General features: G+C 39.5%; 1 protein-coding gene across 1 annotated transcript; it reads right to left on the bottom strand.

Moving 5' to 3' along the window:
* Nucleotides 1-72,866: 72,866 nt before the first annotated feature.
* LOC149164257 (heat shock 70 kDa protein, mitochondrial-like) lies at nt 72,867-135,722 on the bottom strand. Its single transcript, XM_089432006.1, has 5 exons — nt 135,483-135,722; nt 135,284-135,363; nt 75,250-75,328; nt 74,492-75,058; nt 72,867-74,376 (listed from the first exon to the last, which is right to left on the bottom strand). The coding sequence occupies exons 1-5, from the start codon at nt 135,543-135,545 to the stop codon at nt 73,132-73,134; spliced, it is 2,034 nt and encodes a 677-aa protein (XP_089288132.1). The 5' UTR covers nt 135,546-135,722; the 3' UTR covers nt 72,867-73,131.
* Nucleotides 135,723-144,179: the final 8,457 nt, after the last annotated feature.

The raw sequence follows: 144,179 nt of genomic DNA, 5'->3' as shown, positions 1-144,179 counted from the left end.
TGAGAACCTGATTGGAGCAATGATTCCTGCTTGATACATACGTTTCACCTCTTTTTCAATGAGGGGAAGGAGCACCAGGTTCACTCTTCTAAGTTTTTGTTTGAAAGGCTTTTGGTTTTCTTTTAAAGGTATAGTGTGCTGGATGACTGAGGTATCATAAGATTTGAGGTCCTCATAGCTCCAGGCAAAGACATCTTGGAACTCTTTAAACAACTCAATATATTTCAATTTCTGCTCAGGTGGTAATGCTTTAGATAATTTTATCATTTTGGGATTCTCTGTAGTTCCAATGTTACAATCTTCAATTTCAGCATTCAGTGGTTGCATTTTTGGTTTTCTTGAGATATCATTTGAATCAAACAGATCCTCCAAAGGGGTTAAACCTGTGGGCAGAAAATTATCTTTTAGCTCAATTACCTCTGCTTCTGTTTCAGCCAGTTCATCTCTGTCTATCTGCTTCAACTTTTGTATGGTTTCGTTGTTAAAGGTGGTAGGATGCAAAACTAGGTTAGCTGTTTCAGCTGATATTTTCTGTGTATTTGTGTGTGCCTGTTGTTGATCATCTCCAGTGATTGAGTCAATGTTAATGCCAGAGAATTCCTCTTTTAGAGTGAGGAAGTTGTTTATCTAAGTGTCGCTCTCAAAGACTTGCCAGTTATTGATGTTGTCTGGAACTGCAAGTATATGTTTGATTTCAGCAGTAAAAGTGTGATCGGGTTTGAAAGGCAGCTTACAAGTGCTGGCAAAGGTTGCCAAGCTGTGAGCATGTAGATTGAGTTCTCTAGAAATTTTAGCCAACTGTGACTGTGAGAAGGTATCAAGTACCTATATAGTTGCTCCCTTGTATGATCTTAACCTTAGATCATTTGTGGTAAAGTTCCCTTTCATTTGTTGTATGATCAGATCTGAATCTCCTAAGATTGAAACTTTGGTTGCACCTAAATTTTTTATGAGTTTCAAACCTAACAACAGGGCCTCATACTCAGCCATATTGTTTGTGCACCGAAAGTTTAACCTATATGCATGACCCTCAGCTTGGTCATTGTGCATATTATGGATCCAAACTCCTGCCCCATCTCCTAACTTGTTTACAGAACCATCAAATTCTAAGTACCATAAAGTTTCATGATCAAGATTTGAGTTGAGGTCTTTAGAGAATTGTTTCATGGGCAGATTGTTTTCTTGCAAGTTGCTTGATACGTCATACTCCTTCTTTATATCAGTTATGCCTAAAGTGTCTTGGTGTTGGTGTTATAGACATTTTTGTGCCTTACAGCTTTGAGCATGAAAATTCCATAATCCAAGGGATCCAAATCCCCTAAAAGTGTTGTTCCTGCCCCTAAAGGAACAAGGTCAACCAATGACAGCTTCTCCCAGAAGTTCTCCACCAAAAAATACTCAGAACTAGTCAAATCAGGATCAATTCAGATGCTCCACTAGCTGCCTGCGTTGCAAAGCACCCAAATACACTGGCTAGGTGCGTTGCAACGCACTTGAATGCACTACCCAGGTGCGTTGAGCGGGAAATGACAAGTGGTAGAGTCATTCAACGAGGTGGAGAGACCATGGAAGCTTCCAGAATCTTCTCCAATGACACTTGCCTCACTGAATTCGACCAGTGATGAGTAAGAGGCTCTCAGTCTCCAAGTGGAAGTAAGAACTGACAGAGAGAAGCCACAAGTCAAAACATAAGCTGACTCATCCTCTCTGCTTACATCTATATATGGATCCCTCATCCCAGAGATCCAGAGGCTGGAATTTTGTACTTTGCAGAGAATTGCTGTTGGTTTGAGATTGAGATTAGTACATTGGGTGATTTATGCTTTGTTGGAGGTGAGGAAGGGATTCCTTTGCTGGGAGGTAGATGCTGGATCGGGACTCACTTGGTTGTATCTCCTCTTGGACTTTCTTATCATATCAATAAAAATGTTTGAGTTTCTTCTACATGCTTGTATATCAGTGATGTTTTGTTATATTTGCATGTTTAGCTTAATCTGATCCTGAGCTTTTTATGAATGTAAATCTATATCTTCGTGTAGTTTCTCTCTTCTGTGATCTTGCAGGAACTTAGTGAAGTTGGGCCAGTAAGGGAGCAGGCAGCGGGAAGCGAACAAAGAGAAGAGCGATTGGATCAACAAACTAGCGAAAGACACAGGTTAGTTACATCCTTCCTCTTCATTTACATTTCATAAAGAAGAATACTCAAGCAGTTTTCCTTGTTTGTTGCTAAGGCACTATCACACCTTAGAGTGGGATAGGGGCGTTCTGAATAGATACTTTTCCCAACAACAGAATGGTGACTCCACTGGGGAGCGTATCTAGTTAGTTTATTTGTGTTTCTATTGTTGTTATTCTCATAAACTTAGGAGTGGCGAATCGAACTGCATTTGCCATTTACAAATCCAAAGTAGAGATCTGCTACTCTAGTCCATTCACTGGGCCTGTTTATGATCTGAACAGCTGATCCAAAATTTCTCTAACTGCCCTTTGTGATAGCTCTTAGTCCTCCTTTAAATCATCCTTCTAATTGTACCTTATTGATAGCTTTTATCTGGCCAAAAACCATAGATTAAACTACAAACCGTGACCCAAAACCCAGAGAAAATTCTCGTTTCTGCTTCAGCGTAGGCTCTATGAAGAGGTTCTGCATTTCAACACAGGTCCCGAGAGGGCTACCTGCGCTGCAATTCAGTTTCTCTGTGCAACAGGTGCGCTGATCATCCTTTGCCCTGTGCAGCTGTGGTTCTTTGCTTCATTTTGTTCAGTTTTATCTCTGATTTTTGCAGCCTGTTATCAGTGTGTGTACCTATCTGAAAACCCCTTTTCTTTGCCTTAATTCCGCCTCAGTTGTATAAAAGAAACTGTATTTGTTTTTTTGTATTTGTTACATCATTTGCAGTTTCCCATTACAAAAGTAAACTAGTCATACTGTCGCCCTTAGATCTAGACCTGTCGTAAGTGTCGTTTTGATCTTAGGAGTAAATTTGTTTGCTGTTGACAGTTGATTGTGCTTTTACATTTGTCTTTTGGTTTGAATTTGTGAATTTCTAGTGTCGAAACAAGTGTTTACTTCAAAATCATAAAGTGTCGTAATCGTCTTTTTGATTTCGAAAAGAAGCTTGTTTGTGTTTTTCACTTGAAATCGAATTCAAGTTTGTACAACAACTTTCTTTTTAGGCATCAATATTAAGAAAGTGAAAAACAAATACATGCACAAGTGCATTTGCATTTTGACAGTTTGTATGGCTTGATTTAGGAAAAGTGCATTTACAGTGTGCTCTATGCTCTTTGAGAAAAGATTGTGTCTTTCTTTTCCCCTTGCAGCTAGGATTTTCATTGTTGAAAAGAGATAAAAGCTTGCTTATCATCTTTAGACTGCATTTAGGAATTGTATCTACATCTCGTGGTGATCCAAAAAGGCAAACTTCTAAGAAAGATCAACCTAAAATAAATTGAATGAACTTAACAACGCATTGGAACTTAACGCACAACATAGAGGTCTAGGCTAGAGACGTGTTCCGGCGTCGTAAAGCCTGGTAACTGTTGTCCTCACTGTTGGTTGGGTGATTCCTCCACTGTGAGACGATAAGTGCCAGTACGGATTGTGCTCCCACGTACCGTCGAGTATATATTGGGAGACCCCTATAGGCATAAAACCTTTATCCATAGGAAGTCGTGTCGGCCACCCTACTGATCGCAATGCACTGAACACAGCATTCGGGAAGATTGACCGCCCGTACCTTAAAAAGTATTCGGCAGTTTTGCGATTGGTTTGGCACACCCTCTACCTAGAACTCGAGAGCAGTCCCTTTTATTCCTTTTCAGACTCCTTAACGGAAAAGGTCCATCTAAGCACTTGTCACTTCAGGCTCATTAAAAATCGAAGGAGACTAGAGTCATATTTTGCTTTTTCTCAACTCTTTAAAATTGAAAAAGCAAGTTGTGTCCAAGCGTCGTTAAAATTTATTTTAAATGGAATATTCATACACTTTTCCCTGCGTTGATCTTTAGGTTGAGAAAATGGAGCCTACCAACCAAGGAATTCCCCTTGGTGGAAATCCTAGTCCCTTCTCCTCTTGGGGAGATGTTGGTGCGCCCCATATGGCCACATTGTCGCTTCCAGGACTGACAATTGGCTTGCCAGTCTGGCTCTTCTCAACCAATGTCGTTCAGAACACCACTATTCCTGAACAGTCAAATCAGCAATTAGACCAGTCCAGAGTTACCCACCAACCTTCCACTTCCTCTAATTCTTCCTCTCCTCCTTCCTCTTCGCTTGATGGGGCTGGCAAAGCCAAAAGTCAAGTTCCTAAGGAGAAGAAGGAAAAGAAGAAGAAAGAGAAGAAGAAGAAGGAGCCAAAAGGACGTGGGGGCAAACAAGTGTCGTCTAACGAAAATCCACACATTTCACTGACCAGGCATAAATCGCCATGTGTCATTTGCAAGGGAGACCACTTTCACAGAGATTCTCCCTGCATCCCTCGGATACTAAGGGACTGGTCTCCCCGTTTGCACAATCCGGTGGCGTCAACCTCTGATAGCCATGTTGAAAGCACACCGTCAACTAGCGAAAGTGAAGTCCCAGGACAAAAAGGGAGAGCTAGATCTCCTTGTAAACTATGCAAAGGCAATCACGCCATCCACCGTTGTCCCTTCTTAGACGAAGCTAAAAGAGTTTTGGATGATCGTCCGGTTTCACCGTTACGACTTCCTCCTGGATATAAAAAACTCTTGCCGAGTCCTTCGTTAGTTGAAAATCCAGCTGGCCCGCTCAAGTGGTCAGCTGAAGCGTCGGTCATTGAAGATGAACCAGCTGAATCCATACCCAGCGAAAGTCAAAAGGTCGAGGCGGCAGTTGACCTGGTCTTGCCTTCAAAGGTTTTATCTTCGAATGATACAGTCACTGAGGAGAATAAGGATGACACCGTCCAAATTCTCTTCATCAACACAGACTCCGACGAACACGGGGCAACCTACCCATTCCTTTATCGTAGGAAGGAAGTTCGTCAGATCCGTACCCGGCCGTCTACTCGATCCCACCTCCAAGCAACCTAGTTGTCTCCTTCGACTGGAATCAACTAGGCAGACCCCGTTTACCAGCAAGCATACCATTCAGAATTATCGTCCAAATATATAGAATGGTCATGGTTGGCACCATCATTGATGAGGGGGCATCTGTGAGTATCCTTTCCTCTATTGCTTGGAAAGCGCTTGGTTCGCCATTGCTTTTGCCTGAGATGAGAAATATGACAGGCTTTGATAAAGGAACCAGTCGACCTTTAGGGATCCTCCCCAATGTGCCCATAACATTGAAAGGGAAGACCGTTCAAATGAACATGATGGTCGTCCAAGGACCCTTGGATTATAACCTACTCCTTGGACGAGACTATATATATTGCATGGGAGCCATTGTCTCCTCATTCTTTAGAGTAATGTGTTTTCCGCACGAAGGAAGAGTGGTCAAGCTCGTGGACCAGCTTTCATTTCCCGGATCATGCATCGCAAATAGTCATATACCATCCATAAATGGTCTCTTCACGCAAGAAATGTCTCAACACACGGTCCGTCCTCCCAATGAGCGCGAGTAATTCGGAGGGATATGACTGGAACCCAGGGGGCATGCGTCCTGGTCTGCTTCGGCAAGAAAACTTCGGGTATAGGGTAGGTTTCCGCGGGAGAATATGACTAGTCTGTACCCCGTCCGTGATTGGAAGAGGGGTTATTCTAGAATAAGATTCTCTTGTCAAAGTTATGTGTGTGGCGCTCGTTGTCACTCACCTTTGTTTATCTCGGTAGACATCGCCAGAGAAGTGTTTTGTTTACACTGTAAATAGAGCAATCTTTGGGTAGCCTGTAAGAGGTAGTACCCTTCCTGATAAAACAAATGTTTTGTCAGCTCGAATAAAGGGTGACCCTTCCTGATAAAATGAATGTTTTGTCAGCTCGAATAGAGGGAGACCTCGAAACTCTGTTTTATACCTGGGGGCATGCAAACCTTTGGAGTGAAAGCAAGGGGTGGCTATTTATTTTTTAAATTTTTAGGTCCTCCCTTTAAACCTGTAGGCTAAACCTTTAAACTCGTAGGATTAGTCGTTTCCTAGTTTGCATAAAGAAAGGAAGTGGGGAAAAAATCTAAATGTTGTCGTTTTACATGAGACATTCTTATCATATGACTGGATTATCGAGCAGTTTTAGCACATAGTTCATGCTCGTTAAAAAATAAACATAAGATCGAGAAAGTGTTTCAACCCGCGTTTAAGCTCGTTAAAAAATAAAGATAAGATCGAGCAAGTGTTTCAACCCGCGTTTAAGCTTGTTAAAAAATGAACTATCCTCCGGTAAATAACCACTTTGAATGTAACATTATCAGCCATTAAAGCCTTGGTCGTGTTTGCACCGTCGCCTCCACTTTTCCATTGGCCGATCATTCACCTCCATTTGATTGTTTACCCATTTTGAGGAACAGCTGCGAAGAGTGATTTCACTAGCCATCCTTGTGACACTGCCGTGCTTGGAAAATTCCAACCCTTACCTGGAATCGGCTGCTACCCATTTTATCACTCGTTCCTCAAAAGACGAGTCTTCTTTAAGCTCTTTTCATCTAACTCGTAAAATATGAAAAGATTGCCGAGTTTTGGCCTTCCAGCTCTTTAAAGCGACCGGAAGTGCTATCCCTCCTCTAGATTTTAATCTTTTTGGACCTGAGGGATTATTGCACAAAAAGATCGAGCGCTTGTTTTATTCAGCTCACTAAAACTATCGAAAATTCATCCCTTCTGTATTGTTTTATACTTTTTCGGACTTAAGGGATTAGATGACGAAAAAGGAATTCCGGAGTTAACTTTACGTACCTTTTCAGACTCTCTAAAAATGAAAAGGACCGAGTTATCTTTGTCGTTAGACTCGTTAAAAAGATTAATAGCGACAAACTTGTCTTTAGACGAGAACGAGTTTCACTATCGCTAGGCTCGTTAAAACATAGCGATGGGTTTTCCCGAAGGGAAAATTATAGAACAAGCATATGTTATCCTCCTCAAGTTTGACAAAAATAAAGAGGTACTGATCAGCAATGACTGGGGCAAAATTGGGAAGAAACTCAAAGAACCTTTATTGGTAGCAAGTCGCTCTTGAACATGACACTTCCACTCCGTGCCTGAGTCGGGTTGGGTTGTTTCATTCACCGGTCACATCACCATGGTCTTGCCATACCATCCACCTTTGGGGTAAATGCTACCAATCCATCATATAAGTGTCGCTGATATGTTCAAGAGAAGTCATCCAGAGAAGTCACCTGTGTCCTATCCACTGCCATACATTATACTTCATTCTTTCATGACCACCACCCTGAACCATATATCATCAGATCGTTTTCACCTCCATCAAAATCATTTGCTCCGTTCCGTGTCATTGATGTGGGATTCATTAAGGCCCTCCTTTGACAGATCGCTTCTTGTCGACATCAGCTCATTATCCAAGAAGTTGATCTAGGAACACCCCCCTCAGTACTTTGAAGCTTGCATGCCTCAATGGCAAGTTTCTCACTTCCGGCGACAGGTATACATCAATGACCTTCGACCGAAAGATTTTGCGTGGTGTTCGACGCCAAGTCCTTTATTCACACCACGTGAATTGTACTGCAGTACCTTGAGGGTCATTATCATTATCGGTGATTCCTCTCGTGCTTGTTAACAGTTTACATCATTGACTGGTAATCAAGCGATGTCTTTCCATGTTCGACTTCAAAACATTTCTCACATGGATCGACTTGTACTTCGAGTGAAGATCGGACGAGATTGAAGACCCCGGATCTAGTTTCATCCATCCGGGCTGCGATATATATTCAGGAAAAATAAAGACATTGACATGTACATCATTGCAGAACAGATAATCATCCTACCAAAAGGATGATGATTTCATCAGAATCATCAGTCTACCATCAGACGATTGTCTGTCCTATGTACACAAAAATGAATTTATAAAGCTGAGCATCGGAATGCCCGCCTCAGCTAGATCATGAAAATAGTATGAAAAATAATGTATTGTATTGTAGCTTATTATAGGTCTCCTCCCAGCATTGAAAGAACTTTGGATCCTCCTAATAAAGCATTTCACCCGATAAACGGCCTCATACTTTAGGGGGCAACTGTTATAGACATTTTTGTGCCTTACAGCTTTGAGCATGAAAAGTCCATAATCCAAGGGATCCAAAGCCCCTAAAAGTGTTGTTCCCGCCCCTAAAGGAACAAGGTCAACTAATGACAGCTTCTCCCAGAAGTTCTCCACCAAAAACTACTCAGAACTAGTCAAATCAGGATCAATTCAGATGTTCCACTAGTTGCCTGCGTTGCAAAGCACCCAAATACATTGGCTAGGTGCGTTGCAACGCACTTGAATGCACTACCCAGGTGCGTTGAGCGGGAAATGACAAGTGGCAGAGTCATTCAACGAGGTGGAGAGACCATGGAAGCTTCCAGAATCTTCTCCAATGACACTTGCCTCACTGAATTCGACCAGTGATGAGTAAGAGGCTCTCAGTCTTCAAGTGGAAGCAAGAACTGACAGAGAGAAGCCACAAGTCAAACCTTAAGCTGACTCATCCTCTCTGCTTACATCTATATATGGATCCCTCATCCCAGAGATCCAGAGGCTGGAATTTTGTACTTTGCAGAGAATTGTTGTTGGTTTGAGATTGAGATTAGTACATTGGGTGATTTATGCTTTGTTGGAGGTGAGGAAGGGATTCCTTTGTTGGGAGGTAGATGCTGGATCGGGACTCACTTGGTTGTATCTCCTCTTGGACTTTCTTATCATATCAATAAAATTGTTTGAGTTTCTTCTACATGCTTGTATATCAGTGATGTTTTGTTATATTTGCATGTTTAGCTTAATCTGATCCGGAGCTTTTTATGAATGTAAATCTATATCTTTGTGTAGTTTCTCTCTTATGTGATCTTGCAGGAACTTAGTGAAGTTGAGCTAGTAAGGGAGCTGGCAGCAGGAAGCGAACAAAGAGAAGAGCAATTGGATCAACAAACTAGCAAAAGACACATGTTAGTTACATCCTTCCTCTTCATTTACATTTCATAAAGAAGAATACTCAAGTAGTTTTCCTTGTTTGTTGCTAAGGCACTGTCACACCTTAGAGTGGGATAGGGGAGTTCTGAATAGATACTTTTCCCAACAACAATTGGGGAGCAAATTGTTCATTTAATTCCTCTGTCTCTGCTGCCATTACATGTTCAGAATAAACTTTGTTGCAAATGTCAGCATTATAGAGAATAAATGAATCCATGTCAGAGTGTATTGAGTAGATTGGGAAGTTTTGGGGCTTCTCTTGACTGCTTACCACATATTTCATCAATGCCTCACGGTATAATCTCTTTGGCTGCCCAAAGACTGAAATGGTAGCATAGGACATATCTAATTGCAAAGATCCTTGGAGTTTGGCCCCCCAGGATCTGGACAAGAGCATACCATACTTAGGAGGTATGTCAGCCACTACTACATCCATCAATATTGTCTTGGTTGGGTATTGGACCAGAGAGACACATAAGTCTTTAATCAATCCTAAGCACCTGACTTGGCTTGAATCAAATGAGAATAGATCTTTGTAAGGTCTTGTGATGTCTAAGTCGAGTTTTTCCATTACATATTTGGACATTAAGTTGTGCGAGGCCCCGGAATCAAACATTGCATTATGTAGGACCTTATCATGAATGTTTAAACTGACATAGAAGGGTGGAACCCCTCCATTTTCTGTTTTTCCATTAACCTCAGGGCCAAACAATAACTCTGGTTGATCATCTAGGAAATTCATGGCATATTTATTGTCTGATACTTGGAGTGACTTGTTAATCTGCTATCTGTATACTTGGTGCTTGGCCAATTCCGAAAGAGGGACTGATATCTTCAACTTACTTATTTCAGTTTCTAAGTTAAAAGGCTTTTCTATTTGAATCTTGGCATTAAGTGCAGCAGGTTTTTCTTTTTCAGTCGGGTTATCAGTGGTCTTTTGTTCATAGTTGGCATGATTTTGAATGAAACCGGTACCCTGTTTGCTTCCCGGGGTGGTATCTGCCCTTGCCTTTGCAGGATGGAGTGGGTTTGGCTGGTTTTCAGGGGTCTTTTGTTCTGAAACATCCTCCACAGTGACTTTTGTGGTGTGTGGGTTTGAATTGCCAGCTGATTGTGGAAGATCAGTCTTGTCATTGGTCTTTTTGGGCTGCTTACTGTCCTTTGGTTTAAGAGGCTCACGTACATCTATTGTTCTAGTCCTTAGTTTATATTGTTTGTGTACCCCATATACAGCTTCATCATAACCTTCTCTGAAATCGAATGATTCTCCTGACTTAGTGTGGCATTGATTGTTATTATACATGTCTTGATCTTCTTTTGTTAAAAAGACTTGATGTTCACTGTCCAAACCCATTAGATTGATGTGAGGTTCCTCAGTTGGTTCATTAGATGTTGAAGCCTCAGCATAATTTTCTTGGAAAGGAGGTCTGATATGTTGGTCTGGATCAGTCCTTCCAACATAAGAATTTTGATTCTTTCTAAAGTTTGGGTTTCTAATATTGCTTGGTTGACCTTCCCATGATGATTTTCTTTCTATGGTTTCCACCCTGTCCCCAAGTCTGTCCATGCCTTTGATGATTGCATCCAGCTTTTGCTCAAATGATGAGGGTTCTTCCTTAAAAGTGGTTCTTCTTTCAGTTCTTGCTCGGTTTCTTTTAGCAATCAGATTTGCCTCTACACTTACAGCTATGTTTTGCATGTCTGCCAGGGTTGCAGGGGCTCTTTCTCTTAATTGATATGCCATATCAGCATCAAACCCATCCGGAAATTTGATCAAGGCAAGATCAGGTGGAGGTCTAAGATTTTGAGGAATGGCATTATAGACAGTGTTGAATCTAGTGCAATAGTCCAAGACAGTTTCTTGTGGGCCTCTCCTTATGGTGTCATATTCAGATAGAATGTGTAGAGGATCCTTTTTCTTTTCCCATCTATTCAGGAAGGACTGATAAAGAGCGTCTGAGTCAGGTATAGAATTTGCAGCAAGTGCTCTGAACCAAGTTCTTACTTCACCTGTTAAACTTTGTACAAAAATTTTCATTCTCACATCATCATCATCTATCTCATAATTTTCAAAGTAATCTTGCATTTTCTTGGTATGCTGCAAGGCAGTGTATGTACTGGTTCCATCAAAATAAGTAATCTTACTTTGGTAGTCCTGAGGCATAGCCCCAAGATTACCAGGTAGCTGAAGAGGAGCATAAAGATTAGCCATATTTGCAAGGATAAAAGGGGAAACAGGTAAAAGGGGAACAACTGGAACAATGGGGATAACAATAGCAGTTTGTGTATTGGGTGGGGGTGTGGATAGTATGTTTTGGGAAGTGGATGAGGAAGAGGGGGAAGAATGGGTTATATGAAGATGAACTGATGGTTTGGCAGGGGTTGGGATATAACTTTGTTGAACTGCCTCAGGGCTGGACTCAGCAGATTCTTCTGGTTCCTTTTGGTTCCTGAGAGTCCTGGGAATCAAATTAGGATTATCGAAAACAGGTGGAGGATTTGGGTCAGGATTTGACCTGGTATGCCTAGTTCTCTTTTTAGGAGCCAGCTTCTAAACTTGTTTTTGGTATTTTTGAGAATATTTTTAGAATGGTCAAGGGATTGCTTAAATTTTGGAACCACTATCTAAAGCAGACAGCAGTTGAAACATTCGTTCTTCCCCAGTGGAGTCGCCAGTTATGTTAGCACTCAAGTTGTTCCCTTTGACTCCTAAGGGAATACGGCCGAGGTAACCACAGACCAATCTTTGGATCACAGGTTCTAGCCTACCTGCAATCAGAGAGGGCTCTCTCTTTAGAATTTAGCTTTGTTTTAGTAATGTTTTAGGCTAGTTATGATGTACTGAATTTTGTTTAAAGTTTTGGTTGAATGATGTCTTCTAAAAGCTAAAATGTAATCTTCAGGGGTTTCAGTCCATTGGGCAATGGAGTCTGTGATTATGTGTTGTTTGAGGTGTTGAGTAAGAGTGATGAAACTGCAGGGCCATATGGGTACTCATGAAACAATTTTCAAATTGTGGAATATGGATTATTTCCAGCAAGTGAGAGGTAACTAAGAATATTTCACTAAGCTGGTGATATGAAGGAATGAAATATTACTCAGGAGCAGATCAGAATTCCTGAAAAGTATTTACTATGAAAGATTCAGTGTAAATGTGAACAATTAAGAATTACACATTCATAACTAATTCTGAAGAAGACATTCATAGCAGCAGAGATTGAGTTTAGGGTGTTGACAGAACAAATCCTGAACTATTCTTTTTCTCTAATGCTAAGCCTATGAAACATACAGCATAAGTGGATTATGAAAGAGCGGAATACATAATAACATGGTTCAGAAAACTTATTGTAGCATGAAATAGCGCAGGAATCCTGTAGCAGCAAGCAAACCCATCACAACACTTCAAACAACTCAGAACTTCAGAAATTCCATTAGCTTCTTGTATTGAAAGTCTGAAATTACAGTGTAGCTCTTCAGAAGCAAAATCAACAACCCCAATAAGTTTATGCATGGGGATATATATACAATCGTTTTACAAAATATCTTAACAATGAGTCATTTGCTCAATAACTGTCTTTACCAACTTTCAAAAAATAGTAGATGCAATAGTTATTGCTATTTTAAATGAACAATGAATGATTGTTCACTTCTGTCAGAAATTCTTTGACTTTTGGGGGCAACTGGTTCGGTCGGGTGCATCGCACTGATTCTGAGTAATATGCCCTTTACTGCTTTGTCGTGGTGCGGCTATCTCAGCCTCGTCATCTGCATCTGTCGGTCCTGCTTTGGTGGTCAAACTTGATTGCTGAGTTGGCTTTTTCCACTCTTTTCCCAGTCAGAGCAAATATATTAATTTTCTGAAAATGCTGACTTGTGATTGATATACAAAAATTTGGTGAACAACTTGTTTCTTTACAGCAGTGTTTGTATCATGCCCGTCCACCATTCATGTGTAGGCAATTGGTGTCTTAGGATTATGCCAAAAGTCTCATCTGCCTCAGTATATTTGTAATAGTTTGGAGGCACTTCAAAAATATGTCTAATCTCATTCATAATAAAAAATAAATTCTCTATTTTGTCATAGAGACTCTACCCAGATGGAGGCCTTGTTTCCTCTGGGGCACTTGTTGATGCGGTGATCTGATTTGTGGCATATGTATTGATTCTTTTAGCATAGTTTTCATGAGATAGTAACCTTCCTGCACTGGTTACCAAGCTGGGAAGACCTCTGTTATGTAGTGCTGTAATTTTCTCAATGAATTTGTTCACATATGGCTGCATCTCTTGGCACCTTATGTCCAGTGTCTGTACATGATTTCTCAAAGTAAGCACTCTCTTTACTAGTAAAATGGTATCAGTTCTGTTAGTGATACCCATTGTTGCCAGCTAGGGGCCAGTGCGATTGTTAAGGACATTGATCATCCGGTTGGCTATTTCAGGCATATTGCCTAGAGATGCTCTTGCTCTTTGACTTTCTTTTTGGGCCCTGCCTATGAGATCCATATGTTCATGAATAGTTTCAATATATTGCCACTGATCTGTAATAGATTGACCAATATTGGCCCACAGGATTTTCTTGATTTCAACTACAACCTTATCAAGAGAGAGCTCGTTCTCCAGTTCCTTTATTTTCTTCTCAAGGGCCCTTACCTCTCTTGTTTTTTCAGCTACACTCTGCTTTGATTTATCATACTTTTCTTCAATGGTAGCCAATTTATCCTTGGTCTCTTTTAGTTCAGCCATCTGTGCTTCTAAAGCCTCAAGCTCCTTCATCATGTTTTGCATGCTTAGGTGGGGTTCCTGTTCTGATGTTGTTGCTGGCGCTGATATTCCTGTAGCTAGTGCTGAGGTCGAAGGGCCTGCCTCTGATGTTTGTCCGGTGGGAGTACTTGCTGCAGATGCATGTGCTGGCTGCGTTGGTAATTCAGCTTGTCTTGTTTTCAATGCTACCTCCAGTGCACTCTCTGTTTCCATCAATCTTTTGTATAAACTCAGGAGTAAAGCCACCACATCCTGATCCTTCTTTTTCTCTGCCACCTCTCCAGTCTGAGGATGAAGGGTAGCTGGCAGCTTGACATGCTTTCTCATAGCTGCTATGTATTCATCTCTTTTCTTTAACAGCGCCTGCACACCCTTAGGGTCCTTTGGATCATGACCCAATTCTATAATGATCTCTTCCAAGGACTTGATTCTCTTGTCCTTGGCTTGAGATGATGCCTTCTCCAATTCCAGTTGAGCAGCAGTATTGTGTAAAGAATTTTGTAATTGGTGCGCCAATAAGGTTTTATCAGCTAATGTGGAATAGAGCATCTCCCCTGTTTGCCTGTGTAGCTCAATCTGATCCATGGGGTGGATGTCCTTGGCAAAAATTTCCAAATTAGTTCTGATATAATCGATAGCTGTTTGAGGTTGCTGCATAGTAGGTCTGAAATGACTAAGAGTCATTTTTTGTTCTTGAATGTCATAAGCAGACATTAATCTCTGCTGATTAGTTGGTGCCATTTTCAATAGTTGGTTGTAGATTTGATATTTGAGGGGCTCATTCCTTTTCTTGATGTCTATGAACTGCTGCTTGATGCTAGAGTCCGCCTTAGATCGCTCCCTTGAAGAGCTCACCTCTGCCCCATGTGGCATGTCCTGTCCTTGCTGTAAGGAACTGGCCGATGTTTCAATGCTAGGAGGGGGCATTGCATCAATTGGTCTCTCTGGTAATTCCTCCTCTGAAAAGGGAATTAGCCTCTGCCTTTTTTCTCCTTGCTGATCCACTGAAATAGTAAGAGGAGTGTCCTCTTGCCTATCCCTTTTCCTTGTTCTTTCCTCATTAGCAAGTGTTTTTAAAACTGAGGATTCAACTGTTACCTCCTGTCTCAGAGGGATTCGCTCTTGTGTTTGTTGTTCTGTGGAGGCAGGTTCCTTGGCTGTTCCTTCCTGCTGCTCTACCTGTTGTTCCACATTTGGAGGTGACTCTTCTTGCTGCACTGTTTTGCCTTTAGCCATGTCTGCTGCTTGATCGGTCGTTTTGGCAGGCTGCTGGGGAACGTTGGATGAAGAGGCAGCTTCTCCAAGATGCTGAGGGGCTGAAGACCAAACCTGTCCAAAATATTCCAAGTCAACTGCCTTTTCTAAAGTCTTAATGGCTCTTTCTGCTAATTCTTCTTCATAATAATCTTCCACTAAGGTGCCTTCCCTCCACTCTAGTTGGTTAGCATGTTTTTCAATTTCTGGAATGCTAAAATGATCATAGGTGGCAAGCCTATACTTGATTCTTCTGAGGCTTATGAAATGGTTAGGGTCATAGGCTGCCCAATAGAAGTTGGTCTTGAGGAGGAGGCCTTTTAGCATTTTGTCTGCCTCTTCCCAAGCTTCTTCCCTCTTATTAAAGATGAATGGACCCAATTGATGCTTAATTTTCAGCTGTGCCTTCTTGTTTCTGCTATGGAAGTGAATCATATCTGCATTGTCGAACTGCCTGAACTATTCTAGTGCAAAGAGTCTCATGGGAACATACTTTGGTAGCCTGTATGGTGCTAACTCACAGCCATATATTCTGATAACTGTATGGTCTTGGTAAAAGTGCCAATCTCCAATGCTATATTTCTTAGAAAGCTGGAGGACTTTCTGCATATCATCAGTGAGTCTAGGAGGAGGGGAACTCTGCAGCAGTGACAAGGCTGGGTGAATGAAGAGGTCAATAAACTCACAGTAATTGTATGGTGAGTAATGAATATGATGGAAAACTGATGTCCAGAACATTACAGATCTTCTATTTCCCTTTGCATCTAGTTTCTTGAGAAAAAGAGGAAAGCCATCAGGCTGATTGTACAACAGCGGATGATATATATAGGAGGTGTACTTGAATACCCTCTCTCTCTCCAAGTTCATGAACTCTTCATGAATTTTGTTGGCTATAAATGTAGCATAGTCATACTGGACAGCAGGGGGCTGTCTTGGGGTAAAAATGGATAGCATTACCAATGTTGTCTCATCCACAAAATCACTGGTTTTGAACCCTAGGATGGAGGATATCATGTCTTCCAGCAGTCTCCCTATGTCATTGAACCAGACATGCAGATAAGGGGGAGGTTGCTTAGGCTGAAATTCTGGAAGCATAAACAATTGGCCAATTCTTGTAATTTGTGAGTTTGAGAGCTTGGCACCCTGCTCTAGTAAAAGCTGCATAGTAAGAGGAACCAGTGGCTTTGTAGGTTGAAACTGTAGCATTTGGTTGATGGCTTCAGGAGTAATAAGGAACAAGACAGAGCCTGAAGGACTCAGAACAGCCCTTTGATTGGGGTCATAGTTTGTGCAGCACTGGTGAATCAAGTCAGGGAACTCATTGACCTGAGGGAGATAATAGATTGGCAAATGGGATTTCCAGATTCCCAGGAGGTTTGTACCATCTATGTGTTTCTTTCTTACCTCACAAACTATTTCTATGTGGTATTTGTTACACAGCTCCACAGTTTCTCTCATCTGATAATCTTTGTCTGCAAGGGCCAACCATTCCAGGTCCTTATGTGGGGCATTCAAAGGTGCAATGTTTAGTGCCACAGGGGTCTCCATGGTTAACTGATACTTGAAGTTGTGTTTGAACTTGATTTTCTGGGCACAGCAATATAGAGCAGTGGTTTTCAATGAGCAGGGCATTTGGTAGAGAGGACAAGGTAAATAGGGGTGAAACTGAGTTGATATGCTCCTGGGAGAGATTCAAAGAGCAAATGTTGGTATTGAGAATTGCTTTTTTGGTGGGTTTGTCTGGCAATGGTTTAGATTTTCAAATGCGCAATAAGCTGTGAATTTGTAATAATTTGGCACAATGGGGGACCTCTGTAGATGAATTTGGGATTACAGTATGGAAATGAAACTCCGGTTACTGAGGATTCCTAACAATTCCTGTGTTTTCCCTCTTTTCTTGTTTGCTTTAGTGAATTATGCAAAGACCAAGGCACGCAGAGGGAAACTAATAAATACCTGGGCATAGTATGACAATGGTGTTGCAGGTCAGGTGGACACACGGCGCCAGCAGCGAGAGAGCAAGCTCCAAAGTTGGCGGACAAGCAACGTAAATATTCATGCAGGAGTACAGTGTGTATTTCGGCGAAAAGAGGGGAAAAAACGGTTTCTGTGCCATTATATAAAAAATTTGGTATTTGGCGCCCTTTTGGTGGATGATGTCGTCATTAGTCCGACAAGGTACGGAGGAGTGACGTGGCGGCCGGTGGTTGGGAGTGACATGGACGGGCGATGCGGCAAACAGGTCTAAGGAATGGCGGGGAGTGGGGTGAGGTAGAGTTGATGTGGAGATGACGTGGGGCGGGAGTGGGATAGTGGTAACAAAAGCGGTTAGTGGTATTTATCGGACCGCTAAGAGTACGGGCCTGGTAATGGTCAGAGGTCACCCGCTTCAATAACAGGCGGGCACGCGTCCTCGGCCCTACGTCACCCTCTGACAAATTTCGGGCGGTAAAGGACGGATGTAAGGGGTGGTCCGAAATCGTTGTGGGCCGTCGGATGGGAGGGCCCGGATCCGACGGACGACGGGCTGCAGATGGGCGAAGGCGATACGGCGGGTCCCGATGGGGATTTTTTTTAATATTTTTTGTTTTTTGGTGGGGCACGTCGAAATACAGACTTTGGATAAGCGGAGAAAAGTGGGTTTTTTAACAAAATTTACACAATGGGGTGGATAATGCAATGCTGTGGGTTTGCAAAGCGAATAAGGGTAGGAACGGGTTATTGAACTAACCAAGTGTTAATTCAATCCCCAACTTTAAAGTGAACCAAATATCAGAACCCTTTGATTCTGTATCATTATCCAAACTTTGAAAATATGGCTATAATGCCCAAGGGGGGGGGGGGGTATTTACATATTTTTGGGCTTTTCTCACAATAGTGCTATAGTAGTAGGGGAAAAGGGGCACTTAGGGATATAATAAAGTTAGAAGTCAATGTGAATTGGGGATATGAAAGATTGAAAGTGAGGAATAGAGAACTAAGTTTAGTGAGTAAACCTAGATTTTAGAAGTAGATGGGGAATGATTTTACACAAGAAATGTGGCTTCTTTTTGGAGAAGAAGGTGAAAACCTGTCATGAATTTTTCCAAGGAGAGATACAAGAAGGACTAGTTTAGGAAGGTCCTAAAGTCCTCCAGGGGATGTTATAAAGAGAGTCTTTGGGGGAAAACAGGGGGAGTTAGTCATGCTTCTATACTTTGCCTTCAAAATGATGCATAGATACCTGTGCAATTGCTAAGAATTGCCTTCTTGATCAAGGCCAAAACTGAATGGGATCAGGATTCTGCAACTTCTGGCTACCTACCCAGCCTAGTACCTAGCATTTTTTGTTACTTCAGGGAGGGTGCACTTAGACTTGCAAACCCTCATATGCTCTTTTCTTTTTGCTGCCCTCCTATCTAAATCTATCCTTATATCTTCCAAGGGCCCAGATTAAGCTGGTGGGCTCCTTCCTTTCTCTATCCAGCTAGTCATCTGTCAAACTTGAACTGTTTGAACAGGTACTCATTACCTACTCTAAAACAAGCAATTTAAAACATGGCATGGCCCAGCTTGAACTGTTGAGCCATACATCAAGATAGCAGTGGGATTTTGATTGGCCACTTTCCTAGTCTTTCTTTGGGGTTCATTTCAATTATTTTTTCTTTTGACCAGTTCATTTTCTTGCCTTTTGATTATTCTTTTAAAGCATACCCTCTTTACATTTTTTAACTTTTTGCTTTGTCCACAAAATAAAATGGAACCTTTGTATCACCAAAGATGAACATTTTTAGCACTTCCACTATCAATCATGAAATATGAAACCGTATTGGTATAGGAGGCTAACACCTACAACGCAGTTCATATGAGGAGATCTTCGAGTCCATGCAAGTCAATCTTTACTTCTGCAGTTGCAGCGTCAGTTTCAGCAGCTTCCAGCTTCACATGTGTGAGGGAGAGACCCTTTTCTGCATACTAGAGAGAGAGAGATGTGATGAGATGAATGAGTCCAAATGAGGAAAATTCCTCCTGTATTTATACACAATGTTGGTGTTTGAATAGATGCGACTGTTGGGCTTCTGAGCATACATGAGTTGTAGGTCAGCTTCATAATAATTCCATAATCAAAATAAATTCATATCTCCATGAATAATTATAGGAATCGAATGATATTTATATCAATCCTACACCTCTCAACGAGTGGAATCTAATAAAAATATTATTAGCCATGAATAAGATGACCCACATGAATTTTTTCCCTAGTTTCCAATTTTAACACTCCCTCTCAACTAGGGAGAACTTCATCTACAATATGTGTATCGGTTGTTACTATTCATCCATCAAATGCACTGCCCTATACAGCCTGTCCCTTGCCCTGCTCTGCTCTATTTTGCCTGTTCTGCTTTGTCTTGTTCTACCCTGTACTGACCTGTATTGTTCTGCTCTGTTCTGCTCTGCTCTTGCATTGTTCTGTTCTACTATGCTTTTGTCTGAATTATGAAGAAGAGGAAATGATCGAGGATGTATCATACTGACTCAAAGTCAATCTCAGAGTATGTACCACTGGTCCTAGACCAGTCTCAACCAACTCGAAGTCAGCATCATAGTGAGTACAACTCCACTGGTCCCAGATAAGTATCATCCTCCACTGACTCAAAGTCAGTCTCAGAGTGCGTACCACTAGTCCCAGACCAGTTTCAACCGACCCGAAGTCAGCTTCATAGTAAGTACCACTCCTACCACCGATCCTAGACCAGTATCGCAGTCTCATAGAGTGCACCACTGGTCCCAGACCAATCTCAACCGACCCGAAGTCAGCGTCATAGTATGTACCACTCTCACTGGTCCTAGACCAATACTGCACTGACACTAAGTCAGTCTCAGAGTATGTACCACTGGTCCTAGACCAATCTCAACTGACCCAAAGTTAGCATCATATTATGGTACAACTCCTACCACTGGTCCCAGACCAGTATCATTGATCCTAGATCAATGGAGGTCATCCTAGCATAGGGAGTACGGTAGATACAACGATGCGTCCATCGGTACTACTATGGTCCCTAACTTCATTTCCCTACTCATTGATCAGATGAGAGGTACTTCCCATGAGTCCTAGACTGCATGGGTAGGATGCCTCCACAGGAAAACTTAATCAATCCCGTCCTCACAGGAGAACACATCAATCTTGCTAAAATCGCCATGGAGAACACATCAATCCAGGCCTCATAGGAGAACACATCAATCCTGCTACAATCGCCATGGAGAACACATCAATCCAGGCCTCGCAGGAGAACACATCAATCCTGCTACAATCACCATGGAGAACACATCAATCCAGGCCTCACAAGAGAACACATCATTCTGCTACATCGGAGAGCGAATCATCCTATTCCACAAGAGAGTGAATCATCTTGTCCCACAAGAGAGCGAATCATCTTGTTCCAGTGCGCACCACCAAGGGAGGGTGAGTCACCCTGTGGTTGTATGTTGCTCCAGTAAGAACTACAAGCCCTCAATGCTCCCAGAACTCAATGTATGCAACATGTAGGACCCTTGTACAAGGGTTTCTTGACGACTCCAAGTCATCTGGGAAAATCACAAATTAGATCTTTCCTCGGATATTTGACAAGGTGTATTGAAATGTACATCATCTTAATGCGATCGAGACTCCTTGCTCATCGACTTACCATATCCCAGATAATGTCTATCTGTTGGAGCAATCGACGAATATGGGATTCCTCAATAATCGAATCCCACCTCTGGTTGTTACAGAGAATCATAGTCTTATGTGTTCAAACAGTTCACTGAAGAGCTTCCCCAACCAGGTAGCTTAATACGAGATCATACTCATAGATATGTATCCGGTCTCGATGGTGCTTATGGAAACCGACTTCTACTTCCTGCTCATTCATTATATCGAAGCAGAGTCCAAAGAGAAACAGCACTAAAAAGTGCTCCAGTGATCCTCCACACTACCTACCTAATCAACATTCAAATAATCATGCAGTTTCATATTTCCAGCAGTGTATCTCAATCCATGAGAGATTGTGTCCTGAAGACATCTCAGAAGATTCTTGGCACCAATCTAGTGAGGCTCAACCAAATATGAGCTCACAATGCTAACTGCAAAACATATGTTCGGACGGAGGTTCGGAAAGAACATCAACGCGAATGAGTTTTTGAAACTCAGAGGAATTTCCCAGATCTGTTCCAACATCACTACCATATAACTTCTTAAAGTTAAGATCCTTGAGATAGTCACAGGCTTGTATTCCACTATACCAAATATTTTCAGAATCTTCACCACATATTTTCCTTGAGATAGGAAAATTTCCCTTGGCTTCTGCCACACTTCAAGTCCTAGGAAATAGTGCATCAGTCCTAGGTCCTTCATTTCAAATTCAAAAACCAACTCCCTCTTACATTTGTGAATGAGAGGGTATGCACCTATTAGAAAGAGGTCATACACATACAACACCTAGTATGAGAGGCTTGTCACCTTCAACCTTAAAGTAAAGGTTAGGATCAGCTTCACTCCTAGGGAATCCCAGCTTCATCAAGTAGTTGTCGATCCTCTCATACCATGTTCGGGGTGCTTGCTTCAGCCCATAGAGAGCCTTCTTCAACCTGCATACATGAGATTTTCGATCATAAATCTCAAATCCTTCAAGTTGCTCCACGTAGACCTCTTCTTTGATAGAGCCATGCAAGAATGCGATCTTGACATCCATCTGATGTAGGTTCCATCCTTGTGAAGCGGCAAGGGCTATGATCGAGTGGATGGTCGTATATATGGCAACAGGTGCAAATATCTCATCATAGTCTATACCTTCTTTCTGGGAGAAACCACGAGCAACAAAACGAGCCTTATACTTTTTTGTACTTCCATCTGCTGCATGCTTTATCTTGTAAAGCCATTTGGAAGTAACAATTTTCTTGTCCTAGGGTCTGGGAACTACTTCCCAGACATCATTCTTCATGATAGACTCATATTCTTCAGTCATAGCATCCTTCCATACTTGATGCTTGACGGCATCTGAGAAGATGAAGGCTCATTTTGTATGATCATGCTCATGATGGTCAGGTATCCCTGATACCTATTAGGTTTCTTACCTTCATGAAAGGTTCCTCGGGGTGCAGCATGTCCTTCAGCATCATCAAGTAGCCCCCTAAGCCATGAAGGCCTCTTCCTGAAAGAGGAAGGCTCAGGTGGATAAATAGGATCCATTGGTTCTTCCACATCAAGGATTGTTACATCATCTACCCATAGAGATAGCTTCCACAATCGTATGGTGCCACATCATTCTGCTCTGGAGTATGTGGTGTAGTAGTCTCCCTCTTAGTGCCAACCTCAGGTATGCCTGAGTGAACCAACTGTAATATATCGGAGGTCTTGCTTAGGCTTGAAGAGAATGGTCCCCTTTTCAGCTTTCCTTCAGCACATCCTGGACATACACCTTCTTTCTCTACTCGGAATTCGGGTATCCATGTCACCATTTGTCTTACACCAAGTAGAGCTTTATAATGAAGGGGGGCAAACCTCTGATGCCAAAGTTTGGACTGAAGAGATGTGTCATAAGACATGACACCTTGCCATCGTTGAAGGTTACCTTGTAGCCTTTGTCTTCCATTGTCGAGATGGACACCAGGTTCTTTTTTAGGTCAGGTGCATTTAGTACATCCTGGAATTTCTAGCCTTCTTGAATGGTTGTCCTCTTCCTTGATTCCCAACTCTCCTCTTACCTTTGCTATTGAATTTTTCATTCCTTTGATTTCCATCAGAGGGATTTTGATCATCGTCCCGGTGTGAGTCCTTTCTATCAGGGCACTCCCTTACACAATGACCTGCTTTATCGCAATGTAACATCATCCTTTTCTTCCACCCTTAGGTCCAGCCTTTCCTTTTGATTTAGTCCTGGAATTATTTCTTTTCTTAGCATGAGAAGAAAAGGCAGCAGGAGGACCTTTAGGCATGGGCATTTCTTTCTCTTCTACCCTTGTTTCTTCTTGAATGCATCTAGCCATTAATTCCTCGAAACCAGGAATTACATTATTGTTCAGAAGAGTAGTCCTGAACACGTACCATTTGGATGGTAATCCTCCAAGAGTCGTGAGTGTTATTTGTCTGTCAGTAATATTCTCCCCAATAGATAGGATATCGTTCTTGATCTCGGTGATTCTTAAGAAGTATGCTTGCGCACTCTCACCTTTACCCTTATGAATTTCCTTCAGCTTATTTCTAAGAAACAAAACTTGATTTGCATCAATAACTTTAAATAAAATCACCAGTCTATAATAGATTTCCTTGGAGGTGTCTAGTTCAGAGATGTAGGCCACCAAGTGCTTGTTGATAGATTCCTGGATGATCTTCTTTGTTTTGACTTCTCCATTTTTCCATTTGTTCCAGGCAGCAGCAGATGCAGTTGATGGAGGTTCAACAATATTGCCTCTTACATGGTCCAACACTCCTTGATCTTTTAGGGTTAGATAGATAGACATCTTCCATCTGTGATAGTCAGCTTTCTCATGGAGCTTGTCTTCGGTAGGAAAGAGTGTTGAGGACTCCATAGTTCTTTTAGGATAGCTTTGCCAATCTTCTCCTCGGTGATTGCTCTTGCTCTTGCTCGGGCTTTGTCTTCACCTCAGCTCTAATACCATGTTAAGTTATGGTATGTTATATGCTTATAACAGTCTACTTCTTTTCCTTATTATATTCCACAGATTGGAAATCACATGTACATAAAGTAAAGTGCAGATAGAACATCAAACGATCGACAGAAAACAAGCCAAGACAAGAGACACAAGATTTGGCGGCTAGCCAGGGACAAACCCCACAATGTGTGGGGAAACCCTTTGATCAAATCTTATTTTATCTTCAATAATTTAGCAGAGGGAAATAGTACAATAAATCTGATTCATATCAACAGTAGCAAACCCTAGATCAGCAGCATCAATATTAGCGGCTTCATCATCAAACTAGGGCAGATGATATCTCACAAACCGACCGTCGGATTAGCTTGATTCCACCACCAAAAGTTGCGGCTTCCAGACGAGGTTGAGATGAACCTACATCACAATTCAGATGAGGAGATATTCTAGTCCACGTAGGTCAATCTTTACTTCTGCAGTTGCAGAGTCAATTTCAGCAGCTTCCTTCAAACTAGGGTAGTCGATATCTTGCAAACCATCAGTCGGATTGACTTGATTCCACCACCAAAATTTGCGGCTTTCATAGGAGGTTCAGATGAACCTATAACGTAGTTTAGATGAGGAGATCTTCTAGTCCACACAAGTCAATATTTACTTCTGTAGTTGCAGCTTCAGTTTCAGCAGCTTCCTTCAAACTAGGGCAGTCGATATCTTGCAAACCATCTGTGGGATTGACTTGATTCCACCACCAAAAGTTGCAGCTTTCAGAGGAGGTTTAGATGAACCTATAACGCAGTTCATATTAGGAGATCTTCTAGTCCACGCAAGTCAATCTTTACTTTTGCAGTTGCAGCTTCAGTTTCAGCAGCTTCCGACTTCACATGTGTGAGGGAGAGACCCTTTTCTGCACAGTAGAGAAGAGACTCTTTTATGCGCAATAGAGAGAGAGAGATGTGATGAGATGAGTGAGTCCAAATGAGGAAAATTCCTCCTGTATTTGTACACAATGATGGTGTTTGAATAGATGCAACTATTGGGCTTCTGAGCCTACATGAGTTGTAGGTTGGCTTGATAATAATTCCATAATCAAAATAAATTCATATCTCCATGAATACTTATCAGAATCGGATGATCTTTATATCAATCCTACACCTCTCGATGAGAGGAATCTAACAAAAATATTATCAACCATGAATAAGATGACCCACATGAATTTTTTCCCTAGTTTCCAATTTTAACACTATATAAACCTTCTCTCTCAGCTACAAAGTCTACTTTTAATACAAAAAGACAATCAATTCAAATCCACTAATTTTGGATCTAAATCCTAGATCTAGAAAATATCATGTTACACAGTATTTTATCACACCTCATGCACTTCCCTGTGGCATACCCCAAAGTGCCCGAAACATGACCATTACACAGTGTACTCATTCATATATACAGTTCATATCTTCCCTAGAACATTGATTGGAAAATGCCTTAAGCTTTCCCCTGAAGAAATAGCTCTAAAACCCTAATTTTGAGACTCATCGCTCTTATGAGGTTAAAAGTCGTGATGGTCACATCTTCATTATACTAGACCCGTGATGGCATCACTCTGTTTACTTGTATACCCACGATGATCACAAAAAGGAAATTTTCCCAAAGACGATGAGAAGCTTCGTGATCTAGAAGTTTCCAGAGGAGCGAGTTGGATGTTGTTCGGTGTAGATGAGGTCAAATTATCCCAACTTGGCCTCTTGGTCTTATCCCTATGAGATACCTCCTTGAGATAAAGGCCTAATCCTATCTTTGGAGAGATCCTAACTCCCTTTCCCAACCTATATATTCATCCTCTCCCATTCCCAAATGGTTGGTCAGGTTAGAGGCTGGGTTGGTCTATGTCTATTTGCACCCCTATGTTGAGCTTGTGCTTAGAGGCTATTCATTAGACTAGAGGAGGATTTTTTGGATAGTTTTTTGGCTTGGACTTGGATTACCACTCAAGGAGAGCCTTCCAACATCAAGTCTATCATTGTAAGCTTCCCTTTATTTTAAATAATATACAACTATTGGTTCATCTTCCGAAAATATATGTGTTCATGTATGTATCATCTTGGAATTCCTCGATCAGCTAAGTAGGTTATTGTTGGATTTTCTATTGGTTTTGGCATACTTTTTTGTCTCTTGATCACTTGTGCAGGTACATAAGCACTGAGAGAAGCAAGAACAAGTCTGTGACACAAGCGGTTCAAGGATCTAAACAAAGGAAATTAGAATAGCATCAGAACGAGGTAGATCATCTCTCTCGTTCTACTTTTCAATTATAATCTAAGAAGATGTCTAGTTGATTGTCACTTCAATTGCTAGACCCACTCATTGGGCTAGAGGGGCCGTCTTTGTCCGTAGAGAGGATTAACCTTGTCAACAAAAGGGCAACTCCATTGGGGATCCTATGATCCTTTCCATCCAATCTTTCACCCTGATCTTTTGACTAGTTTGACCAACCATCGATTTTTCGGCTTGTCTGCATCAGTTTGGGTGTATACCATCATTGATTACTGCCTTAGAGTTTTTAGTCTGGATTGTTTCTCGGAATATTTTTATTTTTTTCCCACATTCCTCACCCATCATGGGTTTAGCCTTAACAATCACAATGGCATCACGGTTTTTACCTTTACACTCGCGATGAAAAAAAAATCTTATTTTTTTGGTCACGCTGAAATCATCACTACTTTTTCTATACAAAGTAGTGATGCCATCATGGGTTTGCCTATGCAAAGTAGCGATAATCATGGGTTTGGGTATAAAGCTTAGCAATGATCCTTGAACGTGATTATTTTTTAGGTTTATTCTTAAGAATCTAGTGTGTCTTGGCCCCTATGTTCTTTTCCCATCCTGTATGCTTGGATTTGTCAATGTTTTGATTGATTGCCTTGATTAATTTGCAAAATCTGTCTCGCTGGCTTCAAAGTGAAATCTGACTGAATTCTGGGGTTTCTAGTCATTAGTCATTACTTATTGCTTGTTATTGTTATTGATATGTTTGTTTTGTTGATTGATTGAGTGTTGTTCTCTGTAGAATTCATTGAAAACTTTGTTTTGCATTTGTTTTAGCATGTATTTCGAAATCTACTTTTTGTGAAAATGCATTAGATTAATTGCATTGAAAAGTTATTTTTTGAAATTCATCATTGAAAATAGATCACATTTTTCAGTGATTGAAAGATAAAAATTATATTAGGTGCATCAAATCATTCAAAACAAAAAGAAAATCATAATTCATCTAAATGCATCCTAGTAAAGTAAAACCGTTTTTCTTTCAAAAATGTTGCATTTAGGATAGTGAAAACTGAAAATCATTTTCACTTTTGGCATTGCATTTGGAAGATGAAAGTGAAAGTTAGCAGAAGGAATTTTGCATGATGCATTTTGTTTGATGCACTATTGATTGAAATTTCTTCCCTTGGTTAGTCTAGCTTTCATCGAAGTGGAAACTTTCCTTTTCTCATATAGTTTCATCATAGGTGTTCCAGTGACATCGTTTTGAGCCTCAAAACTTAAACTTAACTGAAGATCAACTTTAAAATTTATCAATTAATCTAAGGAGCATTTGAAACATTAACGTTCATTCTTAGTGGTCTAGGCTAGAGACGTGTTCTGGCGTCTATAAAACTTAGTAGATGTCGTTCGCTTTTGCATTAGACAACGCTAGCACGGACTTGTGCTCCCCGTACCATCGAGTATATAAAGGGAGACCTTCATAGGTTGCAAACCTTTATTCATAGGAAGTCAATTCTGCCACCCTATAAATGTAATACACCGAACATAGCATTCAGGGAGATTGTCTGCACATACGTCAAGTCCTTGGTAAATTTATTTGCTGAGGTGTATATTGCAGTTCACGATTACTTGGTACTCATTTTTCCTAGAGTTACCTAAGTGGTCCTTTGATCTTTTCTGACTCTTTAAATTTGAAAATATCATCGAGCAATTGTCCTTTCAATCTCTCTAAACCAATGAAAGCGACTAGAGTCACCTTTTTGTCCTTTTCTCGACTCTTAAAACATGAAAAGGGATAGTTGTGTTTCAAATTATAAAATTAATTGACCGCGGAACAACATCCTTCCTGTGGAAATACTCCTTAATAGATCTTAGGTTGATACCAACTGTTGTTGATTGGAAAAACGAACGATTGGTAATTTATAGTATTTATTCTGGGTCAAGGAAACCCCTCTGATGGGAATCCTAGTCCTTTTCCTTCTTTTGGAAATACTAGTGCTCCCTATATGGAAACATTGTCCCTTCCTGGATTGACCATTGGTCTGCCAGTTTGGTTATTTTCAACCTCGGTGGTCCCGAGTGTCCAAAATGCTTTTCAACCGAGTTCTACTCCACCTGAACAACATCAACCTCATGTTGATCCTAAAGTTGAACCCTCGTCTTCTTTGCTTGTTTCTTCACCCCATTCTTTCTCTTCACCTGGTGAAAGTCTGGATTCTAGTAACCAGGAAACTAAGAAGAAGAAGAAGAGGACGAAGAAGAAGAAGTAAAATAAGCAAGGGGGCAACCAAACAACCATTTCTATAGATGAAACTGATGTAGAAAAATATTCCAATCAACCCCAGAAATTAAAATTCCCTTACATGTTATGTAAGGGTGACCACCTTCTTCATAATTGTCCTGGTGTTCCCACGGTCTTAGAAGTGTGGTCTACAGGTTCACATCGACCTTTTTCATCAACCTCTGGCGATCATGCTGGTGATAAACCTTCAACTAGTAAATCCTATGGGAAAAAGGGGAAAGTCAAAGTTCCATGTAAGTTGTGTGAAGGTAATCATCTCATTCACCGTTTTCCTCTTATGGATGAAGCTTCCAAAAAGTTGGAAAACCTTACAGCTTCTCAACCTCGTCTTCCGACTGGGTATCGAAATCTTTCCGTTGATCCTTCACTAGTTGATCCAGTGATTGATCAAAAGTCATCTTTGGTCAACCCCACTCTCTCTGAAAGTGAGTCTCATGAATCTGTTCTTGATCAACCCACAATCAACCATTGGTTGAGAAAATGGTAGACTTGGCTCCACCTTCAGTTAACCGTACCTTTCTGGTAGAGAGTGAACCCCATACTTCTCAGGGTCTTTTGATTTCTTTGGTTTCGAATGAACTGGAGGTAAATCCTCCTGTTCTTGAGGTGCATGATAGAATTTCTCTTGTTCCCATCGAGCAAGAGGGCAACTCTCATGTTCCTATGACCCCCCCCCCCCGAGTAGTTTAGTCACTTATTTTGATTGGAGTCGACTAGCAGGATATCGCCTTCAGCCTTATGTGCCTTTCCAGATTATAGTGCAGGCTTACCATATGGTCGTACCTAGCACAGTCATAGACGAGGGCACATCTGTTAGTATTATGTCCTCAACTACTTGGCAAGCTTTAGGTTCTCCTCAGCTTGTCCCCGTCACCCAGAATCTGTTAGCTTTTAATAGAGGAACTAGTCAACCGTTAGGGATCCTTCCTAATTTACCTATTACTTTGGGAGGAAAGATTGTCTATATAGACATGATGGTTGTCCAAAGCCCAATGTATTTTAATCTACTCCTTGGCCGTGACTATGTTTATGTCATGGGATCTCTTGTTTCTTCCCTCTTTTGAGTGATGTGTTTCCTGCATGAAAGAAGCATTGTGATCATTAATCATCTTACATTCATTGGTCTTGAATCAACACCCACTCAACCATAGTCCCTGAATGGTTCTTATGTGCAAACGGTATCACCCCCTCCACAGGATAATTATGTGGCCACCTGTTCCATGCCCACATAATCTAGTAGGTGACGTAGTACACCATGTACTAGGGGCATTGGAGCCCGATTTTTCATTTGGATCCTTGGACATGTATCCCTTCCAGATTTTTGTTCTCTCATCTGCTGAGAACCTCTTGGAAACCATGGCCTCTTTCGGTATGTGATCAAAAGGGCTAGAGTAGAGTTCCTTGTCTTGTGTCAAGCTCCTTAAAAAATGAAACAAGGGATGTGGAGCAGAGTTCCTTGTCTTGTGTCAAGCTCCTTAAAAAATGTAACAAGGACCCTGGAGAAAAGTTCCTTGTATTGTGTCAAGCTCCTTAAAAAATAAAACAAAGGATATGGGGATAGTTCTTTTGCTATGTCAACCTCATTAAAAAATGAAATAGGTCTCCATGAGCAGAGTTCTTTTACTTGTGTCAAGCTCGTTAAAAAATGAAACAAAATGTCATGAGCATGGTTCTTTTCTTGTGTTAATCTCATTAAAAAATGAAACAAACCCCCTTCCAATTCAAGTCTTTGATTAGATTTTGTAAAATCCCAGTCAAGTCTTTCACTTGATCTCACAAATAAACCTTCATTCCATCCACCTATTACTAACTAGTTGTCTACTTAGGTGAATGAAATGAAGCTTTGGGGGCATGTACCTCGAATTGAGTCATTATGCTCGGGGAATGAAAACTTATTTCAAGCATAGTTTATCTTTGTTTCAAGCTTGTGTAAAAATGAAACCAAATCTGAGCATAGTTTTTTCTCATGTTTCAAGCTTGTAAAAATGAAACCATGCCTACTTTACATCTCATGATTGTCGTTTTTTATCAACCGATTTTTTCCAGATGAACCTTGGTTTTTTCATTCCATCGTCACCATCTCTTTTCCCAATCATATGCTTTCACTTTGATGTTTTACCTTTGCCTAAGGAACATCTGCGATGAGTGGTCTTATTAGCCAACCTCTTGAATATTACTTGAGCAGTTCCATCATTGCCTGAACCAGTTGCTATCCTTTCATACTACTCATTCCTCCAGGTGGAGTCCTTTTTTAGCTCTTTTCAAACTCCAAAAATATGAAAATATTGTCTAGTATTTGTCATTTTTAACTCGTTAAAGTAAATGAATTGACATCCACTCAGTGTAAGTTTAACCCTTTTTCGGACTGACATAGAATGTTGTACGAAAAAAGGAACACCTTAGTCGAACATGGTTAGAAGGTTCTCTCGAATATTGTTTTCTACCTTTTTGGATTCAAGAGACAAATTACGAAAAGGGACCTGATGGAGTTTTCTTTGTTGTCTCTTTTTCAAACTCTCTAAATATGAAAAAGACATGAAGTTACTCTTCCATCGGACTCATAAAAACTAAACGGCAAAACACTTGTCACCATAACAAGCCTGAGTTTCTCCTTCCTACGAGGATGGATTCATCCGAAGGGTGAACTTATATGACAAGCTTGTGGTATCCTCTTCAAGCTTGTGTAAAAATAAAGAGGTACTCACTAGAAATAGTGGTGGAAAAAATGAAGATGAAACATCCTTTGTATAAGCAACATGTCGCTCTTGAACATGACACTCTTCTGCTCTCGTGTCGGGTTTGGGATATCCTCACTCAGTCACTTGTCTTTCCAGTTTTGGGTGATCCATTTTGCCTCTCATTTGATTATTCCACCTCATCATTATGACCCTTTATCCTATGTTGAGTCTAATGTTGCCACACTCCGGATTCGTGTCACCAATATGTTCAAGAGAATTCCAATCTGCATTTATTTACCTATACACCACTTGAGTCATTGTTAAAGTCTTGAAACTTATTCCACTTTGTTCCTCGTTTCATGTCAATGATGGGGGAATCATTATGACCCTCCTTCGATAGGTCACTTTCTGTCAAATTCAACTCATTTATCCAGGAAGATGACTTAGAAAATCCCTTTTAGTACCTTAGATCTTGCATGCCTCAAAGGAAAGTTCTTCGCATCTGACAACAGGTTTTCATCATTGGCCTTCAATCGGATGATTCCATGAGTGTTTGACTTCAACTTCGTTATCACATTCACGGATTGTATTTTCGTACCTTGAGATCCATTGTCATTATGGGTGGTTCCTCTCGTGCCTGTTAACGATCTACATCAATGGCCGGTAATCAGGTGGTTTTCTAGCATGTTCAACTGTGACACGTTCATTCGCATGTTAAAATTCATACTTTTATCGGGTCGTGATGGAGCGCAAGACCCTGAGTCCTATCTGATATGACTCAGGCTACATGGAGTTATATGTTATTCATGATTGTACACATGTTTCTGCTATACATATGGTTGTGACCATATCGTGGGACTTTACATTTATGACGATCCTTCTCATTTGGATGGTTGCGCCCATACCATGGATATTTTCACATAGTCTTCATCATCCAGATATTTGCGTCCATGCCATAGATTCATGTCTTGATATTTGATATGTATATGTATATGCGTCCTTGATTTGCAAGTCTTATGATAGTGTGTGTCCTCGTCCTTGCAAAATCTCGTAAAGAATATTAGCCATCACTCCTCGTTTTGCCTTCATGCTTTAGGGGGAATTTGTTACAAAGTATTTTGTCACACCTCCTGCACTTCCCTATGACATACCCCAAAGTGCTTGAAACATGACTATTATGCAGTGTACTCATTCATATATGCAGTTCATATCCTCCCTAGAACATTGATTGGAAAATGCCTTGAGCTTTCCCCTGAAGAAATAGCTCTAAAACCCTAATTTTGAGACTCATCACTCTTATGAGGTTAAAAACCACGATGGTTGCATGTTGCGTTATACTAGACCCGTGATAGCATCACTCTATTTACTTGTATACTAAACACTCTTCTACTCTCATGTTGGGTTTGGGATATCCTCACACAGTCACTTGTCTTTCAGGGTTTGGCTGATCCATTTTGCCTCTCATTTGATTATTCCACCTCTTCATTATGACCCTTGATCCTATGTTGATTCTAATGTTGCCACACTCCAGATTCATGTCGCCAATATGTTCAAAAGAAGTCCAATCTACAATTATTTACCTATAAATTGTTTGAGTCATTTTTACAGTCTTGAAACTTATTCCACTTTGTTCCTCGTTTCATGTCGATGATGGGGGAATCATTATGACCCTCCTTTGACGGGTCACTTCCTGTCAAATTGAGCTCATTATCCAGGAAGATGACTCAGAAACTCCCTTTTAGTACCTTAGATCTTGCATGCTTTAATGGCAAGTTCTTTGCATCCAACGACAGGTTTTCATCATTGGCCTTCGATCGGATGATTCCACGAGTGTTCGACTTCAGCTTCGTTATCATATTCAGGGATTGTACTGTCATTCTTTGAGAGCCATTGTAATTATGGGTGGTTCCTCTTGTGTCTATTAACAGTCTACATCAATGGTCGGTAATCAGGCGGTATTCTAGCATGTTCAAATGCAACACGCTCATTCGCATGTTAGAATTCGTACTTTGATCGGGTCGCAATGGAGAGAAAGACCTTGAGTGTTGTCTGATACGACTCAAGCTGCATGGAGTTATATGCTATTCATGATTGTACACATGTTTTTGCTATACGGATGGTGTGACCATACCATGGGACTTTACATTTATGATGATCCTTCTCATTTGGATGGTTGTGCCCATACCATGGATATTTTCATATAGTCTTCATCATTCGAATAGTTGCGTCCATGTCGTAGATTCATGTCTTGATCTCTGATATGTATATGTATATGCGTCCTTGATTTGCAGGTCTCCTGACAGTGTGTGTCCTCATCCTTGCAAAAGCTTGTAAACCATCTCAGCCATCACTCCTTGTTTTGCCTTATTTTTGTCACACCTCCTGCACTTCCCTGTGACATACCCCAAAGTGCTCGAAACATGACCATTATGTAGTGTACTCATTCATATATCTATTTCATATCCTCCCTAGAACATTGATTGGAAAATGCCTTGAGCTTTCCCCTGAAGAAATAGCTCTAAAACCCTAATTTTGAGACTCATCGCTCTTATGAGGTTAAAAACCGTGATGGTTGCATGCTGCATTATACTAGACCTGCAATGGCATCACTCTATTTACTTGTATACTTGTGATGATCCCAAAAAGGCAATTTTCCCAAAGAGGATGAGAAGCTTCGTGATCTAGAAGTTTCCAGAGCGGTGAGATGGAGGTTGTTTGGTGTAGATGAGGTTGAATTCTCCCAAGTTGGCCTCTTGGTCTTATCCTTATGAGCTACCTCCTTGAGATAAATGCCTAATCATATCTTTGGAGAGATCCTAACTCCCTTTCCCAACCTATATATTCATCCTCTCCCATTCCCAAATGGTTGGTCAGGTTAGAGGTTGGGTTGGTCTATGTCCATTTGCACCCCTATGTTGAGCTTGTGCTTAGAGGCTATTCATTAGACTTGGAAAAGGAGTGTTTGGAGATTTTATTGGCTTGGACTTGGATTACCACTCAAGGAGAGCCTTTCAACATCAAGGCTATGGTTGTAAGCTTCCCTTTATTCTTTAAGTAATATACAATTGTTTATTCATCTTCCAAAAATATATATGTTCATGTATGTATTAGCTTGGCATTCCTTGATCAGCTAAGTAGGTTATTTTTGGATTTTCTATTGGTTTTGGCATGCTTTGTTGTCTCTTGATCACTTGTGTAGGTACATAAGCGCTGAGAGAAGAAGGAACAAGTATGTGACACAAGCGGTTTGAGGATCTCAACAAAGGAAATTGGAATAGCATCAAAACAAGGTAGGTCATCTCTCTTGTTCTACTTTTCAATTATAATCTAGGAAGATGTCTAGTTGATTGTCACTTCAATTGTTAGACCCACTCATTAGGCTAAAGGGGTCGTCTCTATCCGTAGAGAGGATTAACCTTGTCAATTATCCAAATAATAAAATGGTTACATTATCTCTCGAAATTAGTTACAACAAATTTCTATTCTATGCAAATACATAAAAATTATAACTAAATATTAATTCTCCTAATTATTCAAACAATTAAAAAAAATTCAGGGAACCTGCTTCCTGTAGTAAATGAAATTTTGACCATCGCGGTCAAAAAGAAAATTTATTGATGGTGATGCCCCTGCATCAGACTCTCGGGGAAAGAAATTCTTCATAAGCATTTCTACAGTGGTACCACACTTTGAAATCTTTGTCTTTGTCATCCAAGTAGTCTTCAATTGTTTGATTCTTCCACTTGATTAAAAACTGATAATATTAATTGCATGTTGTTCTTTTCATCAATCTATGGTTCAACATTGCTTCAATCTGTTTAGGAACTTCTTCTGTTAGTTGACTCTCCCATTCACCTGTTTGATTTCCATCACTAACAGTTGCATCATTTAGAATATTGTCTTCTCCTTTGAAAGGATATAAATCAGTAGCATTGAAGATAGGTAAAATGTCAATATCTTGAGGAAGTTCTATTTCATATGCATTTAAGGAAAATTTCCTCAAGATTTTACAAGGACCAATCTTATTCACTTTGAGTTTAGTATATGTTTTTGCTGAAAATATGTCCTTTCTCAAGTGTACCATAACTAATCCATCGATCTGAAATTCTTGTCTCCTTTTCTTCTTATCCAACCATTGTTTATATTTGTTGTTACTTTCTTGTAATTGTTGCTTCACCCTTTCATGCAACTTATGCATACTAATTGCATTTTTTTTCCGATTGCACTTATAAATTATTGATTACCCAAGTTTCTTAATTCATATACACCTTTAGATGCATTTCAAATAAAATTTGAAATGGGCTCATACATGTACTCCTATTGGGTGAATTATTATAAGAAAGTTTAGCTTGTTCGAGCACTTGTTCCCATTGTTTGGCATGATTACTTACTAAACTCCTTAGAATATTACCCAGACTTCGATTTATTACTTCTATTTGACCATCGGTCTGTAGATCATACACAAACTGAAATTTAAATTGGTACCTAACTTCCTCCATAATGTTCTCCAAAAATGGCCCACAAATCTGGTATCCATGTTTGACACAATACTACCAAGAAATCCATGTAATCTCACAATTTCTTTGAAAAATGTGTTTGCCACATTAGTTGTATCATTGGTTTTGGTACATGGAATAAAATGTGCCATTTTTTAAAATTTGTCCACAATAACAAAAATAGAATCATTACCTCACTAAGTTTGAGGTAACCCAAGAAAAAAGTCCATGTTGATCGAATTCCAAGGCTTGTTGGGAATGGGTGATGGTTGATATAACCCAGTATTTTGACTTCTTCCTTTTGCATGTTGAAAAATTTTACATCTCTCCACAAAACTCTTCACATTAGCTTGCATGTCTGGCTAATAGTAAAATGAATTTAACACGGCAAAATTTTTGTCAACTCTGGAATGTCCAGCCAATCCTCCAATATGTTTTTCCTGTATCAAATTATTCCTCATGGAACATTTTAGAATACATAGTTGATTATCTTAAAATAATAAACCATCTTGTATCATGTAATTGGACGAGTGTGTTGTATTTGTTCTCACTAGATTTTTACATGCTGCATATGCTTCCCTGAAATCAACATCATTCTCATACATTTCTCTGAGTTCATCAAATCCTGTAGCATGAAATTGGAATTCCTATAGAATTAAAGTAATTCTACATCATGTGTCTACTACTTTATTTGAAGAAACACTAGTATACTTAATTACAAAAGTGAAATTTTGTAAAAACTCCACCCATTTAGCATGCCTATGGGTAAGTTTTGATCTAGTTGTTTATAAATTGCAATGCATGATTGTCAATGAATAAAATAAACTTCTTTGGCAATAAATAATGTTGCAATTTATTCAAAGTCTGCACAATAGCATAAAATTCCTTATCATATGAGGAGTATTTGTTTTCTTGGCTTCATTTAATTTCTCACTAAAAAAAGTGATTGGGCGCCTCTTAGCTCAAAACTGCTCTGATAGCACTATTGTTGGCATCTGTCTCTAGTTGAAATTATTTTTGAAAATCAGACAACACCAAAATTGGTTTTTCTCTGATCATTTGCTTCAACAATTTATAATTGTTTTCTATTGTTATAGTCCACTTAAACAACTGATTAATTTCCTAAATGGTCTTAATAATTGGCGCACATAAATTGTTGAAATCTTTAATAAATTTTCAATAAAATCTAGCAATTCCATGAAAACTTCTTACCTCATACACATTTCATTGAATTGGCCAATTTATAATTTCTTGCACTTTATCTAAATACATCTTCAGTGCATTTTTGGGAATTACAAAAACCCAGAAGTAACTCCTCTTTCATAAAATTGCACTTCTTTAAATTTATCAGCAATTTTTCTTTTTTGCAGTGTGCCTAGAACTTATTTTAAATGTTGTATATGTTCTTCCCTAGTCTTGTTGTACATTAAGATATCATCCAAATAAACAATGAAAAACTTTCATGTAAATTCTTTTAAAACTCCATTCATTAACCTCATGAAAGTGTTGGGTGTGTTAGTCAAACCGAAGAGCATCACAAGCCACTCAAACAACCCATGATTTATTTTAAATGAACTTTTCCACTCATTTCTCTCTTTGATACGAATTTGATGATATCCACTTTTTAAATCAATTTTTGAAAATAAATTTGCTTCACTTAAACAGTCAATTAAATCATCAATTTGTAGAAGTGAAAATCGATACATGGTGATAATTTTATTAATTGCTCTAAATTATGTACACCTTTTGTAGCCTCCATATTTTTTTGGACTCAATATTGTCAGAACGGCACATGGGCTCAAGCTTTCTTTAATCGGACATTTTTCCAATAATTCTTGAACATGTCTCTTTACTTCTTCATTTTCTTGTGGTGTCATTTGGTAAGAAGCTTTATTTGGCAGAGTAGATTATGTAATTAAATAAATATGATAGTTGATACATCTAACAGGAAGTAAATTTCTTGGTAACTCATCCATAATTATATCAGCAAACTAATCTAACATGTTTCTAATTTCCTCTGACAAATCATTTAAATTTGTGTTGGTGAAAATTACCTACAGTTTCTCAACTAAGCAAAGTGTAATTCTTCTTTTTTTGCTTCATGCAACAACTCCTTTCCATTCATAATCAACATGTTGGAACCTACCTCTTTCTTGATTTCTTCATCTGGTAAAGGTAACAGCACAAGCTTTTTCCAATCCTTTTCAAAAGTATGAGTATTCCTTCTGGCACCATGTATGGTCTCCCTATCATATTGCCATGGTCTCCCCAGTAACACATGGAAAACATACATCGACATTTTATCACAAACAAATTCATCCTTATATTTTCCAATCTGAAAATCTACTTTACACTACTCACTAATCAATACTTGGTGTCCTTTTTTAACCAGGATACTTTATAAGGATGAGGATGTGTGTTTCGTTTTAAATTTAATTTTTCTACCATTTCCAAAAAAACCAAACTATATGTGCTTCTGCTATCAATAACAAGTTGTATCAAATTTCAATTACCCTTTGACTTGCACATGGTTCAGAATAAACTTCTTATTTGAGATGTTCCTTTAACTTCCTTTTCAGCTTTGATCAACACTCTTTTCATTAATAAATATTTTCCTGCTTCAACAACATGCACACCTCTCTAACCTGCCAGGGCATTCTCAAGACAGTCCCATGAAATATGCTTGAGTTTCCCAGATATGAAACATCTAGGCTGATAGTCTCTTCCACAACCTTTACCTTTGGAGAATGATCTTCTCCCTCTCGAATCACCTCCTCTTGGTGATTGATTGTTGGAATGTTACCAACCCTAACCCCCTTATTTATGTAATAGGTTCGAGTCATAGTTATAGTTAGTTAAAGATTCAATACCCATATTAATAATTGTAAGTGGTTGACCCCCATTTAAAGAAAGGAACCACAGTTAGTTGCAAACGGGCCATGGTATTAGACAGATGGAATTAAGAGAACCATGGTACTGACCCATGGTATTGCATGTATGAATCCTATATAAAGGATAGACTCCCCATTGAGGAGCATCGTGTCTTATTTTGTAATCGAGCCCTGCTCTATTGGAGTTTGCCCCCTCGAAGAGGCAAGGGAACATTGCTTTCATCTCTGAATAATAAAATACATGTTATTTCTCATTTTGTTCCAGTGTGTTCTGAGTTGTGTTTCTTCGTATATTTGGTATTCTGGCATCTTCTCGCAGGTCAAGAGCATAAAAGGTGGTATCAAATCGCTTTCCAGGGCCAGTGGTATCTCCATTTTCAGTAGAATTTTTTTTTGGCTAGAGAAGTGTTCCAGCTTCTTTAAACCACGGGATCTATCGTTGAGCGCATAAAGCTGCGAATTTGGGGAGGCATGCACGGAGGAAATACAAGAGGTGGTCATGCTTGTTGGACTCCCTTGTAACCCCTGTGGGTACCCCTTCAAGTAGTAGTGCATTAGACAGAACCACGCACCCTCTGGGTATATCGAAAACCCCCTGGGCTCACCTAAAACCTCGTCGTAGATAAACCGCCAGCCGTCAAACTGCTATAGTACACCGAGAACAGAACTCGGGGAGATTACTCATGCATACGATAGGGTAGTCGGGTAAGGGTATGGTTGATCCTCCTTAGTTAGTGCCCTGAAATATTGGGCCAAGTACTACTATTGGACCCTTATGTATATTGCAATATGTAGCACCTGACACTCCTTGAGACCATAGTTCCCTCGTCTCTCTGAAGATCGTCCATCATCTTCTTTTCTAGAACAGATTTAGCAGTTGGGGTTCTGTCGTCGCCGCAACAATCAGATCCACTAGTTCAAGGTCTACCACCACAATACCATTCAAATCTAGCAGTTGGGGTTTTGTTGTTGTCGCAGTCCAACTCACATTCAACAGTTTAGGGTTTCGCAGACAGATCTAACCATTTTTGTAGGGAGGCTTGTGGCTCCTATACCCTAGGGCGATTCTCACAGGACATTGGGCAGGATTAACTTTTTTGGAAATTGGCTACTGCAATATTGATAAGCGAGGAGTAAAACTCCTTTCGGAGTAAAAAAAAAAGAGCCTGAGACCCTCTCGAGACGCTTATAAGAGACTTAGCCCATAAGAATCAGGATGACGAGCTGAGCGAGCTGGTACCATTCACTTGTCATCTTCAATTTTCGGGTGGTCCCAAAAATTTTCACAGTGACGACAAGTGACCCGGATCTGTGTATGGTAGAAACTAGAGCTCAAGACATGGCCAATGAGAAGATGGAGACCATTGAAAAATGGTTGGAAGCTTTAACGATGCAGATCCAGACATTAACAAACAAAGTCACAAATGGCAAGTCGGAGTTACAATCGGAGGCATATGCTTTTAATGAATACCATGAAGGAGAATCTAACCATCATCTTCACTTCCATGGAAATCACCAACATTCCCACCCTCGACCACCCAAGCTGGACATGTACAAATTTGATGGCTCTAATCTGGCAATATGGCTATCACAAATGGACCAATATTTCACTTTGAATAACATCGTAGATGATGATACTAAGCTACGAGTGGGAGGCCTTTACTTGGACCAAGAAAGATGGCAATGGTGGCAGTGGCATCAGAAATGTTGTCCAAGGACAATTACTAGGCAGGTGTTTGCAAAATCCATTTGTGACCACTTTGACCGTGAATCTAATTTTTTGGGTCGTCTTACTAAGCTCAGACAAACAGGCATAGTAAATGACTATATTACAGCGTTTGAGACATTAGCCTTTCGCACAGCAGATCTGGGAGATGAATTCTACTTGGAATGTGTTATAAGTGGTCTCAAAGACGCCACCCAAGCCCATGTCCGGATGCACCACCCAACCACATGGATGGAAGCCTGCACAAAGGCTATCGAAGTGGAACGTACTTTAGCGGCCCAATTGCCTCATCTAAATTTCATAGCCAAGGGATGCCCCACCCGGGCTCAGGGCACTACCCAAACACTTAAGGTTCAAAAGGTGTCCCCCGCAGAAATGGCTGAAAGAAGAAAGCAAGGATTTTGTTACTACTGTGATGACAAATACTCCCCGCGGCATAAATGCAAGGAACCCAAATTCTTTCAAATTGATGCTATTGATCACAGTTCATCTGAGGAAGCCCCACCATTTGAGGGACCAGAGGAGGAAGATGACGACAACCAATAGTACAATGAGCTCCCAGCTACACCAAAAGAACTAGTTATCTCGCTCCATGCTTTGGCAGGCATTTCTTCTCCCCAAACTCTCAAAATCAGAGGTTTCATTAAACATCGCCCTGTAGTAGTATTGATTGATAGTGGCAGCACGCATAACTTTATCCATCAAAAAGTCACAAAAGTTGTGCATTGTTTTGTCAGAGCAGTCTCTAATTTCCAGGTCCAGATTGTTGATGGGGGGACAATGAAATGTGAAGGCCGCTGTGAAAATATCAAAATTCAAATGGGAGATTACCACCTAAAGACCCACATGTTTTCCATCAACATGGGTGGTTATGACATTGTCTTGGGTGTTGAATGGCTCCGCACACTAGGCCCAATCACAATGGATTTCCAGGAGTTACATATGAGCTTTAAGCAGAAGGACCACACGCATAGCCTCCGTGGACTCCAGGCAAATACTCCTTCTATCATCAGCTCACATCGAATGGAAAAGTTGTTAAAAAAGGGGCATCATGGATTTATCGCCGAATTTAATGCCATCCAGGCCATCAAGCCCACTACTCTTCATATTCATCCTGAGAAGCAACAGGTCTTAAACAGCCACCCGCGGGTCTTTGACAAACCTCATGAGCTTCCACCCTCTAGAGGGGAACATGATCATAGCATCACTTTGGTCCCTGGGGCACAACCACCGAATGTTCGCCCATATAGATACCCTTTCACCCAAAAGAATGAAATTGAAAAAATCATCAAGGAAATCCTTGAAGCAGGTGTCATTCATCCTAGCATCAGTCCTTATTCATCACCTGTGGTCATGGTACTCAAGAAATATGGGGAATGGCGCATGTGTCCATACTTCAAGGCCCTCAACAAGCTTACAGTCAAAGATAAACTCCCCATCCCGGTTTTTGATGATTTGTTGGATGAACTAAATGGTGCTCAATTCTTTACTAAGCTAGATCTTTGCTCGGGCTATCACCAAATACACATGAAAGAAGTAGACATTCCTAAGACTGCTTTCCGAACTCATGAAGGCCATTATGAATTCCTGGTCATGCCATTTGGTCTCTGTAATGCCCCATCCACTTTTCAAATCCTCATGAATCACCTACTCAAACCATATCTCAGAAAATTTGTCCTCGTTTTCTTTGATGACATTCTCATCTACAGCCTCACCTGGGAAAAACATCTTCAGCATGTAGACCTGCTCTTGCAACTACTCCGGAAGCATAAATTATTTGTCAAATTGTCCAAGTGCTCTTTTGGCATGGAAAAAGTCAAGTATTTGGGCCACATTGTGGGGCATGAAGGTGTCAGGGTGGATCCCAAAAAGATCCAGGGAATGCAGGATTGGCCCCAACCAAATACCTTGAAGAGTTTTGGAGGATTCTTGGGCCTCACCAGCTACTATTGCAAATTTGTCCGCAATTATGGTTGCATTGCTAGACCCCTCACTCACCTTCTCAAGAAAAATTCATTCCTTTGGACTGATGAAGCACAACAGGCGTTTATAGCTCTCAAACAAGCCATGTGTTCCACTCCCGTATTGGCACTACCTGACCTCACCAAATCTTTTGTGATTGAATGTGATGCTTCAGGTACGGGTATTGGGGTTGTCTTAATGCAGGAAGGTCGACCCTTGGCCTTCACCAGCCAACAACTGAGTGGGAAACATCTAGGACAGTCTACCTATGAGAAGGAGATGATGGCCATCTTACATGCAGTGGATACCAAGTGACCATACTTATTGGGGCAGTGTTTCCAAATCCACACAGACCATCAAAGCCTTAAATATTTTTTGGAACAACGGCTATCCTCGCCACAGGAAAATAAATGGCTAGCCAAAATGTTGGGATATGATTATGTGAGAATTTAAAAGAAAGGGCATGAAAATGTTGTAGCGGATGCTTTATCACGCAAATTTGAGGAGGACAGCACCCTGCTAGCAATCTCTCTTCCCATTCTAGATTGGATTGAAGAAGCCCACGAGGAATGGTTTTCACATCCTTCGCTCTCCCAACTCATTAATAACTTGCAAGTAGATCCTAATTCCACAGTGGAATACTCTTGGAAGGATGAGATTCTTCGCTACAAGGATAGATTAGTGATATCACTGATATCCACCCTCAAAACGCGCATTTTGGCAGAGCTGCACTCATCTCCCACTGCAGGCCATGCAGCCTTTTAGAAGACTTATGCTCGCACTCATCGTTCCTTCTTTTGGACAAGCATGAAAACTGAAATTCTTACTTTTGTAGCTGAATGTGATGTGTGTCAGTGCCACAAAGGAGAAACAGTCAAGTCCCCAGACACTTTACAACCATTGCCCATCCCTGCCTCAATCTGGATGGATGTTTCTATGGATTTCATTACTGGTCTTCCGAAGTCAAGCAACAAGTCAGTCATCATGGTGGTTGTGGACAAACTTTCTAAGTATGCTCATTTTTGCACCCTACCCCACCCTTTTACCCCCACTTTGGTGGCTCAATCTTTCATGGACTAGATCTTCAAATTGCATGGCATGCCCACTTCCATTGTGTCTGATCGTGACCCGATCTTCACTAGTAACTTTTGGCAAGAACTTTTCAAGCTACAAGGCACCCAAATCCAACTAAGTACTTCCTATCATCCCCAAACTGATGGTCAAACTGAAGCAATCAACAAATGTCTGGAGACATGCCTCAATTTCTTCACTTCAGAAAAGAAACATCAATGGGTACAGTGGTTACCTTTAGGTGAATGGTCGTATAATACTAACTATCATGCCGCCACCAAGATGACTCCACATGAAGCAGTTTATGGTCAACTCCCCCCTTCACCTACTTCTTATATCCATGGATGCTCTAAGGTGCAAGCAGTGGATCAACTCCTATAGAATCGTGCAACCATGCTAGCCTGTCTCAAAGATAATCTCCATCAAGCTCAGAATCGCATGAAGCAACAGGCAGACCAATATCGTTTGGAGTGCACATTTCAAGAAGGAGATCAGGTATCCTTGAGGTTGCAACCATGCAAGCAAACATCACTCAAAGACAAGGACCGTCAGAAATTATCTCCAAAATTATACGAACCTTATCAAATACTTCAGTGCATTGGAGAAGTAGCCTACAAGATAGCCTTGCCACCCACTGCAAAAATCCATCCTGTCTTCCATGTATCATGCCTCAAGAAAGTGGTGGGGAACAATTGCATAATTCAAACTAGTCTGCCTGAATTGGATGAAGAAGGTTCAATCTAACTCCAACCTGAACAGGTCCTTGACACGTGATAACGACATCTACGCGACCGCACGAGCAAGGAATTCCTCGTCAAGTGGAAAGACACCTCTCCAGAAGATGCAACCTGGGAACCAGCCATTATTCTTCAGCAATTTCCACAACTTCAGCCTTGAGGACAAGGTTGTTTTTATGGGGGAGGGCATGTTAGGGTCCAACCTTAACCCCCTTATTTATGTAACAGGGTTGAGTCATAGTTATAGTTAGTTAAAGAGTCAAAAAAACCCATATTAATAAGTGTAAGTGGTTGACTAGCATTTAAAGAAAGGGACCGCAGTTAGTTGCAAACAGACCATGGTATTAGATAGATGGTATTAAGAGAACCATGGTATTGCATGTGTGAATCCTATATAAAGGATAGAGACTCCCCATTGAGGAGCATCGTATCTTATTTTGTAATCGAGCCCTACTCTATTGGAGGTTTCCCCCTCGAAGAGGCAAGTGAACATTGATTTCATCTCTAAATAATAAAATACATGTTGTTGTTTCTCATTTTGTTCTGTGTTCTGGGATGTGTTTCTTCGTATATTTGGTATTCTAGCATCTTCTCGCAGGTCAAGAGCATAACATGGAACTTCCTTCATCTTCTCTTTTTGTAGACTAAATTATTCCTCTTCCAATCTTTTGTTATTTTCCTCTTGCAAGACTCCTTCCTCTACCTCTCTAACCTTTCTTTAGTAAGCTTTTATTTTGCCTTTAATTCAACTTGATATGCATATCCAATAGTCTTTAAAAACATTAATCTAATTTCATCTTGAATATCAAATCTCAAGCCATTAATATATCTAGCAAATTTCTTAACATCATCTTCTACTCGACTAGCTCTGATGTTCAATTTATAAAACTCTTTTGTATATTCTTTAATTGATATGGACTTTTGTCTAAGGTTTTGTATCTACCTGAAAAGATTAATCTAATATTCTTTGGGTAAAAATTTACCTTTGATTTTTGCCACCATTCTATCCCAGTCTTTGATTTTAGCTTTTCCTTTCCTCTTTTGCTCAACTTGTACTTCATCCCACTAGAGTGTAACATGGCATTTTAATCTAGTTACTACATAATTAACTTGCTTATCGGCTTCAACATCTTCATAATCAAAATATTTATGAAGAGAATTTATCCAATCCATTAATTCATCAACATTTAAATTACCTTCATATGATGGAATATCCATCTTTGCCCTGGGAGGTATCTTAGCAAACATCTTCATCATCCTTTCATCTTTTGATTCATCAAGCACTTCATCACTGGAAAAATATTCTCCAACATCACTGACATCTCCTGCATCATTTTCTCCCCTCTATGCAGTCTACATAGTTGCCACTCTCTCTCAAATTCTTCTTACTTCAGCTTGCAAAGCCACATTTGCTACAGGTATCTTGCGACTTGCTCCTCGGCAATCTTTGTTTTCTTCCTTTTAATTAAAAAAGTTACGCTCTGATACCACAACTAATGTTGATCTAGTCTTCCCAATGACCTTGTAAAAATCTTTCTTCCAATCCACAATTATATGCAAATTATCTTTTAAATAATATCAAATAAAACCCATTTTTTATTAAATAATTAACATAATAGCCAACCTATTCTATGAAATTACAAGGTTGAATCAGAGCTTAATAAACGAGAAATTTTTTCATTTAAACTCTCGAGTAAGGTCAAGGCCGACTCTTCCATAATTTTTCAGTGGTCAGGCTTCCGTGTGAGGTCAAAGGTCGGGATTAATATTACAAAGCACTGAAACCGAAGGGTTCCAACAATAAGTCAAGGTTGACTCCTCTTAGACAATATTCAACACAAAGCATTGTGCAAACTCCAACTAGACCCTACTTGGGGGTCAGAATCTAATTCTCCAAAAGAAAATTCACCTCGATGGTTGATGGTCAATTGTCTTGAATTTTGTGCCATTGTTTTAAAAGGATAAAAGAAATATCCTTATATAAAAGTTTACCTGGTTCCATATTGTCACAGAATAAACTGCCATTGTTTAAAAAGGATAAAAGAAATATCCTTTTATAAAATTTTACCTGGTTCCATGCAGCCACAAAATAAACTAACTCTATAATGAACGTATAGTAAAGGAGTTTGACTTGATTGATTGCCAGTGCCTGAAGTATAGACTTAACTAGACATCTGGTTTAATCTTAAAACATAATCTTGGAAGCAAATTAACCATATGAAAAAGGACAAAATCTTTGCAATTAAATTAATGTATTTTTCTTTTTTTCTTTTTCTTTTTTCAGAATACATGGAAAACCATACAATTCCACACTCACACTTTCAGATTATTAAAACTATTTGAACTATTGAATTTTTGCAACACTCAAGAATCTGGGTTTGGTCTTAGAGTCTTTGACACAAATAAACTCAAATGCCACAACAATACTACTTTTCAAAGCGGAATAAACTCAGTAGTAAATAAACTAATGCACAATAGACAATGTTTACTTGTTCAACCCAACTTCATTATATTAATAATGTTTAATACAACAATCCAGGGCTCTTGTACCAGGGATAATGGCCCTCATACAAGACAAGTAGTGCTATGTATCAACAACTATGATAACAAAACTACCCTGAACAAGATACAACTGGCATACTGCTGGTCGTGTGCATCAACAATCCTCTCGGTCCATGTATTGTCAACACTTTTGTTGGTCCTTTTGCTTCCCAATATGAAACTCCTCAATCTACCTCTATCAATGAACTCTACTCCCTTAGGTCACTGAAATAGGCTCCAAATAGTATGTCCTCTAGATGCTCCTTTGTCCTTCAAGGTCACTAGCACATAGGGTCTTTAATCAGTTGTTCACAACTTCGTTTGTGAACAGGGATTTGGTCTTCCCACTTCTGCATTCTTTTGTTGCTACAATGATGGAAATTCTAAGGCAATGGAGGTTTCCCACTCTCATTGAAGAATACCTATGAAACTTCACTGAACTAAGGCCTGTAATCTAGCCCACTTGGCTTCCCTACTTCCTTCAAGGATCAACTCCTTAGGCTCCTTTACTTATCCCACTCCTACCAGACTTGTAGTCCTTCACAAATATTGGACTTAGGTCACAATAGGCACCTACTAACTTCCTTCAAACAATACTTAATATGCTCAACCAAATTTGTCCCAAACTGGTCCTCAACGCCTAGCATCCATCATTACTAAAAGAGACAAACGCATACTTTTCCAAGACATCACCAGTTTCCCTGAAAAGTCCACGGATATAAGCACATTACTAAGGTAATATGTGCTCTAATTAGGGCTCCTCTACCTTCCCTAAATTGGACTATTCAGCCTCCTCAAAACTGGTGTAACCACTCCCAATTCTTTGCACAAGTTCCTCAACTAGTGCAGCTTCCCTCCAACATTGTCCCTAAACCTTCGACCCTCCAAAACAAGGCTTTTGGCCTTCTACAATCTATTATAATAGAGCTCGGCCTACTCGTTAGAACCATCCTTCTACGACCTTAGATTACAAATAGATTGTTAAAATTGGCAACCAGGGCAAAACTTCATGTGGGTCATCTTATTCATGGCTAATAATATTTTTATTAGATTCCTCTCGTCGAGAAGTGTAGGATTGATATAAAGATCATCCAATTCCGATAAGTATTCATGGAGATATGAACTTATTTTGATTATGGAATTATTATCAAGCCGACCTACAACTCATGTAGGCTCAGAAGCCCAACAGTCGCATCTATTCACCCACCAACGTTGTGTATAAATATAAGAGGACTTTTCCTCATTTAGACTCACTCATCTCATCACATCTCTCTCTCTCTACTGCGCAGATATGAGTCTCTTCTCTACTGCGCTGAAATGGGTCTCTCTCTCTCACACATGTGAAGCCGGAAACTGGTGAATTTGAAGCTGCAACTACAGAAGTAAAGATTGACTTGCGTGGCCTAGAAGATCTCCTCTTTGGAACTGCGTTGTAGGTTCATCTGAACCTCCTTTGAAAGCCGCAACTTTTGGTGGTGGAATGAAGTCAATCCGACGAACGGTTTGCAAGATATCGACTGCCCTAGTTTGAAGCCGGAAACTACTGAAACTGAAGCTGCAACTGCAAAAGTAAAGATTGACTTGCGTGGCCTAGAAGATCTCCTCTTTGGAACTGCGATGTAGGTTCATCTGAACCTCCTTTGAAAGCCACAACTTTTGGTGGTGGAATGAAGTCAATCCGACGAACGGTTTGCAAGATATCGACTACCCTAGTTTGAAGCCGGAAACTGCTGAAACTGAAGCTGCAACTGCAAAAGTAAAGATTGACTTGCGTGGCCTAGAAGATCTCCTCATCTGAACTGCGCTGTAGGTTCATCTGAACCTCCTCTGAAAGCCAAAACTTTTGGTGGTGGAATGAAGCCAATCCGACTGTCGGTTTGTGAGATATGGTCTGCCCTAGTTTGATAATGAAGCTGTTAATGCTGATGCTACTGATCTAGGGTTTGCTACTGTTGATATGAATCAGATTTATTGTACTATTTCTCTCTGCTGAATTATTGAAGATAAAAGAAGATTTGATCAAAAGGTTTCCCCACACATTGTGGGGTTTGTCCCTGGCTAGCTGCCACATCTTGTGTCTCTTGTCTTGGCTTGTTTTCTGTCGATTGTTTAATGTTCTATCTGCACTTTACTTTATGTACATGTGATTGCTAATCGGTGGAATATAATAAAAAAAAGAAGTAAACTGTTATAAGCATAGAACATACCATAACTTAACATGGTATCAGAGCTGAGGTGAAGACAAAGCCTAAGCAAGAGCAAGAGCAATCATCGAATAGAATATTGGCAAGGCTATCCTAAAAGAACTATGGGGTCCTCAACACTCTTTCCTGCTGAAGACAAGCTCGGTGAGAAAGCTGACTATCACGGATGGAAGATGTCTATCGATCTAACCCTTGAGAATCAAGGAGTGTTGGATCATGTGAGAGGCAATATTGTTGAGCCTCCATCAAATGCATCCGCTGCTGCCTGGAACAAATGAAAAAATGGAGAAGTCAAAACAATAGAAGATCATTCGGGACTCTATCGACAAGCACTTGGTGGCCTAAATCTCTGAACTGCACACCTCCAAGGAAATCTACAATAGACTGGTGAGTTTATTTAAAGTTAATGATGCAGATCAAGTTTTGTTTCTTAGAAATAAGATGAGGGAAATCAAGAAGGGTAAAGATGAAAGTATGCAAGCATACTTCTTAAGAATCACCGAGATCAAGAACGATCTCCTATCGATTGGGGAAACTATTACTGACAGAGAAATGGCACTCACAACTCTTGGAGGATTGCCATTTGAATGGTATGTGTTCAGGACTACTCTTTTGAACTATAATGTAATTCCTGGTTTCAAGGAATTAATGGCTAGATGCATTCAAGAACAAACAAGGGTAGAAGAGCAGGAAATGCCCATGCCTAAAGGTCCTCCTGCTGCCTTTTTCTTCTCATGCTGAGAAAATAAATAATTCCAGGACTAAATCAAAAGGAAGGGCTGGACCTAAGGCTAGAAGAAAATGACGATGTTACATTTGCGATAAAGCAAGTCACTATGTATGAGATCATGAGCATCATGATGAATGAGATGATGGACATAAAGGGCAACATGAGATCATGGACATATAGGACAGCATGATGATGATGCACACTAGTTTGAGCAACATTATGATGGATAAAATCATGGACATGGGCAACATGATGATAATCATGATTAGAGCAACATGGTACAGTATGCAGTGGTGCAACTAGAAATCCCTCTGATGGCAATCAAAGGAATGACAATTTCAACAGCAAAGGTAAGAGGAGAGTTGGGAATCAAGGAAGAGGACAAGCATTCAAGAAGGCTTGAAATTCCAGGATGTATTAAATGCACTTGACCTCAAAAAGAACATGGTATCCATCTTGGCAACGGAAGACAAAGGCTACAAGGTAACCTTCAGCGATGGCAAGGTACGTATATGGAAAAATAATGTTAAAGATGCCTTTACTCTTGGGTTTAGTGTTTATTCAGGTCGATGGAAGTCTGCTCGGTGTCATGTCTTATGACACATCTCTTCAGTCCGAACTTTGGCATTAGAGGTTTCCCCCCCCTTCATTATAAAGCCATACTCGATGTAAGACAAATGGTGACAGGGATGCCCGAATTCTGAGTAGAGAAAGAAGGTGTATGTCCAGGATGTGTCGAGGGAAAGCTCAAAAGGGGACCATTCCCCTCAAGCCAAAGCAAGACCTCCGATATATTACAATTGGTTCACTCAGGCATACCTAAGGTTGGCATCAAGAGGGAGACTACTACACCATATACTCCTGAACAAAATGGTGTGGCAGAAAGGAAGAACCGCACAATTATGGAAGCTGTACGGGCCATGCTACATGATCAAAGTCTTCCTAAGTTTCTATGTGTTGGAGCTGCAAACAGTGTTGTATATGTACAAAATCGATGCCCTCATCAAGCATTGGGTTCCTAAACTCCTGAAGAAATGTTCACCAGCGGTCAAAGGGAAGTCGTGATTAGTCATGATGTCACCTTTGACAAAGATATGGCTCTCAGCAAGGTGGACAATCTGCTGACTTTGAGTAGCTCTCAAGAAGTCGACACCAGGGAACCGAAAGAAAAGGATGATGAATCAATGCCTGATGTAGAAGAACCCATGGATCTGATTGATTCTCATCCACATGAGCCTTCCTCTTCTAGGAAGAGGCCTTCATGGCTTAGGGGGATACTTGATGATGCTGAAGGACATGCTGCACCCTGAGGAACCTTCCGTCAAAGTAAGAAACTTAATAGGTATCAAGGATACCTGACCATCATGAGCACGATCATACAAAATGAGCCTTCGTCATTCTCAGATGCCGTCAAGCATCAAGTATGGAAGGATGCTATGACCGAAGAATATGAGTCTATCATAAAGAATGATGTTTGGGAAGTAGTTCCCAGACCCCAGGACAAGACAATTGTTACTTCAAAATGGATTTACAAGATAAAGCATGCAGCAAATGGAAGTATGGAAAATTTTGTTGCTCGTGGTTTATCCCAGAAGGGAGGTATAGACTATGATGTTTGCACCTGTTGCCAGATATACGACCATCCGCTTGATCATAGCCCTTGTGGCTTCACAAGGATGGAACCTACATCAGATGGATGTCAAGATCGCGTTCTTACATGGTTCTATCAAAGAAGAGGTCTATGTGGAGCAACCTGAAGGATTTGAGATTTATGATTGAAAAACTCATGTATGCAGGTTGAAGAAGGCTCTCTATGGGCTGAAGCAAGCACCCCGAGCATGGTATGAGAGGATCGATAGCTACTTGATGAAGCTAGGATTCACTAGGAGTGAAGTTGATCCTAACCTCTACTTTAAGGTTGAAGATGACAAGCCTCTCATATCGGTGTTGTACGTGGATGACCTCTTTCTAACAAGTGCAAACCCTCTCATTCACAAATGTAAGAGGGAGATGGCTTCTAATTTTGAAATGAAGGACCAAGGACTTGAAGTATGGCAGAAGCCAAGGGAAATTTTCCTATCTCAAGGAAAATATGTGGTAAAGATATTTGAAAGATTTGGTATGATGGGCTGCAAGCCTGTGACTACCTCGAGGATCTTAACTTTTAGAAGTTATATGGTAGTGATGTCGGACCAGACTTGGGAAATGCCTCTGAGTTTCAAAAACTCATTCGCATTGATGTTCTTGGTGAACCTCCGTCCGAACATATGTTTTGCAGTTAGCATTGCGAGCTCATATTTGGTTGAGCCTCACTGGATTGATGCCAGGATTCTTCTAAGATGTCTTAAGGACATAATCTCTCATGGATTAAGATACACTGTCGGAGATGTGAGACTACTTGGATATTCTGATGTTGATTGGGCAGGCAGTGTGGTGGACCGTAAGAGCACTTTCGGGTACTGTTTCACCTTGGGATCTGCTTTGATATCCTGGATGAGTAGGAAGCAGAAGTCGGTGGCTTTGAGCACCGCCGAAGCAGGATATATTGTTGCTAGCATAACCTCGTGTGAGGCAGTCTGGTTGCGAAAGCTCTTCAGTGAGCTGTTTGGATTTACATTGGATACCACTGTGATTCTCTATAAAAACCAGAGGTGGGATTCGATTATTGAGGAATCCCGTATTCGTCAATTGCTCCAGCAGATAGACATCATCTGGGATATGGTAAGTCGATGAGCAAGGAAGCTCCATCACATTAAGATGATGTACAGGTTGATACACCTTGTTCAAGCCCCGAGGAAAGATCTAATCTGTGATTTTCCCAAATGACTTGGAGTCGGAAAGAAACCCTTGTGCAAGGGTCCTGCATGTTGCATACATTGAGCTCTAGGAGCTCTGAGGGCTTGTGGTTCTTACTAGAGCAACATATGACCACAGGGTGACTCACCCTCCCCTAGTGGTGCACACTGGAACAAGATGATTCGCTCTCTTGTGGGACAAGATGATTCGCTCTCTTGTGGAACAGGATGATTCGCTCTCCTATGTAGCAGGATGATTAGTTCTCCTGTGAGGCCTGGATTGATGTGTTCTCCATGGCAGCCTGGATTGATGTGTTCTCCATGGCAATTGTAGCAGGATTGATGTGTTCTCCTGTGAGGTCTGGATTGATGTGTTCTCCATGGCAATTGTAGCAGGATTGATGTGTTCTCCTGTGAGGACAGGATTGATTAGTTCTCCTGTCGAGGCATCCTACCGATGCAGTCTGGGACTCATGGGAAGTACCTCTCATCTGATTAATGAGCAGGGAAATGAAGTTAGGGACCATAGTAGTACCGATGGACGCATCGTTGTAACTACCGTACTCCCTACGCTAGGATGACCTCCATTGATCTGGGATCAATGATACTGGTCTGGGACCAGTGGTAGGAGTTGTACCATACTATGACGCTGACTTCCGGTCGATTGAGACTGGTCTGGGATCAGTGGTACATACTCTGAGACTGACTTTGAGTCAGTGGAGGATGATATTGGTCTGAGACCATTGGAGTTGTACTCACTATGACGCTGACTTTGGGTTGGTTGAAACTGGTCTGGGACCAGTGGTACATACTCTGAGACTGACTATGAGTCAGTATGATACATCCTCGATCATTTCTTCTTCTTCATAATTCGGACAAAAGCAGAGTAGAACAGAACAATGCAAGAGCAGAGCAAAACAGAACAAAACAGTACAGATCAGTGCAGGGCAGAACAAGACAAAGCAGAACAGGAAAAATAGAGCAGAGCAGGGCAAGGGTCAGGCTGTACAAGGCAGTGCATTTGATGGATGAATAGTAACGACCGATAGACAGATTGCAAATGAAGTTCTCCATGGTTGAGAGGGAGTGTTAAAATTGACAACCAGGGCAAAACTTCATGTGGGTCATCTTATTCGTGGCTAATAATATTTTTATTAGATTCCTCTCGTCGAGAGGAGTAGGATTGATATAAAGATCATCCAATTCCGATAAGTATTCATGGAGATATGAATTTATTTTGATTATGGAATTATTATCAAGCCGACCTACAACTCATGTAGGCTCAGAAGCCCAACAGTCGCATCTATTCACCCACCAACGTTGTGTATAAATATAAGAGGACTTTTCCTCATTTAGACTCACTCATCTCATCACATCTCTCTCTCTCTACTGCGCAGACATGAGTCTCTTCTCTACTGCGCTGAAATGGGTCTCTCTCTCTCACACATGTGAAGTCGGAAACTGTTGAATTTGAAGCTGCAACTGCAGAAGTAAAGATTGACTTGCGTGGCCTAGAAGATCTCCTCTTTGGAACTGCGTTGTAGGTTCATCTGAACCTCCTTTGAAAGCCGCAACTTTTGGTGGTGGAATGAAGTCAATCCGACGAACGGTTTGCAAGATATCGACTGCCCTAGTTTGAAGCCGGAAACTACTGAAACTGAAGCTGCAACTGCAGAAGTAAAGATTGACTTGCGTGGCCTGGAAGATCTCCTCTTTGGAACTGCTCTGTAGGTTCATCTGAACCTCCTTTGAAAGCCGCAACTTTTGGTGGTGGAATGAAGTCAATCCGACGAACGGTTTGCAAGATATCAACTGCCCTAGTTTGAAGCCGGAAACTGCTGAAACAGAAGCTGCAACTGCAGAAGTAAAGATTGACTTGCGTGGCCTAGAATATCTCCTCATCTGAACTGCGTTGTAGGTTCATCTGAACTGCGCTGTAGGTTCATCTAAACCTCCTCTGGAAGCCGAAACTTTTGGTGGTGGAATGAAGTCAATCCGACTGTCGGTTTGTGAGATATGGTCTGCCCTAGTTTGATAATGAAGCCGCTAATGCTGATGCTACTGATCTAGGGTTTGCTACTGCTGATATGAATCAGATTTATTGTACTATTCATTTCTGCTGAATTATTGAAGATAAAAGAAGATTTGATCAAAGGGTTTCCCCACACATTGTGGGGTTTGTCCCTGGCTAGCCGCCACATCTTGTGTCTCTTGTCTTGTCTTGTTTTCTGTCGATCGTTTAATGTTCTGTCTGCACTTTACTTTATGTACATGTGATTGCTAATCGGTGGAATATAATAAGAAAAAGAAGTAAACTGTTATAAGCATAGAACATACCATAACTTAACATAGATATACACCCAAACATGCCCGGATTTCTCCTTGCTAGGGTTGGCTAGCCTCCTTCCTACCTTAGCAGATCAAATCACAAGAAGAAGACGGTAACTTGGCCTCTCCTTCACTTCAGATTGCTTTTGTAGAATGTGGATGCATCAGATTGCTCTCTTAATTTTATGAGATGCACTTGTGTTGATGCCAAATGAGGTATCACTCCATTCTATTTATTTGTTTCTTTAAGCTCAACGACCAGCCCTTGTGAGGCATTTCTTCAAGCCAAGCCAACTTGATATTCCGACCAATTTAACCCACTAGCATACAAAATAAATTATCTTCTCCCATTTGAAAAATGCTCCCTTTCTTGTCTTAGTAGGCCCTTTCTCCATTAAGGGTGCCACACTTTCTACAAGGGTCAAACCTCCAAGAATCATCTTGGTTTTGCGCCCATCACTTTGGGAGAAAAACCCACCTCTTGGCTACTTAGCCCACAAACGGATTTTGTGGTGCCAACTCACACAAGCCCAATACCCAGGGATGTGGAGTACCTCCCGAGCTACAAAAATCAACACTCCATCTTAATGAGGGAGGTACTTCCACCACTAGGAAGTAACTAATTATCATCATCATTGTCGGTGATACTAGCCCAACTCCTGGCACTCATTACTGTAGCATACCCTAAAGAATGAATCTTTCCCTTCTTGGTAGTATCTTTGCCACGAGAAGCCTCCTACTTCATCTTCTCCTGAAATTATTTCAGCCCATCCCAAGATTCCTTCTTGCCATCTATAGAAGTCCCCTTACTCCCCATTGACCACTCGCTCTTCTTGGGTTGCACATTCTCCCTCTAAACCTAAAAACCTCCGCTAGAAATTGGCTCCCTTTGAGCCTCTAGAACCTGCACCTGCTCCTGTTTTTGCTTCTCATGATCTATAAGCTTTCCCATCAATCGATATAAACCATGCTCCCTAACTTTGATGACTAGTCCAACAGAGTTAGATCCTTTTGGCCCGAGCTTCACTTTCCCATCCTAGAAAATCATGTCAAACCCCTTCTGCTTAATCATAGAGACAAACAACACGTTATATCTGAGATCTCATATATACAGTTGATGAGCCTAGGTATTGCAGCAAGAATGTTGCAACTCCCAGGGCTACCAGCTTTACTTATCAACCCGGGGTTCGTACAAACTTGGAGGTGACTGTGCTATATACACAAGTAGAAGTGAAGGTACTGCCTGTTGTCACTGTTCATCTAGCAAGAGACCCCAGGGGTTCCAAGCCAGACTTCAATAGGGTCAGAAGAAGCTTGATTTTGATGGAAGGAGAGCAAACCTAGTCTATGGGAGAGCTATTCTACTGCGGAAATGAGAAAGCAATCATGTAATGCTAATTTCCTAAGTTGCAGAAGTAAAAACATCAAAACTTAGACTAAGGGTTAAACAATGGAAACTAGGCTAGGTCTGTGTCTAAGCGAAAGAACGGTCAGAGATCAAAATGGTGGAAAGGGGACGTAATGAGAAACAATGCATAACAACCGTTGGATCAAGCAAGTGGAAAGCGAATGAACAAATGAGATCGGATCGCAAGAGGGTACGTAGGCATATGGGCGAACATGGTCAACTAACGGGATGAACGGCTGAGATTATATCGCGGAATCAATCAACGGATGGATGGCGGAGATCGCGAGCAAAAGGAACGTGCGGGAATGGTATTAGGGGAAGCGACATTCGTCAGATCAGGACATAGATCGACGGCGGAGATGGAAGCGGGCAAAAGAAAACGTGCGAAAATGGGAGAGCGGGTTTAGAGGGCGGTAAGCAGAATATCACACGCCCTCAAAGTTGTAAGCAGTTTTGTAGAATTTCACGCGATTAGCCTACCCGACCGACACATAGCACGAGAAAACTACTCATATCGCGTGATCCAAAATGGATCTAGAATAGACTTCTAAGTCTAAAAATGTTCCTCACAGAGGAAAATGAAAGTCAATGGATGCTCTTGGAAATAGTCCCATTGCATAGATCTCATCATTTTGAATCTACTGCAATTTGAATGGGCTAAAATAGACTTCGGATGAAGAAGTTATCGCAGAAAGAAGATTGCCCATTGTCCTTTGAAAAGGAGGCAAATTCTTAGAAAAATGGCATAAAATGCTCTTTAAGGAAAAATCGCATCAGAGGGTCAAAAGGAGGACTTGGACCAAAGGCGGAAGGACTCCCCCGATTAGCAGTCTCCGATATATTGGGTAGGAGGTAGGTTGCATGCGATATCGGGAACCAGGCGGAGCCGATTGCGATAAAGCGGGATAGGATCAGCGGATCGGGTCGGCACAGTCCACGGTATATGGAAAGAACCCTCGGGCCATTACATATGCGATATGCCATGATGCGATATCGACTATCGAATCAAGGAGTCAGATCAACGGTTAGGATTTAATCGAAGTGATCGGTGATCCCCGATACAAAGGGCCAATGCACATTGCGACTTGCGACTGAAATATGTTGATAAAGGGCGGACCTGATGGGAATTATAAGTGCGAATGCATAAAATTTGAAATCTGGTTTATTTAGATTTTCTTTGTATTTCCCGTATATTGAGGTTTTGACCTCCCGCCTAAGTGATTGCGATATGTCGATAGAAGGCGGACCCGATGGGAATTATGGACGCGATTTCATAATATTTGAAATCTGGAAATTCAGATTTTCAATGTATTCCCGTGTATTGGGTTTTTTGGCCAATACGCCATGCGATTGCGATTTGCGATGGAATGGCGGACCCGATAGGTTTATAGATGCGGTTGCATTCTATTTGAAGTCCAGATTTTACGCCCGATAGTGTATTTCCAGTATATTTTTGTGTATTGGAATTCTGTTCCATTTTCGGGTTTTCACCTGAAGAAAGGCCCCGATTCCTTTGTAATTGTCCCTGATCATTGTGCCACGCTGCAAGCAGGCGTTTTGTAACAATGATGCGTTTGTAACGCGCAAAGCCACAGAGCCAGAAGCCAGAGGGCCAGTCGAAGAGATAGAGGAATGATTACACACAAAGAAATGGATAGGAAGTCGTAGAGCCGGAAGGATGCCTCACAAAATCCAGAGAGAACAATTGACAGAGGCAGAGTTTTTAGAGTCGCTTGGAGGTCAATCGAAAACCAGAGAGCTCAAAGAATCCAGAGCGAAGAGCCAGAGCAAAAGCCGAAGAGCCAAAGCGAGAGCTAGAGCCAAGAGAACAGCAAAGAGATCAAATGATCAAGCTGTTGTTGGTGTCCAAAGTGTGCTAAAGACAGAAGAAGGAGTTCCAGAGACAGTAAGAGAATTCTAAGGGAGTCAGAGAAGCTAGAAGCTCATAGCACTAACTGAAGGAGTCAAGTCCAGAGAAGCCTAGATCTGTCTGCAAAGTGAGGACAGCGAGCGAGATAAATGGTATTCTAAACCCATAGGTTCAGTTGTAAACCAATGGAGTTGAGCGTGAAGCTTGTAAAAGAAAGATTACCATAATCCCAAAGAGCCTAATCAAGTTGATTAGAGCTCAAGGAGACATAACCCAAGATATTAGGGTGAACTCCATATTATATTGTTGTCTTATGCGTTTGTTTATTTGCTGCTTTATTCACTACTATATGTATTTTATATCAGTTTAAACAAATGAATTTAAGGCACATGATCAGTTAAGGACAAACACAAGCATACACCTCTTTCAAGCACTTTTAATTCCGCAATTGGTTAATCATAAGGTAGATCTTGGAAATTAATAAGCTTTGGAGTGGGAGAGGTTCTTGTAAGCTGACAAAAAGCCTTTAGTGCCCCATTTCAAATCAGGTGGTATCAGAGCCAAAGGTTGATTAACCCCACCTTCAAAGAAGGTTATATCAGAGCAAGTTATACCAGAGCAGGTGGTATCATGATGCTTGATTGATCAAAACAAGATGCTTTATTGACAGAGCAATCAATATGCTTGTTTGACTAAAAGGTGTTCAAACAGTAGAAAGAATTTAGTTGTTTGATTGTTTGTAAGCTGACTGTTGTTTGAGTTTGAAAAGGTTCAGGGAAATTTGTTGTTAGCTAGGTCCAGGAGAGGACAAGAAGGAAGAAGGGATGAAGGCATTATTCTTATCCCAAAGGACCTCAAAGCAATCTTTGAAGCACAAGAGGTTTGTTGTGAAAGGTTGCTTGAATAATCTCTTTGTTAATCTTGTTTGAAGTTCTTTTGTTCATCGGCATAATGACAACTTCTACAAGTGAGTCCTCAAAATCTTCTTTCTTCACAAGACTCTTTGATGAAGACATGAAGCAAGACTTGTTCATCATGATGGACAAGGTGAAAGAAATGTATGAGGATGGAAGGAAGAGAAGCATACTTAAAGAGCAGTTGAATTCTATGGAGGAAGAGAAGCATTTGCTTTTTGAAAAATTGCAAGAAATGGAGAGGCAACTTCATATTGCAAATATGGATCTGAAAAGGATGCATGAGTTGGAGACACAGCTCTTTGTTGCAAAAGAAGCTTTAGTCAAGTATTAGCTTGAAGAAGAGGTAAATAATTCCAATTTGTCTTCAATTTCCTCTAAGAATGTTTATATTGGTTCTTTTGAAAAACATACCAGAGGCATAGGTTCCAAGTTAATGTCCAAGATGGGCTATGAAGGAAAAGGCTTGGGCAAACATGCACAAGGTATTGTTGAGCCAATAATGGTTGAGGAAAGGCCTAGGTATTTGGGTCTTGGCTATGGACAATCTTATGGAGAAAGTTCCAAAACTGCCATGAAGGCCATTGAAACAGTTCCAAGAAGGAGTTTCATTGCAGGTCTTCTACCTCAAGAGTGTGAAGATTGTATTCATGGAGAATGCAATAGCTTGAAACATCATTTGCAAGATGCAGGTGTTCATAAGCATACACTTGAACTAGAGAGTTGTGGAAACTCTGAAACCATTGAAGAGATTGATGGTGTTCGAAGGGGAGCCACTTCTTCATTCAATTCACCTCCTCATGAATGCAATAAAGGTGAAAGAGAAATATATAAATCAGGTTCCAATAATATTCCTTTTGATTATGTTCAGCATGGTAAATTTACATATAAGCATTGGAAAAGAATTGCATGTTCCTTTTGTGGTTTGGATAACCATCATGTTTCTAGATGTTGGAAGAGAATGGCCACATATAGGAAACTTTTGAAGGAAAGGAAGCAAGAACCCAAAGGTCCACTAGACAAGGCAAATCATGTTGTCAAGAGGATGCACATGTGTTTCACTTACTGCCATAAGCAAGGACATATTGTTATGAAATTTTGGACTTTGAATTCAACAATGCTTCCACAAAACTTGAAGAAGGTGGAAAGAGAAAATGGCAGGAACGAAAAGAAAGATTCCATGATTGATGTGTTTCAGGATGATTCACATGTCGATGTTGATGTGCAGACAAAGGAAGGACCTTTGAAATGGATTGGTAAGAAATTGTTAGAGTTCTTATCCAATTAAGGTTGCATATCTTTTGAAAATGCATTATATCAAGTCACATCTATTTGCATTTCTTTGTTAATGAGATGCAAGTTGTAGGATTTTACCAAGAAGGTGAATGGAAAAGTTGAGTAGGAGACTCACTTTATTGCTGCAACATTATATTCATTTCAGCTTCGAAAGTACAGTGTGCTTAAGTGAAAGTTGAAGGATCAAATGCATGCATAAGCATGATACGCATGAACACAGGGATGTTAATGATTTCTTTGTAATTAAACATGTATGTGTGATTAACTTGAAGGGTTGATTACTTTGTTGTAAACATGCATGTAATGTTAATGTTGACCTGGAAAAAGTTGGATAGGAGACTCACTTTATTGCTGCAACATTATATTTATTTCAGCTTCGAAAGTACAGTGTGCTTAGGTGAAAGTTGAAGGATGAAATGCATGCATAAGCATGATATGCATGAACACAGGGATGTTGATGGTTTCCTTGTGTTTGAACATGTATGTGTAATTAACTTGAAATGTTGATTGCTTTGTTTAAACATGCATGTAATATTGACTTGGGAAAAGTTGATTTGGTCTCCAAGATGGAGATAATGATAAAGTGTTTCATCTTTTGAAAAAGAGTCCTAAAGGTATTTTTCGACATGCTTGACTTGAAGGATCAATTGTTTTAAAGGCATGTTTTGTTGACTTGTTATCTAGTCAATCATTTATATGCAGATGTAAATACATGGAGGTGTTCACAAGATGTGAAATCTGTTTCTTTTGTTGAAGCAGAAGTTTAAGCCATCCAGTTGTTGTCTGCAATCCTGTTGTTGTTAGCAGTTTGTCAAACAGGTACAAATGAAAATTTTTAAGCAGATGTAACTTCACATTGGTTTGAGCCACCTTGGATCAATGATTAAGGCAGAGAAGTTCAAACTACCTTCTGTGACCTTCTCAGTAGGAGTTCTGCAGGAAGTCAAGGAGGAAGACAGTTCTTCCCAGGAGGACCAGCACATCCAGGAAGGAAAGTGGTCAAAGGCTTTGGTTCAGAGGCGCTATGCAAGGCAAGTGTATGGAGGTTGAAAGAAGAGGGTAATGCACTCTCATCTACTGTTCAGATCAGTATATCAGACTTTTGGGGACCAAAAGTTATTTTAGTGGGAAGGTGTGATCCAAAATGGATCTAGAATAGACTTCTAAGTCTAAAAATGTTCCTCACAGAAGAAAATGAAAGTCAAGGATTTCTCTTGGAAATAGTCCCATTGCATAGATCTCGTCATTCTGAATCTACTGCAATTTGAATGGGCTAAAATGGACTTCGGATGAAGATATTATCGCAGAAAGAAGATTGCCCATTGTCCTTTAAAAAGGGGGCAAATTCTTAGAAAAATGGCATAAAAGGCTCTTTAAGGAAAAATCGCATCGAAGCTTTAAAAGGAGGACTTAGAACAAAGGCAGAAGGCCTCCCCAAATTAGCGATCTCCAATATATCGGGTCGGCACAGTCCATGGTATACGGAAATAACCCCCGGGCCGTTACATATGCGATATGTCGAAGCGATATTTCATGAAGTGATATCGACCGTTGGATCGAGGAGTCAGCTCAACGGTCAGGATCTGATCGGAGTGATTGGCGATCAGCGATCAATGATCCCCGATACAAAGGGCCAATGCACATTGCGACTTGCGATTGCGATATTTTGATAAAGGGCGGACCCGATGGGAATTATAAGAGCGAATGCATAAAATTTAAAATCCGGTTTATTCAAATTTTCTTTGTATTTCCCGTATATTGAGGTTTTGACCTCCCACCTAAGCGATTGCAATATGTCGATAGAAAGCGGACCTGATGGGAATTATGGACGTGATTTCATAGTATTTGAAATCTGGAAATTTGGATTTTCAATGTATTCCCATGTATTGGGTTTTTTGGCCAATACGCCATGCGATTGCGATTTGCAATGGAATGGCGGACCCATAGGTTTGTAGATGCGGTTGCATTCTATTTGAAGTCCGGATTTTGCACCCGATAGTGTATTTTTGGTATATTTTTGTGTATTGGAATTTTGTTCCATTTTCAGGTTTTCGCCTGAAGGAAGGCCCCGATTCCTTTGTAATTGTCCCTGATCATTGTGCCACACTGCAAGCGGGCGTTTTGTAACAATGATGCGTTTGTAACGCGCAAAGCCACAGAGCCAGAAGCCAGAGGGCCAGTCGAAGAGACATAGGAATGATTACACACAAAGAAAAGGACAGGAAGTCGTAGAGCTGGAAGGATGCCTCACAAAAGCCAGAGAGCACAATTGACAGAGGCAGAGTTTTTGGAATCGCTTGGAGGTCAAGCAAAAACTAGAGAGCTTAGAGAAGCCGGAGCGAAGAGCCAGAGCCAGAGCCGAAGAGCCAGAGCCAGAGCCAGAGCCAAGAGAACAACAAAGAGATCAAATGATCAAGTTGTTGCTGGTGTCCAAAGTGTGTTGAAAACAGAATGAGGAGATCCAGAGATAGTAAGAGAATTCTAAGGGAGTCAGAGAAGCCAAAAGCTCAAGAAGCTCAGAGCACTAACTGAAGGAGTCAAGTCTAGATAAGCCTAGATCTGTCTGCAGAGTGAGAACAGCCAGCAGGTTAAGATGGTATTCTAAACCCATAGGTTCAGTTGTAAACCAATGGAGTTGAGCGTGGAGCTTGTAAAAGAAAGATTACCATAATCCCAAAGAGCCTAGTCGAGTTGATTAGAGCTCAAGGAGCTTAGCTCAAAATATTAGGGTGAACTCCATATTATATTGTTGTCTTATGTGTTTGGTTATTTTCTGCTTTATTTACTGCTATATGTATTTTATATCAGTTTAAACAAATGAATTTAAGGCACATGATCAGTTAAGGACAAACACAAGCATACACCTCTTTCAAGCACTTTTAATTCCGCAATTGGTTAATCATAAGCTAGATCTTGGAAATTAATAAGCTTTAGAGTGGGAGAGGTTCTTGTAAGCTGACAAGAAGCCTTTAGTGCCCCATTTCAGATCACCGCGTGCCCTTGGTCGGATAACGATCGAACAGGAGATCCACGTGATATCGTGCGAAGGCCGTCGAATCTGGCAAGGTAGATCTACGATGGGGAATGGACCGAGCAAGTTGTTGAGCAGGTGTGCGATAGCCGTCGAATCAACTGAGACAAATTGACAACGGGGATTTAAAGGGCGAAAATTCAAACGCAAAAAAGAATTTGAGCGGTGATTGGTCAGTGTTGCTGTGTAAATCGATTTACCAGCAAAAACTGTTTAAACATTAATTTAACAGCTTCTACTCAATCGTTTCGTGCTAAAGGGGAATGACATGGGAATGTGAGTGAGGTCTGATGACAGAAAGAGAGTGAATCACGCTGATGACTATTAAAGGGGCAAAGTGATAATGAACTGAGTGATTGTGTTTAAACGACAGACCCTTTGTGAAAACCAAAACCCTGTGTTTTTGGGGTTGCTGCAGGGTTTCTTCCTCACATCATGGTCCCAGAGGGACGAGGTGAGGTCGAGAAACATGTGAGCAACCTTGTGGATCCTTCCTTTGCCAACCTACTGATCAAATGCAAGCATAAATGGAAGCAAACTGAATCACAACTACTATGCTCTGCACAACTGTAATGAAACTGCACTATTCAAGCAAATGAACGGACAACAGGAAGCTACTTAAGTCAATGATCAAGAAAGCCATAAATCTGTGCTGAACCATTATAATGAAAATGCATCTATTTAACCAAATGAACAATCAAACCATGCATCTATGCTACTGCTGCAATGGAAGTGAACTACTTAAGTAAATGAATAGAAAACATGAATCTATATTGTTGTTGTAATGAGAATGCATCTGATTAAGAAAATGAACAAAAAGCAGGAAGCTATGCTACTTAACAATACAATAAAGAGGAGCTTTGGCTGCTAGGGTTGGGCCCTAACCCAAGAGCTTCAACCCTCTGAGTTAACTCAGTGCTGGCTCAAATCGAAACTCATCTTCATTATAAAAGAACACTGTGTTACATCAAACTGTTACAAGTCTGCACTTGACTATTGGTGACTGACTAGCTGACTAATGACTGGCTAACTAACTAAAAAAAACTGAGGTCCTAAGCCTCTCTATTTATACATCTGAAGTCTCAACTACTTCCCTCAAAATTAGGGAGGTACATCTCCCAACTTAATGGTAACTTGTCCTTTCACTTTTAGTAGCTCGGTTGCCCTCTAGTAGGGAGGTTGTTTGTACTTCCACTTGCTTGGCTGTCTTTTAGTACTCTTGATTTGGTTTGTACTTTTAGCTGATGGAGGGATATTCGAATGGATGGACAATAAATGAGGAGGATTTACCTCTCGTAGTTCCTCTCCCTTGTCCCATCTGAGTTTTTACCAAGGTATTTTACCATAGTTCCTTGCGTTTACCTTTTATTCATGCATTACATACACATTAGACCACAAAGCAAAATATCCAACTCTAACTCAACCCATAAGCAAAATATAATCAAAAATATGCAATAAGTTGTGAGAATAGTTGGTTTGACTAAGCTAGGAGGTGAATTAAGGCCAATTAAGGCCCATGTAATTACTCAATGATGAGACTCATCAACAGTACATCTTGAACTCGCATCAACAGACCTGAGTCCATCCTGAATGGCACGACAGTTGATCCACTAATTTCTTTTCGACTCTTGTCACCCACCATCATGTGCAACTTCGTGTCCACTCAATTAGAGCCTCGAACACATCACGCGAACCTGTCATATGCTTCGACACACCATTGTCCATGTGCCATGCAATGTCGTCAATGGAACCCTCAAAGAAAATAGATACTAGATAAAAATATTCACCCTCCAATCTTCTTGAGAGGTCATCTAGCTCAGTAGAAGAGGCGATACCTACTACTTCCTTCCCCTTCTTCTTCTCATTCTCCCTACTTCTACTTTGGACACTTCGTTGAATAATGACCATACTCACCACAGCTGAAACACTTCAACTTACTCAAGGCCTTCGGTTTTCCCTTCATCCTCCCTGCAAGAGCCATGTTATCATCAGAAGACTTATTCTTTTGGTGAAGGTCCTCGTCCAGTGACTCCTTAATGAAGTCATCACACAACCTGTTCTAGTCTGGAAGCTTCTCTCAAGCGATGATGTCTTTGATGAATGGCTGCCACTCCTCAGTAAACCTCTTCAAAATAATCCTCACCATCTCAGAATCTGTAACAGTCTCACCGATGGCAGCGATTTCATCTTGAACCTAAGGAAATCTTATCAGATACAACAGTATTGCGTCTCCATCCATCATCTTGGTCATCTTCAATTGATCCCTCAATTCCAACAGTTAGATCTCGTTCTTATTCTGGAACAGATCTCGAAGAGATTTCCACATCTCATGGACAGTGTTCTTCCCGAACAGATGAGGTATCAAGTGATCTTTGACAGCATTTAGGATGATCAACTTCACCTTCGTATCCAACTCTTCATACACTTCTTGATCCTAAGGGTCAGTCGATTTCTTGATCTCCTTGTCGAAAAAATTCCAGATCTTGTTTACCATCAAGACCAACTTGATCATTTCTTGCCAAGGGATATAGTTGGGAAACCCATCCAATCTATCCTCGAATCATAGACCAATCGAAAACTTTTCCATTGTTATTAGTCCTTCAACAACAATGGAACCAACTCCCTCTTGATATGTACTCGTTGTGCACACTCGGATTCATTAGCCCTTCAAAGTTGCTCTAATACCATGTTGAATTTCCACAACACTCAAGAATCTAGGTTTGGTATTAGAATATTTGATGCATATACACACAAATGTCACAACAATACTACTTTCCACAATGAAATAAACTCAACAGTAAATCAACTAGTGCACAATAGACAATTTTTCACTTTTTCAACTCAACTTCGTTATATTAACAATCTTTAATACAACAGATTAGGGCTCTCGTACGAGAGATAATGGCCCTCATACAATTTGCTTTTATACAAGACAACTAGGGCTATGTATCAATAACTATGATAACAAAATTGCCTTGAACAAGATACAACTGACCTACTCTTGTAAGTGCACATCCACAGTCCTTTTAGTCCAGGTACCTTGAACAATTTTGTTGGTCCTTTTTCTTCCCAATATGTAGCTCCTCAATTTACCTCTATTAGTGAACTCTACTCCTTTAGGCCACTGAACTTGGCTCTAAACAGTCTACCCTCTAGCTACTCCTTTGTCCTTCAAGGTCACCAGCACACAGGATCTTTGATTGGTTGTTCACAACTCTGTTTGTGAACAATTCTTTGGTCTACCCACTTATGCCTTCTTTTGTTGCTACAATGATGGAAAGTCTAGGGAAATGAAGGTTGCCCACTCTCACTGAAGAATACCTTTGAAACTTCACTGAACTAGGGCTTGTAATATAACCAACTTGGTTTCCCTACTTCCTTCAAGGATCAGCTCCTTAGGCTCATTTATTTATGCCACTCCTACCAAACTTATAGTCCTTCACAAATGTTGGACTTAGGGCACAATAGACACCTACTAACTGCCCTCCAAACAGTACTTAATATGCGCAACTAGATTTGTCCCAAATTGGACCTCGACACCTAGCATCCACCAATCATAAAGGAGACAAACACATACCTTTCCAAGATGTTACCAACTTCCCTGAAAACTCCACAGATCTGAGCACATTAATGAGGTAATATTTCCTCTGGTTAGGGCTCTTGTACCTGCCCTAACTCAGACTATTCAGCCTCCTCAAAACTAGTGTAACCTACTCCCAATTCTCTGCACAGGTTCCTCAACTAGTGTGGCTTCCCTCCAACATTCTCCCTAAACCTTCGACCCTCCAAAAATAGGGCTTTCAACCCTCTACAATCTACTATAACAGAGCTTGGCACTCCTCAAGAACCAAACTTTTGTGGCCTTAGATTACATAGAGATATACAACCAAACATGCCCATATTTCTCCTTACTAGGCTCGACTAGCCTCCTTCCTACCTTGGTTGATCAAATCACAAGAATAAGACACTGACTCGGCCTCTAGTTCACTTCATATTGCTCCTGTAGAATGTGGATGCCTCAGATTGTTCTCTTCATTTGATGAGATGCACTTGTGTTGATAGCAAATGAGGTCTCACTCCATTCTATTTATATGTTTCTTTAGGCTCAACTACCAGCGCTTGTGAGGCATCTCTTTAAGCCAAGCCGACTTGATATTCTTGTCAATTTAGCCCACTAACATACAAACAAAATTATTTTCTCCCATTTGACAAATTCTCCCTTGGTTGTCTTAGTAGCGCCTTGCTCCATTAAGGGTGCCACACTTTCTACAAGGGTCAAACCTCCAAAAGTCATCTTGGTTTTGTGCCCATCACTTTGGGTGCAAAACCCCCCTATTGGGTACTTGGCCCACAAATGGCTTTTGTGGTGCCAACTCACAAAAGCCCAATACCCAAGGCTGTGGAGAACCTCCCAAGCTACAAAACTCAACATGAACCTCCTCTTTGAACCATAGAATCTACTTTTAATACAAAATGACAATCAGTGTAGATCCACTAATTGTGGATCTAAATCCTATATCTAAAAAATATCCAAATAATAAAATGGTTACAATATCTCTTGGAAATAGCTACAACAAATTTCTATTCTATACAAATACATAATAATTCTAACTAAATACTAATTCTCCTAATTATTTTAAACAATTAAAATAAATTCAAGAAACACACTTCCTATAGTAAATGAAATTTCACCATCATGGTCAATGCTTCTGCATCATATGGACTTCAACAAACACATTTTTTTTGTTTGCAGATACAAGATGGAAGTTGTAGATAAATTAAAATGAAAGCAAATGACCATAGCAAAGGTCAAAAAGTTGAAGTTAAAAATGGGACCAATTCAGATGAGGGATGTAGCAACTGGCAACAGATGTATTCTAATGGATGGTTACCTTTTTATATGGGCTTCAACAAACACATTTTTTATGTTTGCAAGTATAAGCTGAAATTGTAGATAAATGAAAATGAAAGTAAAAGACCATAGAAGAGGTCAAAAAATTGAAGTTAAAGATGGGACCAGTGCAGATGACAATTGAAGATAAAAAATTCACAAATACTCTTTAAGGGTGATTATGATGGAATACCTCCTACTTGTGAATAATATTTAATATTTAGTATAAAATGAAATATATAATGAAGTAAACCAAGCATAAAAGTCTACTTGTGATTGAGAGATCGAGGCAAATAAGTGAAAATAGGGATGGAGAGTTAATGAGAGAATCATGGAGATATTGTGGAGGAAGTTGAGGAATTGGTTTCAACCAAAAATCTAATTTTTTCATAGTTGTTACAATACAAACTACACACGAGAAATTGGTTTTATAATATATTTCCCCCTTTGGGAATTTCTCAGTTTCTTGAATATTATTCCTTGTGTCTCTTGCTTCATTGATTGGCTATTAAAGTCAACATATTTTGCAGATGAATAGGAAAAAAGAAGTCATCCTCCAAAACAATTGCACTAACCTAGCATGTACTTTGACATTTTCACTCTCATTTTGTACAACTTTTTGGATTTCCTAATATAAATGTTATTTGGTATTGACATCATATTTTGGCTCACTAGAACTTTTAATTGACTTAATAGAAAGAAACAAACATGCTAATGTATAATGAAACATGAATGATTTGACTTCCAACTTTTTTCAAAAAGCATATATGGAAGCATTCCTACTTGTTTTTTTACATCAACTATTTGATCCTTGACCACAAAGGGAAGTATTAGACCATCAAATTTGGTAGTTGATTGTTAATATAATGGGATATTTGACACATGAAGGGCTCACCTTCAACCCTTTATATTTAGAATAGCCACGCATCATTGGTGTGTCATAAAAGAGATTCAATTCACGATGAGTCCCATCAGCCAAGATGGTCACTAGAAGATGCATATTACAATTTGTGGAATAAGGTGGCTCTCCATTTTCATCTACCATTTGTATGTAGTATCATGCTTCCTAATAAGAACTTGCCACATTTTCGAACTAGCAAAATATCTTACGCATCCAAAGTTAAACCTAAATCGATATTCTGCAAAATTCAATATATAGTTATTCAAATGCACAGGCAAAAACATTATAAATTTAATCAAATAATCAAAATATCATTAAAATTTAGACTTATTGCAAATGGCAAAGAATAATTTGATAAACTTGGAAGGATATGAAATATATTGGAACCTAGAGAAATGGCCATTCAATATTATCTCATTTTTTCTTTTTCTTCATGTTTGAGCAAAAACCATAAAAAATGACTCTGCATTTAAAAAAAAAAAAACTTTTGGAAATCATGCAACATTCTAACTTCACACATATTTTTAAAGGTCATTTTCAAGTAACCAGAGTGCCTAATTAACCCTTATTGCATTAGTGCGTGTGTATATATATATATACCTCTAACCAAACCGCCTTATTAACCCTTATTTCATTAGTGTGTGTGTGTATATACTGCCTAATTAACCCTTATTGCATAAAAGTGTGTATATATACACACATATATATATATATACACACTAACAATAAGTCTTCATGAAAAAAACATGCCTAAAGATATTTCATGCCTAAAGATCTAATTGCAAAGGTTTACAGCTCTATTTTCATTGTACAATCTCTATATTTAAGACAAGATAGCACACTAGTACACTTCCATCTGTCAGGTGCACTATGAGCCAGAGTTATTGAAAAGAAAAAACACGTGCAATTACCATTAAAGCACCAAATTAAAATGAAAAAATGAACAAGTGTTCTATTTTCTAAAAGTCAGTTATGACCAAAAAATAATCATCTTTATCTCATTATTTTATTTTGAATTGGCAAGGAATTATCATAGCCCACATACAAATTTGCGAAAAATAATGTAAAATATATAGCATTGTTCTATTTAATTCAAACTTACCCCAATTCAAAAGTTTAATAAAAAGATTTGTTCTTTTTATTACTATTTACTATAAATTTACAAGAAAATAAGTGTTTGATGATGTGAAACTAAGTTTTATTGTTGCTTCTCTTTTGTTTTATGTCACTGAAAATAAGTGTTTGATGATGTGAAACTAAGTTTTATTGTTGCTTCTCTTTTGTTTTATATCACTGTTTTATGTCATTGCAACCTCTACATTGGAGTATATTGGCGTGTATTCACTCTACTATTTGACAATGAGACTTTTTTTTGGCAATGAATATTTATTAGTTGTATTTTTATATGGGGCTTTGAGTACCTATTGCATTGGGACCACTTAAACTCAAACACTGTTGTTATCATTTTTTTTTAAGATTTTATGGATTGTGGTGCACATTCTATAATAACAATGCACTGATGTTTCTCTTATTTATGTTCAAAAAACAAATATTGAATTTAATGGTGTGTAATATACAAAATTAACGCCGAAGGCAAAATATAGTATTAAGCACCAATTTGATATTGGATTTTAAAAAACATTACCAAGTATGTACAATGCATAATAATGATACGCCAAATTGGTTTTTAAAAAACATACACATTACCAAGTATGTACAATGCATAATAATGATACGCCAATGCTTATGTCAAGGTCATAAATATTCTGTGTTGAACACAAAATCTAACCCAACCTCATACAAAATCCAACAACATACAAAGACTCCCTTTTTCCATATAAAAAACTTATATAATGAACACAAAATCTAACCCAACCTCTTACAAAATTTAACAACAATGGCAACAACATTCAAAGACTCCTTTTCTCAATATCCCTCAAAAACTTTTATATAAGTTATAGTGATCAAAGTTGAATATGTCAAACTAATTGCAAAAGATAAACTAGTTGCAAAATGTTCAAAGTTGAATATGTCAAACTAATTGCAAAAGATAAAGATGTGATTGTTTACCTAAGCCAACTATTGAATACATTCCTTAATTTGCAGTCATTTGTAGCCAATTTTCACCACATTCCCTTGAGTTATGCCACGTTAGTGTACTGATCTCAAAACTCACATGTGGCAAACCCTCCACATTTCATCTTTCCCCAAGTCCCCATAAACAAAAGCAGTGTCGAACATATTTTAATTTCACTAACATTTCTTAATTTGCAATAATTTGTAGCCAATTTTCGCCACATTCCCTTGAGTTGCCACGTTAGTGTACTGATCTCAAAACTCAAATGTGGCAAACCCTCCACATTTCATCTTTCCACAAGTCCCCAAAAACAAAAGCAAAGGTGTCAAACATATTTTAATTCACTGTCAGTGAAATTTGATTGTTGAATTATTCAATAATCATTAGTGGAGTGATAAGGAGTTAAGAGGGGGAAAAGAAGCTAAGGTATTACAAGGAGTTGATCAACCTCACTCTTGCTAACCAGAATTATCTTTTTGTCTTGACAAGCGCTAAGAAGAAAATAAGCAAAGATAAAAACTAATTCCCATGAGCTTCGAAGTGAAAGCAGAAGTTGGTTTATTCCCAAAATACCTTGGGTCGAAAGAACCTGCCTCCTCTGCGATACTAAGAGAGTCGAAGATGAAAAAATTTTCTTTTCGATTGTCTGGCCCTTACTCATATCCATTCTGCTTTTCAAAACATTTTCCACACTACCAACCTTCTTGACTTGTTAAGTCAGCAAAACTACAATGACCTTGAAACGATTCTCTCCCTTCTTTTTTATCACAGGAATAAAATATTAACTAATCTCAACTAATCGTTCATTTCTTAAGGTCCGGTATACCAACTTTCTTGACTTGTTAAGTCAGCAAAACTACAGTGTCCTCGGAATGCTTCTCTCCCTTCTTTTTTATCACAGAAATAAATGTTACAGTTAAAACACTACAACAAAATGACCAAAATCTACACTAATCTTAATGTTTAATGCAATTCAAGAAAGTGAAAGTTAATAATGGCACCCCTATGTCCGCTGGTAAATATATGGAAAGTGCACCATGCAAGAAGCATTCCCTAACACCCTCGCCCAATCTGCTCAGTGTCACAAATATGAACACCCGCACCAAATCTGCTCAGTGTCACAAATATGAACATCCCACCCTAGGATGTGTTCAAAGTCCTAACAAAAGGTAAAGATGTGTGAGAACCCATCCTCAGTGATCTAGAAGTCTTCAAAGTCCGAACAAGGTAATGATGGGCGAGAGCTCATCCTCACTGATCCAGAGCAGTCCAAACAAGGCAACGATGCATGGAAACCCATCCTCACTGATCCAGAGTAATAGTGAAAAGTCGTGGAAGCTAGGAGACCACCAGAACGACAAATACATCCCTCTGCCAAACAACCCTGATCCTTCCTTCTACCATGATGACAATCTTCTTGGTGCGGCCTCGCTGGCCCTTATGTTACTTGCTACTTGCCTTTTGGCAGTTTTGTCAGCCTATCAGCCAATGTCACTAGTTTACACTGGTTTTACTAGTTCTCTAGACTGCTGGGTGATTTTGAACTTCATGACCATGGCGATCACTAAATGTGACTGACATTGTGTGGCAGTCACTAAATGCCCTGAACGTTTTAATAGTTTAAAGGTTATATTTGTGCACGCGCTAAAGACAACAGTGCCCATTCGGACTCAAATACAAAAGTTAAAATATTTAAGCAATCAGAAAAAATCAGATAATCGCTGCAATGTTATCCTTCGATTGTCATAAATCGATAAAGACAAACTATTTAAGTAATCAGACAAATCAGATAATCGCTGCAATGTTATCCTTTGATTGCCATAAATTGATACAATCCGCAATATCCACCCGCTTCATAAGAGTCCAAATCTACTTGCAGACTAATTGAATTGGCTTGATTTCCAAAAGAATTCAACTGAGAAAAGGTCATTGAAATATGCCATCCTAACCAGTCAATTTGCAATACAAGAATCAGCTGTACATTATTCGTACAAGTTAGACTACTTTTGAATTGGTTAGATTTCCACAAGAATCTACAGAAAAACGGCATGAAAATATGCCATCCTAACCTGTCAAATTGAGATACAAGATTCACCTGTACATTATTTGTACATGTCATACCATTTCACAAGTAGTGTAAATATTATAAAATCCTTTCAAAATTCACTGTATGCTGCTGCTAAATTTTTACAAAAATACAGCACCAAGCCACAAACTGCTCTAGCAAAAGAAATTAACACATTATTTCCTCATCCTAATGTCCAAAGGGCTCAGGTACCTCTCACTGGTGTGTTATTTTTCACTTCTTGACCTCCTCATACTCTGCTTCAGGTGTTTGGTCCCCTCCAGGAGTTCCAGAGGAGCCAGATGACCCGCCAGATTGTTGCTGCAGATGCTGGCCTATTTTCATGGATGCTTTAGTCGCTGCTTCAATGTTGGCCAATATCTTATCTGTGTCCTCACCCTCAATGGCCTTCTTCAGGTCAGCTACTGCTGATTCTATTTCATTTACTATATTTGCCGGCAGTTTATCCTTGTACTCATTCAAACTTTTTTCCACTGAATATATGGTGTTGTCTGCCTGGTTCTTTGCCTCAATCAATTTCTTTCTCTCTTGATCTTTTTGAGAATACATCTCCGCTTCTTTAACCATATTCTGTATATCAGCCTCTGAAAGTCCTCCGGAAGGGTGAATGGTAATAGCCTGTTCCTTACCAGTGGCCTTATCACGTGCAGATACATTCACTATGCCATTCGCATCAATATCAAAGGTAACTTCTATTTGGGGAACACCGCGTGGTGCTGGAGGAATGCCAACAAGGTCAAACTGGCCAAGAATCTTGTTGTCAGCCGCCATTTCACGTTCTCCTTGAAGTACTTTAATTCCAACCTGTGTCTGACCGTCAGCTGCAGTGGAGAACACTTGACTCTTCTTGGTTGGTATAGTTGTATTCCTAGTGATAAGCTTGGTAGCTACTCCACCAAGAGTTTCTATTCCAAGAGATAATGGATTGACATCAAGTAGGAGTAACTCCTTTACATCACCCTTAAGAATGCCACCCTGTATGGCAGCACCCATTGCTACTGCCTCGTCAGGATTAACACCTTTGCTTGGTTCCTTACCAAACAATTCAGCAACTAATTGTTGAACCTTAGGCACCCTAGTCATTCCTCCCACCAATAATACTTCATCTAACTCCCTAGGAGTCACACCAGCATCCTTCATACAATCCTTACAAGGTTGCCTTGTTCTTTCAATCAAATGATTCACAAGCATTTCAAATTTCGACCGAGTCAACTGAATATTTAAATGTTTTGCACCAGAGGCATCTGATGTGATGAAAGGCAGATTAATATCTGTCGAGGTGGTTGAAGAAAGCTCAATCTTAGCTTTCTCAGCTGCTTCTCGCAACCTCTGCACAGCAAGCCTATCTTTCGATAAATCAATGCCTTCATTTTTTTTGAACTCATCGACTAAATACTGCAATAATGTATTATCAAAATCCTCACCACCCAAGAAAGTATCACCATTTGTAGCCTTTACCTGCAAGACAGTAGAAAGACTTGAAAAAAGAGACAGGTAATAACAAGTTTGGGACCAAAAGCAGCATGTGACAATTGAACTACTGCAAAATCTTTCATCGTATCTATCTGATTACCTCAAACACACCATTTGATATTTCAAGGATAGAAATGTCAAATGTTCCTCCCCCGAGATCAAAAACAGCCACCAAACCTTCCTTATTGTTCATCCCGTATGACAGAGCAGCAGCAGTAGGTTCGTTGATTATTCTTTTCAATTCCATGCCAGCAATTCTTCCTGCGTCTTTTGTTGCCTGCCTTTGTGCATCATTGAAATACGCTGGAACAGTTATAACAGCATTTGCAACACTCCTCCCAAGATAAGATTCTGCAGTTTCTTTCATTTTTCCTAAAACAAATGCACCAATTTGACTGGGCGAATACTGCTGTCCATTTGCTTCAACCCAAGCATCACCATTTGGAGCTCTAATAATTTTATATGGAACCATTTTCATCTCCTTCTGTGTTTGTGGGTCATCAAATTTTCTTCCTATCAAACGCTTGGTTCCAAAGACTGTATTAGTTGGGTTTGTCACTGCTTGACGCTTTGCAGGGGTGCCTACGAGTAGCTCTCCTTTCTGATTGAAGGCCACCACTGATGGTGTTGTACGAGAGCCTTCTGAATTTTCAATAACTTTTGGATTCTAAACAAGAGTAAAAGATGACTCACTGGTTAGAAATAACTAAGCCACAGGCATTCTTTCATAGCTTCATTTATACTACATTAAAATTATTCAATCCCATGAAACTGCAGATTTGCAAGTGTACCCCATGCCTAGCTATATTTTTTGAAATATTAACAGATTTTAAGTAGAATAAAGAAAAGAAAACTGGCCTTCCCCTCCATGACTGCTACACACGAGTTTGTGGTGCCAAGATCAATTCCAATGACATCACTTCCAGCTCCCTTCGAACTGTGGGAAACAAAAATGACAAATTAGTACAGATGACGAAGTTTGTTCTGCTGAATGCATCTATCACATGGAAGAAGAGTATGTTTAATGGCTAGATAATGAGAATACAATTTTCCCTTTTATATGGAAGCAGTTAATACTAAATCACAGATAGCCAAAGTCCATTGGCTCTAAACTAGTAATCATTGTTGCTCAAAATCAATTTAAAGCTTAACTTGATATTCTTCAAATCCGAATTCCAACTTGAACATCGTCAATACCCTGAACCTAGAGGGAAGCTTTGTTTCTTCCCATGTTTGCCCGTGAAAATGATGATGACAACTTATCACAATGTCCCTAAACATAGCTGCAGCCTGCATGGTTCATTTCATGAACCTTCTGACATTCAAAGTTCAGGGTTTGCAGAATATGGCAACCCAGCCATTTCAGCGCCCTTTGTAGGTGAAAAAAAACAGTACACTGATTAAACCATCCAGCAGCATCAGAATCCAGGTCTCTTACAATTAGCTTTGCTCTTGCATACATAAATATTTTCTATTTCTTTCAGGGAGGGGTAGTGTTAAAAGATACAGCTCCTATAGTTTCCCATATGCAAATATTAAGGCTCCTAGATTTCTGGTCTGCTTTTAATATAACTCCCTGCACAAGAAGCTTAACAAGGATATTTTCAACTTGAAAAAGAATTTGCTTATCCAATTTTGTGTTGATTGTCCCCCCAGATAGTCTTCAATATTGGTGAAATGCGGGATTAAAGAAAACTGGGACAATGATGAAACAGATTATTAGGATCCTTCTCAAGGCCTATTTTTGTGTTATGTTTGAAAATAAACTGGATCTTTCATCAAGGACATTGATTTTGAGGTACATTTGTTTACAATCCAAAAGCAATTTTCAGAAATTTCATAACAGAATTTGAAAGTTTCTGTTTCATCCCATTTAAGTTACATTGTAGATTTCCCAATGCAGCTTCGGAATTTTTCGCTGAGAAGTGTATCTCCATTGATAAAAGTTTTAGGTATGGAGCAACTGAAAACTTAGTGCATCTCCATTGGTAAAAGTTTTAGTGTTAATTTTAGGTATGTTCTATGCTTAGAGCAATTTATTTCAATTTTCACAGTTAGCTCAATATCTTTTCCAGATTAGCAATCACATCAGCATTAAAGTAAACTGCACATAGAACATAAACATAAATCGCAGAAGACAAGCCAAGACAAGAGGACACAAGATGTGGCGCTAGCCAAGGACAAACCCCAATGTGGGGAAACCCTTGATCAATTCTTCTTATATGTTCTTCAATAGTTCAGCAAAGAGAGAGAGATAGTACGTTTACAACAGAAGTCAACACTTTGACTTATCTAGATAAGAGCATAGATCATCTCTAAGAAGATGATACATGAGATCAGTGGAAGACATGCTGCTTCAATTGATTCTCCAAGGTGACTCCTTCACCTATCGTTGTGCTGCATTTCGTCATCATGTTGCACCCATCATCACTATGTTGCATCTCATCACGCTTCATTAATCATGATTGTACCCATCACTATATTGCATTATGTGCCATTGCTGCACCATGTTGCCATACTGACCTATGTGTTAGCTGCATCTTGCTTGCTTGTTGTCCCTAGCATGCTTGTTGTCATTAGCATGCTTGTTGTTGTATGCTAGCTATCCCTTGCATGCTCACTGTAACATTGCATGCTTGGTGTATTCGCTGTGAAGTACCATAAAACTGTCCCATTGTTAGTTAGTTGTCCCTTGCATGCTGCTCTCCTTCAGAGACAGATGCTTTGGCTATTCTCGGCAATTCCGACAGTTCCGGCTGTTCGCGACAGTTCCCGGTAGTTCCGGCAATTCCAACTGTTCCCGGCAGTTTCGGCAATTCCGGTTGTTCCCGGCAATTCCGGTTGTTCCCGGCAATTCCGTCTTTTCCCGGCAAGTCCGGCTTCTGCCCTCTGCATCAACTTTCCCCGTTGTTTCGGCAGTTCCGACTATTCCCGGCAATTCCGGATTTTCCCGACAGTTCCAACCGTTCCCGACAGTTTCGGCAATTCCTGCTATTCCCCGCAATTCCGGCTGTTCCCGGCAGTTCCGGCATTTCCGGCTTTTCCCGGCAATTCCAGCTTCTGCCCTCTGGATTAAGGGAGTGTTATCTCTTAGAATCTCTCCTCCTACTAAAACCCAAAGACAAATAGAGAGGAAGAGATCCCAAGTGTGTTGAAATGACTTGAAGGCCACCTCTATTTATACTAAAACCTTGAGCACAAGTGGGGTTTATTTGATTGCTGGCCGACCTTGACGAATTATCCCATAACACAAATAAATTCATATCTCCATGAATACTTATCGGAATCGGATGATCTTTAGATCAATCCTACACCTCTTGATGAGAGGGATCCAAGAAAAATATCAGCTTCAATTAATAAGATGACCCACATGGAGTTTGGACCTAGTTGCCAATTTTAATATTTAGCTATGGAGAAACTAAAATTTCTGAATAAGATTTAAAGAATTCATCTTTATGTTGATTTCATGAATTCTGCCCCAGAATAATTGGAAGTTAAGGATGGTTAAAAAGAATAGCCGATTTATTATGGTGGTGTCAAACCTTTTTTGTGTTAGGATCACAAAACACCAAGAGAAGTAATGGTGTTTAAAAATACTGTTGCTTAATCCTAATGGCCACTAGGACAAATTACCATGGAGCTTTTCGGATTTTAAATAGTCTACATTAAAGATAAATAGCATGGGCAAAACCATGCGTGCCCATCAACCTGGTGCCCAAAGAACTGCTGGTAACTTGACTGAGTCAAGTTTCCCTGAACCAGGCTAACATTTTGAATTTTTCACCGAGGGGGAACATAATATTCTTGACTGTCCAAAATTATATAGTAACACTTTAATCTAAAGTTGTAGCTGTAGAGTAATTGCAGAAAATAATGAATCGGAATAAAGTTTTACCGAAAGTTCACATGTTCGTTGACTAAGTGAAAAATTCAGCCATAAGTTTGTAGAATTTTCTAAATTTCCAATGACAAATAAAGTAGTAATCCTCCAAGTAAACTAATTCTGTGGTGTATGCCTTAGAAGTGAATTCTGCCCCAGAATAACTGGAAGTTCCGGGTGATTAGAAACGAATAGACGATTTATTAGTGTTATCCTATGTTTAAATAAATTCCTAATTCAATTCCCTTCATAATGAAATGTGAATTTAGTCTCTTTACAAAACCAACGTATTTTATAGTGCTTTTTAACACAGTTGTAACAGTTTGCAAAATCTATTGAGAAGCGAATGTCTTTCATGTTTAACATAGTTATCATCAACAAGAAATATGGGGACAAAAAAACTGCTATAAAGATAGTTCTCTTTCTGATAGATACTTCATGGACCTTATTACAAATTAAAAGTAGTTATAGTTAAGTTTCCTAAAGCTAAAGCTTGTGTCTAGTGGCCAATAATGGAATGTCACTCAACCCTTTTTAAATTGCTCAGATTTTTCATAGTTGGCAAGTGCAAGGGTTGTGCATAATACTATACGGTATAGCTTATTATGCTTACCAACCTACATCCATCTTAACTCCAGATCTACCGAGCGCTGATAGGGATCAAATCTCTTTTCACTCTAAAAGAGGTTTGCATCTCAAGAGATTTGATCCCTCTAAGTGCTCGGTAGATCCGGAGTTAAGATGGATCTAGTCTAGTTACATAACAGGACAGAACATTACAACATCTATTCCATACTTAGGCCGGAGAGTGCCTCTTGACACAACAAATATGATATTGATGTTTAAACGAAAGTGATAATGATTAAGCACTGATCATGCCAATTTCATCTAAATTTACAATAAAATATATGCTTGGTCCTTTCAAATTGTTTTTTCCTACTTTTCTTTTCGTTTTATATGCCTGCAGCAGCAAGGTAGGTTATATTGCATTTAATAGTCATTGTCTAACTATGTGACTTTTTAGAGATTTTGGCCACAATCCAACGAAATTTTTATTTTGTCAAATCTTCATTTTTGTTGTTTAAACTGGGTTTTTTACTACATATATGAATTCAGCACCCTGAAAAACCCTTAGATCACCGGGATTGTGGAGAGTTCACAACTCAAACTTGTGATTCCAGCAAATCCCTGCCAGATTATGGGAAAATTTAACCTAGAAAAGGTGTCGGAAAACCCTCCAAAAAGTCTAGCAGACAGCCTACAGCCATTGAAGATGTTTTTGACCATGTATCAATTGTTTGTTAGTTATATATATGTATTTGTATTTTACAACATTGCACTAAAATATGCTTTTGACCGTGTATCAGTTGTCCATTAATTATAAATATATGTTCATATTTTAAAACAGTATACTAGTTATTGGTTTTCTTTTCCAAATATTTAAAAGTATTTATGGAAAATTGAAGTTGAAGTTTTATTGGCATATGATTTCTCGAAATTGAGAAAATAATTTAATACATATATGCTTTTTCAGGCAGTTATATATATTAATGCCAAATTTGTGATCCCTCATAACTGTTGGAAAATGTAACCAGTGTCGGTCTTCAAAATTATCATTATACTCATGTCATTATGTATATCTTATGTTACAAGCGAAAGAAGAAAGAAAAATATTACTTTCAAGCATGGGTTTCATGCTCTATTTGTTTTGGTCATCTAGGTCAACCATGCATTTCATGCTCCTAGGGTTTGTCAAGTCAAAAGAATATTTTTCTTGAGTCAAAAGAGTCTTTGTCGTTTGTATAAAACCCTATTGGGCAGGTTGTAACATGTAAAAGATATTATTGGGTCTAGAAAGTCAATATGAACCTCCAAGCACAAGTCAGCCCTACCTATGAGAAGTCAGCCTAAAGAGACCTAATTCGACCACAAGAGAAACATATATATAAGGGACTTCGACCTAATTGACACAGTTTTGTAGTTCGATCTCAAGCAAGAAGAAAGAAGCGCAAAGGTCTAGGAAAACGAAGCATTTCAAGAAGAAATTGAGAATCTGAAATTTGTGACTATTTTCACTCACACGTGCGAAGAATTAGGGCTTTTGAAGGTCGAAAATTGCAGGTCTGACTTGCAAGTCTAATATAGAGGGTTGAAACTCTGATTTGACCTAGTTTGAATTCCGTTGACATTGAAGACCTTGATTTGCTTGAGGAAGAATCTCTTGGATGGTTGACACATGCAAGAAGGCTAGGGTTTATGTTGTCTACAAGAAGCCGAAATTTCAGATCTACGGTAAAGGACCAAATACTATAATTGAAGCAATTCAAGGAAGGTTTGATTCTCGTTGACCTTGAAGGATTTGACTAGCTTGACGGGCTGACTTGGTGCTTGGAGGAGGTATTGACTTTGGTATTTGGGTCTTGATTTTCTCATTTGAACTAATTATATAAGGAGAGGACATTATTTTTGGGTTTTCCCCTTGGAGGGGCTTTTCCCTGGCTTGAAGCCTATTTCTTGTGTCTATTGTCTTTATTGCTTTTGCTCTTGATAATTGTTTGATGAACAGACCTAATAAAGAACATAAGAAGATAACTAAAGTTAAGGTTAAAGGAGACTTGATTTAAATCGCTGCCCTACTATATTCTCCAACATGGGGTCAGAGCTAAGGTGAAGAAGAGAAGGCAGCTTCAAGATCATCTTAAGAAGAGATTGCTGTCAAAGGGAATCACTTGCAAAAGAACACAAGGAAAGAAGAAGAAAACCTATTGACCTAGAAGGAAGGTTACTACATCAAACCTTCATTAAAGATCTCATCATCTCAAAAAGGATCAAGCTCTCACTGAAGGAAGGAAGAATAAGCTCTTGTTGAAGGCTCTCTTGTGCATCATCTTAAAAAGAAAAAATCAAAGAATCTTGGGATCATCGTCCACTCTTTGACGTTGTTTAAAGACACTATCGTTGAAAGGATTCTAGAAGTAATCATTCTAGGGCATCTTTGAGGTCTCTTTGAAGGTCTTGAAAACATCAAGGTAGTTGGAGACATCATCAAAAAAGAGGACTCTTGGTTAACATGTAAGTATCATATTGTCTTCTATGTCTCAACCTACAAATCAAATGGCTACATTTTGCACGGAAAGCAACAAGTTTGTTGGATCAGCAAACTTCCTACCATGGAAGAAGAGATTGACTTGGTACTCACAAAAAATGAAGTCATGGAATATGTTCTTCATGAAGTTGTTGTACCAAACAAAGAGAAGACTCAAGAGTTAACAAAATACAAGGGAGAAGTAAAAGCACAAAGGATCATTATTGAATCCATTAAGGATCATCTTGTTCCCTTTGTTGTTGATTTGAAGATATCCAACGCTATGTATGATAAGTTGGTAAAATTGTACTCTATAAGTACATCAAGTCAAAAGATATCCTAGAGGAATCAATTATATAGAATAAGAAAGTCAAAAGACGAGACATGGCCACTTATCTTATGAAGATCTCACAAATAAGAGACCAATTGCAAGGGCTTGGGGAAGTTGTTTCCGATTCAAAAATGACTACTTGTGTATGAAATGTTTTGCCATTTGATTGGAGCAGTTTTGCAACTATTGTCTACTCAAAGAAGGACACTACTCCTTTTGATGCGTTGTGGGCTCAATGTATCTTGGAAGAAACTAGGACAAAGGCAAAGGATGACACTGAATCAAATGAAAAGTCTCAAGCCTTTATTGCAAAGTCCAAGAAGAAGAAGAAAGGGAAGTTTGGAAAGTCCAAAGAAAAACCAGATATATCCAAGATTAAATGTTTTGGATGCAATGAGTATGGACATTTTAAGAGAGATTGTCCAGACTCCAAACAAGAAGAACAACAAAAGGAAGGTAAGAAGTGAAGCTCACATAGCGGAGGAAAAAGGAGAACCTGAGAAGAAGCCGAAAGGAGAAGATCCTAAGGATCTTTACTATTGAAAGAAGTTTCATCTCTAACAGGTTCATTATGCAATCTGTCTTTCTTTTATCAAGTAGAAAGTAGAGTAACATGTCCGTGGGTGGTAGCACAACTAGCAAAAAGCATGTTGGCAAGCCCTTGTGAATCCAAGTGATCGGAAGTTCAATACCCCGGACATGTCTCACAAGCCGAACCTAAAAAAAAGTAGAGTAACATGCATTGTAGCATTCTCTAGAAGAGTCTTGGTCTTTATAAAAAGCATGACATCATAGAAAGAAGCACATGATAGTAGAAGAATTAGAATCTACATGATCAAGTTGTTTTGATGGGAATCATCTAACTTTCAAGAAAGAGAAGATTGGGGCCATATTGTATATTATTGTTCATCCAAGCATTTTCTAACACAATGTTTGAGATAATCATTTTGCAAAGAGAGATCATCAAGATCCAATAAGAACCAATATTTAGGAAGGTTCTTGGAAGAAGCATTATGACATGACTAAGTATGTATTCCATCTAGTATGGAACAGTAGTCTTGAAGGATGAAAGCATGCATATGGTCAAATGGCAGTTTGAAAAAAGTCTTTCTTCTCCTGAGAAAGGGAAACTTGTCTTCAATAAAATTGAAAACAAGCTCATTTAAAGAAAGTATGGTTAGATGGTAATATGGAAGCAAAGGTATGCATATTTTTAACTTTTCTTTAAGGTAGGGTTCATATCTACAAGAATCTTGCAAAAAGATTTACTTATAAAAAGTATGCTCAATAAGTCTTCGATATGGTTACTCGATTCTTGGAAGAAGAATTAGTTTGGTATGCTTCGAAATGGCTAAATGTCTAGACTCTATCACAAGGTAGCATGGCATAAACATAATGATATTGATCAACATCAAGTATGAGCTCTGAAAGAAAGAAAGAGAGTTAATAATGACAACTCCAAGGAAGATATTGCAGCGTGTTGGTCAGTTTGTTCCATGGACACTTCGATTACAAAGCATGGAGAAGGATCTTTAGTAAAAGATAAAGATAGACCTTGCAAAAGGATGTTGATCTCAGAAGTAAGCAGAATCTGAAAAGGCCATCATATTGAGGTAACTTTGAAATTAATGTTTTGGTTTTGGTTATTTGGTCGATATATGTTTTTGCTACCTAGAAGGATATTGCATAAATGCATTATGGCAGTTAAGACAAGTATATCTACAACTGTTAATTTTGAGTAGCTTGGATAATCCTTGGAGAATTATATGGCCAAGATGTGTACATCATCTTGAAATTGAAAGGTAGAAATACAAGAAGATAACCTGATAATTCAATGACAACAAAGATCACTTTCATGACTAGAGGAAGCTATGATTAGCTCTTCTTCAATTGGCTCAGTATAATGTGTTCATTAATGATAACTAGAGGAAAGTGATATGTAAAGTTGATGGCCTGAACCCTGTCACGACACACAAGATTAAAGAAAGAGGATGGCTCCAAAATAACTAGGAAGAAAGAAGCTCAATGTGATTAAATGCAAAAAGAAGGAGTCATGCAACTACTACTTAAATATCCCCATGAAGAACTAGTAGCATATACATTTATGAAGACAAGCTAAACAGCTTGTGGCTATAACTTCCCAATTGAAAATAAGTTAGGAATCTTCTCTATATTTGACAGAGAATAAGAAATCTCCTTAAATGTTTGTGAAAGAGCATGGATCTAATCCCTAATTAAGAGGGAATGAGGATATCATCCCTGGTTGAGAGGTTTGAGGGAGTGATGATAGACATTGTATTCTCTTCTATCATGTGTCATGCACTAGGCCATGACTAACAGTCGTACGTCTAGTGAAGGCCATTAGTACGAAAATGGAGGATTGGATAAACATCTGAGATTAATAATCCTTGAGGATATAGAATCCTAGATAGGAAGTAGTCTTGTTGACCGACACTCTTTGAGGATTGGATATGTATCCAAGACAAGTGTGGTTGAAGAGGATCGACATTCTTTAAGAATTGAGAATCCAAAATAAGAATAGTCTTAAAAGGACATACCTAGTGAACATCTAGACGGGGTACATACCTTGAGAGATAGTGTGGTATCTCATGTTAAACCTCCCAACATTATGCTCAAATATGAGAAGATCTTGTCAAGTCAAGGCCTTAATATGTTGATAATGTTGGTCATGATGTTCATGCTTAAAGATGGCTTACCAATCCAACTCTTCTTATGAGAACTCTTTAGTTTGATAATATCCTTGTACCAGTTGTATAATTATGAATACCTCCCTAATTAAGGGTGTTGGAAAATGTAACTAATTTAAGTCTTCATAATTGTCATTATACTCAGGTCATTATGTATATCTTATGTTACAAGCAAAAGAAGAAAGAAAAATATTATCTTTCAAGCATGGGTTTCATGCTCTATTTGTATTGATCATCTAGGTCAAGCATGCATTTCATGCTCCTAGATTTTTCACGTCAAAAGAATATTTTTCTTAAGTCAAAAGAGTCTTTGACATTTGTATAAGACCCTATTGGGCAAGTTGTAAAATGTAAAAGATATTATTGAGTCTATAAAGTCAATATTAACCTCCAAGCACAAGTCAGCACTAACTGTGAGAAGTCAGCCTAAAGAGGCCTAATTCGACCACATGACAAGCATATATATAGAAGGGACTTTGAACTAATTGACACAAACTTCTACAATTCGATCTCAAGCAAGAAGAAACAAGAAACAAGAGTGAAGGTCTAGGAGAAGGAAGAATTTCAAGAAGAAATCGAAAATCTGAAATTTGTGACTATTTTCTCTCACACATACAAAGAATTAGTGTTTCTGCAATTGCTAGAAGGCTGAAAATTGCAGGTCCAAATTGCAAGTCTAATATAGAGGGCCGAAACTTTGATTTGACTTTCATTAACATTGGAGACCTTGATTTGCTTGAGGAAGAATCTCCTGGAAGGTTGACACATGTAAGAAGGGTTTTTGTTGTCTACAAGAGGCCAAAATAGAGGATTTGAAGTAGAGGATCGAATACTATAATTGAAGCAATTCAAGGAAAGTTTGACTCTCAATGAGCTTAAAGGATTTGACTAGTTTGAAGGAATGACTTGGTGCTCTAAGGTCTTGATTTTGGTATTTGGGCCTTGGTTTTCTCATTTGAACTGATTTTATAAGAAGAGAAGAGATTCTTTCTAGGTTTTCCCCTTGGAGGGTTTTACCGTGTTACCACTCAAACTAGCAGGGGACCTAAGGGGATCCCTAAAGGGCAAATGCTAGGCCAAGGGCAACAAATAGAGTCTTAGCCCATTGTCACCTCAACTAAGGCTCCCTTCTATTTACGGACTTTCACCGATGGGAAGAGACCTAATATGTATGGAATCATTAATGAATGATAAGTCAATGGATATGAGTGACCCAGACCCTTTCCCAAAAGGTTCAGAAGGATGGAGCTTTTTTTGCTTTCTAAGCAAGGTATTATGTGCTTCTAGGGAAAGGAAGAGGATTTTGAGGGGGGTGATTGATGAGAATAGGCTTTGAAAGGAGTTCCCCACACCCTAAATCCTTGTTAAAACTGGTATCCCGTATAGTTCGTAAAATATGGTCTTTCAAAGGAGTGGGACCACACGGGGCCAAGTGGACCCAGTCTAAGGTATGAGGAAGGAATGTAGCAACCAATGATATTCTTACCCTAGACGAGGTGGAGAAAGGATCAAAGAAAATATGATTATTCGAAGATGTTGATTTGACCCTAGGAAGTGGTAGCCTTGGGGATGGCAGGGCAAGTTTTGGTCTCGGAGCTAGGGCTTGGCTTTTCGCCCTATTCCACCGTCGAAATGTCTTCAAATCTAGAGGAGGGCTAGAGAAAAGACCAATGCAACAGACCCTAGGAGATCGAATTTTTTTCAATGCCTAGCTTGGCGGGAAATTGATGTCCTAGGCACCCCAATGTGTTAGACTTGAGAGAAGGTGAAAGAATAGTAGTTTTGGTGACCAGCCTTGGTAGATTAGTTCCTTAATCCTTGGGAGGATGGAGCCTATGTTGATTATGTGTAAAATTTCTTAGTTCCCAGTCAAGGAGGCCTCAGGATTACTTCACAAACCCCTCTAGGTCAAGTGAAAGCAATCTTGCAGCTTTTATACTTCGAATGTACAAGAGGAATGGCTTATGAAAGTCAAATTTGCCCCTAGGAGATTTCGCTCATACTACATGGGCCAATACATGGAGAGAATGTTATAATAGAGACAATCCCACAATATTAAGCAACAATTTGCATGCAGTAATTAGTCTTAAAATAACATCAAAAATCCGTACTTACATGCAGTAGAGTATAGCCAACAATTCACAAATGACAATAGAGAAGCTCCAAGAAAAGACAAACCAATAACCATACAACAAAATTCATCTATAAATGCTCCAATTCACATCCTCTAGAAAAGAGTGAAATTCTCTAAAAAAGAGAGAGGTCCAATCCAAAGTGATGATGAGAAATGATCTCACCTCACTTGTATTTATACACATCTAAGGAGTTCGAATTAGTCTCCTTGGCCTACATAAGCCCCAAAAGTAAAATAATGTGCTAATAATACAACATTTTGGTGACAAGCCCGCCAAAGTAGCTCACAAATGAAAAAGTAAGCCTCTCAAGAGGTCAAATAATAATATGTGCATGTCATAGGGCCCTCTAAGAGGCCTAATGAAGTCCATGGGTGCCACAATGAAGAATAGGACCTTTAAAAGCAATGGACAAGGGGTTGGCCCCTTGTAATAACCTGTGTTGCTCCAAATGACGTGGGGGCACACAAGTGTCATCATGGGTCTCCAAACAAATCGAAGATGCATGTAGGTCGCCCTCAAGGGCTAGGATGATGGTGTAGGTGATGCCACATCATTGTGGAAGTCTTAGATCATCTACCAAGTGTATGGTGTGGATCTGGGGCCAGTTGGGCATGAAGGATCAAGTGCATCCTCCTCATCCAATAGGTGAACTATGAGCAATATCTAAATGGTTGTGGGGATCCATGGAGTGTACTTTGTTGTTATGGAGGGCCATGGCTCTCAACGCTCACCTTACATATGCCAATGTAGCCCCCGAGAGGGTTAGGACCCCATATAGGGAGACCAAACCCCAAATGGAAACCATCTACAATCCTACATAAGATCCAATGCGTCCCCTAGCCTTCCAGTACAACAAGTCATTAGAGAAATCGAGTAAATAAGCTTACCTAATCATGGACCTGTTGAAGCCCTGAAAATCGGGTCGACAACAAGGGGGATACCCACCCGGTCCAGACCTTGGTTGGCAGCTCCTTATCCGTTTGGTATAGCGGGTCCGACTGGGGATAATGGGACCAGTTTCTCAATCTAAGGGTGTGTGTGTGTATGCAGAGTTGGATGTTTGCTGATCTAAGAATACTTAAAGCTAATCTAATTCAAACTTTTAAACTAACTCTACGCTATTGTAATCTAATGAAAAACAGCACATCTAATCTATGCTAACCCGGGGTGTATTTCTTCTATTATGCGATCTAAAAAGATTTCAGACAATAACTGGTAATAAAGATCATTCAGCTATCATAAGAATGGAAATCAATTTAAGATGAACCACTTTGCATAAAAAGTTAGGCAAAACAGTTGTGAACAGCATATCGCATAATAAGTTATTCATATATCAAACATAAATAAATGACTCCACCGTACAAAAGTGCCAAATGGTAACTCAGACATTCATGCAACAACATATAAACAACTAAAACTGTATATCACTTTAAGAATATAAACAGAAATGGCCAAGAGATAAAAGTACCATTTATGACTGGTCCTACTCATAAGCTTCAAGCAAAAATGATTTATCTCTACTTGTTCTAACATCTACTAAGAGTACAGAAGTGCAACATCAGTAGCAGATATCAAATGCAAACATTAATAAACCTCGATCCATCCATTCATCAAAACCTCCTCTGAGGGTGCAAAAGTGCATGTTCTGAGGACAAGTTTTTGACAAATTTCTGGACCCTTCTCTAAATGCATGAGAAGGGTTAAAATACTACTTCCTAATTCTAATAATAGTTTATTTACAAAATTTTAGGATGCGGTTTTCAAATGACCATCCTTTTTCTAATCTAACCTTTTAAGAGAAAACAACATTCTAAATAAGGCTATTTCTGAATCTGATCTTTAAAGCTACAAGTGTTCATCATGGGCTTGAGGAGAGTCGGCTGGCTGACTTCTGCTTTGAGCTGGGCTAAGAAGACAGAATCTATGAGAGTTGGCACTACTTTCTCGGCCGCATTTATGATACATTTCACAGTCATCTGCTGACTATGCGGCTTCACTAAGTATGCCCAGTAACACTCCCAATCTAACCTGTTTAGTGCTTGGATCGCTTTGCCCTTTTCCCGCGCCTTCTGCTTCCATTCTGCTTCCAGTCGTAGTTTATTTGGTAGATACCCTGGGGTGGTCTCTTCGATTAAATTTGCTCTGTGCAAATTTTCACTAACACAGTCGATAAGAATGCTTGCTTGCGTGGCCGTTGTTTCCGCTGCTTGTTCCGCCTCTCCGATCTGATCGTTCCACTTGTTAAAGAGCAGCTCTTTATGACTCTCGTTTATTCTGGGTGCACTTGCTCTTTTTCCCTCGTCTTCATCCTGCATCCTGCCAAGCCTAGTACTCCGTCACTCGTTTGTCAATCTGATCATAGTCAGCTCGCAAGTCTACCACTTGATTGGTGATTTTATCACTCAGCTCGCAATAATGACTCCACTGTGACATCTTCCGTCCCAACTCTTCCTGTTGTTGCAGTAGTTGTTTATTTAAGCTAATAGACTCTGAAATAAATTCTGTAAGCTTAGGCTCATCTTTGTGCATTTCTTGTAAAATTTGTAATTGTTTTCCTTTCTCGTCTAGACTTCTTTGATAGCCTATCTGCATCTGCTGAAAGTCTTCCTGCAACTTCTCGAGCTGTTTGTGAACTTCAATATTAGCATTGGCTTGTTGCAATTGTCGTTGTAGTAGCTGTATTTCATCTTCTTGTTCTTTCAACAGTTGTTGAACTTCCGATGTCTTGTCAATGGTTGCAGAAGCATATGCTCCTGCGATCTGAGACAATTTAGTGAGATTTTCAGTTAGGTTATTGTTGGGGTCTTTCCATAAGACGTCCAATTGTTCAGCATCTTGTGACAGTGTATTTTCTAGTTTCCTTTTCTTTCTCTGTCTTCTTACAACTGCTTTATGTTGGGGACTATAGAATACGTCCAGTGGGGGAATTTCTTCTACATTAAGTAGAAGCTCAGAAGGTGGAGCGATAGGAATGTGCTCTGTTTCTGTGACACTGCTGACTATGGTCAAAACCACTTCTTGTGCTACCTGTGTATTGCTCACAGGCGTTCTTGGGGCTTGCCCTTCAAGATTGATCAACTCGTTGAAGGTTTCCCATTCTTTGTCTAATTCTGTCGTGACGGGTGGTGCTTTAATGACGAGAGGGGGGACATCTCTTGGCGGGGAGGCGATAACCTTCATTATTCTGGGATTCTCTTCTTCAAGTAGTCTGTATATGCTTTCCCACGTGGATATCCCTGCGTCTCTGTTGCATGTTGTGTCTGTATACAAAGGCGCCATTTCCTTCGCCTTCTCCTTCGCCTCAGAGCCCTGAGCTTTATTTTTCTTTCCCATTTCTTCCTGCGTTTGGCTTTGAATCATCCTTCGTTCTTCGTTCCTGCAGCTCACAAGTGAAATGGAAATGACTGATCAAGAAAGGTGATGGGAGAGTTTTAAATGCAACCGATATATCAAATATGCCACCTTACGTGAAGTAATTCTTTATAGAAGCACGCGTCTACATTTCATTTAATAGCTGACAACTAATTCCTTTACTATCATTAAAAGCACATGATCTTGAGTCAAATTATGGTAAGTGGCTTTTCTTGAATAGCGTGCCCGAAGGATTCGTGATGAAGTGATTTTATGATTTGCTTACGTAACATCGCAGATCGCGTCATCGCAAATCGCACCATCGCAGATCGCGCAAACACACGAATATAACATCGCAGCGTTGGTCTGGCTTAATATCGCAACCATCATTTTGTCGCGATATCGCAACATCGCAGATCACAGAAGTTTTATGCTTGCCAAATTTTGCCAGCTCATTTTCTGCGATATGCGATCTTGCGATCAGTGTTATCGCAGATCGGTAAATCTTGAAGTTTTTCTCATTGGCATTACCTTATTGCAATGCGATATATTGCTTAGCACGAGAATCTTGCGCCTACCGATATTATAGCGAAATGGAGGCAACTTCCTATCTTTTTTGCAAGGCGGTTTTAAAGATTTTTCCCTTATCATAGACTTAGGTTTTAAAGTATTCAAAAGGTCTTCCTAAGTTTATGATGGTAACCTTATTCTGAAGAAAGGAAATTCCTGCTTTTCCTGAATTTTAACTAAGGGTCCCCATTCATTTAGTATTTTGGATAACACTTAAATGAAAAAAGGGGGGGTTGTTGCTGGCCACAACAATTGGCAATTCACTTGGGAGAACCAGTTATCTCTGCATTTTCTATTGAATTTTTCAAACTTCCGAAACAAAAAAAATTTCTCAGAAAATTTAAACTTTATTATAAAAATATAAAGCATATTATACTCCAAACTGTCAATGATATTTTGTTTCAACTTCTTTCTATTTTAATTGTTTGTTTCCTCAGCTTGTCCTTGCATTTACATCAGCCATTACTTGGTCTTGTAAAGATAAAATAAAGTTGTACCTGTGTAGCAGCTTTTTAAATATGCTCCTTTGTCGCAGGTAGAGCCTCTGCTGCTAGCAGGCGTCCATAGCCTCGAGGGGGTTACCTATTACCCAGTAATGATCCTTTATCCTGCTTAAGGTGATCTACAACTTTTCAAAGAAAAACCCATATTGACACTTTTTCCCTTTTTTTTTTTTTTTCTTTTTATTCTCAAAGAACAATGTCTTGGTTTGGTAGCCAAATTATGACACAGTCATTCACTTGATTTACACTTTTGCTGAACAAGCTGGCTCGTGATGAGACCCCTTGTCTTTTGATTTCAATAATCTTGAGTCATTGCCCTGTTTTGATGGACAGTGTTTGGCAAAGTCAGCAAAGTTTATAATATCTGTGATCATGATAAGCCGGCTCGTGATGAGACCTCTTATTCTTTGAGATATAGTGTTTCTTGGATTGTCTCTCTGAATGTTGCGATTTTCTCTAACAGGGAGGATATCATCGCTTTCCTTAAGAAAGCTCTGGACGACAATAATAGAATTTTTTGGAAATGGTTGTTTCTACAGGGAATCCTTATTTTGTTATTGATACCTTTCATTGTACTGATATAAAACAATTTCTTCACTAAGATTGCTTTCATCAAATTTCTTGAAGTTGAAACTAGTATCATATCATGGTTAAAGTTGTTTTTTTTTTTTTTTACTGTATCTATTAATAATAAAGATCAAGTTTCCAAGAGATTTGTTATTTATAGAAGCAGAAGTTCAAAATCTTGATAGAGAAAAGGTGTCTTTAGTAAATGTCAAATGCTGTTAACCACAGCAAATTTTATTAGGAAACAAAAACATTTAAAGAAATGAGAGGTAGACATTCCCTAGGATTATGTACATGATAGGGATAAGTTCTTCTCTTATTTTGCCTATCAGTGTTTAAAAACTAAATTATCCACTTAACATCCTAGCTAAACTACTCCTACTCTTATTCTAACTATAAACAGAAAAATGAACTAGGTAAAATGATATTTCCAATGGAACTATCTTTTCATTTTTATTCCTACACGTATGTGACTTTCAAACATCAGTGTTAAGAACAAAACTTTTCTTGGACTGTTAACGTTGGATGTGGAATAAGAATGTATAACTTCAGTTGGAATTCTGTCTTAAATTTCTTTCTTATGAAAACTTTTTTCCAACTGGATACCTATTGGATCATAAAAATCAGGATGAATCTTCGTTATGTATTGGTGATCGTGCAATAGGAAAGATGACAAGCCAGTTTGCGAATAAGATTTTTTGGTTTTAATGGCCTGTAATCTACCATGCGTTAAGGTCAAGCTTTTAGCAATTTCTCATAAAAGGAAAGTTTCCACATATAAATCGCTAAATAAATCAATGAAGAATAGATGGAAATTTCTGGAAAGAGATTTATCAATTAGCGCGAATTGCCGGCAAGTTTCCAAAAGTACTTTCTTTCGTTGATGATGCTTTGGATGCCAAAGGAGTTTTTTAAGGAAGTCTGATATCGATTGATCTTGGAATTGAAAAAGTTCTATACTTCCTTGACACAATCTAGTTTTCCAAAATGGTAGCACATCTTTCGAATGTTCTTTGATAAGGTGCTCAATATACCATAGTAATCTATCAAAAGTCTAAAAATTTAAAACACAATCCGATTTTGTACAAAATGAGTGCAAGTGAGAAAGAATGAAATGATTATCTATACAAATAATGTTACAGCACAACTGGGATTGACTTGAAATATCTTCTTTTTCACAAGAACTGACCAGAATTATGGGATCCGAGCAATTTCGAATTCCATCTTGTGAATCAGAAAAAAAGTTATGGTTGGGAACAGGCATGGGGGTTTGCTCATGATATGAATCATAGATCGGAATATTGTCCTGGATAGTAAAATCATGTAAATGATCTGTCACTCTGGAATGAGGATTGACTGATATGATTCTTGAATTAGAATATCTCTCATTATCTAAGCTTTGTTGAGTTACTTGAGATGAATCAACAACATGATCGTCATCAAAGTAGCTATCATAAATGATTTTACAAGTTTCCCTAGATTTCTCTTTTTCATCAAATATTTTCAGACAAGGAAGGTCAAGTGGTTCTTGTTTGAAAATTATCAAAGGATGTTCTATAGCTGTCTTTTTATCTTGAAAACCTAATGATGACTCATTTGAATAACCCTCTGTACTTTTTGAGATATCTTTAATATTGAGAGGGGAAAAATTATCATCACTAAAAACATCAGGATAAAGAGAAAAATGTGATTCTGGAACAATGCATTTGAAAATATCATCGTGGAAAAATCTTTGTTCATCAGATTCATCATAGACATCGGGCTTTAAATCATACATTTGTGTACTAATACTTTTCGAAAGAGAATTAGTTTGCTGTTCTAACCTTGGCATCTGCATTTGTTGACTTGCAACGATATTATCTGACCTTGTATCAAAGTCATCTCCTGGTTCCAAGGTAGGCTTTCCTCCAACATTCTCGCTTTTGTCTTCTTGCATTAGAGCATGCATGTCTCCTAGGCTTTGGGAACCTTCTTCATCATGGCTGATTTGTATATTCAAATTGGAATTTTCATTCATATTAGAAGAAAATGAGATAAAGCTTGGACTAATTTCTACTGGATCAGACATAGGAGGCAGGGAGTGCTCAGCATAAACTGAAGATTCTTCATCCATGAGTTCACTTTCAAGATCATACTTTAGACAATTAAGATGAAATCGCATGTTAAAATCCCTAACAGATTCATCTTGTTTCCGTAGATAATCAATTTCATCATATACCTAGTCATAGTCATAACAATCAAATTTACAAATGAAAGCCTTAACGAATTGGTCCCAGCTGTGAATCGAGGCAACAGGGAGGGTTCTACACCATTTTCTAGCTTCCGCCGTGAATGTAAGAGTAAAAATTCTGCATAAAACGCCTTCATCAATTCTTTGAACGTTCGAACTTGAAACTCTTTGAATAAATTGAAGAGCATGCTTAAAATCAGAAGAATTATTCTTACCATTGAATTTTACCTGAGACAAGAGTCTTACCACTTCAGGTGGACTGTTGGAATAGGCACGAACATGGATGCAACTCCAAATGGGAAGTTTGTGAGCAGCCATCCTAATTCAAATGTTATGATTTCAAACTATTCCAACAGACCATATGCTTCAGGCCCTCCTTCTAGCGCCAAATATGTTGAAGCCCCGAAAATCGGGTCGACAACAAGGGGGATACCCACCCAGTCCGGACCTTGGTTGGCAGCTCCTTATCCGTTTGGTATAGCGGGTCCGACTAGGGATAATAGGACCAGTTTCCCAATCTAAGGGTGTGTGTGTGTGCAGAGTTGGATGTTTGCTGATCTAAGAATACTTAAAGCTAATCTAATTCAAACTTTTTAACTAACTCTATGCTATTGTAATCTAATGAGAAACAGCACATCTAATCTATGCTAACCCGGGGTGTATTTCTTCTATTATGCGATCTAAAAAGATTTCAGACAATAACTGGTAATAAAGATCATTCAGCTATCATAAGAATGGAAATCAATTTAAGATGAACCACTTTGCATAAAAAGTTAGGCAAAACAGTTGTGAACAGCATATCGCATAATAAGTTATTCATATATCAAACATAAATAAATGACTCCACCGTACAAAAGTGCCAAATGGTAACTCAGACATTCATGCAACAACATATAAACAACTAAAACTGTATATCACTTTAAGAATATAAGCAGAAATGGCCAAGAGATAAAAGTACCATTTATGACTGGTCCTACTCATAAGCTTCAAGCAAAAATGATTTATCTCTACTTGTTCTAACATCTACTAAGAGTACAGAAGTGCAACATCAGTAGCAGATATCAAATGCAAACATTAATAAACCTCGATCCATCCATTCATCAAAACCTCCTCTGAGGATGCAAAAGTGCATGTTCTGAGGACAAGTTTTTGACAAATTTCTGGACCCTTCTCTAAATGCATGAGAAGGGTTAAAATACTACTTCCTAATTCTAATAATAGTTTATTTACAAAATTTTAGGATGCGGTTTTCAGATGACCGTCCTTTTTCTAATCTAACCTTTTAAGAAAAACAACATTCTAAATAAGGCTATTTCTGAATCTGATCTTTAAAGCTGCAAGTGTTCATCATGGGCTTGAGGAGAGTCGGCTGGCTGACTTCTGCTTTGAGCTGGGCTGAGAAGACAGAATCTATGAGAGCTGGCACTACTTTCTCGACCGCATTTATGATACATTTCACAGTCATCTGCTGACTATGCGGCTTCACTAAGTATGCCCAGTAACACTCCCAATCTAACCTGTTCAGTGCTTGGATCGCTTTTCCCTTTTCCCGCGCCTTCTGCTTCCATTCTGCTTCCAGTCGTAGTTTATTTGGTAGATACCCCGGGGTGGTCTCTTCGATTAAATTTGCTCTGTGCAAATTTTCACTTACACAGTCGATAAGAATGCTTGCTTGCGTGGCCGTTGTTTCCGCTGCTTGTTCCGCCTCTCCGATCTGATCGTCCCACTTGTTAAAGAGCAGCTCTTTCTGACTCTCATTTATTCTGGGTGCACTTGCTCTTTTTCCCTCGTCTTCATCCTGCATCTTGCCAAGCCAAGTACTTCGTCACTCGTTTGTCAATCTGATCATAGTCAGCTCGCAAGTCTACCACTTGATTGGTGATTTTATCACTCAGCTCGCAATAATGACTCCACTGTGACATCTTCCGTCCCAACTCTTCCTGTTGTTGCAGTAGTTGTTTATTTAAGCTAATAGACTCTGAAATAAATTATGTAAGCTTAGGCTCATCCTTGTGCATTTCTTGTAAAATTTGTAATTGTTTTCCTTTCTCGTCTAGACTTCTTTGATAGCCTATCTGCATCTGCTGAAAGTCTTCCTGCAACTTCTCGAGTTGTTTGTGAACTTCAATATTAGCATTGGCTTGTTGCAATTGTCATTGTAGTAGCTGTATTTGATTTTCTTGTTCTTTCAACAGTTGTTGAACTTCCAATGCCTTGTCAATGGTTGCAGAAGCGTATGCTCCTGCGATCTGAGACAATTTAGTGAGATTTTCAGTTGGGTTATTGTTGGGGTCTTTCCATAAGACGTCCAATTGTTCAGCGTCTTGTGACAGTGTATTTTCTAGTTTTCTTTTCTTTCTCTGTCTTCTTACAACTGCTTTATGTTGGGGACTATAGAATACGTCCAGTGGGGGAATTTCTTCTACATTAAGTAGAAGCTCAGAAGGTGGAGCAATAGGAATGTGCTCCGTTTCTGTGACACTGCTGACTATGGTCGAAACCACTTCTTGTGCTACCTGTGTATTGCTCACAGGCGTTCTTGGGGCTTGCCCTTCAAGATTGATCAGCTCGTTGAAGGTTTCCCATTCTTTGTCTAATTTTGTCGTGACGGGTGGTGCTTTAATGACGAGAGGGGGGACATCTCTTGGCGGGGAGGCGATAACCTTCATTATTCTGGGATTCTCTTCTTCAAGTAGTCTGTACATGCTTTCCCACGTCGATATCCCTGCGTCTCTGTTGCATGCTGTGTCTGTATACAAAGGTGCCATTTACTTCGCCTTCTCCTTCGCCTCAGAGCCCTGAGCTTTATTTTTCTTTCCCATTTCTTCCTGCATTTGGCTTTGAATCGTCCTTCGTTCTTCGTCCCTGCAGCTCACAAGTGAAATGGAAATGACTGATCAAGAAAGGTGATGGGAGAGTTTTAAATGCAACAGATATATCAAATATGCCACCTTACGTGAAGTAATTCTTTATAGAAGCACACGTCTACATTTCATTTAATAGCTGACAACTAATTCCTTTACTATCATTAAAAGCGCATGATCTTGAGTCAAATTATGGTAAGTGGCTTTTCTTGAATAGCGTGCCCGAAGGATTCGTGATGAAGTGATTTTATGATTTGCTTACGTAACATCACAGATCGCGCCATCGCAAATCGCACCATCGCAGATCGCGCCATCGCACGAATATAACATCGCAGCGTTGGTCTGGCTTAATATCGCAACCATCATTTTATCGTGATATCGCAACATCGCAGAAGTTTTATGCTTGCCAAATTTTGTCAGCTCATTTTCTGCGATATGCGATCTTGCGATCGGTGTTATCGCAGATCGGTAAATCTTGAAGTTTTTCTCATTGGAATTAATTTATTGCGATGCGATATATTGCTTAGCACGAGAATCTTGTGCCTACCGATATTATAGAGAAATGGAGGCAACTTCCTATCTTTTTTGAAACGCGGTTTTAAAGATTTTTCCCTTATCATATACTTAGGTTTTAAAGTATTCAAAAGGTCTTCCTAAGTTTATGATGGTAACCTTATTCTGAAGAAAGGAAATTCCTGCTTTTCCTGAATTTTAACTAAGGGTCCCCATTCATTTAGTATTTTGGATAACACTTAAATTAAAAAAGGGGGGGTTGTTGCTGGCCACAACAGGACCACAAGTGGGGACTTCATGATGGCCTGCCCTTCCATAATGGGCTTGAGGATGAGCCAATGTCTCCTAAACTCTGAATGGGTTAACCAAGCACCCTATTAGGTGGTTTCTACCTCTAAGGGGGATAATATAGTCAAGGTACATTAGTCAAAAGGTGGTGGCATGTGACAGATAGTTGAATGAAGTAGGGGATGAGAGGGGTAGCCCTAGCTCACATGCTGGGGTACAAGAGTAGCTAATAAGAGGGAAGCCCACACTTGGGTTTATGATGTGTAGGAGGGAGAAATCGTGGTACATGAGGTGCCTCGGGCTTGGTTTTTCCATCCTTCTTTATATGCTTTTTTCCTTTTATGATTTTCTTTGATTAACTGCTCGGTGCTCAAGGGATTAAAGCATGATGTGTAAGATATAGCAATGGACTCCCCCTTTTAAGGTGGGGCGGTTCATCGCCCACCAGGGGTTGGGACAATCATGGGTTCCTATATGATTAATAAGGCTCATAAACTTGTAGGAACCAGGGTGATGGCCATGATAATGGGGTAGAGCTCATGTGTTGGCTTTTGCGCATGTGCTAAAATGTTTTTGTCCCAACCATCTTTTGCCTTTTGTGGTACTTTTCCTGTTAAATGTGGCCATATATGCTTTTAACTTTCTTTTTAGTTGTACCAACCTCCGGACTTCATTCCAGGCCATGACCCAAGGTGTGGGCAACGGGAAGGGCAAGCTAACCCTATGTGGGCCCAATGGAGGAATGTGGACCCAAGCAGGAAAAATGATGGATGGGATAATAATGAGTGGAAAAAGGGTAATATAAGCGAATAAGGAAGCGGGACCACGCAACCAAAATCGAGGTTTCTCGTCAAATACCATCCCTAAAACCAAATGGTCCATAAAAGATTATCCCACATGACCAGAATCCAAGGTTAATTCCTAAAAGGGGTATAGGGGACAGAAGCACAGACCTAGCCCATTCTTTCGGCTGAATCTCGCCATTAATCCATGCCCAGAAGTGTCCATGAGAAGCAAACTACAATACTCAATTTCAAAATGACAAGTCATATCTTTAGATTCGGAGGCCCACCTTCAAACATACAATCATGGCAGATGGGCAAGGGACAACATGGCTGGCTCAGGTGGCAGAGAAAATGGCACAATGAGTTAGCGGATGGCTGCAAGGGGTTGTTGGCTGCTAGTTGAGGACCATCTTGGAGAAAAAAAAAATCTCCTAAGGATATTACCCATAAAATGGTGCGTAAAATTTGGCTCCAACTAGGACATGGTCTCTCGAAGAAGTGGACGAAGCTACTCAAACGGAAAGTCATGAGAACTCCAACAATCTCTTGGTTATCGTAGACCTGTCACCTACACAAATAATAGATGGAAAAATGCAGGGCAGCATGCTTTTGCGGCATCTCATGATCGCACATGCTAATATGTTAGGCCATAAAATCAACAGAAAAATAAAGATGTGCAAATTTAATCTAAATGCAGCTAATCTACCATGAGAAATATCATATGACGTTATTTCTAATTCAAACATCAACATGCAATGCATCATACTCTACCATGCATATAATACAATGTCAAGTCTCAAGGAAGGAGGTGATACGACTTAATTTGACCAGCTCTGGACAAAGTCCATCGTTAAGTTTAGCAATGTAGTAATAATCATCTCCAACCCTTCCATGACTCCTTACGGGTATGGGATCCTTATCTACCAAGACTAAATCCCCAACCTTATATTATTTCTTAGGCTTCCACTTCTTGCTCGTTTGAGAGATTGGTCAATTGAGGATTCAGACTTCCTAGGTAGGGAGGATATGGGAAAGTTTCTCGCCCTTGCATGTCTTATAATATGGTCCAGACTTGATCATATGCAGCGAATAAGCAGACTCCCTATAAAGGATAAAAGGGGTGGCATTAGATTGGGGAATGGTTGTGTATGATAAATCCATTTGAACATGCCCCCCAACGATAGCTCCCCATTTCTGGGATAACAACATCCCCCACACATTAGGTATATCAATGACAATAACATCCATGAGGAGGGATATATCGAGATTCCTAGCTAAAGAGACCTTAAGATCTTTAATGATGCCTTCTACTTCCACAGGTTTGGAATTAAAACCACACCCTTTTATATGGTCGAGTGATGTTGAGACCCAATTGCTTCATAATAGTTAAAGGCATGATATTGGCAGAAGCACCGGAATCTAACATACAATTGTGTAAGAAGAGGTCATTGATAGCCAAAGTGAGCAAGAAAGGTTTATGCCCTGGGTTTTGATCAGGGATGTGAATGTTTTGCAATTCTTCAAGAATTTCCTCATCTTGAATCCCAAGGGATGTCTTGAGTTGTTGTTGTTGCTCGGGAAGCTTAACAATTTCCTTTAGGGGAACAGGCATAGTCATCTTTCCCACGGCAGCCCCTATATCTATGTCAAGTTTAACTTCCTTCCCCTTTTCCTTCCTGTATGCTTTCCTAGGAGGATCCTATTTTTTATTGACCTAACCTTTGTTGGAGGATTCTTCTTGGGAGGGACTTTGGTGATGGATTCTTTAGGAGGGGCTTGCTTAGGTGATGGATCTTCTTTAGGTGGTTCCTTAGGAGGTAAGGGGTCTTGTCCTTTTCCTTTCGGGAATATTGGACCCCTTTGAATCTTTCCTGGCTATCAACATTAAGAATGGATTCTTCCTTTTCTTCCTTGAGGGTGACCTCACTAATGGGAGGATGCATGTATGATCCTCCTAGCAAAATGTTGAAGTCTTTAGCTTCCACAAGATTGGCTTGCTCATTTGTTTGCTCATCCTCACTTTCATCCCCTTCACTCTCCCCATTATCTGATGAAGAGTTTGGCTCAACAGCATTAGTTGGGGCCAATGTGTTTGGGATTTGAGAAGAGCTCGGCCTATCTTCTTCATTTTGCTTTTTGGGAAAAGGCTTTCCTTTAGGGATATAACTCGATTTTTAGGCCCTTTCCAAGGCAGTGATTTTATTCATGACAACCCTGTCACGTACATTAGCTTCTTCAGTTAACCTATCCATATTTTTTAGAATAGCGAGGAGAATTTCTTCATGTTGATCTTTGGACTTCTCCTTCTTGGTTTCAAATTTAGCTCTAGGCTGGTCATTGATATCAACCTTTGAAAATTCGCAGGTTTTCTTCAATTTCCATCGCCATTTCCTTAGCATCAGCCAAGGTGGATGGTTTCTTATCCCTCAGCACATAGGTGAGGTAGCCACCCACGGCTTCTATGAATTTGTCAAGAATGTTGGCTTCAGATGGCTTCAAGCGATCAGGTATATCTTTGAATACCCTATCAAACTTTTGAATGAATTCGCGCACATCTTCCATTCCCTTGGTTATTTGGTAGAACTTTTCAATGTTGAAGGTCCCTTGGGCATTGCATGCCACCTTTTCATGAATAGTTCCTCAAATTCATCAGAGTCCTTAATGCACCCAAGGGAAGGCTAAGATACCAATCTCTTGCTTGTCCCTTAAGTGATAAAGCAAGAAACATCATGATCTGATCATCAACAAATATCAATCTAGGGGACAACTGCCAATTGAATTCTTCAATAAAACCATGGGCAGTCCAAGTAGTATCCCCTTTGAATTTAGGAAACCATTGATTAAATTTTTCAGGTAATGGCTTGGGATCTTAGCTTAATTTCAAAGGGGAAAGACACTAACCAAGTGTCTTTCACTCTTGGTCATCCTGGGTTGATCCCTTTCGGAGTCAATGCTTGAAGTAGATGCCATTTCTAGAGATTGATCACTAACTTTCTCGAATTCGAGGAAAAGGGAGGTTCCAATAGGTGATGGAGATCATTTTCCCATTTTGCAGCAACCCTAGTCAAAGGAGGAATATTGTCGTCTTCAAGTAAACTAGGGGATTAAACAATGAGTGGAATCACCAGAGGAATGTTTATAATGTTGTCAATGAACCAATTCCTCAATGATTCACATGGAAGGTAAACCTGCTTCCTCCCCGACAACGGCGCCAAAAATGCTACTGTTGATTTCTGGTAGCATCAGATGTGCTCTAAGCCTCAAAATTTGCAGGGAGGCTTGGACACATGTATTCCACAATACATAGAAATCATTTTGGGGAATTCCACACGGAGACAGTTTTATTAAAATAATTGATTATTTCTAATAAGACCTTAAAGGGTATTAACCTAACTGTGGGTGAAACTTCAAGTAGAAGACGAAGATCTAGTCTAAATGATTTGAGCCATTGATTAGAATCTAATATGGGTCGTTGGTTCTCAACTAGAGGATTATAAGGAGGACTTCGATGGCCATTTGGAAAACATACCAAGTAGATACTTAGTTCCTCGAGTAAAATAGATTTTGTCACTAGTCGAAGTTCGGCAAGAGGAAATCAATTCAGACGGAGAGTTGCAGGTGAGGAGGAGAGAGAGGGTAGCAACATCAATCGGGAGTGCAAGAGCAGAAGATGCAGAGCAGAGAAGGGACAGCACAAAGGTTGTGACGCAGAGGGACAACGTAGAGGCTGACGATGGGACTGCGCAATCCTCACGCAGAAGCTGACACAGTGAGACGCAGAGGGGGCAGCAGGTCCTCTCCTAGATCAGAATCTCGTCGAGAATAGTGAGAGAACTGTCAGTAAATTTCTCACAAAGACTCCTCTTCTATTCTACTAGTTGTATCTTGTGCATGAGATTTTTGTTGCAGATTAATAAAAAAACCCTCATCTGTTGCACCGGTTTTCCCACATTGGGTTTTTCCGAGGACAATTGTCCAAAAATAACTGTCATTGTGATTACACTTGTGCTAGTATCTTTCCTTGCGGTATTTTAATTGTGAAGGTTGTAGTAGAATTTATTTCGATATTTGTCATAGACACACTGGAATAACTTACTTCTGAATTAATAAGTAGAAGAAATAATATCAGTCATTGCAGTTGGATTTATATCTAGAAATTTTCACATAGATCGTAAGCAGAAGAGCTTAGAAGCAAAGAGGAAAAGGATTTCGAAATTACTACAAAGTCAGAATTCGAAACCCCAGAGGTAGTACAATTCAAAGGCCAAGGCAGACAAAGTTTTGAGGAGAAATCGATTTTTCTGAGTGAGTCAACAAAGAAATTCGATCTCCAAATCAAAGCTTACCAGAGGCAGAAGGGAGCAACGTATTTTTCCTTGCAGAGCAATCTTTAGCTGGGACACAGATATTTTGCAACAGTTGCTGGGGCATAAAATCATTAGAAATCGATAGGAAAATAGCACAAAGAAGGATGGAAAATCAAGATGTCTCTAGATTATCTTCTAGATTAGAAGAAGAATTTGCATTGTTGGCAAGTTTAGCATGAGCAGATGTTTGGTACATTGATAGTGGGGCTTCAGCCCATATTGCTGGAGTACGAGAATATTTCTAGAGTTATCAAGAAGACCAAATGGACTTCCAGATTACTATGGGAAAACAGAACAAAGTGTACTCCAGTAGGGAGAGACACCATAGCATTTCAGATGAAAGCAGGAACCAGCATCCAAGCCACTAATGTTTTGCATGTGCCCGGGTTAAGAATGAATCTAATTCTAGTGTCCTAGTTACAGGACAAGGGATACGATGTACACTTCATTGGAAGGAAAGTATATGTCAAACATCCAAGCTGGAAAAAGAAGAGACAAATTGGAGCTCGAAGCAACAGACTGTATAGGTTGCAACTCGAGTCTCCAATGGCACTAATAGGCAACAATCTTGATGGTGAAAAGGCACTAAATGAGCTATGGGACAGGCGAATGGGACACTTACACCATGGAGCACTGAGTATGCTCAGAGAGACTGTTAAAAGAGTTTCGGTTCTTAGTACTGAGCATGATGATATATGCAGAGGATGCGTACTAGGGAAGTACGCTAAAGCAGCTTTTTCCAAGAGTAAAAACAGAGCAGGGGTGTATTAGGATTGATACACTCAAATATATGTGGTCCAATGTCCACAAGAGCTCTTAGTGGTGGCGAATACTTCGTCACCTTTATTGATGATCACTCTAGAAAAACCTGGAACTATTTCTTAAATACCGAGGATGAGGTCTTTGATTGGTTCAGAGATTTTAAGGCTCTCGTTGAGAACATGACAGGGAAAAAGATAAAGGTATTGCGTTCAGATACGATGAAGAATATATAGATAAAGACTTCACAAATTTCTGCACAAAAGAGGGCATCAAAAGAGGATGGACAGCTCCATATAATCCGGAGCAGAATGGAGTAGCAGAGCGTAAAAATAGAACTATTGTTGGGGCGTCAAAGGCTAAGTTGTATGATCAGGAGTTGCCTAGATTCTTATAGGCAAAAGCTTGCAACGCAGCAATGTATATCCAGAATAGAACTCCTCACAGATCTTTGGGGAAGAAAACGTCCGAAGGTGTCTTCACAAGAAAGAAGCCAAAAGTCAATCATCTTAGAATATTCAGGAGTGTGGCATATTGTCACATTCCAGACAAGAAGCATAGTAAATTGGATCAAACTGCAAAAAAAGGGTACCGTGTAGGATATAGTGAGACCTAGAAGGCATACAGAATCTACATTCCTAGCAGCAAGAAGATTGTAGTAAAATGGGATGCGAAGTTCATGGAGGATAGAGCTTTCAAGAAATCCAGAAAGATGCCAGCAGAAGATCAGTCAATAGATATTCCTTTAGTCCAACATCAGTAAGGAGGACAAGCAAGAGGACAGACACCTGGAACTAGCACAGTGACCAATACCAGTATTTCCTCAGAAGAAGGAAATCCAAGTAGTTCTTAGTAGGTGGAACGACAGGAACAGGAGGGGGATTTGATCAAGCCTCCCACCACCAGTGGCAGAACCGGTAGAGAAGTATGATAGACATTGAGGGACGTAGAGGAGTTTATTGGAGCTCCTAGAACCGAGAAGAGGCAACGTAGACAGCCTAACAGGTACCAAGCCTTGGTAGCACAGGTTGAAGAACCCTCTAGCTTTCAGGAAGCCGTACAACACCAAGTATGGGTGGATGCCATGGTAGAAGAGTATAGTTCTATCATGACGAATGATGTCTGGGAAGTGGTACCTAGGCCAAAGGATAGATCAATTGTAGGATCAAGATGGATCTACAAGATCAAGTATGCTGCAGATGGCAATATAGAGAAGTACAAGGCTAGGTTCATAGCAAAGGGGTACGCACAAAAAGAAGGAATAGACTATGAAGAGACCTTCGCCCTAGTAGCCAAATATACCTCTATCAGATCCGTTATATCCCTAGCAGCTCAAATGGGATGGGAGATTCACTAGATGGATGTCAAGACAACATTCTTGAACGAGGTGATAGAAGAAGAGGTGTATATAGAACAGCCTGAAGGCTTCGAAACTCATGAGAAGAGAACTCATGTACGTAGGTTAAAGAAAGCCTTGTATGGGCTCAAGCAGGCACCCAGAGCATGGTATGGTCAGATTGATAGTTACTTGCAACAGTTGGGATTCGTCAAGAGTGATGTTGATCCCAATCTCTACTATCTAATGGTGGAGAATGAGCCACTTATTCTGGTATTATATGTGGATGACTTGTTTCTAACAAGGTCATCTAGGCTCATAAAGGACTGCAAGAAGAATCTTGAAGCAGAATTCGACATGAAGGATATGGCATTGATGCATTATTTTCCAGGGTTGGAAGTGTGGCAGAAGGATGGGGAGATCTTCCTTGGACAAGGAAGATATGCTACAGAGATTCAAAATGCAGGATTGTCGACCCATGGCTACGCCCATGATCACCAACTAGAAGAAAATAGATGCATCAAGAGACAAGGAGGTGGACCCCACCTTGTACAGACAACTCATTGGGTTGCTCATGTATCTGGTCAACACTAGGCCAGACATTTGCTTTGCTGTCAACACCTTTAGTCAGTTCATGGTGGAACCGAAAAGGGTACATTGGGTAGCAACTAGGCACATTCTTAGATATGTGCGTGGAACAGTTGGATATGGGTTGAAATACACCCAAGAAGATGATGTCAAATTGAATGGATTCACAGATGCAGATTAGGTAGGTAGTTCAATAGACAGGAAAAGTACCTTCGGGTATTGCTTCAGTGTTGGATCAAGAATGATCTCTTGGTGCAGCAGGAAGTAGAAGTCAGTAGCTCTAAGCTCAGTAAAAGCAGAATATATGGCGGCCAGCACAGCTACGTGCGAAGCTATATGGCTTAGAAAACTACTTGTGAGTTTGTTCAGGACATGGATGGAGGCGACTAGTATTTTCTGCAATAATCTGAGTTTTATTAAACTCTCTGAGAATACAATATTTCATGATCAGTCGAAACACACTGATATCAAATGTCACTTTATCAGAGACTATGTTCAGCATGGGGCAGTACAGTTACAGTATGTCTCCACAGAAAATCAGGTAGCAGACGTACTCACAAAAGCTCTAGGAAGAGCTAAGTTCATCCAGTTCAGGGAGCAGATGGGTATGGTAGAGAATCCGTTTCAGTAGCAGAAACAAATGGTTTCTCAATTGCAGTGGCAGGAAGTTGTAGTACAGATGCAATGTTGGCAGTGGCAGGGTCAGCAGCAATACGGATGCAGCGTTTGCGCAGTAGTTGGTGGGCAGTGATGTCAGACATCAGTAGCACAGAGGGAGATGTTACAAAATAGGGTGATGCTTCAGCAGGGTGCATTGTTAAAGCACATTCCTCGCTAAGAGGGAGTGTTGATTTCTGGTAGCATTAGATGTGCTCTAAGTCTCAAAATTTGCATGGAGGCTTGGACACATGTATTCCACAATACCCAGAAATCGTTTTGGGAAATTCCACTCGAAGACAATTTTATTAAAATAATTAATTATTTTTAATGGGACCTTAAGTCTAAACTTAGGAAATTAAAATAATTAAAGGGTATTAATATAATTGTGGGTGAAGCTTCTAGAAGACGATGAAGATCAAGTCCAAATGATCTGAGACATTGATTAGAATCTAATCTGGGTAGTTGGTTCTCAAGTGGAGGATTATAAGGACTTCGATGGCCATTTGGAAAACACACCAGGGAAATACTCAATTACCCGAGTAAAATCGATTTTCTCACTAGTCGAATTTCGGTAAGAGGAAATTGATTTAGAGGGAAAGTTGCAGGTGAGGAGAAGAGAGAGGGTAGTAGCGTAAGTCGGGAGTGCAAGAGCAGAAGACAGAGCAGAGAAGGGGCAGCGCAGAGGTTGTGACGCAGTGAGACGCAGAGGGGGCAGCAGGTCCTCTACTGGATCAGAATCTTGTCGAGAAGAGTCAGAGAACTGTCAGTAAATTTCTCACAAAGATTCCTCTTCTATTCCGCTGGTTGTAACTTGTGCATGAGACTTTTGATAAAGATTAATAAAGAAACCCTTATCTGCTGCACCGATTTTCCCACATTGGGTTTTTCTGAGGACAATTGTCTAAAAATAACTGTGTCATTGTGATTATACTTGTGCTAGTATTTTTCCTTGCATTTACTTTCCACAGTATTTTAATTGTGAAGGCTGCAGTAGAATTTATTTCGATATTTGTCGTAGAAACACTGTAAATAACTTATTTCTGAATTAATAAGTAGAAGAAATAATATCAGTCACTGCAGTTGGATTTCTATCTAGAAATTTTAACAGTTACCACTCAAACTAGTAGGGGACCTAAGGGGAATCCCTAAAGGGCAAATGCTCGGCCAAGGGCAACAAATGGAGTCTTAGCCCACTATCACCTCGGCTAAGTCTCCCTCTTATGTCTGGACTTTCACCGATGGGAGGAGACCCGATATGTATGGAGTCACTAATGAATGATAAGTCAATGGATATGAGTGACTCAGATCCTTTCCCAGAAGTTTTAGAAGGATGGAGTTTGCTTGCTTTCTAAGCAAGGTGTTATGTGCTGCTAGGGAAAGTAAGAGGATTTTGGGGGAGTGAGCGATGAGAATAGGCTTTGAAAGCAGTTCCCGCAACCTAAGTCCTTGTTAAAATTGGTATCTCGAACAGTTCTTGAAAATGGTCTTTCAAAGGAGTGGGACCACACAGGGCCAAGTGGACCCAAACAGGGGTATGAAGAAGGAATGTAGCAACCAATAATATTCTTACCCTAGACAAGGTGGAGAAAGGATCAAAGAAAATATGATTACTCGAAGATGTTGATTTGACCCTAGGAAGTGCTAGCCTTGAGTATGGTAGGGCAAGTTTTGCTCCCGGAGCTAGGGCTTGGCTTTTCTCCTTATTCCACTGTCGAAATATCTTCAAATCTGAACGAGGGCTAGAGGAAAGGGCAACGCAGCAGACCCTAAGAGATCAAATATTTTTCAGTGGCTAGCTTGGTGAGAAATTGATGCCCTAGGCACCCCAATGTGTTAGACTTGAGAGAAGGTGAAAGAATAGTAGTTTTGGTGACCACCCTTGGTAGATCAGTGCCTTAATCCTTGGGAGAATGGAGTCTATGTACATTATGTGTAAGATTTCTTGGTTCCCAATCAAGGAAACCTCAAAATTACTTCACAAACCCCTCTAGGTCAAGTGAAAGCAATCTTGCAGCTTTTATACTTCGAATGTACAAAAGGAATGGCTTATGAAGATCAGATTTGCCCCTAGGAGATTTCGCTCATACTACATGGACCAATACATGGATAGAACATTATAATAGAGACAATCTCACGATATTAAGCAACAATTTACATGCAGTAATTAGTCTTAAAACAACGAAAATCTCATCTCATCTAGCATATGTGACAAAAATAACAAGAATAACATCAAAAATTTGTACTTACATGCAATAGAGTATATCCAACAATTCACAAATGACAATAGAGAAGCTCCAAGAGAAGATAGACCAATAACCATACATAAAGATTCATCCATAAATGCTCCAATTCATTCCTCTAGAAAAAAGTGTGAAATTCTCTAAAGAAGAGAGAGATCCAATCCAAAGTGATGATGAAATATGATCTCACCTCACTTGTATTATTCACATCTAAGGAGTTCGAATTAGCCTCCTTGGCCTACATAAGCCCCAAAAATAAAATAATGTGCTAATAATACAACCTTTTGGTGACAAGCCCACCAAACTAGCTCACAAATGAAAAAGTAAGCCTCTCAAGAGGTCGAATAATAACCTATGCATGTCGTAGGGCCCTCGAAGAGGCCTAATGAGATCCATGGGTGCCACAATGAAGAATAGGACCCTTAAAAGCAGTGGACAAGGGGTTGGCCCCTTGTAATAACCCATGGTGCTCCAAATGACATGTGGAGGCACACAAGTGTCCTCATGGGTCTCCAAACAAATAGAAGATACCTGTAGGTCACCCTCAAGGGCTAGGACTATGGTGTAGGAGACACCACATCTCGTGGAAGTCCTGGATCATCTGCCAAGTGTATGGTGCGGAACTGGGGCCAACTGGGCATGATGGATCAAGTGCATCCTCCTCATCCAATAGGTGAACTACGAGCAATCTTTGAATGATTGTGGGGATCCATGGAGTGTACTCTGTTGCTGTGGAAGCCCATGGCTCTTCACGCTCACCCTACATGTGCCAATGTAGCCCTCTGGAGGGTTAGGAACCCGTATTGAGAGACCAAACCCCAAATGAAAACCATCTTCAATACTAAATAAGATCTAATGCGTCCCCTAGCCTTCCAGTACAACAAACCCCATCTTCAATACTAAATAAGATCTAATGCGTCCCCTAGCCTTCCAGTACAACAAGTCATTAGAGAAATCGAGTAAATAAGCTTACCCAATCATGGACCACAAGTAGGAACTTCATGATGGTTTGCCCTTCCATAATGGGCTTCGGGATGTGTCAATGTCTCCTAAACTCCAAATGGGTTAACCAAGCACCCTATTAGGTGGTTTCTACCTCTAAGGGGGATAATATAGTCAAGGTACATCTATCAAAAGTGAATGAAGTAGGGGATGAGAGGGGGTAGTCTTGAGTCACATGCTGGGGTACAAGGGTAGCTAATAAGAGGGAAGCCCACACTTTGGGTTTATGATGTGTAGGAGGGAGCAATCATGGTACATGAGGTGCCCTGGCCTTGGCTTTTCCACCCTTCTTTATATGCCTTTTACTTTTTATGATTTTCTTTGATTAACTGTTCGGGGCTCAAAGGGTTAAAGCATGATGTGTAAGATATAGCAGTGGAAACCCCCTTTTAAGGTGGGGTTGTTCATCACCAACCAGAGATTGGGACAATCATGGGTTCCTATATGATGAATAAGGCTCATAGAACCTGTAGGAACCAGCGTGATCGTTAAGATAATGGGTAGAGCTCATGTGTTGGCTTTTGCCCACGTGCTAAAATGTTTTTGTCTCAGCCATCTTTTGCCTTTTGTGGTACTTTTGCTGTTGAATGTGGCCATATATGCTTTTAACTTTCTTTTCAGTTGCATCAACCTTCGGGCTTCATTCTAGGCCATACCCAATGTGTGGGCAAGGGGAAAGGGCAAAGCTAACCCTATGTGGACCTAATGGAGGAATGTGGACCCAGGCGGGAAAAATGGTGGATGGGATAATAAAGAGTGGAAAAAGGGTGATATAAGCGGATAAGTGAGCGAGACCACACAACCAAAATCAAGGTTTCCCATGAAATACCATCCCTGAAACCAAATGGTCAGTAAAAGAGATCCCACGGGACTAGAATCCAAGGTTAATTCCTAAAAGGGGTCTAGGGGACAAAAGCACAGACCTAGCCCATTCTTTCCACCGAATTCCCCCATTAATCCATGCCCAAAAGTGTCCATGATAAGCAAACTACAATACTCAATTTCAAAATGACAAGTCATACCTTTAGATTCGAGAGGCCGACCTTCAAACATACGATCATGGCAGATGGGCGTGGGACCACATGGCTGGCTCAAGTGGCGGAGAAAATAGCAGAATGAGCTAGCTGATGGCGGCAAGGGGTTGTTGGTTGTCGGCTGAGGACCATCTTGGAGAAAAAAATTCTCCTAGGGATATTACCTATAAAATGGTGGGTAACATGCCCTAGCTTGGAGCCTACTTCTTGTGTCTATTGTCTTTATTACTTTTGCTCTTGATAATTGTTTGATGAAAAGATCTAATAAAGAAACATAAGATGATAACTAAATTTAACTAAAGGAAAATTGATTTAAATAGCTACCCTACTAGTTTCTCCAACAATAATTGTTTTAGTAATTCCACTTGTGGTACTCGATTTCATTAACGATAACTTCAAAATTCATAATTTCAGTCTGTTATGGTTATATTATTTGATATGAATGCAATAACTTTGAATAAGATTTTAATGTTTTTAATGTAAACATAGAGGGTTGTTGCAATTAGATATACGGGGTCAAGCAACTAACCCTAGCTGCTCTGCCCCTGCAACTCGACTTTCCTCCCTTCCCATCATGTCTTCCATCTTTTGCAGGGTTTATTGCAGGTTTTTGTTGTTGCTATGTCAAATGCCTGGTTTGGACTTTTGGTGGAGTTTGAGGGAATGGAGCCTCTTAGCCTCTATCTCGTGCTTTTACCTGTCGGATTCAACACCCTTTCATGGAATGGGTGTTCATTTGGTGGGTTTTTGTCTATTTTGGGCCGCACAAGCTTACTCTCACCGCCATTCCTTCTACTAAGGGCAACTTCACAGATCTTGTGGGTTTTTCACAGGGGCTCACAGTAGGTATAGTAGCCCAGTTTTCTTCTCTTTTCTTTTTCTGTTGTAAGAGTATTTCTTGGAAGGATCCCTGGTTCTTGGTCGCGTCGGTTGCAGGTTTCTGAAGACGAGGTTTGTCATTGTCTTTTAGTTGTGTTGTCCACTGCTGTGAGGAGTTGAGGGGATGAGGTTTTCCCCCCATTTCGTGCCTTCTCTCATCATATTTTCCTCTGTAGGGTCTTTCTGGGTTCATGGCCTATTTCTTGGGGTTGGCCCTTCACGGCCTCTTGGTGTGGGTCTCGAACCTAGTTTTGTTTTCCTACAATTTTGTTGTTTGCAGACAGATTGCACAATATTTTTTCCTTCTTTTCACTCCCTTCTTGGGACCTTGGTGAGCATGCATGCCCCATTTTTAGATTTGGTTTTTGTGTTTCTTGTTGTGACCTGCACACCAATCTACTCGTCGGGCCTGCATGCTTTGAATTTTCATGAATTTCTTCGCTTATGGATGGGGTCTTTTAGATAAAATAGGGTTTATTTCCTTGATTTCTGCGCTAGTTGTTTTAACTTTTGGCTATGTAATAGAGATGTAATAGCTCAGATTGCATACACAATTTGTGTGCTTACAAAATGTAATTTTTATTCCCTGTTTACATAATAAAAATTATGGTTTTCTTTCTTTGGAAAAATGTAAAACTAGATTAAGTATTTTGGAAAGTTATTAAACTATTAAAATTAATAATTTAAAATTACAATTTTTTAATTATTTATCAAATTTTAAACAAAATTAATTACAACATTTAACAAAAAAATGAAACATCATCTTATTGATTATACTATAATTTTAAAAATATTTTTTTTTTTTGTAAATCAATTTGTATTACCTACAAAAAAACAAATTACATCCTTCCTTCCTTAAACACAATACACAGTGATATATTTACAACCTTCCTAGGCTTAGATCTTGGGATTGAGCATGGGTTTATCCTTCTTTAATTTTCTCTTCAATACATCTATCCAATCCGAGGGATTGTCAAGAGTAGTTGAGACAATGATATCCTTCCCTTGAGATGCTTCCATTGTCAAAGATTCTGGCTCATTCATAGTTTCCTTGTCACTATTCGAGTGGTCTGACTCATGGGTACGTTTGTTCCCACTTATTGATGGAGCCATAATTATGGCATAGCCTTTTCTAGGTTAGATCGCAAAGTGAACTTCCTCTGTAGAGGGACGCAATGGCTCTACATGATGCCGAGTTATTTCGAAGGAGTTGCTTTGGCCATAGATGTCTTTTGTTGCTGAGGAGTATCCTGCTTTTGATTCGTATTATCTTGGGCCATTTTGATCCCATTGAATCTTGCCAGCAACGATTTGTTTTCCTAGGATCCCATTGGGTATTGGAACTTTACAAAAAGGGGCAAGCATTCTAGAGCTGACCACATTGTTGACAATTCTTGCAGCGAAAAGTGGTATTCTCACAATCGACCAGTTGCAAATAAACCCTACCCTTCCCATTTTATCCAACAATCCTTTAGTGAGATCCACTTCCACACATATGCGAATGTATGTGAGAATTCCTTTAGCCATCATATCATTATCGGTTTTGATGTAGCGACCTATTGAGTTCCCCACCTTTTCTAAAACATCAAGATGAGATAATTATATGGGCAGGCTAGGGGAGTTGCCAATGTTGTCATGGAAAGAGGATTAAAATCAGGGAACCATGGTGTTTGACGGAAAATTCTCTTCTGCGGACAAAAGTGAACTCCCTAGATCTGGTGGCTTGATCTAGAAACAACAGAAACAAAACACTAGTGTTTTCCTTAGAAAAATGATGCTAGGAAACTGACATCCTGTGAAAATCCCATGTAGACCTATGGATTATGGCCACACTTGCACCGGAAGCCTTTCCTTTGGTGGATTTTATCTAAAACCCGACCAATCACCAAACAGCAGAATAACACAGAACCCGCCAACGAACGTCGGACCCACTCTGAATGCATACAACCGAAACCCAAATAAAATAAATCCCAGTTCAATTCCTATCGGGTCCACCTTTCCACAAATATTAACGCGATTAATTCTCCACCGTTAATCTTAACCTTCAATCTGACGGTTGATGATTCACCCGATCAACCAACCTACTCGACGATCCTCCACTGTTTGATCTAAGCACATTTGATCTAACGGTCAGTAACGATATCGCACGGGAATCTTGCACGACATTTACCCGGCCTTACGGAGCCGATAAGGATTATAAATCCTTAATCTATAAATGTTCGGGTCCGTTTTTGGAATTAAAGTCCGAGCACTTGATGACCTGATATCCATTGGATAACAGAGGCCATCAAATCCTACGGCTTGCGGTTCTTCAACTAGCACGCGGGTTAAAAACTGGGCTAACCCCCACCGTTGACTGTGACTTAAAAGTTTGAAATTGAGATCGACAACCAGGAATGAGGGTGGCTCTCCAACCACGATCAAGAATTTTCGTACTCTACTACCTCCGCACAGTTGTTGATCACCGTCGGATCTGCTAGCCAACAAACAGTCCTGATTTATTCTAGGGTTTCTTCACAAATTTAACAAGTTCCGCCAAGATTTAGCGCTTCTGCCAAGTTAGTCGGTCTCTAAACTATATACTCCGGTTTCTCAAAACATATCCAGGCTCTTAACTGTTCACTATAATTGCAGAGGATTCGGCCTACGATATATGAAACCAATCACATAGCAAAAGATCACACAAAAACCAACTTTGCACACAAACTCCTTTTATTCACAACAGTCTTTACATAATGCACAGAACATCTTGTGCTCTGATCTATTCTCTTTTCCATTTAGCTCTCTCTACACTATCTAACTTCTGTGTAACACACTCTACCTACTCTGACACACTCAACACTGAATTACACAAAGAGATACCCAATCCACATTGTATTCATATTGATAACTACCTATAGAAGAAACAGTCACACTCGACTATTTCCAGTTCTCCCCTCGCTCATCCATCCTATCTTTCCATCTGAATCTAACCTCTCACTCATTCCAAATATTACAATTTATACAAAATGCAGATTCATGAACCCATTAAGTTTAGATCCAAAAATCTCTCATTATTCCCTAAAGAATCTCTTCACTCCTCTCTTTCCTCAAACAAATGCTAATTTAAGCTTTCAAATCCCTCATATCCTATTTCAAACTAGATAATCTAACTGCTTGGCCTGATCTCCACGCAGGGAGGATCAATCAGCCACTTATACCCTTTTTTGCTCAGATTTTGACAACAAATAATACACTCTCATACATTTAAATTAATAAAATTAACTAATCTCTTGTCTTCCAACCCTTTTGTTAGCCACAACATGTGATCATACCACTAGGTCTAAATGCTCCTACATCAAAAAATTAGAATATGGAGGAAGGACTTACCTTGAGTCCAATGCAAGTTCTCCTCTTCTCCTTGCTTGTGAACATTTAGCTCCAGCTCCAAATGCTATCAATGGAATCTGCAAAACAATTATAACAAGCACGAGAACTACAAGATACAAATAGCATAGACTAATATCTCTAATAAATGAGTCAAGAGAGCATTGAAATACATATGCATCAAATAGACATAAGTATAGGAAAACAAAGCTTTTTGTATTAATGAAATGTAGGAGAAGATTACAACCTTTCATGGATCTTGACAATGTAGATGTCTCCCACCAAACTTGTCTTTCCTTAGCCACAAAGCAAACCTTCAATCACAACTCAAGGATGGTAATGGATCCTTAGGTAAAAAGCAACAGCATCAAGGCATAACTAAGAGTCTCCAAAAGCCAACCCAGACTCTATGGGAGGCAGTGAATTTATAGGGTAAATAGGGTAGTTTGGGTTTTACCAATCTAGGACTTAGATCCACATATGAGGGAGGATAAGCTCTAGGGATAAGAGATAAGACCTCTAGGATAGGAGTTTGAGATATCAATCAATAGTAAATGGTTAAAACCACTTTGGAAGCTTCTAGAAAGAGAAGATTTGAAAATATTTTTTATTTTTCTCGAAATTCTAGAACCATCACACCTGCAGCAAAAGGCAATATGTGTTGGTCAATGCAGTTGCTTAATTATGCAACATGCAATAGTGCAGGTTGCTAGAAGAGAAAGTGTGATGGGTCCAAAAACTAGGTTTTTGAGCTAATTAACCCAGAAAACTTGGACTCTTTGGAGAGATAATGCTCAAGGCTTTGCAAAGAGATTATGCAAGGTATCAAGGATGTTAATTGATCTGGTTTTCAGGCCATCTGAGTGAATGCGACAAAATGACAGTAACACATGGTTTAAAAAAGAGGTCGGAGTGGCCCCAAAACCATGGTCCTTGATCAAAAACCTTTTGTCAATTCACTAAATTTTGGAGGAGCACAATAAAAAATCCTTTGGAGAAATAATGTAGCATAGTACTTTGAGACCAATTATGTTTCACCCACTCCTGAAGGGTGAAGGTTGGGGAACAAAAGCCATTAAATTGGCAAATACTTGTCGTTCATAATCTGTCGCGAGGAAACTACATATCACATTATCTACCTCGAGGGATGGGGTGTTCGTTACCAAGTCTACCACAAATGCCAGTCCTAATAAACATTTAGGGTTTGGCAGTGGAGGTCCGGATTTAAGAACATCCTTGAAGGATGTGGGTTGGGATAAGGAGGACGTGACCTAACCTTTGGCTCCACCCTTACTCTTGAAACCAAATAGATCATAGGGTCCTTAGCTATGCCTTAGTCACCAAGGATTATATGATCTTGAAGTTGTTGACATTCATATATGAGTTGAAAACTACCATATGGGATTCTCACCTAATCCTAAACCCTTGTTGTGAGTGTGGAGACGAGATATGTGGCTTTGACCTAGAGACAAAGGGAACCTCCAGATATTTGTTTCACAAAAATAGTGAAAATTGCTAGATCTGAGTTAATAACCTCCCCCTAGAAGCAAAAAGAACCATGCAATACGAGGGGCCTTGAAAGTTGCGATTGTCTCCAACCCAGCGAAGGGTTTCAAAAACTTCAAGCAAAGTCATCTAAACTCAACTTTGCGTGAGCTAGAAGTGTCATGAAACCAAATCTAGCCTGGACGGCGATGGTTGTCCCTTCCGAACTCTGAGGCAAAGTTTAATCACCAAATCTATTTTTGCTTCCAAGTTGCACAACAGCGTGTTCCTGGCGAGGACATTGGTTAGCATAGACAAGAGTCGCATTGCAGCTATTCCTCCCACCTACAAATCCAACCCAATGAATGATTTCCACTGGGATGCATTCAACAACTCGAACAACTGCCAACAATTGCTTGGTAAACAATGATAAATTACCTTACCCTCTATGGCATTCAACTCCAAGGGTATGCCCCCTTCCTACATCGAGGGGCCTTACAGAGCTATTGTGAATGCGACGAATAAATCAAAGCAGGCTATCGTCTATTTTAAAAATAAATTATTATTGGAAATGTATACTATCATATAAATCAATTTAATATAATATTATTTATATGAAGAAAATAATAGTAATATGTATAAAATTAAATAGGTAAGAAAATTATATATATATATATAGTAATGAAGAAAGTGATTTCATATAAATATTTCAAATTCATTATACTTATAATTGGAATATAATTCCCCAATGCGGGTGATTAGACGACAGAGAGATCCGGTGGGATCCATGCCATCTCCACAGGTTGGTATGTCAAGGCATATTCAATTAAGGGGGTGGCATGGCCACCCCTGTACATGCCGAAGCATGCATGTTATTAACGTATGGAACCTGATAATAATCACTACCGTGCTTTTGGTTTGGAGAGCACACTGGAGAAATGCAAAGCAGGAGAATATCTCTATAGTTGGCAAGGTGATTCATTGGATGAGTTATCTTATCGGTCTGGTGGTGGAGGAGACGTATATCGGATGCATGTGGAGGCTAGTTCGGTTGGAGGGTGTTTCTAGGTTGTGGCGTTGTTAACACTCAGGTTGTTCCCCAAAAGCAGTGAGAAAAGGGAATACGGCCGAGGTAACCACTAACCAATCTTTTAGATGCTGATTCTAGCCAATCTGCAGCCAGAGAGGGCTCTCTCTTTATGATTTAGCTTTATTTTGCTATATGTTAGGCTCGTTATGAAGTGCAGGTAGTTGCTTGATTTTTTGGATGGTGACATCCAATAGAACAGGGCTGCAAAGTAAGAGAAGTTCAGACCATTGGGTTAATGGAGTCAATGAAAATAATTTTCTGGGTATGGTTTCTTTGACAAAGGAGGAACTACAGAGCAAGATAAGTAGTCATGGAACAATTTTCAAGCTGGAATCAGGTGAAATGGAGTCAAGGAATGAAAGGCAATTAAGGATCTTTCATCATGCTAACAGAGGGAAAGTGTATGAATATTACCAAGGAGTAGTTAAGAATTCCTTAATGATATTTAGGGTGAAAGAACCAGTGAAATAGGAGCAGTTAAGAATTCCTGCCTATGCTAGTCCTGAAGAAAACATGTAAAGTGACAAGAATTGAACACAGAGTACAGCAAAGTAAATTCTGGGCTATCCTTTTTTCCTGCAATTTAGAACATGATACTTAGATGATATATAAAACACAGAGATAGTAAAACAAGAGTTAAAAAGACTTATTGATCCATGAGATAATCCAAGAATTCTGCAACATGGACTTCTGCCATCAATTCCATAACCAGAGAGTTTATCAGCAAAGCATTGTAGCAATCTTTATTCAAAAGAGTTCTCAAATTTACAGCGCAGGTCCAGAATGATATTCACTAACCCCTAATACTTAGATTGGGGAGGTATTTGTACAAAATTTTACAAAATATCTCAAAGGAGATAATATCTTGTCATAACTTCTTTCACCTACTCTACAGAAGGAGTAAATGTTCTTGGGAACAGAGAGAAATGAATGCAGAAATAAGAAATGTTGTGCTGGTCGTTTTCTTGGTGAGATGCATTGATTGTTTGCCCAGTAAGTCGGCCGATGGATATTAGTGAAATTCTGCGCTGCTGGCGTTGCTTTCCTGGGTGCTTTTTTTTGCGCTTCAATTAACTGCTGTCCAGCGCGATGTTTTATCTGCTCTTTCCTTCACTTTATAACATCTGTAGCGTTCTGGGAATATGAACAAAACTTTCATATCTGCCTACAAAATCTCCAGCATACTCTGCCACCATTCATTATCTGGTAATTGGTGCCTGCGCATTTTAATTAGAGTTTCATCTGCATCTGTGTACCTGAAAAAAGTGGGTTGGACTGTGAAAAGATGCCTGACTTCATGTTCAATAAAAAACAAAGTCTCCAAATTGTCATATAGGCTCTGTCCAGATGGGAGTGCCTTCTCTCCTGTAGAACTTGATGATGTTGTGGCCTGAGTATCCACACATGTATTTAATCTGTGTACATAGGCTGCATGTGACATTAGTCTGTAGTCATTAGTTAACAAACTAGGCAGACCCTTTTCCTCCAAAACTCTAAATTTTTGTGTGAAAGCATTTATCTCCATTTGCATTTCCTGGCACTTCCTTTCCAGATTTTGTATGAAATTCCTCATGGTCAGGACCCTTTTAATTATTAAAATAGTACTTGTCCTGTCCCTGATATCTAATTTTTCCAGATCTTCTTTGGTGTGGGTATTCATGAAATATATTAGCCTATTGGCCTGTTCGGGCATGTTTCCCAATGCATCCCTGGCCTTTTGCATTTCTTCTTGAGCTGCTACTACCAAATCAATCTGCTCATGAATTATCTGTATTGATTTCCACATATCAGTGATGGATTGGCTAATGTTAGCCCACAGAATGCTCCTGATTTCTGCCAGGGGTTTGTCCAATAAGAGGTCCTTTTCCAATGCCTTTATTTTGTTTTCCAATGCTTTCACCTCCCTTGTTTTTCTACTACAGTCATCTTGGATTTATCATAACTTACTTCCAATTTTGCCAATTTCTCTTTGGCACCTTTTAACTCTGACACCTAGAGTTTTAGATCCTCCATGGCCTTTATCAGTTCTTCAGTAGTCATGGTAGTGTTGTTGCCTGCTACTGTTGTTGTTGAACTACTTGGTGCTGTTTATGTCGGGACAATAGGAGGGATTGTTGTTGTGATTGTAGAAGGAGCAGTTGTAACTATTGGAGCTGTTTGTGATGGCTGAGAGGCCAACTCTCCTTGTTTTCCTTGTAGTGCCTCCTCCAATGCCTTCTCTGTTTCTGCCAATCTTTCATTCATCTTCATCAGCAGTTCCATTGCATCTTCCTGTGATTTTTGTTCAACAATCTCTGTAGTTTTGGGATGCATGGTGATGGGCAGCTTGAGCTGCTTCCTGAGAGCTGCAATGTCTTCTTCTTTCTTTCTTATTAATGCTTTGATGCCTTTGGGATCCTTGGGATCATGTCCCAGCTCTATGATAATTTCTTCGAGGGATTTAATTCTGTTATCCTTAGCCAAAGAGGAATCCTTTTCCAATTCCAATTGGGAAGAAGTGTTATTTAAAGAATTCTGCAATTTATTGGCCAGCAATGCCTTATTTGCCAATGTGGAATATACCATTTCTCTGGTTTCCTTATGTAATTCAATTTGATCCATTGGCTGGACATCCTTGGCCAATACTTCTAGATTGGTCCTGATGTAATCAGCAGCTGACTGTGGCTGCAATATTTTGGGCTTGAAGTGACTCAGGATCATCTTTCCTTCTTGGATGTCATATGCTGACATTAGCCTTTGTTGATTTGTGGGCGCCATCTTCAGAAAGTGATTGTAAAGTTGAATCCTTATTGGCTCATTCTTTGCTTTTATTTCAGTGAATGTTCTCTTAATGTCTGAGCCTTGCTTACTTTGCTGCCTGGCAGAAGAGAATTCCACACTGTGTTGCCTTCCAATCTCCTGCCTGTGTGAACTGGCCGATGTTTCTGTGGCTGGAGATGTATCCTGGCTAACTGCTCTTTCTTCCCTTGGACTGTCTATGATCTCCTGAATGAATTCCTCCTCTGAATGGGGGTTCAATCTCTGCCTTTTTTCCCCTGGTTGGTCTTCAGGACCACTGATCGGTGTGTCTTCTTGCCTATCCCTTTTCTTGCCTCTCTCCTCATTTAGAGGAGTTTGTAGTATAAGGATTTCTGGGGCCTTTGTTTGTGGTGGGGGGACCTGCCCTTGGCCTTGTTCCTTTGATGTAGCTGGCTAGTCTGTCATTGTCTCTTGCTCTGGATCTATTACCTCTTTGCCCTTTGCTGACCCTGTGCTGGCTTTTTGTGTGCGCTACTGAGAAGTCCCTGCAAAAGATGTATCACCTCCTGTGTGCTGGGGCAGTTTGAAGGATACCTGTCCAAAAGAGTCCAGGTCAAGTGTTTTTTCAAGCTCTTTCATTTCTTTTTCCAATTTTTCTTCTTCAATGATCTCTTCAACTATGTGCCTTCTACCCATTCTTGTTGGTTAGCATATTGTTGAATTTCAGGGATTTTGTGATGAACATATGCTATAAGCTTGTTTTTCACTTTCCTATAACTTATGAAATGTTCAGGGTCATATGGTGCCCAATAAAAGCTTTGTTTCAGCAAAAGTTGATCCCTCACAATCTTATCAGCTTCTTCCCAGGCTTCCCTTTTATTGAAGATAAAATGGCCCAATTGATTTCTTATTTTGAGCTGGGCCTTTTTCCTAGCACCATAGAAATGAGTCAAATCTGAACTAATAAGTTGCCTGAAGTATTCCAGGACAAACAGTCTCATAGGGACATACTTTGGCAGCTTGTAAGGAGATAATTCACAGCCATAAATCCTGAACCTGTGTGATTTTGGTAAAATTACCAGTCACCTATACTGTAGTCTTTTGAGAGATGCAAAATTTTCTGCATTTCAGCAGAGAGCCTGGCAGGAGGAGTTGTAATCAATAAAGAGGTGGCCGGATATATGAACAGGTCAATGAACTCACAATATGTATAAGGAGAGTTATGGACTTCATGGAATATTGAGGTCCAAAAAATTACAGACCTCCTTTCTCCTTTGAGGTCCAACTTTCTAAAAGGAATTTGGAAACTATCAGGTTGATTGTACAGCAGCAAATGATATATGTAGGATGTGTATTTGAATACTCTTTCTCTGTCCAGGCTCATGAATTGCTTATGGATTTTATTAGCTATGAAGGTGGCATAATCATATTTGACAGCAGGGGGTTGTCCTGGAGTAAATATAGACATCAAAATTAAGGTAGTCTCATCAATATACTCACTGGTTTGAATCCTAGGATGTAGGATATCATGTCTACAATAAATCTCCCTGCTTCAGTAAACCAAGAATGCAGATAAGGAGGTGGTTGCTCAGGCTGGGAATTTTGTTTCATGAACAATTGTGCTATTCTAGTTATCTCTGAACTTGGCAGTTTGGCACCTTGGTCAAGCAAGAATTCCATAGTGAGAGGAGCCAGACGCTAGGTTGGCTTAAAGTGCAGCATCTCATTTATGGATTGAGGAGTAATATAGAAGAGGACAGTCCCAGATGGAGCCATAATTGCTCTTTGTGTGGGGTCATATTGGCACAGCATAAATGGATGAGATCAGGAAGCACATTTACTGAAGGGAGGTAGTAAATGGGCATGTTCGACTCCCAAATTCCAAAGACATCAGTATTGCTTCTGTAGCTATTCCTAATTTCACAAAAAGCTTGAAGGTGAGGCTTGTCACCAGTCATATCCTTAATTTGTAAATCTCTGTCAGCAAGGGGCATCCATTCCAATTCCTTATGTGGTGCATTCAAGGGGGCAACATTCAGGGCCACTGGAGCCTCCATTTTTCAAATTATTTTATGACTTTTCAACTTGTAGTTAGGGCTTTTGCAGCAATAGTAGGTAAAATGACAGTTTGTGGGGGTTTTTTAAAGAATTTGCAGGCCGAAATAGGCTTGAATTTTAGCTAAATGGGCGAAATTGCAGAGGGAGATGGATTTTGAGGAATTTTTTCGGTAAAATGGATAAAAACAAAGGTTATAGCGCGCAGGTTCGAAAGCGGCATTGTGTTTTTAGTTGTGGAAGTCTGGTTTACTGCGAAAAATGGATAAAACAGGTTGCTTTGTGGAAATAATGTTAAAAACAGGGATGGTTGTGGTATATTTCTCAAGAGTTGTAGACTGGATTTGTGCAATTTTTGTTTTCACGGATTTAAACTCAAAGAAAAACTGGAGATACACAGGGTTCAAGAGCAATTGAGTAAATACCTGCTTCAAATGGGCGCTCTGTGCAAAATGTGGACTGCAGACCGAGTTGAAGGGCCAAGCTGTAGAACAAATTTCACTAGGTGACGGACTGTGTAGTGGAAATGGCGTTTTGAACGTAAAAACCATACAGAAGTCGTGCAGAAGAAACAAATAGAAATGGACAAAAAACGACGTTTTAACGGCTTTTTTAACAAAAATTTGATTTTGGAGGGTTTTTGGCGCGCTTTGGTCGGGTGATGTCAGCATGACGTCATCTTTGTCGGGTAGCAGGGGTACGGAATTTGACTTGGCGTTGACGTGGCGGACACGGCGAATGATACAGTGATGAGGTGGCAGCCAACGTGGGTGGTGACATGGGCGACAACGTCAGCGGCGAGAAAGGAGGGCGGTTTATGGTTTTATCGCACCACTTATTGGACAACGGCGGTTTTGGGCGGAGCGGACGCGATAAACCGTGGAGGCGATGCGTGGATTGTGTACGACAGCAAAACCGTCGATTTCCCGGAGCCTATCATTCGATCATCGAGGGGCTTCCGATATCGACGTGGATCGTTGGATCTACGTGCGATGATCCGACGGATGGCGTACAACAAAACAGGCGGAGGGCTAGTAAATGGGACCCGCGCGACATATTTAATGTTTTGTAATGTTCTGCGGGGTTTTACAATGAAATCAAACTTTAGGCTTGCAGGTTGGTTATTCATTTAACCAATGTTAAATGAATTCCACTGTTATATGCGCGCAGGGAGGGTTGTCACAAGGTTTAGGGTAAACCTTGGACCCCCTAAAACATTAATATATGGCTTTATTTAAGCCCGGGGCAGAGTATTAAAACTATGGGGTTATGTGTATTTTATATATAATAGGGGCGGGGAAAACTTTACATAGGAGTTATATAATATAGTTAGGATGTTAATTTTGGAAATGTTTTCAAACAAAGCACTAAGAAAAAGGTGAAACTTAGGCTTAGGGAATCAAGAGATCCAAGTCATGAACTTTTAGAGACTTAACATGAATGGAAGAAAAGGATTTTTACACAATAAATGTGGCTTCCTTTGCCTAAGTAAACACAAAGTTTTACTTAGTCTTTCTCATAAAATGAAGTGAACTAGGACCACTGAGCAGATCCCAATGTCCTTGAGGGGAAATTAATAAATGTTCTTGGAGGAATTGGAGGGAAATTAGTCATGCTTCCGTTGTTTTGCAGCCACTTTGCCTGGTACCTGTCATATCCATGAGATAAATCATATTCAAAAAGACAAAACTGTTCATGAACTTGCTTCTGCAACATCCAACTGCCTACCCAGCCTAATACACCTAACATTTTTTCTTCCTTTTGATTGGGTGCATTTGAACTAGCAAACCCTTTCTCTCTTGTTTTCTTTTAACTGCCCTCCTATCTAAGTCTGCCCTTATCTCTTCCAAGGGCTTAGATTTAACTGTTGAGCACCCTTGCTTCTCTACCTAACTACTGATCTGCCAAGCTTAAACTGTTTGGACAGAATTCACTCCCTATTTCTAAAACAAGAAATTTAAACATGGGGAGGCCAAGATTGAGCTGTTGGGCCATCCATCAAGTGTGACAGAAGTCACTAATTGCACCTTATGAACTTCTTTGCAAAAAATAGGACAGCAGTGGCATTTTGGACTAGCACACCTTCCTGGTCTTTTCGTTGCGGTTCATTTTCTTTGTTTTTTGACCAATTCATTCTTTTTGCTTCAAGGCATACCCTCTTTTCATTTTTTAAATTTTTTATTTTTTGAAAATATGGAACCTTTGCAGCATGGAAAGGATGATAATATTTGGCATTTCCACAGTGAATCATGAAATATGACACCTATTGGTATAAGAACCTAACAGGTGCAACCACAGACTTTGGCTTCCAATCCCTAGGCCAAAGTTGGAACCAAGAAATTGTGAAATCCATCTTTGTATGCGCTATTATGGGTATGTTTCTGATCCTTCTAAAACTCTTGATGAAGGACCCTCGTGTTGTGTTTGTAGGGTGTTGGTCTCAATTTCAAGTAGATTTATGCGAACTTTGAATTGTTTTTTCATATGGCATATCACTTGGCCTACCGGCAGATTCGAACTTTTCCTTTCAACCTCTAGACTCTGTATTTAAGTGATGGATTGGGCGAGGGGTAATTCTCTGCTTTTGCAGATTACTTGTCTTGAAGGAAATTGTGGATGTAATTGCTTTTGTGGGTGTGATACTACTCGTAGTGTTAGACATTTCTTTAGAGCGGCTCTTAGGGCACGAGGGTTTTCTCTAGTTTAGGGCGAGGTCGCACCTCCTCAGCCTTAGAGTAGGAGCGAGTCAATTTTCCTTGGCCCCTCCAACCTCTAACCCTATCAACTACATCTATTGTAATCTCAGTCTTGAATCTGGCAATGTGAGTGGTCTCTAGTCTGAGGGAGAGTCCATCCTTTGGGAGTTTGGTTTCCAGTGGGTCATTTTGCACTTGATTGTCTTGCAAATTATAGTTGTATCACGGGTAAATGCATCACTTCATGGTGCAAGGCTTCTGATATATTTAGTCCATGCTTTGTCTTCAATCATTTTGTTTTAAATGAAGGGGCTTGATGGCCAGCTGACATGGTGGATGTAAAGAGGGAACAGCAGAACATGAGATTTCACATGGCACAATTGGACAATAGGCTAGCAAAAATAGATAGACACATTCCTTGTATCACACCCCCAGCTCCTTTAGGCTCAAGTGTCAGGGATCTGACACCAGTTGACTCTTTTGATTAGTTGTTTTTATATTTGCATGTATGAAGCTATACTCTGTAGGTTGGATATCGTATGTTGGACTGATGACGATGTTCTCTCTTTTGAGACTCTAAAATTTCTAAGGACTCAAATTTTGGACTAAGTACTCAAACCTCTTTTTTTAGTGCAAAACTTGAGGAAAGGTGAAGTAGAATCACAAAGCCATATAACCATATGCACAACAAATTAACACACAAAAAGTACACTGGCGGAAAAGGCAGAGAGCCATCATGTGGTCTCTCATGCTCATGTAATTCACATTTTTCAAAAAATTTAATAATACATTTAAATACATGAGTAAGTGGTCTTAATATAGTGCGTCTATCTTAGACTCACTTGTTGGAGACAATTTCTCAACTTACACACTAATTTAGGAGAGCTAGTTGGAGAGAATCTCTCATCCAAACTAGATTCCTTAGTTTGAGGAATTCTCATGATTTTATTTATTTTATTTAATAATTGGATTTATTATTGATTTTTAAGAGAATGAGGCTAACATTCCCCCCCCAATGATAAATCCAAAACGAACAAGGAACCATCTTCCAAGTTCTCAAGTTGATCCTCAAAAACATTTGCCTGAAAAACCGCCAAAGCTGGATGCTGAAAAAAACTCAAATCTGAAGAGAACATGAATCAGCTGCATGTCTGATTCATCTATGAATGTCGCTTGACAACTTCATCACGTGCCAAGCTGCAAAAAGATCCAACTGTCCTTTGCTTGAAAACAACATCCAGTGTCCACTGACACAATTTGATGAACACCCACTGGCGTATTTGCTGATGATGATCGCCCACTGGCTGATGGTGATGCCCACTGGTTGCTTCATTGATGTTGTCGAGACTTTTAGTCTGACAACCACTTGTCAATTTCATTGACATTTCCCCCCTTTATCGGCTGAAAGGAGAGGCAATCTTCTCCAAAATATATCTGAACTCCCCCCCGTAGGTGGAGTATTTCACTGGTGTACTCCCTTGTTTAACTGCACGAGAGTACCATCTTCATTTGATTGTTGGCCGCAATATGTGTGAGTGAATTTGATTGTAAAACTTGTACAATCTTCTGGCTATGGATGACCATTCCCAGGGATCAATCCATGAATAATTTATCTTCAATCTGGCTGACTGTCGTTGGTTGCAACATTGCTCTGATGTATGATTTGACTTGCCATAATGGCTACAAGGATGGAGATCAAAAAATTGATTTTCCAGATGACCGGTTATTTGACAATGAGAACATTTTGGTTTGTCTGCAACTTGAGTTTGTGTGCATTTTTGTTTGTCTGCAACTTCAGTTTATGTGCATTGACGTCGGTCTGCAAGTTGCTGAGAACTTGTTGAGGTGATTTGTTCAAGTAATCTAGCACTGACGAACTAAATGGGCTTTGAATAATCAGGGATATGTAAGTTGTCATTATCTTTGACATATCCTAGGCCTTTCTTCCCATGGCTTGATGATGGGTTTGGAAGAAAGTTGAACTAGAACAACTTCAACACTTAAAGCTGGTTGGATGAATGAAGTCGAATGATCAATTTGTCCCTAGATTGGTCAAAGACTTGGAAGCAACACGCTTCTCTTGCAACTCATTTCTTTGCAGTTGTGACTCCAGTTGAAGGAACTCAATCGTTTCATGTGCATGTTGAATATGCACTTGAATGTCAGCAAGAGTGGTTTTGTTGATGTGCACCATGTCACCGGCTGATGATAACATTAAATTGTTAATAATTTGGGACAACTGAATGTGTGTCGCCATGTTGCCTTGCTTACTTTGAAGTTAGGCTCGCTTGTCGTAGAAGTCATGCTTGAAAAAATTGCTCACTTGAGTTGATCACTGAAATGACATGCTTGCTTGTACTGGTTGTTGATTGCTGATGCTTTTAAACACTTGCTTGAATTGTTGATTGTACGCTTGCTTGATGACGATCGCTTTGCTTGAATGAAACGTTATGAATGCTTTAATGAACTTTACACAGGCTCGCTTGTTGTGCATTGAACTGTTGTACTTGATTTGGTTACTTGACACGCTCGCTTGATCTTAGATTGTTTGAATGACACGCTCGCTTGCTTTGCTTGCACTTACTTGATTGATTATTGACACTTTGTGCTTTCTTGAATGTACTCACTGAATGTGTTGATTTTAAAAAAGAAAGGTTGTCAAACACTGTCGAAAATGCACCCAAATGATAAATGTTCAAGTGACAACTGACTTGACTTAATGTATGCACTGTAACAAATCAAATGAGGGTGTCGATTACAACCAAAAATGCACTCGAACAATTCAGTTTAAAACAATTTTATCTGCAAGTGAAACAAAAGTGTTGTCGATGTCATTAGGCTTGAAGTGCTTGATTTGTAGCGTCCTTAACTTGATGGCGTGAATTCGCTGTTGTGAAATGTTGTTGCAGAATATTACTTTTATCAAGTCGATGATGTGATGCTTTGTGCTTATGAACTTAATTGATTATGGGAGCTTTGATTTCAGGAGCTTGATCAATGACTTGTATATGTAAACTTTCTTATGTGCATGTAGTTGTTTTGTTTAAGCAAAAGAGAGTGTTTTACAAATTCGACTCAAATCATGCAAGCACATTCACGACACAGAGTGTACCTATGATCCCCTTATTCAATTTCAGGCGAATCCAGGACACGATCACAACAAAAAGATATGTTTTTATTAACCTTCGAGATACATCATCATGACAGTGTCTTCAATGAGGCGTCTCAAGCACAGACTGAGAACTCCTTGGCGTCAAATTGTCTTCAAAAACTGACTCTAAAACAATGATAATGCCAAGCTCAAGCGTCAAAGTTAACTTTAATATTTGCTTTACCTCTCTTCAAAATTACCTTATTTCTCCAAAACACAAAATCAATACACCTTATGAACTAATCCTCTTTCTTATCCCACTCCTTATATCTCCCAAAATTATCCACCATTATCACTCCAAAAAAAATTACATTGAATTTTCTAAGACTCCTTTATGACTTTCAAATTCTCTATATTTGAGATATATTGTGGACAACTTGCATTAAAAAGTATTATTTTAAAAAGAATTTAACTTCATGTTTTGCGTCTCCACAATTGTTATCTATTTAAGAACCAATGTACCTCTACCTTGCAGATTCGAATCAATGATTTTCGGTTGTAATAACTAATATCAATGGGAAAATCACACCTTTCACTCCTCCAATTTCTTCTTGATGTTCACGTGGAGGAAACTCCTTCAACACAGCAATGTGAAGAGCCACGTAGGGATCATTCAACTGACATATTCATGCTATCACGATTTGCTTCTGGCGTTGCTGAGATGTCGTGGATGCTACACACTGCGCTTTGCTTATCCCAAAACGTGCTGCTAACGCTAATTTTAACAACTCAACAGTGTTGTTGTGGACAACGGGGAGTCTGGTCGTGGGCTGGTGCTGCTCTGTTGTCGGTTCAACAATGGTGCGACTCTACAGTTTACAAAGCGCGCTATGAGAACCAGCTCTTGATCCACTGCTGATTCGTTGAAGATCTCGTGACATAAAACCTCGGATTAGCCGACACAATGGCATCCTAAAATGCTTAATATAGGCGCTCACCAAAACAACGTTGTTTGCATCACAGTTGTCACATGAAGAAAATGTTCTCACACTACACAAAAAAACTCCAAATAGTTATAACTGCAACAGTTCATCTATGCAATGCTTGAAGGCTTCCGCTGCTTCTCATACAACTAGGGTCATCGTAGAACAATTGGTTTTTTTTCGTAGACCTTTTCATGACCTCTTCTTCGATTCCAGCAAAGAAACCTCATTCGTTTCTTCTTTCGTTTTTTCCGCCTTTGGCCCTTCTTCATGCTGCTCTATCCACTGGATTTTATTCTCCCTAATCGTCGTATTCTTATACCTATACACCATCAAGGCTGTTAGGGGAATTTAGTCAACAGCCTGCAATAATTGAATGAAGAGGAACCTTCAATTTCATGGTTGGAGAAGGCGGTGAATGAGCTCTGGTTGGCGTGTCATCTTCATGCCTTTATCAGATACCATTTCATTGCAGTCATCTCTCCGGACTAGTGTTCTTGTAAAGAGCTTCTACCCATTGTCTCATGGAAAAATTTTAGTAAACTTCGTCAAGATTAACAGCGATAAACTGCCTTCAAGATGGAAGACTGGATTGCAATTTTCCAGCCGACTAGCTGCCAAATTCAGGCATCTGATAGTGCTCGGATCGGTCGTGATCAAGGCTATTGCGGCAATTTTAGCAGTAGAGAATGTCTTTCCTGTATTGCAAGAAGAGAACATAACTATAAACAATGGAGTACAGAGCGGATTAGATATAATCTTTGTCAGTGATACGGAAGAAATGCCATCCAAGAAAGATGAACAAGGGATGAGAATCCATAATGGCAATAAAGGAAAAGTGCCCTGGAACAAAGGCAGAAAGCACAGCCCAGAAACTCTTGCTCTGATACCACATGAAGAAGAATCACAAAGCCTTATAACCATATGCACAACAAATTAACACACAAAAAGTAAACTGGCGGAAAAGGCAGAGAGCCATGATGTGGTCTCATGCTCATGTAATTCACATTATTCAAAAAATTTAATAATACACTTAAATACATGAGTAAGTGATCTTAAGATAGTGCGTATATCTTAGACTCACTTGGTTGAGACAATTTCTCAACTTACACACGAATTTAGGAAAGCTAGTTGGAGAGAATCTCTCATCCAAACTAGATTCCTTAGTTTGAGGAATTCTCATGATTTTGTTTATTTAATTTAATAATTGGATTTATTATTGATTTTTAAGAGAGTGAGGCTAACAAAAGGTTTGCACCTCGAGAGATTTGATCCCTCTTGGTGCTTGATAGATCTAGAGTTAAGATGGATCTAGGTTGGTTTCAGTCGTGTGCGGCCAAAGAAAATCTAACGAACATATGATTAAATTTATCAATAATATGTAAATTCATCTAATATTAATATAATCATTTTAAATATGCTAAATGATTAATCTAGTCATTTTAATTTTAAATTTGCTTAGTTACTTCAATTTGTTGAGATGATAAATATTGTTAATAACTTTAATGATGAAATTAAAATTTTGAATGTAGAATGACAATGTAATACTGTTGAATGATAGAAAATGTGAATACTAAGAATATTGTCAATTACAAATAATCTTCATTGTGATTAATCTCAAACTATTTTTGTCTACTATTATTAATGTCACCCTTGTTACTTTTGTCATCTTTTCATATTGATTATATGAAAAAGACATGTTAAATCGTAAACCATTTAAACCTTTAGCTCGAGCTATTGTAGTAAACATCATACCTTTTCTCTCTTTCTCTCCAATATTAATAGGTTGAATTACCATAACACAAAAACCAATGTACATTGTCAATATTTTTTTGTGCTTACACTGAAATCAATGCACAATGTTAATCCAATCACTTTAAAATTAATGTACTATCATACATCCAATTACATCAAATCAGAAATCAACATTTACACTGAAATCAATGCATCTAATGCAAGCAATCAAATAAGATTAGAAATCAATATTTACACTCAAATCAATGCATCTAGTGCAAGTAAGCAAATAGGATTATAAACCAACATCTACACTAAAATCAATGCATGTAATGCAAACAATCAAATAGGATCAGGAATCACCATCTACACTGAAATCAATGCATTTAGTGCAAGCAATCAAATAGGATTATAAATCATCTACATTTAAATCAATGCATCTAGTGCAAGCAATCAAATATTATTAGAAATCAACATCTACATTGAAATCAATGCATCTAGTGCAAGCAATCAAATAGGATTAGAAATCACCATCTACACTGAAATCAATGCATTTAGTGCAAACAATCAAATAGGATTAGAAATCATCTATATTGAAATCAATGCATCTAGTGCAAGCAATCAAATATCATTAGAAATCAACATCTACACTAAAATCAATGCATCTAGTGCAAGCAATCAAATAGGATTAGAAATCACCATCTACACTGAAATCAATGCATCTAGTGCAAGAAATCTTCTTCCCTCTCTCCCCCCTCCATCTATATCTATATCTCCCTCCATCTCTCCTTCTTTGTCTCTCTATCTCAACCCCCAAACACACACGCTATCTCGTTCCACATCTATCAATCTCTCTGTCCTTCCCTCCCTCTCTCCATCTCTTTCTTCTTCCCTCTCTTCACTTTCCATCTATATCTCTATCTCCCTTTGCCTCTCTATATGACCCCTAAAACATACACTCTTTCTCCAATCTATTTATCTATCCCTCCCTCCTCCTCTCCCTCTCTCTCTCTCTCTCTCTCTTCCCCTTATCTCCCTCTCCCCCACTTCTATCTCAACATCTACATTGAAATCAATGCATCTAGTGCAAGCAATCAAATAGGATTAGAAATCACCATCTACACTGAAATCAATGCATTTAGTGCAAGCAATCAAATAGGATTAGAAATCATCTACATTGAAATCAATGCATCTAGTGCAAGCAATCAAATAGGATTAGAAATCACCATCTACACTGAAATCAATGCATCTAGTGCAAGAAATCTTCTTCGCTCTCTCCCCCCTCCATCTCTCCTTCTTTGTCTCTCTATATCACCCCCCCAAACACACACGCTCTCTCCCTCCCTCCCTCTATCCATTTCTCTCTGTCCCTCCCTCCCTCTATCCATTTCTCTCTTCTTCCCTCTCTCCACTTTCCATCTATATCTCTATCTCCCTTTGTCTCTCTATATCACCCCAAAACATACACTCTCTTTCTCCAATCTATCTATCTATCTCGCTCTCTCTCTTTGTCCTCTCTCCCTCTCTCTCTGTCCTCTCCCTCTCTCTCCATCTTCCTTATCATTCCCTCTCTCTCTCCATCTTTCTCTCTCTATTTCTTTCTTCTTACCTCCCTCTCTCTGCCCCTCCAACTCCATCTCTCTTTCCCTCCCTCTCTTTGCGCTCTCTCTCTCTCTCTCTCCACCCTCCAACTCTATTACTATATCCCTCCATCTCTCCTTCTTTGTCTCTTTATCTCATCCCCAAACATACACACTCTCTCTCCATCTCTCCCTTGTCACTCCCTCTCTCTCCACTTCTCACTCTCTATGTATTTCTTCTTCCCTCCCTCTCTCCCCTCTAACTCCATCTCCCTAAACCTCCCTCTCTCCTCCTCTCTCCCTCCCTCTCTCATCTTCCTCTCTCTCTCGCGTTCTCTCCTACCTCCCTCTCTCTTCGCCATCACTCTCTCTCTCTCTCACTGACCTCCAATCCTCTCTCTTCCCCCATCACTCTCCTCCTCTCTCTCAAGTTTTGTCTCTCGTTCTTCCTCTCTCTCCCTTTCTCTCCTACCTCCCTCTCTCTTCCCCATCTCTCTCTCTCTCTCTCTCTCTCTCTCTCGCTATGTTACTATATCCCTCCCTCTCCCCTTCTTTCTCCCCCTTCTCTCTATCTCTCCTTTGTCTCTTTATCTCGCCCCTAAACAAACACTCTCTCTCCCCAGCTCTCCCTTGTCACTCCCTCTCTCTCCACTTCTCACTCTCTATGTCTTTCTTCTGCCCTCCCTCTATCCCCCTCCAACTCCATCTCTCTATCCCTCCCTCTCTCCTCCTCTCTCTCATCCTTCCTCTCTCTCCTTTTCTCTCCTACCTCCCTCTCTCTTCCCCATCTCTCTCTCTCTGCCTCAAATCCTCTCACTATATCCCTCCCTCTCTCCTTCTCTCTCCCCCCTCCATCTATGTCTCCCTCTCTTACCCTTCTTTACCTCTCTCTCTCCATTCCTCCTCTCCCCTCTCCTTCAGTTTATCTCCATTTCTCCCTTGTCACTCCCCCTATCTCTCCACCTCTATCACTCTACGTCTTTGTTCTTCTCTCCCATATATATCTAGAGTTAATACATATCAAGATATATTTATATATATTATAATATAACAAATTTAATATTGTATTAATCCAAAGATATTAAATTTAATAATATTAATATGAATGTTAGATTTAATAACAATAATAATATTAACATTAGGGTTAATAATGTTTTTTTTGCATGGTATTAATAATAATTTGGCCCATGTCCGCTTAGGGGTAGCTCAATTGGCAATGGTCGTGGAAATGAAGTCTCACAGAACCGGAAATCTTGGGTTCAAATATTGTACTATCCCCATGATCAAGGTGAGAAGTTGGACATTATGAAAATGTAGTCCTACCAAGCTTACAAAAAAAATTGGCCCAGAGGCTTCACCTAAATAAAACCTCTTTTTTGAGTGTTAGTAAGTATAAAGAGGTTTATGGAATAAATATAAAAAGAGATTTTACTTATTTACCATGCCTCTAGTTTATTTATATTTTTATTTATTTATCATCTCTCTTTTATTTACCATGGTATTTGGCCCATAGGCTTGGTATATAATTAAATGTTGATTTCTAATCATATTTGATATATTTTTATTTATTTACCATACCTCTTTTATATTTATTTGGCCCATAGACTTCACCTAAATAAAACCCTTTTTTTAGTTTTCCTAGAAATAAAGAGGTTTATAGAGTAAATATAAAAAGAGGTTTTATTTATTTACCATACCTCTAGTTTATTTATATTTTTATTTATTTACCATACCTCTAGAGTAAATATAAAAAAATGTTTTATTTATTTACCATACCTCTGGTTTATTTATATTTTTATTTATTTACCATACCTCTGGTTTTAGTGTTCATAAGCCTCTTTATATATTTTTTATTTATTTACCATACCTCATTTTTTATTTACTTACCATGTCTCTTATTTTTGTGTTCGTTAACCTCTTTATATTTTAAATTTATATTGTATTTATACATTGCTTGAGTGGGCCTAATGGTTAAGAGTACTGATTTCCTCTTAAGAGGTCACAAGTTCAAAACCAGAAGGGGGTAGAGTATATATGCCTTTGTAGACTTAACAGTGAAATTGCTACGCTGAGGTGGGTCCCTTGTCCCACAAACAAGGGGGTCTCATACACCAATTTCGTGTCTCGCTTGGTGGTGACCTTAAAAACAGATATTATTATTATTATTATTATTATTACATAATAATAATTAGATTGTTTTTAAATAGGGTCCACAATAGACTAAAAATGTTAAATATTAAACATTATGTTTACATTTACATTTACGTTTACATGTTTAAGTTTTTAAGTGAGATCTACCCCATACTGGGTTGTAGAGGGCCTCTCGGCTGAAAAAAGAATAACAAGAGATCTACCCCATAGTGGGTTGTAGAGGGCCTCTTGGCTGAAAAAAGAATAACAAACTTTTATTGTCTTCTCTGAGAAGGTTTTAAATACCCGATATAGAGTGCCTCCCAGCTGAAAGAACAATAACAAACTTGTATTGTCTTCCCTAAGAAGTTTTTAGGTGAGATCTACCCCATACTGGCTGTAGAGTGCCTCTCAGCTGAAAGAAGAATAACAAACTTGTATTGTCTTCCCTAAGAATAACAAGATAACAAACTTGTATCGTCTTCCCCAACCCACCGTCCCCTAAAAAAAATTGGGGTGCACTTCAGCCAATCCAATCCAAGGATGCGTCCCCCCTCACTGCCTTTCCCCAATTCCCCAAAACAGAACAACATAGGTGTTATCTAATACCTTTTTGAATTTTGACCAACCCGTGGTCACATAATATTCCTGACTATCCAAAATTAAATAGTAACACTTTAATCTAAAGTTGTAGCTCTGGAGAAATTGAAGAATTTATGGATCGAAGTAAACTTCTTCTAAAAGTTCACATGTTTGTTGATTTAGTCAAAAGATTTGGCCACAAGTTTGTAGAATTTTTAAATATAAAATGACATTTTTACATTTTAAATTTACAAAGACATTCAGATGTAAAAAATAAAGTAGCGAATTTTTTTGGCAGACTAACTTTGTATTGTACACCATAGAAGTTTAATAGGATATTCATCGTTCTAGGTGAAATTTGGGGAAAAACGGTTATGTAAAATTTTAGGGAAAATAAGCACAATTGCGCAAAGGTAGAACCTAAAATTCTCTCTTTATTCATTATCATAGTAACAGTCGTCTGTTGTCAGACTCATTTGTAAATTAACTGCACAAAGAAGAATTTGATACAGAGATACTAATAGTCCCCACTGCCCAGCACTTTTACAGCTAAAAGTCAGTTTAAACTATAGTTCTTGAGAAACTTTAGCCACTAATTTCCTTCCCGGGATAAGGCGATATAGAAAATTTTAGGAAGGCTAACTTCTCTTTTAAGGACAAAAAAATTAATGAAAGTAAAAGAAAACCTGAAAGCCCTTGCAGCAGCAGTCCATCTGCGAGCAATTGACGATGCACCGCACGAGACTCCATACCTCTGTACCGCAACCTGCGTTTCAGACAACCACATACACATTGTATATCCACCTGCCAGTTTCTACTGTTCCGGTATTTGAGCTATGGAAACACAAACAAATTTAAAGCCAAAATACGGCTAAGGTTCGAAACCTGTGGGAGGCCAATTCCATTTAGTTTGGTCCGGGATTGCCTGAGAATGCCCGCTAACGCCATCAATCAAGAGAATTTCAAAAACAGTATAAGCAAACAAGCAAAAGGTTCAAGGAAAAAACAGGCAGGAAGTTTTATTATTGTGATTTTACGGACAATCATAGGGATGTTGAGAATGTCGGCATGGGGCAGAGGCTGGCCTCTAGAGCCTTCTTTTCTTTATTCCAAACCTTCCAAAACCTCAAGAGGGAACACAATTGCGTGGGATCATGACCGGCTAGCGCCGGTGGTGCTCTTTCTCTGTAGTTGCCACGTTTGCGCCACACTGCAGCGTTTCAGAGGTTGCCTTATAATTAAAATAAAGATGATTTTCTTATAATTTACATAATATTTTAAATTTTGTGAGAATGATTAATGTTTATTTAGAGTGAGAGAGTATTTAAAATTCTTTAAATTTTAATGTTAGAAAAATATTTTAAAAAGTGTTTAAAAATTATTATAGTTATTTAAAAGGTTAAGAAAGTTAATAATGTGATAATATTTTTAAAGTATTTTGCATTTTCAAACTTTTTTTTAGTGAGAGACTCTTTTATTTTATAGTAGTGTGGGAATTGATTAATATTGAGTTTTATTATGAAGTTTATGAGAATATTTTTTTTTAATAATGTTTATTTTTTTCTTTACACTAGTTAAGACTAAGAAGTAAATTTTGTTTCTAATATTTGGGTTAATCACCTCCTTATAATATCTTAACTTGGTTTTTTTCTAACTCTTTATCACCCCACGATTTTTCCTTAAATTTTAATGTAATAATATTTGTAAAATATTATCCTTATTCTCCAAAATGATCTTCTCTTTTATTCCTCAATGGTCTAGCCAAGATCGGGAATCCTATTGCCATCACCGCATGAGTTGAATGTAATTGTTTTCTTTAGAGAAGTTTAGGAAGCATCTTGCCCTCCATGTTGTTTAAATTTTTCTTATACATAAAATACCTAGTCATAGCCATGTTCTCAATGAGGGAAAGGCTTGCTTCAATGGGGAGAATAGGATAGGGTGTATTTCCTTTAATCTTGATATTGTAGGCTATAAACTACATTTGAATCTCTTCTATCTTCTTCCATGACTCTCTAGATACACTACAATTCCAAACCTCACATTCATATAAAATTACAAGAGTGACGAGAGCCTCAAAGAGGGTTTTTTTTTTTTAATAGTCCATGTCAATAAAATCTATTGTATGCAATTCTTTTCAAGCCCATAATAAACTTTCCATCCTCTATTTATCATTTTCTCAGTGTTAGAATGTAGCAAGAAAAGGCTTCATCTGAATAGTGCCTTGGTCAAATGAAGAAATTTCTTCTTTCCACATCAGCATGATGAGTTGGATTGCAGTTAGCTAGAGTGACATGGCCTTGTCTACTAGTTAAGTCAGTAAATTCAAGTTTGTAGGCTAGAAGTAGAGTTGTGCATTAGTTGATTGCTAAGATCTAGCAATCTAGTTGAGTTATTATTAGTTGAACCCAGTTAACTGAGCTCTAGTCATTAGTTGAGTCATTTGAAAGTTAGTTTAGTACTTATGACTATTGCTAACTCATTGATCTCTTAGTTAACTAGTCAACCAGCTAAAAATAAACTTAGTCATGCATGGAATTCGAATTACCTATTTGAGTGGATGGAAAAGGCACAATTATATTTATAATTGTATACATCTTTGTACAATGCTTTTGCACTAAGCAGATGATCCATTCCCCTCGGATTTGCGCACGGAAATATTATTTAGGAGCTTAATTCCTCCAGGATTACGCAAGGAAATAGGAGGTTGCCTGAAACTTGAATTGGCTAAGTGTTGGCCAGAGTAGGCCATGAAAAAGGACAACAGTTTTATAGCGCAAGGTGTGCTTCAGAGTTGAAGCAAGACATTGTAATTGTTTCTCTTTCTCATTTGAATTAATGCAAAGCAGCAGAGGGGTTTTTCCTGTTGGGTTCCCCTGTAAAATAATTGTGATCCTTGTGTTTTGATGGTTGCATGTGCATGTGTTTCTATCGTGTGTTTTCCTTTCATAGAATAGTAGAAGAAATTTATGTCTCTTGATTTCAGTTCGATTTCATTAACGGTAGCAAATTTCTTGTAATTTCTACATGGTATCAGAGCCTCGGAAGACTACATGAAAACCTTGTTGCATATATTCTCTCAAAGAAATTTCGATTTGCAGAGTTTTTTGTGCAGACACTCTTTGGTGCAAAAAAAAGTGTCTTTCAACGAATTGAGGTTGGAATATGCATTGGAGGGCACCTCGAATTTTTGTGCTTGGAAAGACAGGATGGAAGTAGTCCTAGTTGATAATGGAGTATGGGAATATACATAAATCGATATTCCAAAACCAACAACATCAAATGCACAAGCACTTATTCGGTGGAAGAAAGACATAGCAAGAGTCAGGATGATTATTTTGGAGGGTGTCAGAGATTGTTGGTTTTTTAAGCATTGGATGTGTTATAGCCTTGAAAATTTGTGGAGAGACTAGAATGAATGAGACCTCCAAAACCCATAAATTGTTTATGGAAATTCCACCTAGAGACGACTTAATTAGATTTATTAGTCAACTGTTAATATTTCCTAAGTCTAAACTTAGGAAATGTGATTAATTAATCAGAATTAATGAAGTCATGGTGAGAATGTTCTAGAAAAGTACATGGATCGATTTATAGTTAATCCTAGCCATCGATTAAGATTTAATCATGGTCGTTGAAGTCTTAATGAAAGGATTATAAGAAGAAGTCGATGGGGCTTGGAGAAGATACACCAAATCAATTGAGCATTCAATTTTGTTGGGAAATCGATCTCCAGAATAGCAACATTCAATGGCCGGAGGTGATTCAATGAGATCGAAGCAATGAGAGAGGGGCAGAGATAGTAAGGTCAGAGGAAGCTTTTCCAATTTCGGCGAGTACATTGCAAAGAGGCAGTGATTGCCACAAAGAGACAACACAAAGGCAGCACAGAGCCCTCTTGGGTAGATTTCTGTTTTGCTGGGGAGAAGGGGAAATTCTGAGCTAGAAGTTGGCCAAAGGGTCTGGAGGCAAAGAGTATTAGTTTTCCAAACAGCAGCTGACGAGATAGTGAGAGGAGACGCAATTCCGAGCTTGTGGGACACAGTAACTGCGTAGGCTGATACAACGACTGCACAGAGGGAGCAAGGAGCAACTCAATTCGAGCTGAGGTCAGTATTGGATCACCTATGGAGTGATATACTCTTCTCGCTAGTTACTATTGCCAACTATTTCTTTGTTTGAATTTCTAGTTTAAGCATCCACAGATTGTACTCAGATTTTCACTACTGCATAATATCAAAACCCTCAGTTGTTGCACTGGTTTTCCCAGGTTGGGTTTTTTTCCGAGGACATAGTCCAAAAATAACAATGTCATACTGTGTGTGTGCATCTATTTCTTCCATCGTTTTTATTTTTCCATAGCATTTGTTTTGTGAAGGTTGCAGTGTATTTGTTTTGATATTTGTCGTAGCACACAACAAATAATTTGTTTAATTAAATTAACAAATAGAAGAAATAACATCAGTTGTTGCAATAGGATTCGGCATTAGCCGAATTTTCTGGGGGCTTAGTCCAAAAATAACGGTGTCATATTATGTGTGTGCATCTATTTCTTCCAACATTTTTATTCTTCCATGATATTTGTTTTGTGAAGGTTGTAGTATATTTGTTACGATATTTGTCATAGCACACAACAAATAATTTGTTTATTTAAATTAACAAATAGAAGAAATAACATCAGTTATTGCAATAGGATTCGGGGTTAGCCGAATTTTCACATGGTATCAGAGCGTAGATTGTAATCCAGAGAGCTCAGTAGCAGAAGGGAAGAGGAATTTCGTAGCTCTGCATAAGCAGTAGTTCGAAACCCTCAAAGGCAACGCAGTTTCTTGGCCATAAGGGTCAATTTCTTAAGGAAAAATCGATTTCTCTGAAAGAGCGATAAAGAAATCGGATTTCTCCAGTTTTAGGATTACTAGAGGCAGAGGGAGCAACCAATATTTTCCTTGCAGAGCAGATCTCTAGCTAGACGCAGTATTTTGTAGTAGTTGCTAGTGAAAAATAACGTCAAGAGGAAGAAATAGTACACACTAAGGGAAATTTTCTTCAAGGGACCTCTAACTTCAGAAGTTCAATTTTCTCTTGCAGATCAACAATCATTGTGAGCAGATTTACTCACTCCAACAGGGAGTGCGTAGAGCCTATAAGCAACTAAGCAGAAGAGAAGAGGAGGATTTCGACTTATTTTGCTAAGATGGCCACTGCCAGACTAAGAGATCAAGACATGTTGGACGGTGCTTCCAACTATGTCATTTGGAAGGCAAGGATGTCATTCCTTCTGGATGAATATGGCCTGAAGCTATATATTGATGTAGTGGTATATATTCCCCGGGATGCAAATCAGCTGAAGGAATATTGAAAGGAAATGGCGAGGGCAAAGAAATTGATCCTAGATGGTATTTGGGATCATGTTGTATCACACATAGCGTCCAAGGGAACAACCAAGGAGATGTGGGATACATTTTCCACGCTATACTAAGGCACTTCCGAGCAGCGGAAGATGTACTTGGAGGAAAAGTTGAGATGCACCAGGATGAAAAAGGGGGAAGGTATAGACCCCTTCCTCACCAAGATTCAGGATATCTGGGATCAGTTGTCAATTGTTGGGGCAGTGCCTCAACCCACTTAGCTAGTACAATTGGCACCCAACAGTGTCTCAAAGGAGTGCCAAGTATTTTTCCAAAGTATCTTGGGCAGAGAAACCTTGCTAGGTTGGGATAGGATGTGGGGCGATTTGCAATAGGAGTTGAGACGGGCTCTTTTGAAGAGCTCCATCAGTGGCAGCAACAGCAGTCAAAGCAGGTGAAGGAGGAGGAGAATGTGGCCCTCACATCGAAGGGTATCAATCATGGACATGGGGAGCAATGAAATAAGAAGAAGGACATCTCGAAGGTCAAGTGCTTCAGATGTGGTGAGCTTGGCCACTACAGCACCCAACGTCCTCTCGGGAAGAAGGAAAAGGAGGAGAAGCAAGACTAGCATGCAGCATCAACAGAGATCGATAGGTTGTCCTCCAGGCTAGAGAAAGACTTCGCCATGTTTGTTGATGCAGGAGCATTCAGCTCAACAATTTCATCATAGTCTAGTTAACTTAGGGGTCTTGTGTTTTCAAGGAAGTTGGATTCCTATGTATGTAATCATTAATGTTTTGAGTGGTTAAAATAGGAATTAATTAGATATTGCGAGGATATTTGTAAATGCTCTCGAATGTAGGAGAACATGGGTGATTAATGATGATGAGAGAGTTAGAAATCAATTGTGAGTCTTGGACTAGAAAGTGGTTTCATCATTCCATGAGCTAGAGAGGATTCTTAGGGATAAGTAGGAGTTAAAAGTGGACTTAGAAGATATTGAGGAGTTAGTTCAACATAACCTTTTTGTATAAATGTAAGCCTAAAAGGCATAAAGAGTCAGTAGTTAGAGGCGTAGTTAGAGGAGTCAGTCAGTTAGAATGTAAACCTATGGGCAAGAGAGGAACAAAGGCCACTGATACATAAGATCAGGCCAAGGAAAGAGTTCCTGTGTAAATACTTGGTTATTAATACAAACAACTCGATTCTGAGTTCATGTGTGTGTATTGAGTAATTGAGATGTATATGGTATATGATCTTGAGTTATTCTGTGTAACATAGGTTGCAGGTGCAGATCCAGAAGAGAGTCAAAATACAAAGAAGAGTAACAAAACAACTTCCAATTGCGGTTGGGTAGAAGTTGTTGAGGCAGCTCCACAGTTGCGATTGTGGGTAGAGTTGTCTTAGAGATAACAATTCCAGCAAAGGAAGTGTTGGGTAGAATTGTTAGTCAACAAGAGGTTCGAGGAGAGAACCATAGAGCTTGTGTTACGACTTTGTACACATCGACAGTACAGGAAGAAGCCTTTAGTGTTACAGTGAAGGTGGAGGAGCATAAAGGTGCAAGTGGAGTTAAGTTAAGGAGAGAGTTGTGGTAGAACAACGAAGGACCATAACCCTGAAGAAAGTTGACATCAGAAAAGAAAATTGAAGAAATGGCAAGAAACCAAAGTAAAGAGCTGCGGGGGTAGGAGAGAATAAATCCCCTTAATCATGGTTGAAGTCCCGCAATTGATCTTAGCCGTCGATCGTAAAAGTCAACACTTACGTCATAGTCAACTACGGGGGTTGAGAGGTTGATAACCCGCGTGCTAGTTGAAGGGTCGCAGATCGTAGGATTTAAAGGCCTCGTCATCCAATGGATATCAGGCCGTAAAGAGATCGAGCTTTACTTGCAAGGGCGGACCCGAACTTCTATAGATCAAGGACTTATAATTCTCATCGGCTCTGTAAAGGTGTTAAATGTCATGTTAGTGATCCACCCGATATCATTGAGGACCATCAGATTGAGCAAATCTTGATCAACGGTTATAAAGCATTGGGCTAGTTCGTTGATCGGGAAAAGGTGCAATCACCGGATTGAGAGTAAGATCGACGGTGGAGATTGAAGCAAAAAGAAATTGGAAAAGGCAGACCCGAGGAGGTTTTAGGCGCAGTTTTAATTTATTTGAAGTTCGGTTGTGTTGTCACATGTCACATGCGAGAGGCAATGAAGGCACACGATGGTGTGATGTGATATTGTGACAACCGTTGATCTGATGGACGAAATCAACGGTGGAAATGGCAATCGCATAGTCGCAAATCGGGAGTTCTGAAGGCATATTCTATTGAGTTAAAAGGTTTTGCGAAAAGGATTAACTAAGGGTAAGACTGGGTTAGTTGTTAACTCATTCTGCATGAGATTTAGTTAAGGGGCCTTAACCTCAATTATGAAGGTTTGACAAGGCAGGTCAATGAAACTCCTGGGATGATTGAGGTTATGCATTTTTATATGCATACTGTGGGGATATGCGGGTTTTCCCTGCATTAGAGTGGTATCAGAGCTAGTTAAAGCTCTTTTTAATTAAAGCAAAATTGTGCAGAATACAAGTGTGATTGCAAAAGAAAGAGGAGATCAGGTTATTTGAATCTGATAAGTAGAAGGCATGAGATAAGATGAGAGTAAGTGATACTCTTAAGAAGACATTGCAGAAGCATAAAGAAAACACAATGATGTTTGTTTTCTTGAGGAAAGTGGAGGTTCACTCAAATGTGAAGAATGGATGGAGACTGCTTGTGAAGCCATGCAGTGGCAGTGAACCTGAAGAATCCAATTGAAGGTTGGACAGAGAGGATAAGAGTGTTCTCAGAAGGAAGTTGAGAAGCAAGCTTTTGAAAGCTTAGAAATGATCTTTGGTTTGAATAACATTGATACGCAGGTGACAACAAAGGAAGGTGAGAAGATTGCAGCAACCTAGAGCAAGGAGTGCTCAATTGATTCCAAAGGAAAGAACCAAAGAAATGTTAAAAGACTAAGCTTAGAGGAGAGAAGTTTAGTGAGGCATATGTAGCAAGAAGGAGACTTGTTATTGCAGAGGTATTGTTGCAGCTCACAAAGGCAATTCCACGAAGGGTGTGGGTAGAATTGCTAAGGGATGAAGAAATATGGTAAGAGTTTCTGAGTGAAAGAAGAGGTGGTCATAACGTAGTATTTCATTTGTGATTGAAGTATAAGAGAACAATTGTGTTCTTAAAAGATGTAGATGAGTTGAAGCCTAGAAGGAGCAGAGACAATTGCTCAAAGAGGTTCCAAAGAATAGAGAAACAAGTGCTTGCCAAAAGACCAAGTACAAAGGAAAGCTTGGTGAGGTAAGTGGCAGCAGGGAGGACTCGTTGTTGCGGAGGCTTTAATGCAGCTCATAGTAAGTAAATGAGGAACTCATGAAGATAGAGAAGAAGATGACTACTGATAGTCATAACAAAGATAACAGAAGTTCTGAGGAAGACCACAACAGAAGAAAAGTGAAGGAGAATGCCAAGGCAAATGGCAAGAGGATGAGTCAAGAGGAAATTGACAAAAAGATTGGTGAGATGAAAGAACAACTCAGCGTATTAAGGATGATACTAGAGGAAAACCAAAGACAAGGTTGGGTCTTGAGGAAAAAGGCAGTGAAATGGTCTGAGATACAAAAAAGGCTACAATAGAGGCAAGTGAAGAGCCTGGTGGAAGAATTCAAAGAGGCTGGGTTGGAAATGGAAATGTCCATTTGTGAAACAGAAAAGGGTGAAGTTCTGGGTGAAGATGAAGACTGGAGGTCTGTGGAAGATCTTATGAATCATATGAAGGATTCAGAACAATAAGGAGATATGATGGCTGAAGCATCAAGTGAGACCACAAGGTCTTATGTCTTTAAAACTGATAATTTGTGTATGATTGCATGTATTGCAGGGAAAAGGAAACCTTTTGAAGATGTCTTTAGAATAGATGAAGATATAGAAGTAAAAGGTGACAAAGAAAAATTCTCAGAAGAGGAAGAATTTGACTGGATACAACAGGAAGAGTCTATGGATGAGTTACTCAATGAGAGAAGACAGTGATTTAAAGTTGTCATAGAGATGGAAGATCAGGATCTTATTCTGATGAAGAATGAAGGAATATTGTCTCAGAGAGGTAATCTAATGAATTTGATTAATGTTATTGATGAGAACAAATGTAGGAGAATATTACTGCAGATGATGAGACAAGGATAGC

This window comes from Pinus tabuliformis, chromosome 5_1, assembly GCF_031772625.1.
Source record: "Pinus tabuliformis cultivar Carrire ecotype Pingquan chromosome 5_1, CPIR1, whole genome shotgun sequence".
Taxonomy (NCBI): Eukaryota; Viridiplantae; Streptophyta; class Pinopsida; order Pinales; family Pinaceae; genus Pinus; species Pinus tabuliformis.
The sequence above is the reverse complement of the archived record's forward strand: the minus strand, read 5'-3'. Positions and strand labels throughout refer to the sequence as shown.

Excerpts from the sequence above, each read along its gene's own strand:
- LOC149164257 (XM_089432006.1), bottom strand. The coding sequence starts at position 135,545 with ATGGCGTTAGCGGGCATTCTCAGGCAATCCCGGACCAAACTAAATGGA. Across the intron at positions 75,329-135,283 it reads GCTGCTGCAAGGGCTTTCAG|TTCGAAGGGAGCTGGAAGTG; the intron begins GTTTTCTTTTAC and ends TGTTTCCCACAG. Across the intron at positions 74,377-74,491 it reads TATCAAATGGTGTGTTTGAG|GTAAAGGCTACAAATGGTGA; the intron begins GTAATCAGATAG and ends ACTGTCTTGCAG.